General features: G+C 40.5%; 8 protein-coding genes and 1 long non-coding RNA gene across 12 annotated transcripts; 6 read left to right on the top strand and 3 right to left on the bottom strand.

The window, feature by feature from the left end:
* Positions 1-2,990: 2,990 nt before the first annotated feature.
* Positions 2,991-9,937, top strand: ubqln4 (ubiquilin 4). The gene is made up of 11 exons (XM_022209664.2): positions 2,991-3,185; positions 4,889-5,040; positions 5,254-5,402; positions 5,502-5,764; positions 5,938-6,096; positions 6,277-6,499; positions 6,610-6,749; positions 7,064-7,147; positions 8,012-8,127; positions 8,215-8,377; positions 8,465-9,937. Exons 1-11 carry the CDS (start codon positions 3,042-3,044, stop codon positions 8,615-8,617), a joined length of 1,746 nt encoding a protein of 581 aa, XP_022065356.1. The 5' UTR covers positions 2,991-3,041; the 3' UTR covers positions 8,618-9,937.
* A 2,744-nt stretch (positions 9,938-12,681) lies between these two features.
* LOC110961871 (ras-related protein Rab-25-like) lies at positions 12,682-16,396 on the top strand. The gene is made up of 5 exons (XM_022209656.2): positions 12,682-12,999; positions 13,543-13,738; positions 13,939-14,132; positions 14,269-14,349; positions 14,434-16,396. Exons 1-5 carry the CDS (start codon positions 12,963-12,965, stop codon positions 14,559-14,561), a joined length of 636 nt encoding a protein of 211 aa, XP_022065348.1. The 5' UTR covers positions 12,682-12,962; the 3' UTR covers positions 14,562-16,396.
* Positions 16,397-21,082: 4,686 nt separating this feature from the next.
* Positions 21,083-38,149, top strand: LOC110961876 (zinc finger protein 385D-like). The gene is made up of 8 exons (XM_022209663.2): positions 21,083-21,265; positions 27,593-27,708; positions 32,965-33,072; positions 33,692-33,860; positions 34,927-35,175; positions 35,254-35,435; positions 36,922-37,023; positions 37,397-38,149. The coding sequence occupies exons 1-8, from the start codon at positions 21,256-21,258 to the stop codon at positions 37,637-37,639; spliced, it is 1,179 nt and encodes a 392-aa protein (XP_022065355.1). The 5' UTR covers positions 21,083-21,255; the 3' UTR covers positions 37,640-38,149.
* LOC127536177 (uncharacterized) lies at positions 24,481-26,729 on the bottom strand. Of its 2 annotated transcripts, XR_007945171.1 has the most exons (3): positions 25,957-26,315; positions 25,656-25,747; positions 24,481-24,898 (listed from the first exon to the last, which is right to left on the bottom strand). It is a non-coding gene; the product is annotated as an uncharacterized LOC127536177 (long non-coding RNA). The 2 variants fall into 2 exon arrangements; XR_007945170.1 differs by having other exon boundaries at positions 25,656-26,729.
* A 5,075-nt stretch (positions 38,150-43,224) lies between the features above and the next one.
* On the top strand, positions 43,225-49,558 carry sgo1 (shugoshin 1). The gene is made up of 10 exons (XM_022209657.2): positions 43,225-43,359; positions 43,564-43,718; positions 44,914-45,122; positions 45,234-45,286; positions 45,376-45,440; positions 45,883-46,749; positions 46,862-46,993; positions 47,997-48,161; positions 48,391-48,580; positions 48,994-49,558. Exons 2-10 carry the CDS (start codon positions 43,574-43,576, stop codon positions 49,151-49,153), a joined length of 1,986 nt encoding a protein of 661 aa, XP_022065349.2. The 5' UTR covers positions 43,225-43,359; positions 43,564-43,573; the 3' UTR covers positions 49,154-49,558.
* Positions 49,559-50,215: 657 nt separating this feature from the next.
* Positions 50,216-61,290, bottom strand: kat2b (K(lysine) acetyltransferase 2B). Its single transcript, XM_022209662.2, has 18 exons — positions 60,917-61,290; positions 58,915-59,041; positions 58,684-58,829; positions 58,500-58,586; positions 58,213-58,394; positions 57,730-57,921; positions 56,819-56,922; positions 56,552-56,677; positions 56,008-56,141; positions 55,032-55,240; positions 54,816-54,942; positions 54,612-54,722; positions 54,063-54,206; positions 53,849-53,963; positions 53,698-53,728; positions 53,390-53,453; positions 53,227-53,311; positions 50,216-51,642 (listed from the first exon to the last, which is right to left on the bottom strand). Exons 1-18 carry the CDS (start codon positions 61,115-61,117, stop codon positions 51,449-51,451), a joined length of 2,379 nt encoding a protein of 792 aa, XP_022065354.1. The 5' UTR covers positions 61,118-61,290; the 3' UTR covers positions 50,216-51,448.
* Positions 61,291-61,758: 468 nt separating this feature from the next.
* rab5aa (RAB5A, member RAS oncogene family, a) lies at positions 61,759-69,344 on the bottom strand. Of its 2 annotated transcripts, none has more exons than XM_022209661.2 (6): positions 69,155-69,344; positions 65,720-65,938; positions 65,283-65,434; positions 64,989-65,111; positions 64,634-64,727; positions 61,759-64,403 (listed from the first exon to the last, which is right to left on the bottom strand). In XM_022209661.2, exons 2-6 carry the CDS (start codon positions 65,883-65,885, stop codon positions 64,288-64,290), a joined length of 651 nt encoding a protein of 216 aa, XP_022065353.1. In that variant the 5' UTR covers positions 65,886-65,938; positions 69,155-69,344; the 3' UTR covers positions 61,759-64,287. The 2 variants fall into 2 exon arrangements, with proteins under 2 accessions (XP_022065353.1, XP_022065352.1); XM_022209660.2 differs by having other exon boundaries at positions 65,720-65,941; positions 69,155-69,341.
* A 1,323-nt stretch (positions 69,345-70,667) lies between these two features.
* Positions 70,668-75,052, top strand: otud6b (OTU deubiquitinase 6B). The gene is given in 9 exon segments (XM_022209659.2): positions 70,668-70,962; positions 71,619-71,633; positions 71,636-71,766; positions 72,329-72,427; positions 72,659-72,859; positions 73,028-73,148; positions 73,304-73,365; positions 73,717-73,823; positions 74,278-75,052. Coding segments are annotated over 9 exon segments (891 nt in total). The 5' UTR covers positions 70,668-70,892; the 3' UTR covers positions 74,363-75,052.
* Positions 75,053-75,179: 127 nt separating this feature from the next.
* On the top strand, positions 75,180-91,343 carry lrrc69 (leucine rich repeat containing 69). Of its 2 annotated transcripts, none has more exons than XM_022209676.2 (9): positions 75,180-76,171; positions 76,305-76,431; positions 76,512-76,584; positions 78,216-78,411; positions 78,588-78,659; positions 78,754-78,855; positions 78,975-79,154; positions 79,353-79,477; positions 88,332-91,343. In XM_022209676.2, the coding sequence occupies exons 1-8, from the start codon at positions 75,977-75,979 to the stop codon at positions 79,458-79,460; spliced, it is 1,053 nt and encodes a 350-aa protein (XP_022065368.2). In that variant the 5' UTR covers positions 75,180-75,976; the 3' UTR covers positions 79,461-79,477; positions 88,332-91,343. The 2 variants fall into 2 exon arrangements, with proteins under 2 accessions (XP_022065368.2, XP_051811841.1); XM_051955881.1 differs by having other exon boundaries at positions 90,137-91,343.
* Positions 91,344-115,179: the final 23,836 nt, after the last annotated feature.

Genomic DNA, 115,179 nt, shown 5'->3' on the forward strand with positions numbered 1-115,179 from the left:
CCTTCTTGACCCATTTGGTGAGGTCCTGTACTAAGAGTTTGAGCAGGTTGTCAAGAGTCTGTAGTTCTTTGGTCTGAAAGCACCAGAAGAGCCGACTCATTAAAGGAGAAAACAGGAGATATTGTTGGTTCTTCTGTCGCTCTGCAGCTTCCAGTTTCCTTAGACTGAATATTAAGTTTATATTTTAAATGATTTACTGTCTGAGCCCAAGAAGACTAAAATAAACTCCCTCCATCCCCTGGACACAATACATTTTTATTACCATGTTAATCTTTTTTTTTAATGTTTTTTAATTTTAATCATAGCTTTAGCATTGTTTTTTCTCTTTGCTTGTGTAGTTTTGTCATTTGTGTGAAAGGTGCTAAACAAAGTTGAATTGATAAAATGAATAAGTGACTAACTCATGATTGTGACAACAGAAGTATTTTCATGGTGATTTAATGGGTTGTCATTTTTAAGGCTGGGGTTAAAATCTTGACAGAAAAAAAGATTAAAGAAAATCTAAATGAAGGAAAAAGCATTTAATATAATAAAACTTTCAAAAAGAAAATTAAACATTAAATACAATCAAATTATATGAAACAGACAGTATATTTAATTAGATAATTAAACAGACACAAAACATGCAATTATGAAGTTAAACATTGTTTTAGATAAAAATATTAAACACTAAAGATTAAATATTTTAGACAAACATTTAAAAAATACAATTAAACCAAGAATATTAAGCATTTTAAAAATACAGAACATGTAAGTAGATTATTAAACCTTTAAAAAGACAAAACATTTAATTAAAAATAAATGTTTAATTAGAAAATTAAATTTTAAAGACAAAACTTTAAATAGGAATGAAACAGAAAAGACAATGAAGCATTTAAAAAAAATTAAAAAGGAAAAGGAAAATTTTCAAACAAGCCGATAAAACATTTGAAGAAACAATTAAACTTTAAAAAGATAAACATTTCAAAATCAAATCAGACATTAGAAAAGAATAAAAGGTGAGAAAAGTGAAAAACTAAACATTTAAAAAGAGTTAAACTAAAGACAAAACATTTGAAAAGACACCAGTTAGACTTTAGAAGATCAAATTATACAGAAGAGACAATAAAACGATCAAAAAGAGCAAAAACAGATAAAGGTTTTGAAGTGCTTTCTAGCCTGAAATGAAAACATCAAGTTGTTTCTTCAAACATTTCCTCTTTCTATGTTCTCAGTTTGATTGTGGACAGATTTACCAAGAACTCATTTCAGAAAACCGCTTTCCAGATAAAGTCTACTAGTAGTTGAAGGCATCGATCAACCTAATGTTACCTTCTGATCTCCACAAACTTTACTGTTCATTGAAGAGAATCAAAGTTTGTTCAGGATTTCTAAAGAACCCACAGGTGAAGGTCTGAGAAGAACTCAGATCGATGATCTAAATGTGAAATCAAGACTCACGGTCACAAGTTTTAAGGCTTCTGTTAACCAGAGAGTTCAAACTAACAGAGAAGTACTGAGAAGCTTTTAAAACTTCAGTCCTCAGACTGTCTAAAAGTTCAAACTACCAGACATTTACTGTGGGACTTAGAAAATTTCAGTCCTTGGACTGTCTCAAAGTTCAAACTACCAGACATTTACTGTGGGACTTAGAAAATTTCAGTCCTTGGACTGTCTCAAAGTTCAAACTAACAGAGATCTACTGTGGGACTTAGAAAATTTCAGCCCTCAGACTGTGTGAAAGCTCAGGTCCTGAGGACTCGGGAGGTCTGGATCTGAGTGAGAAGCTCTAAAGTAGTAGGATCAAGTCCCACCACTGGCAGTTTTCTTTCTTTTCTTTGTCTAAGTTTTTCAGAAAATATAAGAAGGGTCTGGTCTTGAACCAGCAGCTCCATAGGCATATCCTTAACTCACTGATCTACAGATCAGTTAACAAAATATAATTTCATCGTCCCTTTGACATCGTAGTTTCTAGGTGACCACATGGGTGGAGCCAAGGTGGAGTCAGGGTGGAGTCAGGCCAGAGAGTAGGAGGGGAGGTGGGTGGCGGCCTCCCCCCTCTACTCCCCCACCTAACGAAAAAAAAATATCCAGTCTATGTACTGTACTCTGTTTGGCTCCACACTTGCTGATGACCACTTCCGGTCTCAGAAAATGAAAAAACGGACCTTTATTTGTTTCTGTCTCTTACTGATTTTATTTTCTTGTTATTGTAAATATAAAATGAAAATCAAATCATTTTTAAAATTTCATTAGCAAGTTATGGTATACTGTGACTAACTAACGTGCAGACAACAGTGCAATAATTAGTCTTTATTCATGAGCATTAGATATCTGTGAACACTAATTTACTTGATATTTGATATTGCAAAAAAGGTTATTATGATGATGTAAAGAATAGTGCTGGAGATTAGCCCTTTAACTGATGTTCTCATATTTGTGAAATTTAAGTTGTGATGGAACTGTTTCCTTGCAGAGGAAAAAGAGATGATCGTGTTATTAGAAAGTGCAACACCTTTTATTTAATTTTTTATTTTTTAAATTTAATATTTTAATTTCTACTTTTATTTCATTTTTGAGGTTTGGATACCATTGAACACTTATTTGAACAGAATATAGATTTTGATATTATTGTAAAGAATAATGTTGGAGATATGCACTCATGTTGGAATAAATCCTCATTGTGAAGCAACCCTTACTTGCACTGAATTGGAAATATTTTAGAAAAACACACTGAATTACAAGACAAGGCTAGAAGGAAATGATTTTAATAGTAATAGGTCGTGATCTAAAGTGGGTTGGTCAGAAGTATGAAAGTCCAGGGTTGAAAATGAGTCCCACTCCGGCCCTGACCTTTAGAGACATGAATTCCTAAATCAAACCCGACATTTAAGGAGATATGTCTGTTTCCAGTGTGTATGCCGTAGTCAAGACGAGCAGCCCATGAGACGAGATGAGCGGCAGACTCTGGACCTCATAAGCTTCGTTCTGGAAACAGGTTTTGATCTCTTGTGACCCGGAAGCTGACGCCAGAGCCGAGCTGTTCCATCGGCGGAGTAAAGATGGCTGACCAAGGCGCCGCAGATCCTGGAAATAACAACAATAATAAACCTGAAGCCTCGGAGGGAACTATAATTAAGGTCACAGTGAAAACCCCTAAAGACAAAGAGGAAATCGCCATCGCAGAAGATGCCTCTGTCACTCAGGTAGGTTGGGATCGCAGGGGGGAGCTGGCTGGTGCGGCTCCTCGCCGTGTTCTAACGTCATGCCCCTGCCCACAACTTCAGCTCAGAAGCTAACTAGTTAGCTTTGTTAGCATTTGTCGTCACCCTTACCGGCTAACTGATAGTGCGTGAAAGCAAAAGGGTTGTGTGTAATGGAAGTTTTACTGCTTAGATTAACATTTCTTCGGCGATATTAAGGTTGTTGACGTTCGAAAGAACGTCACGACCACACTGTTATTTGAAATTGCTAACCGGCTAGCCGCTAACGGTAGCAGTTAGCTAGTTAGCTGTCTCAGCTTGAGCTTACGTTTGCTAACTATGTAGCCAAACAAGTGTCAGCTGACGGGTACGCTCATGCTATGCCTATTCCAAAAAGCAATAATGGGCTGTTAGAACAGTCTGAGTGGGTTTAGATTGATGATATGCCTCATCATTTTCATTTTCCATTTCAGCCCAACAGTTTTTAAAGAGCTAAAGGCTTGCTTTCACTCTAGAACATTCTCACTGCTGCCACTGAGTCATTCAGCTTTCTTGGGAATATGTAGTATTCTCAGAGCTACTGTTGGCTTGGCGACATGATCCACTGAAACCAAAACGCAATCTATGTACATATAATGAAGTCGGTCTGTTTAGCGTTGTTTGCCGGGGCTTGTTTTACTACTGTGTTTTGTTAAGTAGCCAATATTGAATGGTTGTGTGTGTTTCATTAGTCACTATTTGCATGTTTAATGTTTAAATACTGGACTTGTATCTCGGACTTAAAACATATTATGTCATCCTTAAACACACGTGGCTTTATATTTGATATATATTACTTTGCATTTATTGATATGGACATTTTATATACATCAATATGAATCTGTTTAAGCTGAGAACTAACATGAATAACAACATTCTCTATTCTTTATTTTGAAAATCAGTAGCTTTTCCAATGTGGTTTCCAGTCTTCTGTGTTCTACACAAAACGGCAATAATAAACAACTGTTCAAAATGACATATCATTGGGACAATGGTGGCAGAACACACCAAACACTAACATCAGAAAATAAAAAAACATACAGCACTGGGGTAGAAAATAGAGGAACTGAAATCAAAACTGATTATGAAAAGAAATAATTCCAAAGAATATCAGATGGAAAGGACTTAACAATGGTCATGTTAAAGTTGAGATGAGATTTGGTTACAGCAGCAGAAAGAAAATCTACTTATGGTCTGCTTTATGTTGACAAGTTTGAAGACAAAGACCTCATTACTAATTATTCTTACACAATCATTATTTGTAAACAAGACCCAACCAGATGATCTGTAAATACCTTACATAAACTTTCTTGATAGGCATAATTCTTGGTACACTCTTATCTGTGATCAGCTTTCAAAATCAATATGTTAAAAAGAGAACACACTACTAATTGTAGTTTTGTTTATGAATAGTTTCTCACAAAGTAGTCGAGGAATAGTGATAATTTGGTAGATTTAGAGTGCAAGACCACTGCTACTAGGATATAAATAAGAATACTTTCTTGGAATTGGGTTCTTTAAAGCTTGAAGGTTGCAACAAAACAGATCAGAGCAGCGCTACGGATGTGAAACCATCTTATTCTTCATATTATGCTTTTCTTCTTTAACTGCCTCCTTTCCATGTCATTTTCTCATTGTCTCATTGTTCATTTTCATCTTTTCTACAGTTTAAAGAGGAGATCTCGAGGCGGTTCAAAGCCAAACAGGACCAGTTGGTTCTGATTTTTGCAGGGAAGATCTTGAAGGATGGCGACAGCCTCAGCCAACATGGCATCAAAGATGGCCTGACAGTTCACCTAGTCATAAAGACAGCACACAAGTAAGACTACATTATTAAATAGGGCATGCTGGGTCACAGAACATTTTGCAGCAGTCCTTTAAGATGATTTGATTAGGTTTGCACAGTAAATCCTGATGTGCAGCTCAGGGAGTTTTTTTATTGCTGTGTTTCCGTTCAAATTTCAATAATGTTCAGACCCACAATGAACTGACAGTGTTACTGAATTTCTCGTATGTGCACATATCTCTGTAGGGCCGGAGATGGCGGTAGCACCTCAGCCTCTAGCTCAACTTCCACTCAAGCAGGCAGTACCTCCACCTCCAGTCCAGCCACCAACCCCTCCTCCACAACAAGCTCTACTGGCTCTGCCCCACCACCCACACAGACGCCCAACATATTGAGTGAGACCATTTGTGTTTAATTGTTTACACTCGAACCCCTTTTATTGGTTGAGAAATATGATCTATTTAGCCATCCTTTAACCACCTGTCCTCCCTCAGCTGGCTTTGGTGACCTGGCTGGTCTCGCAGGACTCGGGATGGGCTCGGCTAACTTCATGGAGCTGCAGCAGCAGATGCAGAGGCAGCTCATGTCCAACCCAGAGATGCTCTCTCAGATTATGGAGAACCCGCTGGTGCAGAACATGATGTCGAACCCAGACCTGATGAGGCAGATGATCATGGCTAATCCGCAGATGCAGCAGCTGATGGAACGCAACCCTGAGATCTCCCACATGCTCAACAACCCAGAGCTCATGAGACAGGTAGAGGAATTTAAGAGAGACTGAATAGCTTTTATTTAGCTAGTACAGGCATGATTACACTGGATTACGGCAGCATTTTTCCCCCAGGTTTTTTTTTTTAAAGGATTTTGACAAGCTCTATTTAAATATACCTTAACTGAACTCTCCTCTCTTGTTTTTATCACACCTACTAGACCATGGAGCTAGCCAGGAACCCAGCCATGATGCAGGAAATGATGCGGAACCAGGACCGGGCTCTGAGCAACTTGGAGAGCATCCCAGGAGGTTACAATGCCTTGCGGAGGATGTACACAGACATCCAGGAACCTATGTTCAGTGCTGCCAGGGAACAGGTAACTATGAGGGATGTTTACCAATCAAATCTCTGTTTCTGTGCTCTGTTTAAGTCTGTGTTAGGATTCTTTCCTCTCATTCTGTGGCATTTCTTATAGCTTTATTTACCACTGTGACATAGCTATACCTATATTTTGACTTTATGTGTTTCCAAATATGTCCTAACTCTTTCCCTTTAGTTTGGCAGCAACCCGTTCTCAGCTCTAGGTGGAAACTCTGAGTCTGGTGCCCAGCCATCACGGACAGAGAACCGGGAGCCCCTTCCCAATCCGTGGGGGCCACCAAATTCTTCTAACCCCTCAGAGAGTGGAGCGGCCAGCACAGGAAGCACTAGCACCACTGGGGGAACCAATCCCAGTGTGTCCAACCCTCTGGGCATCAATCCAGGGAGTCTAGGAAATGGTAAGACAGAGTAGACCATGGTCCTCAAAACAGCATCCTCATCTATTTGTTGTGCATGTTAATCAGTTACTTTATTAACTTGTTTTCAAATGATGTTCTTTGTGTTGCAGGCATGTTCAACAGCCCGGGCATGCAGAGTCTACTGCAGCAGATCTCAGAAAACCCTCAGCTGATGCAGAACATGCTGTCTGCTCCCTACATGCGCAGCATGATGCAGTCACTGGCTCAAAACCCAGAGTTGGCCTCCCAGGTAAGAAGCAGGAAGTCGTATACAAGCACACACATTTACACGTGCATATACACCACCACACAGAATATGTTTCAATTTAAACCTCGCAATTCTAGATAAACATATTGACCAAGTTTACAGTAGAGTGCTGCGGTGTGACACAAAGGACGTCAAATATTCAGGTTCTATTTTTAAACCATTTATTTGTGTTCTTCAACATTTGTTTGAAATCTTTAAGGTTCAAATGTTTAATTTAAATATCAACTTTAGTGAAAAAGCAGCATAACCGGGTGTGAAATTAAAAATCACCTTGACTTCTTTTCTCTCTCTTCCAGGTTTTGATGAATAATCCCTTGTTTGCTGGAAACCCACAGCTGCAAGAACAGTTCAGAGCTCAGCTGCCTATCTTTCTACAGCAGGTACCACACACTTTTCAGTCCAATAGCTCAGTTCTAGATTTTTTTTTTTTTCTCCTCAAAAGACACAAACAGACTGCAATAATGAATAGATCTGACCGACTTACATATAAGGTGTAGTAAACTGTAGCAAGCCTCAAACCAAGTGTGAATTAACATTGACATGTATCTGACTGCTAGGCCTTGGTGATAAAGCAAATATTTCAATTCATGTGATTTTTTTTTTTTTATGTTTTGCACAATGTGAAAAATGCAGACGGAGATGTGACTGTGATATGTGTGATTCAAATGCTAACTTCTGTCCCAAAGCCAAAACCACAATTGAAAATGCTGTTTGTATGTTTTTTTGAATCTTGACTACTTAGTCGATTCTGTTTTTTTCTTTAGAAATTTATCTCATTAGATCATAAACCTGGTAGTTGTACTTTTTTTTTGGTGTTGCACAAACTGTACAGCTGACAGTTATAACTGGAAAGAATACAATTTTACTAAAATAACCCAGTTTTCAGTTCACATTTTGCTTTAAGTTTAATTGGAGAGAAAAAATGGCAGGAAATGTCAAAAATTTAGATTTTTAGTTTAGGGCCACATTGCAAGGCATGAGTATCTACATGTGATGAATGTTTTTGTCTCTTGGATTGCACATATATGTAAAGCATTTCTGGTTACTAGTTTCTGTGCTTTTGTTAAAGTTTGTCATTCTTCATAAGTTGTTGGTCAGAATGTCAGAGGTTATGTTGCTCCAATTATGCATTTGCTTTGTCAGTAAGTTGCGTGTCCATTTATTTACTGAAGCTTATTGTTTGTTATATGCACTTCTAATTGTTTGAGTGGTTGACTCATTGCTACTGTTTTGTTGGGTTGCAGATGCAGAACCCAGAGGCGCTGTCGGTGATGACCAATCCCCGGGCCATGCAAGCGCTAATGCAGATCCAACAGGGACTACAGACGCTGCAGACAGAAGCACCGGGTCTCATGCCCAGGTAAGTTTACACGTCTTACTATTCCGTACATATTGCATTTTTTGTCAGATATAATTTGAGCTCTTGTTTTTTTTTCTTTTGGTCCAGTTTGATGACGGGGGGAATCCCTGGCATTCCCACAGGAGGGGGCTTGCCTGCAGAGAACCCTGCTTCCTCACCCAGCACTGCTGGAACAAACCCCGCCCAGCAACAGCTGATGCAACAGATGCTCCAGATGTTTTCTGGAGGAAGTGGAGGAGGAAGTGCAACGGTACACACCGACACAAGAATTGCATCCTTCATCCCTGTGTGATTATTTTAAAAAAAATAATAAATTCCATTCATTCTTTTCCTGCAGACCCAGACCCCAGAGGTTCGGTTCCAGTCACAGCTGGACCAGCTGAACGCTATGGGCTTCATCAACCGCGAGGCCAACCTGCAGGCCCTCATCGCTACTGGAGGAGACATCAACGCCGCAATCGAGAGACTGCTGGGCTCACAGCCCTCGTAAAGACATACAGTACATACTGACACACAGACACACGCCTTCATACATGCCTAACTCATAAACACCCCCAGCATCTACAGAGAACCAAGAGAAATTTAAGTGTATTGTCCCAAACTTTACAGAATATACTTGGGCAGGATCTGTAAGACCCTCATTCTGCATCTGTTGCCAGATCATTCCCTTGTCCCCATCCTTTCATTTTTGCGCATCATCCGACCGGATCTCTGCCTCAGAGTGCTGCCGTAGAGTCGGACTGTACCACTCTCAACTCGAAGGGTGTTCCGGTGCAGAGAAAAAGGAGCGAAAACCTCTCCTGAGAAGGGATTCCCAACCATTTTGTTCATTCATTGAGTTCAGTTACAAGATCCAGATTAAACCCATGTGATGTGATTGGTAGTTGGCTCTGTTTCATACATGACCACTGTGGGGCAGTTTGTTTGTACTTAACTAGCAAGTGGATACACAAAGATGTTCTGGCAGTGATCCTGATCCTGACCAGGAAGATATCTTGTCCATACAGAAGTTCAACCTCATTCCTCCCTCTCTCCTCAGACATGAGATTCTACATAAATAGCTGTTTTTGCCCAACAGCTTTCACTATTTATTGCAAGCGCTTAGGAGAACGATGCCCTCCACACTTCCCTAAAGTTGTAATTTGTCATTCCAGAACGAAGTGCCCACTCATGGGTGCACCGTGTTTCTTTTATTTCTTCTTCTGAGGCACCACCTGCTGTCCTCCACTGCCCTGTAGGAGCATTGTCAGCAAATTCTAGCCTCACTCAGTGGGTTAATTAGAAAGCCCCTTCAATAAATTCCACACATCATTCAGCACTTCAACCATAATCAAATATGACATTGCAGCATCTCTGAAGCAGGGGGCGCTGTTAGAATGAATATGAATGAAACAAAACAAGCTTTCCTTTCATTTTAATCTGATTCTTCATTTTTTTTTCTGTTTTTTTTTCTCTTTTTTTTGAGGTGCATTTAGTACCTAGAGATAACAAATGATTTGTCTCACTTTAAATAAATGTGGAAATCAAGTGAGTGAAGAGAAAAACAATGAAATAATGGAAAGGCTTTACAAACAATTTTGGTATGGTGGCACCATACGTTTCTCAAATCAAGATCTAGGTTGTTTTATTATTATTTTTTCTTTTTGAAAATCTCAACATTGTAGTTGTGGTAACCTTGGCAACTGCTTCTATAGCTTTGCTTTGTCTGTTGACCTCAGCTGAAAAAAAATCCATCTCCCAATTGAACATGTTGGAACTAACTTTTAACAGTACTGTACTAAAAAAAAAAAATAAAACATGGTCAAAAACATATCGGAGCATTGTCAGTTGATTACAGCTTTGTGATGGTGGTTAACATTTTTATGAAGTAATTCAACTTATGCTTGTTGTTTAATGGGAAGTGTTGCATATGGAGACTAAATCTGCTTTTGGGAGTGTTGTGTTAAGGACATTTGGTACCATTATGGATAGCACTTTTACTACACAACCTGTAGTTTTTGTTTAGTACAACAGATTTTAATTGGTATTAATATGTTGCACAATACAATTTATTGTTTCAGCATCGACATCACAATCTGTAATCATGTGCAAGAGTCACTTTACAGGCAGTGCAGTATGAAGTAAAGCAAATTACTCAACTCAAACACAACTTTTTCCCTAACTTCATTCAATGACACACAGTTTGATGACATGCAGGCTCCACATGTGCACAGCGAAACATCGGAGAAACGCTGGAATGGAAGATTTGGTTGCAAAAACGCGACGCAACATCAGTGGAAATATTTCCGCAACAGCAAAGAATCATGGTGACCACGAAGCTCAACACAGCTCATTTGTTTAACCATTTAAATGAACACCTGAAAAAGTGCAAAGCCAGATCTGAATACCATCCAGAGCAGGAACTGTTTTGGATGCCTTTGTCAGTGTTTCACCACATGAGAAAGGTTCCAAATGACCGTATTTCAGGTTTTTCAATATGAATTTTTATTTTGTATGCAGATGCACTCTGCTATAGCATAACCCCAATCATTCTATTAGAATCAATTCTCTCTACATAGAATTATTCCAGTCATCTCATGAAAATTCCTGTTTGTTTTCAGATTGCACAGAAAAACCAAATACTGCTTTTAATTTTGTCTCCAATATAGTTTGGCCCTGCCCAGTGCACAACAAACCAGCTGAGCGTGCACCACATCATGAGCCACGACATTAAAACCGGTGACAGGGGAAGTGAATAATTATCATCTTGGGACAAAGCAATGGGAAACCTTCAGTTCTGACATTCATGCGAGTGTTGCTTTGAAACTTTTTTTGACCATCTAACAGCCCGAGGAAGATAAGATGGACTTTATTAATCTCACAAAGGAGAAATTTACTGTTACAGGGCTCTTAGGAACACAAAACAGAGGAGTGCAAAAGTCACGAAAGTGCAAGAACAAGATAATAAATATTGCACATAATAACAACTACACAATAGTGTTATACAGTCTGATGGCAGTGGGGATGAAGGACCTGCGGTAGCGCTCCTTCTTGCACTGAGGGTGTCTGAGTCTCGTGCTAAAGGAGCTGCTCATCTCCACTACAGTCCGGTGCAGTGGGTGGGAGCTGTTGTCCATGATGGATGAGAGCTTGGTCAACATCCTCCTCTCACCCACATCCATCACAGAGTCCAGTGGGCAGCCCAGGACAGAGCTGGCCCTCTTGGTCAGCTTGTTCAGTCTCTTCATGTCCCGCTCTGTGCTGCCCGGGGCCCAGCAGACGACAGCGTAGAGGAAAGCAGAGGCTACCACAGTGTCATAGAAAGTCCTTAGTAGAGGTCTGCACACTCCGAAGGACCTCAGCCTCCTCAGAACATGACAAAGAACCTAAGATGTTGACTTTTGAGTCGTCATCCTGCAGCCCAGAGCAGCCACACGATCTGCTGCCAACATGCCAGACAATAGTTACTCCTCTGAAGGTCGAGTGTACTTGATCTGATGGTCAGGGCTGTTTTATTGGCACAAAGTAGTTCAATGTTGTGGTCTATCGCTCAATGTAAAATGTGTTCACATAGACGCAAATAAAAACAAACTCTCACTATGAATTTCCCAATCAGAGATTAATCCTATTTATTTCGGTTTTGATTGACAATAGTTGCTCTGAGGAGATTTGCCTGCAACAGGAAGCTAAACTTAAAACAATGCCTCATCTTCCCTGTACAATTTTTTTTAAAATTATTTTTCAGAAAATTATCAGGAAATGATCTATAGCAGAGGTGTGAAACTCATTTTAGTTCATCGGTCACATACTGCACATTATGCTCTCACGTGGGTCGGACCAGTAAAATCACAGTATAATAACTTAGAAAGAACCACAACTCCAAAATTTTTTCTTCTTTTCTTTGTTTTAGCTTTATTGTCATTTTACACAATGTACAATGAAATTCCAGACGGCTTTCTCCCTTTTAAACATTTAAGATAAATAAGTTAAGAATAAAAAAAATTACTAAATAATAGAATAAAAGACATCAATAGAAATCTTTACAAAAAATAGATCTATAAATTATTTAAAATGTACAGCTTTACAAATTTACAGTTCATGTCTTTTCTGTATTTTTTAACGCTTTGCAAAGTCATCCAGCTGCCAGGATTGGACCCTTTGGAGAGCCAGTTTTGGCTAATGTGCTTAGGATGTTTGTCGCTATAACCTTGATGGTTTCTTCTGACCGTGACTGAATGTGAGCCTGAACTGTGAGTTTGTAAGTTGTATCTGTGTTATACAGTACATCCTGATTTTTAACTGTGTCCTACAAAACAATCATAAATACGATCAAATTAAGATGAAAACATCAGGACAACCAGACTCTGCCTGCGGTCCTGTGAGCCTCAGATGAGTGGGTGAATTGGTGACGTTTTGTTAAACTCAGATCCACCTGTTAGGTGAGGTCTATTGTCATACAAATGATCAGAATCAGGGAGTGAAAAGAGCAAAGCAGAGGGCGGAGTCTGTACCTGAGGACTACCTGAGCTGTTTTACCTGTTCCACCTGCTCTCGGCCCTCCTTTTGGGTGTCAGCTGATGAGCGATCTGGACTCCTGCCTGGCCGGCCGTCCTCAATCAGGAGCTACCCTTATCCACAGATAAAGGAGGAAGCAGCCCAACCTGTTTTCCTTTCCTCCTCCATTTTCACCTTTAGTCTCTCTCTCTCCACACCGGAGGGAGAGACGGAGGATTGAGGCTGTGTTTCCCTTCAGTCCGGCTCTTTTCTTGACTCTCCTCTACTTTGGAAGCTCATTTTCAAAGTGGCTTCAGGATATTTACTGAGTCAAACAGGAACCTTCCTCCTCCGAAGGCAACATGGGGTCCGATGAGTCGTACAACTTTGTCTTTAAAGGTGAGTCGTGTTTACTCAAGCTGTGATTGTGTGGGAAGAGACAAATCTTTTAGTGTCTATTGCTGTGTGTTTGTAGACGCTGAGGGTGTCAGGTGCAGCTCTGTAGTTTCAAAAGAAGAGAGGGTGAGCGTTGAAAGCAGGAAGTGATCGCTTTATCTCCATTTGACTGTAAAACATTTGACCTTTGACCCATAAGAGAAGCACAATCTTACACTTCTTGCTTCATTAAGTTGGGTCGTGTGAATGCTTGCTTCTTTATGGAAATAAACCATCTCAGGATTCCAGTTCCATTCATTCCAATACAGAGTCAACAGCAGGGTAGATCTGCCACGTTTGTGTGACGTAACAGCGTCTGGAGTCTCGTGAGGGTGACAGAAAGTCTACTCAGAGAGATAAAAGATCTCTGGTTCATTACAGAAGGCTACAGTTTTGAGCAATAACCAGTTCAGATATATGTTTGCTAATATTGAGTTCAATCTAAGTCTAATTTGGGGAATCAGATAATGTTTTCGTAACTATTCTTTGCTTCCTTGTGTCTGCCAGTGGTTTTGATAGGGGAGTCTGGAGTAGGAAAGAGCAACCTTCTGTCTCGCTTCACCAAGAACGAGTTCAGTCACGACAGTCGCACCACCATCGGTGTCGAGTTCAGCACGCGGACTGTTCAGCTGGACAACTTCACCATCAAAGCTCAGATCTGGGACACGGCGGGGCTGGAGCGCTACAGGGCCATCACCTCAGCGTGGGTGCACACTCACACACACTACATATACGTAGAGTTGTGAGAATTATGACATTAGTGCTGGCTCACACATGCGTGCCAGTTTAAATAACACTAATCTCAGTGCATGTTAATACCAGTCACACCTCTTTCAAGCACACTTCACTAACTGTTTCCAATTTCAATGTGAGATCCACCCCGTGTTTGCTTTGTGGATTCAGGTATTACAGGGGAGCAGTCGGAGCGCTACTGGTCTACGACATTAGCAAGCACCTGACCTATGACAGCGCAGAGCGGTGGCTGAAAGAGCTGTACGACCACGCGGATCCTCACATGGTGGTGATGCTGGTGGGAAACAAGAGCGACCTGGAGAGCCTCAGAACCGTGCCCACGGACGAGGCCAAAGTCTTTGCAGGTCGACTGAGTGGCATTGTCTTTGTTTTTGAATGTTTAGCTGGGATATTTTCAGTTCATTTGACATGTTTATGTCTAATTCTTGTGGCAATTAGCTGCCAATACTGATCTTCCTATTCTTGCTACTACACCTCCAGACAAAAGGGGTCTTTTGTTCATGGAGACATCAGCTTTTGACTCCACCAATGTTGAAGCAGCTTTTAATGAAGTTCTAACAGGTACAGGCATTCAGACACAGCATCGAAACACACATCTTTATCTAGACTTGCATTGTGACCTTGTCTGCCTCCCTTTTTCTCCAGCGATCCATAGGAAAGTGGCCAGCAAAGAGGTGACCCGTGGCTCCATCAGCGCCGTGACCCTGTCCAGCCCACTTGGACAGAGCAGCGAGGTGCAGGAGGAACACAAGGGCTGCTGCAAGAGCTCCTAACAGACTGCAGCCCCCCGTGAAGATTTGATCTGTGCAACGCTGAACCGGCGTCACGCCTGACTGTCGCTCAGGCATGACGTCCACACACAGTCTGAAGTGTGAGGTGCCTGCTTGATGCTTGAAGAGTCGATGTTGCCACTTCTAAGTACGGGGTGTCCATAAAGTCTCTTCACAATTTTAAGAATTTATTACAAAGGCAGTTGATAAGATATCTTAACCAGAGTTGTTTTATTGTAATCAGTGGTTGTCCAAGTTTTTTCTACCTCATTTAATACACCTCTATATGGGCACCATTAGGTGCACAAAGCACATCAAGACTGTACTCGATTTCTTGCCATGTTCGCTGTAGCCTAGCCTCATCAATGGTGGCAATGCCATCAGAAACCTTTTGCTTCAAGCCAGTAATGTCCCGTATCTTTGTTCGATGCATGATATCTTTAGCACAGCGCCATAGAAAGAAGACCAAGGGAGTGATATCTGGTGAACGTGGTGGCCGAGGAATTAGCCTATCCCTTCCAATCCACCGATCTGAGGAGTAGCCATTTTTTAGGTTTCATTTACCAGAGCCTCTTTCACCAGCAGGATACCTGAAACACACAATTTAGTGTGATTACAAACTTTAATAAACATGGCTTACAATAAAACAAATCTGGTTAAGATATCTTATCAACTGCCTTTGTAGTAAATTCTTAAAATTGTAAAGAGACTTTATGGACACCCTGTATGTGAAAGCTGTACAGTATACCGGGCTTTGCAAAAGTTCTGTTACAATTGTTGAGACATTCACGAAAATGAACACAAAGATTTTTGGTGCAATAAGATAAAACTTTTGGGTGGCCACATTTCTGATTAATATTATCATTAACACATTTGCAAAGCCCGGTATAACTCAAAAACTGCTGATGAAGTGTTGCAAATGTTGAGTAAATCCATATTTTATACACGATATGTCTTGTGATGGCTGATGGGCACTTTCTGCAAAAGACAACTGTGCAGTTGTTTTTCTTTTTTTTTTGTAAAGTTCTGTTGCTCTTATAAAGGAATATGTAGGGATTGACTTGGAATAAATAATTTATGCTACTTTCTTGGCAGGCAATTACCGCACAAATACATCAATTTACTTTGCATGGTACCTAGAGAGGAAACTAGCTTTAGGAACAGGAGAGACAAAGGAAGTAAAAGTTTTAATCTTACAATGTAAAACAAATTGCTGTGAGTATTATGTTTTGAAACTGGATAACTTTAATATACTCTACCAGTCAAAAGTTCGGACACACCTTCTCATTCAATGCTTTTTGTTTGTTTGTTTTTGTGTTCTACATCGCAGATTAATACTGAAGATTAACAGTTTTGTGTTTACAACATAATTTCATAGGCATTCTTTTATAGTTTCCGTATCTTCAGTGTTCATCTACAATGTGTAAAATAATTAAATGAAAAAGCATTGAATGTGAAGGTGTGTCCAAACTTTTAACCGAAAGTGTATATTTTGCGTTAGTGAGATAGCATTATAGATATGTTAACATGTAAATATTCAGTGTTGCAGCTGGACGAGATGCCGCAAATTTTAACTCATTTCTGTCTCTGTAAATACTCAGTCTTCCAGGTCATGTTAATGCTAAAACCTAAATCCTCTTTTAGGTTCTTCAGAAAGTTTATCCTCTCATCTCGTTTTGAACTGAATATCTTCAAGACCCTAGAAGAGAAGTCCAGTTGGTGTTTACAGAATCTGTTATGGATCTAGGATAATTTATTTGCTGTTTGATAGCCCGCTCTTTAAAAATCTGTCATCTTTTTTATTTGGTAGTCCTGTGAAATTAAAAGACATGTGATGAGGAAAACTGCTTCATTTTTAGTAGTCAAACTCAAAAGATGTTGGAAACCTCTGATTTGCAGTCATGACTTAAAGCTGTCCAGCCTCCTCTCAGCCTGTAGATGGCAGCGCTGATGCTGTGAAGTTAAATGTGAGGCTGCTGTAGTGAAACACATTTGTTCCCTCTCTCATTTCCTTATTAACTCCACTAGGTCTCACACTACCATCTCATCTCTTTCTGTTCAGTGCATTTATGATCACGATATTTAGCTCGTGTGCGGCGTTGTCGTCATGGTAGCAACCTGCGATGCCTTCTCGACAAGCTATTTGACGTGACTGTGAAGAAGGGAATTAATTTACACTTTCCCCATAAATAGCAAATTCATCCACAGACTTAATGTGTCTCTGTGTGTATATATGTGTGTGTGTGTGAATGCAGAAGATCTCCATACCAGGGGTGTAATCGGACGGGCTCATATGGCACAACTGTGAGAATATAAATCTGCAGCAGTGGTAGTTAATGACATTCTGGACAGATAGTGCTCTATCTCTGGCTCACAGATGTGCATAAGGAGTCTTTACTGTGGTGTGAGTGTGTGTGTGCATGTGTGTGTTCGTGCAGAATCCCCCCAAGCAAGATTTCTCTGCTCAAGATGATTTTTTTTTTTTTTTGCTACAGAGAAATGACCACAAATGCCTTTATTAAGTTTCTCTTATGAAAATATGATAGGAAGGGTCTGCGCCGGGCAGTAAATGTTTAATTATATCCTGTGAATGAGGATATTTTTATGGGCTGAGGAAAGACATCTGGTGTAATAATCCATTCAGACTGAGCAGCCTGCACAGGTTGAAAGCCCGGTCGTGAAATCTGTAAATCTTGTCCTGAGCCTAGAGGTAAGGGTTCGCAAAAATGATGAAATGAAAAAAAAAAAAGAAATTACAAGATCTCTGTTCTTTTTTTTTTTTTTTTGTCAGACTGAACAATGATGCAATATTTTCTTCTACCACTTCACAGACTCTTGCAAATTCCTCCTGGTCTGTCGGTCCGTGTCTGACCCCACCCTAAAGGTAAAGCCCTCACAGTGGTTTGAAAGAATTGGATTTAGCGCACACATGTGGTGGCTATTACCCACATGCTACTAGACATGTGTAGCTTGTAAAAAGCCACGTCTGAAGCCAGCGCTCATACATGCTAAAGTGATAATTGGTATGGCACCTCTGACCCCGACATGGATTTGTTTATCTGCTGTTTATGATTCCTCCCCCTCCGGTGCAGTGAGTCTGAGGGGAATCTTATCTCCCAAGAATTTCAAGTTGCAGCATCGCATCCGTACGGCTTTAATTGTGACCTCTGACTTCTCGGAGGAGGGCTCTTCTTTTTTTAATTTTTAAACCAGCACTTATGAAATCCATCATTTCTGTTGAATTGCGGCTTCTCTTCTCCACAATTCCTGATTTCACAAACTTTTTTGACCCTGTGCTGACTTATGCTTCGTGTGTTTGCTCTTTTTTTGTTTACATGTGCAATTAACAGAGACATTACTGTGAGAATTGAAACAGATTTTCATTCGCTTAGAAAAGCCATCTCAAGAAACAAATGTACTCGCTTGTGAATTAGTTTTTGTTAGGACAATGTTTAGTTTTGTTGTTGAGCGTGTTCGTTTTTTGAGATAGAAGACAGGCAACTTCTCTCAGTTAAAGTTGTTTATTCTGCAATGCCAAGTAGCTTGATATCAAAGACTGTAACTGATCAGAGGACTGTTGTTAGCAAAATGTTAATCTGTCTTCCCAGGAATGGATGAAGCTCATAGTATGCAGTCTTTTTCTGGAATGTGCAACAATCTTATTGGTCAAAAACAATTGAAGAGGGACTGCGTTTAACTCAGCCCTCTCTTCGTTGGTGCACAGGCATGTCCTTAGCGTCTTGGCACACAATCCCTCCAAGGATAAGACCTTTTCAAGTGTTTTTCAGCTAAATCAATGGTTGTAAGTTGAGAATGTAGACATGAAAAAAACTTGAAGTTCTCGTGTCCTTTAGCAAAACTAAACCCTAAATCTTCTACTAATGGTCAGACGCTGCCATGCATCTATGAGTGTAAGTGAATGAGAGGAAGCAAAGCAAAATGTATGTCGGTTTACCAGCAGAGTAAGTTAAAATAGAGAGATCTTGAACTTGCACCTGGCATTGTCAGTCCAACTTGTGTTTTACTACTGTGTCTAATTGTTGGATCTGCGCACACACACACACACACACACACACACACACACACACACACACACACACACACACACACACACACACACACACACACACACACGGGCAGCCAAAGCCTAACTGTGTGTGTCTGAGTGACATCCTGCATTCCTCTGATATCCTGCATCTGTCAGCGAATGTCAGCGAAAGAACCTAAATTTGATATTTCCACCTCTTCTGACATCATCACATAAATAGAATCAAAGTCAATGCACGCTGATTACCATGGTGATGTTGTTATGGCGACCAATCAAAGGGAGAGGTGAGCCAATGGGTGGCTGTGTGTTCAGGCTCCCCAAAAATACACAATGGAGAGAGCTGAGAGGTGGGCTGTTACCTGGAGGTGATTGCAGAGAAAATGTTAAGAGGCTGTTTGAAGACCGGAGCTGTTTAGTCTCGGCTCAGCTTGTTGTGGAATTAAAAATCAGTTTCCATAACAGGGGGTTTGTATATTTGTCTGCCACCTTGTGTTCAGCTGCACCTCCTTCCTGTGTATTCAACTCAGCCGACTCCTTTGAAAGCTTCCTTTCCTAACAGAGCCCGTTGAGCTCTGCTGTCCACATCCAAGGCCCAGCTGGGGTCACAGGATTCCTCTCTGACACGCAATTAAACAGGTTGTCAGCGACAAACAGAGCTGAGAGTCTCAGCATCGTCCCACTTAACATAATGTTACATACTTCAGTTGCCATGACAGCAGTTGTGTTTGCCTGTGATGCTGAAGGGCTGCAGGTGTAAAGTGATGCATTCAACTCTTACTTAAGTGGTGCAACCTGAGACCAGAAACAGTGTAAAACAAGATTGTCATTAACACATTAGCTCAGGTGTGACAGGTGAGTGTTTGGCTCAAGTGATGACATCTGGAGAGCAGGAGACGGAGCAGGTTTTAGGCCGCAACTGTTTCAGCCACATTAGCATAACAAACTCTTTCATCCGCAGCCATGACGCTTGACTTTTGCCTGGTTTCGTGTTGCCGCTCCGACTATGAATCCACTACAGAAATTCCCAGACAGCCGCTCCAACATTTCACCCACCCGAGCAAAAGTTTCACACCAACAACCCAAAGGTGATTTCTTACTCTGGCTCCTGCTCCTGCACTTAAGGAAAGAAGACACCTGGCCGGAGCCTGGGTAATGAAACCCCGAGTTCCAAATGTGTTTTTGCTTTGTTCTGAGGGAAGAAGAAACTTTTCAGCTGCTCCCTTCGAAGGAGGGGAAAAAGGCAATAATACCACACAACCCCTGAAAGTGTTCTGCTCTTTCTCAGACGAACACAAAACGCCTGGCAATACAGTAAGTGACAAAAGGGGCGTGAAATTGAGTTTATGAGCAGATATTTCCACTTCTGTATTTTTTCTCCTCCTCAGTTTTTTTGTTCCATGCGGCTCTTGAATGAAGGTGCATTCCAGATGAAAAGGCTCAGGGGGGAAGATATGGCTTGAACATGGAGATAAAATATATTTACGTAGATACAAACCCTCATCTTAGATATTCTGATTTCACTGAATGACCCTGTGAGTAGGTGAGGCCCAGTTGCAGTTTCCACACTTCTGCCTTGTTTCCGCTCACTTTCACGGTCTCATCGTGTGGGTTCTTGTGCATTCTCATCTCAAATATGTTCCCGTGTTACGCGCATGGCAGATTAAAACTGTTTGTCAGTGAGTAGGAGCACACAAAGACGGTGTCTGTGTGCATTTTGGGGACAGCAGCTGTTGAATTGACAGTCTTCCTGACAGGAATCCCTCCGGAGTTTTGGGATTGTGGGAAAACACATGTTGTTGTCCACTTTATCTGCGCTGGGAGGAAACATGTTTGGGCTTGAGGACAAGAAAGTTGAAGTGAGGTCAGTCTGCCAAAAGATACACTCAGTCTAAACTCTCCAAGTGTGTGTGTGTTTTAAAAAGACAGACATGAGCGCATTAAATTCCTGCAAATCACTGAGACTGAAGAAGAACGTGCTGCACTCCTGTCTGTCTGTTTTGACATGCAAGTGTGGCAGCCTGTGATGTTTTTTAGCTGGACTGTGTGTTACTGTATGTGTGGTGTGCAGTTTCCTTGTCAGTGAAAGCGCCAGGATGCATCTAAAAATACCAAGGGCCCGAGAGGAAAAGGAGCAAGGATGGGAAAGCATTTACAGAATCATAAGAAGAACACAGGAGCCCTTTCCTAAAACAAGAACATCCCGCCTTTTTGTGTGGTTTGATATTCAAGCTCCAGCTATAACTTACAATATTGAGTTGCTCAGTGCATCAAATCCAAATGTGCCTTTTTTTTTTGCTGTGCTGACAGTGAGGTTTCACTTTAATCCAAGGGGGTACTCCACACCCATTAAGGTAATTTCGGTCTGTTTACTGAATTAAAACCAGATTTCTGTGAGATGGAGATACAGGGGCAGATTTGTACAACGAATCATGAAGAGATGAGGAGGAGGTGGAGGAAGAGGGGCGGGTAGTTGAGGAGGAGGAGGAGGAGGGAATCCAGATGGGAAGGAGCAGCATCGGAGCCGCAGGAGAGAGATAGAAAGAGGGAGACCGGAGGAGGAGGAGGAAGAAGAAGAGAGCTCATCTCAACCCGGAGATGAAACACTCTCCCATCAAACACTGAACAACCGGGATTTCACTTGGTGCCGCCATGTATTTTGGTACGTAAACGATGCGCAATGCTTCAATTCTCCGAAGAGTTTCTCTTTTTCTTGCTGATAATTACGCAGCGGAGTCACTTGTTGCTATGTTGGAATGGAGCTGTGGGAAGTCAAGTCACCTGCAACACACAGAGGCAGTTTATGGAAGGCTGGATCATGGTTTATGTATTCATTTGCAGCGGGTTATTTTTTTACGCATGAGAAATAATGGCAGCAAATGCAAGAATGTTTATCCAGAAATGACAGAGATGATGTCGAAATATGACTACAGAAGACAGAGAAAGAAACGATACTTTACTACGAGTGCTTATGCATGCTTTGTGTTGGATATTTTACACTGCAAATTGCAAATATAGGAGAAATTCTGCACTTGGACAAACCAAGATGCGTGATTATTTCTTTTGATCAGTGCAGGTTGTATTATACAGCTGTATTAGTAATAGATTTATAATGTGACATGCAATTTAAGATTGTTTGTGCAGTGTGTCAGCCCTTGTATGTCACGAGTTCTTTGTAAAAAGTCATTTCTCAACACCCAGCTCCAAGACGCGCAACTTTATGCGTGCGCACACACACCCCCACACACACATACACACACATACACACACACACACGTAGAAGACTTTAAGGCAATCAGACTAATGGCAGAGCGGATGGGTGTGTTGTGATTTTGATTATGATGATTACACTTGCGAGCTAAATCAAACTGTAATCAACGTGCAACCTGCAAAACAAGGCTCCACAATCAGGCCTCAGTAACACAAACAAGACGCTTATCGCACAGCGCAGTCGTGCACCACTAATGTGTGTGTGTGTGCGTGTGCGTGTGCGTGTGTGCCAGCTTACAAGTGTATTCATGTCAGTTTGGATGCGGTTTAACAGGCTTTGCATGAGTGACTTTAATGTTGATATAATGTGCTTTGTGATGACTGTTTGTCTTTGGCTGTGTGGAAAATCATTTAGAAATGACTGTAAGTACTTTTTTTTAAAAAAACAGAATGACGAAAATTCACTTGAAAGATTGTGAGAGAAGTAATACATTTCAGCCCAGAATAATTATAGCCTGCACATGAAACGTAATTATGTGGCCAAAGCATGCCAGCTTTTACTTAAGCTCTAAAGTAATAGTACGAAAGTTTCCAAAGTATAATTTTGCACAATCCTGCAGATGGATGAATGATGGATTTTACTGTATAATAATGACATGAATTATGTTTTTAGAAAGGAATTGTATGTAAAATCTAAATGAAGCGGAGACAGGGTGCAATGGAAATACTACTTCAGAGTTGAAGCTTAGCACAGTATTCATTAAATGTGTATGTATTTACCTCCCACCTTTGCTCGTCATACAAGTTTCTATCTTGATGTTGCCGCTAGTATGGATCAGTGGGTGTCACAAGCCAACAAAACAAAACATGATCTTTAATCTGACAACGCTTCTGACTTATAGATCAAGCATTTATTTCCAGTTAGGACTTGTCCAATGATCTGCAGATATTGTTTTGTTGATTTATGACAACAAAAATGTTTAGTATAGTGGACAGTGTACATACACTCAACAAAAATATAAACACCACTTTTGTTTTTGCTCCCATTTTTTATGAGATGAGCTCAAAGATCTAAAACTTTTTCCACATACACAATATCACCATTTCTCTCAAATATTGTTCACAAATCTGTCTAAATCTGTGATAGTGAGCACTTCTCCTTTGCTGAGATAATCCATCCCACCTCACAGGTGTGCCATATCAAGATGCTGATTAGACACCATGATTAGTGCACAGGTGTGTCTTAGACTGCCCACAATAAAAGGCCACTCTGGAAGGTGCAGTTTTATCACACAGCACAATGCCACAGATGTGGCAAGATTTGAGGGAGCGTGCAAATGGCATGCTGACAGCAGGAATGTCAACCAGAGCTGTTGCTCGTGTATTGAATGTTCATTTCTCTACCATAAACCGTCTCCGAAGACGTTTCAGAGAATTTGGCAGTACATCCAACCAGCCTCACAGCCGCAGACCACGTGTAACCACACCAGCCCAGGACCTCCACATCCAGCATGTTCACCTCCAAGATGGTCTGAGACCAGCCACTCAGACAGCTGCTGAAACAATGGGTTTGCATAGCGAAAGAATTCACCCTTTGTCAAGCCCCGCCCCCCCCGCGAGTTTGTTGCTAGGTCGGACAACCAAGTCTGCCTCTCCATTCACTCCCATTGTAAAAACGACTTTTTCCATTGCCTTATACAGCATTTTAATATACAGAAACAAAAACAGAATCATTATATAAATGAAGAGGAACATCTCTTGTACAATATTGTGGCTTCGCAAAATGTTGTCTTCCCTCCAAAACACGATATTTTCTTAGTTTAGCTAACATTGGATAAAACAGATTCATTTATCCACCAGAGGGGGCGCTGTTTCCCCCTTTCTGCTTGGTGCGATTGAATATAGGGTGACCTAACGGGACCTCAAACCAGCACCTGATCACAAACCTGGACCGGGATGGCAGGTCAACATGCTAATAGCACACTCCCAGCCACAGACTTACCTTTACAGGCTATATGTGACCAGTTTTCGAGCCAGGGCTCTCAAATATCCTCAAAGTGTAGACAACAGGGCCTTCAGTATGCTTTGGAGAGTTATGTACGTGACATAACTTTCACAGATACTTCTATAAATGCAAAATGCTACAGATCCATGCGAAAAAGAGAGAAACCTCATTTACTTTCTGTACATGTAACTCCAGATGGAGTCATCACAGGTCAGAACTGCTCCTGCACTGCAGGGTAAGTGAATTATACAATATTAACACTGTAGTAATATTAAGTAATTAATCAAGTAATTATCACACTAGCTAGGCATATGTTATATATTCATTATTATGCAAAAATGTGCTTATATTTTCAGGTCTGCTGGTTACTGTTCCCATATTGTTGGATTAATGTACACATTGGATCTTCAGCGTGGTCAAAAAGAGGTCTCAAATCCACTATCCTGCACTAGTATGCCACAAATGTGGCACAAACCACGTGGAAAAACAATAGGGAATGAACCTGTGTCACACATTAAGCCATTGAAAGCCAAACTTAAAAGAAAGAGAAAGGTCACTTTGAGGCATATGAAGAGGTAAACCAAAAATATCAATGTAATAACCGTGAACAATCTGATGAATGAACAAGTAAAAGATCCTTGTAGACTATTAAAGAACAGTGATAAAATGAATCAATTACTTTAATTGCATTAAACAAGTATACAAATGTAAATACAAATGTATTGCATAAAAATGTTTCTGAACTGACTTTTCTTTTTTCATATCCTACATCCACAGGAAACATATAAAAATGACAGATACTGAGCGTTTTCTGACATGTGTCCGACTGTGTTGGGCTGTGCTGTGTCTTCTGCAGTGTAACAGGTCTCTCCTGGGTTTGTTCTCTCTTCTGCCCTGCTGCCAATCTCTTTCGTCTCTTCTGTCTCTTCTGCGCCGCTGCCAATCTCTTCTTTCTCTTCTGCTATGCTGCTTTGCTGTGCGTCTTCTTCTGCCACGTTACTGGTCTGTGCTGTATCTTCAGCCATGGTATGACCTGGGCTTGCCAAACTGCCGCTCTCACTCTGCTGATGCAGCCTTTGTCTAAAAATTAAGAATACATATATTCTGATATGAGGTGTGATGTTACCGCAAGAGTAAAAATAGTGTTATGTATATACCATATAACCATCGTACATGGGAAATAAAAAATCAATTCTGTAGGATTGTTCTTTGTAAGAATAAAATTTGTTGATACAGTTTTTTTTCTTTTTTTTTTTTATAATTCTCTGCGTCAAATGCCTGTTTTCCAATAGGATCAATTTGGGTAAAAACTTGGGGATTTGGTATTATAAAGGTGGTCAGTCAATGCATGTAGTTTTGGGACACCGTTGTAGAATCCCACAGCTGCTGAGAGCTCATTTGGAAGAAGTTCTCATTAATCTGAAGTAGTGACTATTTTTGAGCCCATACATGATGTTTCACAATCACATCTGCTATCATAACATAACTACAGTATTTTAAAATATAACAATAGAAAATATATTTTTAAAAAAATCTTTCATTCTTATCTCAACAGGCAAAAGAGCTGTCTTATCCTTAATAGATAAGCACTCTGATAAGTACGAAGGGTTTCTTCAGTCGTCATCTGTACTTGTAGGAAGGAGTCTGGACGTTTCCTACTAGTACAGATGACGACTGACATCCTTCCTACAATGGATCCTTCCTGTACGACTGAGAGCCTTCACAAGCACTCTGATAAGTACTATCATAATAAACATTACAGAGACATGACAATGCAGCAAGAATTAGTACATAAGGTATAAAATATAATTAAGCACTTTTGTTTTACAAGCGTTACCTTTTGGGGTTAAGTCTGCAAGGCTTAACAGACTTTCCTGTTGCATCCACGGGGTTTGGGTATCGATCACTTGGTGCCCCATCAACAAAGTGCTTTCATAAAAAATATAAACAGATGTTACAGAATGGCATCATCTTGGCATGCGAACACAATCATGCTATGACAGCTAGTGGCTACGACAGCTATAATGCCAATTTTGGCTAGCAGAAGGAAATAAATGCCTATAAAACCTAAGTACAACCACTAACATTAGCTCTTAAATTGTGACATTACTACTGTAAAGAATAATGTGCCAACTTACCTCAGAGCAGATGTACGTGTATTTCGTTATTTTGGACGGATTTAGCTGCCAGTGCGGACGTCCGCATAAACGTATCCAAAGTAAACATTTTTCGTAATGTACTTTCGGTTTCGGGAATGGGATAAAATATACTCCTGGGCTTCTCTCAGGATAGCGAGAGTCACTTTTACAAGTCCCCCATGCACACCGTTTAACCATTTTAAATCTACTCTTGTTCAGTTGTTGTGATGTTGTGATAGAGCCGAGGCCAAATGTCCAACCGGAAGTTGGGCAACGGCGAAGGATTTTTCTGATTGGTCGAGCCAGGAACCAATCAGAGGGCTGACAAAGGGTGAATTTCTGCGCAAACTGTCAGAAATCATCTCAGGGAAGCTCATCTGCGTGCTCATGCCCCCCTCCCCCCCAGTAAAACAAAACTGCACCTTTCAGAGTGGCCTTTTATTGTGGGCAGTCTAAGGCACACCTGTGCACTAATCATGGTGTCTAATCAGCATCTTGATATGACACACCTGTGAGGTGGGATGGATTATCTCAGCAAAGGAGAAGTGCTCACTATCACAGATTTAAACAGATTTGTGAACAATATTTGAGATAAATGGTGATATTGTGTATGTGGAAAAAGTTTAATATCTTTGAGTTCATCTCATAAAACATGGGAGCAAAAACAAAAGTGCTGTGTTTATTTTTGTTCAGTGTAGAAGAGATTAACAGCACTGATGGTGCCAGGGTTATAGCTCAACAGCAAATGTGCACACATAAAGCTAAAATCTAGCAAATGGTTAAAAGGATCATGCATAGCAAAGCAGCAACGGAAATAGGAAAATGCTAAAAAATGTACACTGTAAAAAATATCTATTAAAAAATGGTGAAAACCTGACAGTAAAGGTGGAATAATGTTGGAACCTATAATGTTCAAACATGGTAAAAAAAAAAAAAAGGTGAAATAAGAGCAGATATCTGTAAAAACAATTCTATTTTTTAGTTGATTTAAATTCAGTAAAACAGTGTAACTTTCACATTATTAAGAAGTAAAGCTAAAAATACACATTTTTGATGTGGACATTATGCAGACTTTTGTTGACCTTTTTCAATTTTTACAGTAAATTAATGCTTTTTCCCTGTGATTTTACTAGTGATTATCTGTAATTTAACAAAAGCGGGGAAAGTCTGTAAATCAACAGTTAAAAGTTATTTGCCATTTTAAAAAAAAACATTTTTGTGATTTAAATACAGTAAAATATGGTAATTTTATGTTCTAAAGTTGTAAAAGCATAAATTGCTATTTGATGGGTACATTATTTGTAGTTTTGGCCAAATTTTTAAGGTCAACATGTAAATTCATGTTTGTTTTTTTCTGTGATTTTGTTAGTTATTGTGAGCATTTTAACAAAACAAAAAGTCTGTAAAATAATCACAAATTGTTTTAAAAAATGTTCCTTCTTTCATTTTTTCTTTTCACAGTTCATCAAAAGAACACAACCACAGTGTCTTGGGCACACAGTATCTTTAATTACAGTAGTTCTCTCTGATCTACTAGGTTTCATCATCATCTAGAATTGATCTCCTCACCTGCGCTGAGTCATTCCTCCGTATGTTTATCTACCTGTCCGTCTCCTCCCTGCTCTGCTGTTTCCAGGTAACGTCTGTCACAGCGCTCTGCCTCCGCTGACTCGTCCCACGCTGGGCAGGACCCAGCCCTCCCCCGATCCCAAAGCCCTCCTCCCCTTCCACCTGTTGCCTGGATTCGCTGACGTGAGTACTGCCAGTCACCGTGGCCGTCATGGCAACCGCTCTCTCACTAACTGTACTTCCATGCCTTTTTTTTTTTTTTCTTTTCTTATAAAACCTAAATTGTGCGCTTTTTCACACCGGCGGTACTCGCTTCTGCATGCGGAGGAGTTAATTTCATGGAATAGTGTCCCCGCTTGGAGTTAAATGTTCGATACACAGATGCATGAGCGCGCTGCCTACACCTTTCCAAATATATCACCTCTGATGCAGAGAGCTGTGACATTTCCACACAACCTGGGGGGTGGAGCCGATTCCTTGGTATTCCTCACGCGGAGCTTTTCTTAGAGCTGTCTGCCCCAGTGTTGGTGAAGGTGGAGGGAAGTGCAAGTCCGGGCCCCGGGGAGAGCTGATGTGTGAGGCCGAGCCCAGGGCTGACGTATGGTTTGCACAGGAACCATGTTATATGTCTCAAAATAATCCTGGCTGCATAATGTGTTAAATCACTTCTCCATCCTGAGTCAGTGCAGTAGGTGTAATGTAGCCGTAGCCTGTCGGGCCAGAAACCATTTTTTTCTTTGTGCTCACACATACAGAAGCTGAACTTGAAATGATGTAATAGGCTAAAAGCCACTCATAAGCCGCCGCTGATTCTGTCTAAATAACCACTCTGAAGCAAAACTGACAATTTTCCTTTTGTTCCCTCTGCTCTCTTTACTTTTCGTCTCATTTCTAAACCACGATGCGCTGTTAGAAGACAGAGACAAATTGAGGGTTTAAAGGAAGGAGTGCTGCGTGTGTGTGTGTGGCCTGTCAGTGTGCAGTGCAGCGCATTTATTTTGCATGCGTGTGGGCTGTGTGTGTGTACAAGCTCCCTTCTCTTTGTCCAAAAGCCCATCTGCCAGCTGAGGAGGACTCAGACATCGGTCCAGGTCTCGGCTCCCTCCTCTTCCATTTCACCTCTTCTCTCCTCATCCCCGTCTTCCACTTTCTGTGTTGCTCCTGCTCCACTGCCCTCTTCACGTCTGCTCTCTCATGGCATGTATTTTCCACTTTGTCCCCTGCTGTCATCTTTCCCGATCCTCATCCTCCTCACTTTTCCCGCTCGCCGTCGTTCCCACCTCTCTTTGTTCGTCCCTTCTTCTTTCACTGCAGCAACTCACCAGCACCAAAATCTTATCACTTTTTAATCAAACTGTTGGCCTCTTTTGTCCTTCCGTGGCTTTCTCTTGGCGGATGACTTCAACAACCCTCTCCCTGCTGAGTCACATCCCTTTCCACCTGTGTATAAGTGCAGTCTTTGTCCTTTCTTTCATTGTAGTCCACCTCCAACACTTCTGCCATTCTGCAGCCACAGGAAAATTGTCGTAACAGTAAAAAGCTCCTGAACTTTACAGAGTTTGACATTGGTGGGGTGTAATTTTGGAGCTTTTTGCACAATAAAGCTAGAAAAATCGACCAAATGCCTGAAATATATCTCAGGGTGCACACTGAAAGCCCCTTCTGCCACCTCTAAAGACTTGCTGCTGAATATTATCTCAATTATTGCCTCATTATTTTCTCTTTAAACTGTCAGAAAACAATGACAAAAACGCCAGAATATTCCATTTCCTATCATAAATACCGAGGAAAAGGCAGCTGGAAGAAGTGGAGCTAGAACATTTTTGACATTTTGCTTTAAAAAAATGACTGATTTAAAACACTTTTCTGCGAAGTGACTCATCGATCAAGCAGCAACTGATTCAGCTTTATTGTGTTTATTAAATAAATGTCACCCCTGAGAGCGGGATAAGATGTTGCTTGGGTGCGTTTGAGATTTTAATTTGATTTGATTTCAGTGCTGTTGAGAAAAAAGAACAGACAGAAAATGAAATATTGTCTCAAATATATTTTGTGAGGGAATCTTGCGCTTCGTCTGAATTGAACCTGTGGGTGTGAAGTAAGTGGGCACACGACTGAACTCTGGCTCCCTGCATTTTCTCCTGGAATGTGTGTTTTTGTGTGTGGGCTTCTCTTTGGCGTGTGCGCGTATAAGCCTGCGTTCTGTCGTGAATGTGGACGCGGTGTGCGTTGGCCTCCAGTAAAGCGCTGCACAGGAGTTTGTTTGGTGCCCACATGTGCGTTGCCATGGCTACAGGGTTGCACCAGCGTGCGTGGATGTTTGTCGTGAGTCACGCAGGGCTCCGGCTCTTCAAACTCGGGCTTCACCAGCTACTTTGGCTCGTGGTCGCGCAGAACGGGATGTTGCTTCCAAGAAAATGAGGATTTAAATGACAAAGAACCAAAAGCAGCAGCTCATTCATCACTCCTCCTGGGGAGCTTGACGTCATGCATTCACACGTCGCTGTCACGCCGGTACACAATGTAAATGCGGGAACATTCATCATTATAAAATCTGAGGTTCTTGACTGGGATCCAGGTAAAAGTCTGCTTTCCTTCACTCGGCCATAACTCAGCCCACGGAGCTGTGCATGTCTGACATGCCACCTCCCCTGTGTGCAGAGGTTTCTAGAGAGCATGAATAATAACTGATGCTGTGAGGTGGATGTCAGGTCTTTATTTACTGTATAATCCACAGAATGCATTATTCCCATTGCTATATTTGGATGCAGATTCACTTCAGCAGGTGATGTAGTATCTGTGGAAGAAAAGCAGAAGAGGCGATGAGTAAAGAAGGGCAAACTGACTTTGCCACAGGTGCTAGCCGCCGTGGAGTGTGGAGTGGGAGTGGAGGGTACGCGGGTGAATCCGCGGGGAGGCAGGAAGGTGACTTTGATGAGACAGAGACAAAGGGAGAGGCAGAGAGTTCAGAGGTAAACAGATGGAGGGGTGAAGTGAAGAATGCGGGATGGAAGGTCAGGCGGTGATACAGGAGCCTCGGGGCTGAGGAGGGAGGGAGGCCCAAGTTAAAATGTTCATTCTCATTCAGAGAGGCGTAAAGCTATTCTCACATTCTCGTAAATGTGTCGTTCTGCTGCGTCACATTATGCGCTCTTTCACCGTGCTTCATAATTGGAGCGATTCCACAACTACACATTCTGCACAAAAGAGCTTTTGCTTGTTTTTCATATGGGTTTGTCTGACTTTTACATACACAAACAGCTGCAGGCAAACAGAGACAGATAAGAGAGCAGTGACTGCAGAGATGCATTCCAGTGCAGCTGCCTGGAGTGATGATCAAAGAAAATGAGTGAGAACACGCACACGCACAACACGTGCACAGATTCTGTTGCATTTTTGCGCTTCAAGAGTTCAGCTTTGGCACTGAAGGAGCAAGCAAGAGCAGAGCAGCTATATGTTCCCAGAGCTTACACAACCAGCTGGCTGACCCATAATAACACATAAATTCTGACATCACCGTCGGCCACATTTCCATAAAGCCTCCCTGCTTTGGCTGCGTATACGACCCCCTACATTTCATCTCAGGTAATAGGTCTGTTTTGCTCCACAAAGGCCAGTTTGGTTTTATCGCACCAAGTATATGTGCTCATTACAATTTCCAGTAATGTCCAGAGGTGTGCAGTGTTGTGTGGTCAGACGCTGGTATTGTTGACACACACGCCTACACATATGCAAAGGCACGGGGAGGTTTACCGCCCGGTTCTTGCACTCGTAAAGAAAACTAGTCGGGGGGGTGAAAGGTTTGTAATTCTGCCACTAATCAGATGATTTTTGAGTGCTCCCAGTACAAGGCAGGAAAAACTCCACCGCACAACACGCCATATAAAACTGTACCGCTTTATTTTCACTGTTTGACTGGAAAAGACCATCCACAGCGTGAGTGTCATGGGGTCTTACTGGAACAGAGCTGGGCGAGGAAACACTCACCCCTGCAGGTTTTAAAGGTGACAGTAAAAAGTTTGGTGGTTTATCTAAGAGAAGCTGTGGCCAGCGTGGCTTCAAGGTGGTCCAAATGGACTCCAATACCGACATGCAGAGAGCAGTGAAAGAACGTCTTTAGTCTATCTGCTGCGTAACCTTCATGTTGTTCTCTGCAGCCTGAGGCGAGTATTTGCATTAGTGAGGACTGAGTGGCTGTGATCGCTGCTCTGTTAAAAAAAAAAGAAAGAAGAAAATGTTTAAAAAAACACACAAAACAGTAAAATGACTCTCAGCCAGAAATGTAAAATAAAGGTAGTTCTTCTGAAGTGCAAAAACTATACACTTAAAGACAGTTTCATTTTATGTTTTGGGAAGAAATGCTGTTATTTTACAGATTTTTTTCTAAATTATTGGAATCAAACACCCTCAATGAACTCATTTTGTTGAATGTACTGAAAAATATTTGCTCAATTTACCTACAGTTCAAAAGTAAAGGTACATATAAATCTAAAACAAATTACATTTAGCTCGAAATTACAAGACAAAACCTTAAATTGATAGCATAGCCATAGGAATGTATATAAAGAGCTCCATATTTAACTATAGATATTGTTATTTTACCTGCATGTATATGTAATTTAAGAAGGTAGAAAGGGATTGCTAATATAGTTAAGTACACTTTCTGTAAAAAATGAGAAACAAATGCAGTTTTACATGTTGAGTGGTTAGTTTAGAGATAATGCTCGTATTTCTTAGACTTCATATACAATTTTATTAATCCTGAAAATTAACGCTAATAATAATAAAGCTATTTTTTACAGTATAGACAAGATTTAGTCAAAGGACAAGTAGTGCTTGCGAGTATGACAGTTAATAGAGTTAGAATCTGTGGGTTTAGCCCTGTTTTGCTGTACGAGCATTTGCAGCATATCAAGCGTACTGGTGGGCAGAGGAGAAGTGGGCTGTGCTGCCGAGTGGTTTGACAGTTTATGTAAACATTTTGATGCCATGAAAACATGTCACTCCAAGAATGAATTGATCTGCTATGAATCCAAGCTGACCGTGTTCTCCGCTCTGCATGCCAACTGCATCTTCTTGACACTTTCGGAGCTCACAGGTATTGAGCGTTTCATCTTTACAAGGCAAATTTTAGGTGGAGTGTCACTTTAAACCTGCTGGTGTTAGTCAAGGTGGAGCCTCTGTGCTGTAGCTAATGATGTGGGAGCATGACTGGACAGCAAACCAGCCACCGTTCAGCTCCGACCTCTGACCTGAGACATTCTAAGTCTGTGTCTCCAAAGGGGCAGATTAGCGCCAGCTAATCACCTGAGTGAGGTGTAAATGACAGCCTGTCATTTACACCTCACTCAGGTGATTAGTTTCATTACCTAACCGGTCTTGTCTTTTACAATCCCAAACCAGTCGTGACCTTAACTTCACCGTCCTGCTTTGTTACAGATGGATCCCATCCATAAAGCTCTGATCGGCCCAGGCTTCGGGCTATCCTCCCCCCTGAAGAGGAAGCCCAGTTCCTGCGGAGTCTGTCGACTGAGGTTCAACTCTGAGGTGGGTGTTGTCGTGGATAAAACACATGCTTTGAATAGTTTTTTCTCTCTCAGACCGCATTGATTTTTCACACACACACCCTGACATGACAGTTGAACGTCTGAGGAGACCTGCCCTTTTATTTGGCCGTTTTACTGGTTCTGAGTGGGCAGAGCTGTCTCATGTAATAACCAGGTGAAAAGTGAACACCTCTATTATTTGACCGTCTTAGAAGATTCGCTTTTAATTATACTTGTTTTAGAATGATTCATAAGAAAGCAGAGCTGCAATGCAAAGCTTCTTTTTCTAGCATGAAACAAAGGGTGAGAAACTGCAGCACTGTCAGAAAAAATACATGTAAAGCAGAAAGAACATGCAGATGTCAGATAAAGGGCAGTTTTACTGTGAGATATGAGTTACAATTATTGAAAGCAAGCATTTAAATCAGGAAGATTACAAACTTTTATTCACTTTTCAGCCTGTGTCTCTGTATTAAGACATCTGTGCATCAATCTGAGCCGCTAAAACTTCACGTTTACGCCATGTATTGTGATACAAAACAAAAGCATTGTCAGGTTTGCTCAACTGATTAACTGTGTGCAGTCAGTTCATATGTTTTTGTTTGCTCTTGGGCGCACAGGCACAGGCATCTTCCCATTACAGCGGCACAAAGCACGCGAAAAGGCTGAAAGCTCTGGACGCCCCAGATTCAAAGATCAGGACCTCTGAACCAGTCGCCAAGGAAACCACATCGCAAATCCTCCCGTCACCCTGCTCGCAGCCCTCCAGCTCTGACACAACATCAGGAGGTGTGTGTCTCCGCTGGCACACAGGCCTCCCCTGCGTACGCATGTGTCTGCGCGCAGACATCAAATGCATGACACGTTAGATATATGAACGTACGGCTCAAACCTTCTTTTCCCAGTCACGACTTTAACTCTTTGATGTGATAAACCTCCTGCTGCTTTGGGTTGCACAGCGAAGAGATTAAAGGTTGAGCATTATCCTCTGCTCCTTCTTCATGTCTACATTTTTTGACCTCATTCAGTGGCCTCCCGAGATCAAAAGCACAGAGAAAATGCTTTTAATATGATCTGTGGGTAGCTGTACAGAGTGTGTTTGTTCAAGCACCTCCAGCACGTGTGTGTGTGTGCATGTGCGTGTGTGTGTGTGTGTGGCTTTGTGGAGGCATTTAAGTGTAGCGATGTGTCAAAGCACTGACTGCTGTCCAACATGTGTGTGTGTATTTGTGCCGCTCTTGATGTGCTACTTTTGCATGCGTGTGGGCGCTGAGAAATGAAAATAATACATTTCGCTGCAGCTGAAGAACAAAATAAGAAGAATTATACTTGACAACAGTGGTGTGAGGGTTTGTTTGTACGAATGATCATTTTAGGTTTGGAGTTTGAGGCAAGTGGATGAGACGGCAGGAGAGCTCTCTGAAGAATGCTTCAGTGAGAGAGCGGGGAATCAGTGGTAACAAACAGACACCCACTCAGCCAGGCAGAGCTAATCATTGTTATTAGCAAAGAGTGAATCCTTAAATCAGCATGTGCTCCTCCAGGAGCAAGTCAGCCTCACAAAAGATAACTGAGGCAAATCATCTCTATACAAAAGTGTCCATTTAAGTGCTGGGAGGAGGATCCCAGGGGAAATCATTGATTATTAGTGCCATTAGAGAGGTTGATAGAGCTCATAATCACCTGTAGCCTGGTGAGTTTTTATCCGTATGAGGTTTTTTTTTGTGAGGGAATTTCATAGACAAAATGTTCAAGTGTGTTGCCTACTATCTTATTTCCTCTGCATCCATCTTTTGCCATCTCTTTGTGCCTTATTAATGTCATCATTTTCCATTTTGTTCTACCTTCATTTTAGAACTGTCAGCCCCAAACCCTACCTCAGAGACGGCACCATCGACCAGTGGCCCCACTGAAACTGTGAAAACACCCTCTGACCCCTCTCTGTCACCCAGCCCGAGGCTACCGGAGAGAAAGACACTAAAAGACGGAGAGGCAGAGGCCCCAGAGGAGGAAACGGAAGAAGAAAAAGCGATACGTCTCCTGTACTGCTCCCTCTGCAAGGTGGCTGTCAACTCAGCCTCCCAGCTCCAGGCCCACAACAGCGGTGAGAACCAGCCGCTGCCGTAGCCAAGCTTAGCTTACGTGTTTTATATTCTGTTGATGTGACTTTTAATGTGTTCAGGCACTAAGCACAAGACGATGCTCGAGGCCAGGAGCGGTGATGGAGCAATCAAGTCATTCCCGAGGATGGGGGTCAAAGCCAAGATGGCTGCACCGTCTGAGTCGGCCACCGGACTCCAGAATAAAACTTTCCACTGTGAGATCTGCGATGTACACGTGAACTCGGAGACTCAGCTCAAACAGGTCAGTGGTGGAAATTTTAAAAAAAGAATCTTAGACAGTTTTTTTTTTTTAAGCAATTAAGACGGAGGCACATTCCACACATTGTAGATGTAACACAGACCAAAACTGTAACCTTTCACTTTGAGAGTTTGTTGGTTTGCATCAGTTGTAATATCATGTGATGTGGGATGCAATTCTCTCATGTTCAGACATAAATGTGGGTTGATCTGGCAGCTCACCAGAAAGTGTATTAACTCTGACATTTTCCCCTGACATCTGTTGATTTGTGCAGTGACATTTTTGTCTTTGCGTGACTCAAAGCTTACAGCTTTATGTGACAGCAAAGATGGTTTATTGATGTTTGGTGGAAAAACCTAAAGTACAAACATCTTTGCACAATTTCATTCTGTTACATTTACCATCAGCTATAAAAGTTAGAAAAACAGACAGCTTTAATGGTCTCCTTGGACAGAAAAAAAATATTCCTGTTACTTAATTGAAGTGCAATTTTAGACTAAGTGCGTCATATGTTTCATGATTTAAAGGGAATTGCTTTGAAGAAGAATTTATGTTTTTTTGCATTTTGTTTGTGGCAAATTATATTTAAAGAGATTTCTTTTCATCCATTGTGTTTTATGTAAGCAGTTTTCCTCTTCTCTGACAAACAATTCACTGTCACAGCACAGTAGAGTAACAGCATTTTTAAAATCTTTTCTGGTTTAAGTTCAAATAGTCTTTCCCCTTTGTCGATGCGTAACACGATCAAAAACCCTCATTTACTACCTGTAGTTTCTACACTGGCCATGTAGAAGGAACACAAAAGAGGTGACACAAGAAATTGGCTCATCTCATTCCTTTCTGGTCAGTTCGTCTTGTGCATGTAAAGCTATAAAAAAAGTCAACTATCACACAGATTTGCCGTCCTCGCAGTTCAAGAAGTGGAAAGCATCAACAGAGTCATTATTGCTTTATCCGCTGTGCATTACAGACAGGAAATTCAGGACTATACATATTTTATTGCATATCACAGCATGAACATCTCACACCTGTCGCTGCAGGTGAGGTAAAATCACAGATCCCTCAAGATAATGAGCACAAAGCTACTAAGCCTCTTCTATTTCAGCGAGCATTTGAAAATGATGTTAGCATCTCTGTCCGTGCTGTGAATGCATAGTGTTGGTCTTCATATCTAACTGTTTAAAAGTTAACTTTGGCCAGGTGCTCATAAATATTCAGCAGTTCACCGCTGATTGTGTGCTGCGCTGGCCGTAGCCATCTGTTTGTGCTTGTCAATCAAATCAAAAAAGATTTCCAAACCCGCCCCTCATGAATATTTTGAAGCTCAAAGCCCCAGCAAAATATCTGCATTCTGCCTGAATGATGCATATAGGAACTTTGATAAGGCTCCGCAGATTTTCAAGCAGAGAAGATTGTCGCACTCTTTCTTTGTCTGCACTGTGTTTATTTCCCTGTGTGTTCGTCTGAGTGTCTCTCTGCTCTTCTCCAGCACATCAGCAGTAGAAGACACAAGGACAGAGCGGCAGGTAAACCGGCCAAACCTAAGTTCAGCCCCTACCCTCCCACCCAGCGCCACCAGAGTTTCCAAGCAGTGAGTATTCTGCGGTTCCTTTCCATAATTTCACCCATCATCATTGTGTTTGTGTACGTGAGCTAATTCTCAGGGGCCTCTTCCAGGAAGCTCCACTCCCTACTGCCAGCGAGACAAATTGTCAGCGATATGGACTGAGGAATAATATATTTTGAGTGTTTTACGTCTATGATGCTGTGAGGCAGACAAAAGGCAGATTGTGTTAAAAATGAGAGTTGATTATTGATAAGATTGGCAATGGCTGGGACAGTTTTATTTGCCAGGTGCTTACTTCTACATCTACTTTTCCATCTCTGGTTTCCTACTTAAACTGCTGAATTTCCTTTTGAGGAAAAAATAAATCTCAGTTTGTTTGTCTGTGTTTCGTCCTCAGATAAGACTGACGCTACGGAAGAACCAAGACCTGACCAAACCTCTGGCCTCCTGCCTCCTGCAGCGTCAGCTCTCTGTCGCCGCTGCCGCCGCCATGGCATCGTTGCCCCCTTTCCCCCTCCAGCCTGCCTCAAACTCGGCCCCCGCCCTGTTTCACAGCCAGCCCCTTCCTCAGGCGCTGCTCCATCCGGCCCCTGGACCCATCTGCTCAACACACACATCGGTTCTGTTCTCCCCCTACTGACCCCGTCGATGTCTCAATCAGTTCTGAACTGCAGCTACATACACCCCTGAGACTTGAACAAGATGTGATATAAGACAGCGCTACCTGTATCCCACATACCAAGAGATACCAGAAGTGTCTATACGGACCAGGACTGAAGACTATTAGCTTGAGCTGAAACCATAAGACAGGTTGGGAATGAGGGAGCAGAAATCAGCAAATGAGCGAAGACAGAGTATTTTCAGATGTGAGAGAGTGAGTGACTGTGTACGGGTGCATGCACAGATGTAGCCATCATAGAGGTGCAACTTTTTTGCAGCATTTTGCTCTATTCTATTACATTTTATGGATGCTGATAATCACCATAACATTCAAAAGAGTCCCACTGAAAATGAACTTGCGGAATGGTGAGCTTCCATGATGACTATAACTGCGTGTGTTTGTATGTGCAGATATGCATATAGGTATGAATGCCACCCAGAGCATGCTTGATTATTATTTTCCAATAAACAATTGCTGTGGAGACATTCAGTGCAGAAGGTGCTTATTTATCTTCCTATGGGTAAATGCATCCTCGTGGGGTCACTGATGGAAATGACTCCAAAACCAATTTCAGCCAACGTCTCAGCGTAATATGGTGTTCATCTGTTTCTCCGATGGAATTTTGTTCCACAGGCTTATTAAATAAGAGCATATGCCGGAATCAACATCTATCTTAGTCTTTTCAGCTGCCTGTGTACGTGTTCACCTAAACAGCTGCCAGAAATGTAGACGCACAAAGACGCAGTCAGACATCACCTCCTCCCGAACCCATAAATCTCTGTATTCCGACTCTGACCTAAACCCAATTCATCCTCCTTTGCTACTTAGCAGCACGCAAGCGTAATCTTTCCTTGGTGTGTGTTCAAGTATTCCCCTTAAAAAACAAAATGAGAAGGACAAATCCATAGCGGGGAGACTTTGAAGGCCCCCCTACATACCCTCCAGCTTCATTCTCTGGGATAAATCAAAGCAGGAATGTTCCGTTATTGTCCGTCTTCTTGATGAGCTCCACTACACTGCGGCCCCGGAGCATTGTGGTCAATTTGGTGCACTTATGTTGTAAAGGGAGGTAATTTCAACAGCCTAAAGGTATGGAGAGTGTGTACTGCTGCTTCAGAACAAGCCCTGGCCTGACTCAATGTGTGTGTGATTGGTGAGGACATTCCACGCTGACGTTATCTAAACGCTGGCCCTTTATCCTTTCCCAGAGGTCGACATCAGGGCAGAGGCTGCTTCTCTACACTTTCTACGACCCCTCAGACTAGCTTCTTGTTTTGGTCTGTCATCGGCTAACTGACACCAAAATGGATTAATTAGCCCGATATTTTTACTTCTGTCTGCCGCAGCCACTCCAAATTAAATAACTCCACTGGCCAATTCAGAGTTATAATTTAATCATTCACTGCCTCATGATTCTCCCAGTTTTCACCGCAGTCATTATTGTTATTATTATTATTATTATTAATAATTGTCTGGGGTGATGATTGTGAACATCTGTGTGTGGGATGCTCAGTTCAACAGAGGCTGTCTAATTCAGATCTCTGATGGCCCCTTAAATACCTGGCTCAATCGTTCGCCAGCCGTCACTGGCTTTTCTCCTTCACCTTCTGTCATCTTTCTTTGGTTATCTCACAATGAGTCCGCAGCTACTCTCTGCACCAGCTTTCTGTCTCTTACTGCGCTATCAAATTCATGGCAGGCACACATAAACACATGTCAGCAATACAAAAGCCTGACTTGGCATCCGGGGAATCTTTCTTTCTCTGCTACCTGGAGAGACTACAAAGATACAGTGCAGAGCCGTGGATGCCGTGAAAGGGCAGCTTTTGCTCGCTGTCCACACAGACAAAAGGCTATAATAAGCTCTTGGCATGAGGATGCATCATTTTGACTTCTGCATATTTCACTTTAATTCGAGTCATAAAACAAAGGTGGTCATGGATAAATAGAATATGAGATGGAAAAAAGTACCTTATTCAACAAAACGAATTTAAAATACAACTGAGAAACTTTCTTTGCGGGGTCCTTTTAAGAGTTAGTTGATTGAAAGAATAAAGAATTATTCTGGGGGAAACCTTATTTACTGTCGAGACAAGGGTTAGAGGAGAGGATGATCCCATGAGTGATGAATATGAAGCTGGTGCTGGAAGACTGGAATCATTAGGACACAAGTAACCCGGTCCAGTTTGAAGGTCAAATCTGCCGACCAGCACCTGTGAAGCTCGAAGTGTGAAAATGTCAGTTCACTGTTTAATGGGAGGGGATTTATTTTGGATGGATGCTTGAGAGGTTTGTACAAGACTATTCCTGTGCCAGGAACAAAAACTTCTTGGCATGCAAACTAGCCCCCATTAATTAAACAGTACATTGTTTCCACACTTTGGTTTTTGCATGTATTAAACAAATGAGACAGTCAAGCATCCCATTCAGCGAGCTCTAAAGGGACAAAGTTTAAGTTGTGTAATTTAATATGGCATGCGTCTTCGGGAGTCGGACTTGTAAAAAAAATAAATAATGACTGATCCATTAATAGACGTCACTGTTTTTGACCAGATTATTAACAGTAACCCGTGTACTCTGGTCAAAGTATCATAGATCTGAAGGTTGGCACTCCTACACACCCTGTGCAAGCTGCCCTCTGGGAGCAACGCTTCTCCCGCTCTTGTGGGCAAAAATAAATTAAAAAATAAAAGGTGAGTGGGCAGAGTGGAGCTGTGGCACAAGCACCATCTGTCTGGGTCAGCACACTTCCACATCCACCCAGGGAGCAAAAGTTGAAAGTTCAGGCGCAGCAGTCAATTCCACTTCTTGCCTAAGTAACATTTGTTGCTCTTGCAGCACCAGACAGGATTTGTTAACTCCCTGTGAGGCCTTCCGGTTCTGCGGAGGCAGTGCAGCGGTATGGCATGGAGCAACAGATCAGTAAACGGAGGGGATGTTGGCTGTGAAGTAAATAGCTCAGCGGGGTGTTCAAGAGCAAGCTGCAAGGCATAATGGGCAAGCTGCAACCCACAGAGAACCAATTGTGTGTCTGGGTCTCGGTGCTGCAGTCGTCTGGGTAAAGTAGTGCTCCTCCAGTTGTGTTTGTTAGAGATGCAGTCAGACGCTACTTTTCATCCGCGGAAGGAAAATGTCATGATGGAATTCTTCTGTAACATTATAATACGTTGTAGAATGGCCAATTTCTTATAAAGAAAGTCAATATATACCGTTTCTGTTTTATGATCTCCCATCCCCAGGAGTTAAACACCTTTCTGAATATTGTATACTTGTGTTATTTGATTTTCCCTTTCATGTAATGCAAACTAAATTATAAAAAACACAAGGATCTAGGTGGCCACCTGCTCAACTGTCAATTTACAATCAATCTAAGCTCCATAAAACAAGCCATAATCTGACTTCCTGAGCTGTTTCTGTTTCAAAGTTTGGTTTTGGGCTTTGATTACACAACCTGTGTTATGATTTCATTACCATAAACTATGATTATGGCACCAAATGCTCATTTTCCATATTAAAAAGCAAGGCGGCGTATTTTTTGGCACAAGTAGATGAGCACAGAGATTAGAGTTAATACTTTTCATCTGGTAGAAAAGCAGAAGATCATTTCATTGGCCAGTCAGGCTGTCTGGACAGGGATGTGTGAGCGAGAGATCTGACTGGACTGAGATGAATTCATAATCTCCTAATAAAGATATCACAGCGAAACATCGGTAGGCAAACAGACTTGTGCTAGCAACTGTTATACTAAAAAGGCAATGTATTCATACAGTATGTGTTTATAGTCATCTTGTCTCTATATCTTTAACGCGCCCTCATTTTTCTGGCTGCCACAACACTCACTCTATTTTCATTTTAATCAGTTTCTCCTACACTTTGCAGCACCTGTAACAATAAGTTTCTCTCCAGGCAGCTGACATGCGGATAGTAAGGGGTGACATGAAATGACTGTGTGATGGATTTGTCCATTAAAACAAGCTGAGCTAAAACCTGTGGAGTCCCTCTGGCTGTCTATCTGTCTGACTTTATATGTTCTCTCCTCCTCTCTGTCTTTTTCTTTTGCTCTTTAATATAGAGAGACTCACAAAAACACACAAAACGCACCAGTCACTGTTTCCTCGCTGTGCTGGAACAGCTGTAACATTTGCTTGCTTTCAACAAGAATAATACACCTTTTACATCAACAGAAGTGATGTTATTGTTAAAACAGTGAGTCATTACAGGTCTATAGAGCTCATTTTTGAAACAGAACACTCATGCCTACACTTACTCAATCCCCAAACCTACAATAAGAAGGCGTGCCTGCTATTAAACTTCCGTTAAGTGTGACTTTAGGTCGGATTATTATCTGTAATAAAATTTTTATTCATTTTGTTCAGCGTAAAGGATAGAATGCAAACAATGTGGAAATAATCCAACTGCAAACACAGAAGCACCAATTGTTAGTAGGAAAATCCAGCAACATCAGGAACTGTTCATTGGCCTTACTGCAGGCTGGCTTTTGCACAACAGTAAAGGCTAAGGCACCCAAAATTTACCAAACATCATTTGTAGCCTCAATATGCCATTCAGTTGGTTACCATGCACACTTTCCTGGATCATCACTGACAGAAGGTTCAAATGGATGCTATTAGCTGCAGTGAAATGTATGAAAGGTACAAGTTTCTTCCCTGTGCCCTGCCAAGCATGACATGCCCCGTTTGACTTTGACTTGGGAAAGTAAATGAGGTCATGACTAGTTATATAATATCAAGCAATCCAGTATTTACGGAACATTTATTGAGAGAAACCTGAGAGGAGTAGTAATGGGTACTTATGGACTCAGTGTGGCAGAAGAAAGACAGTTGTGTGAGTGTGCAGAAAAGAATGTACATTTCTACAGGCCCAACGCAAGAAGATAATAGTCTGGACACTGGAAGAGGGTGTCAAAAGATTTACTAGTCCAATTTAAAATTTGCATTCATCTATTAATTGGCTGACTTTCAGAGCCACTGTGCAACCTTGGCTTGAGCCAGACATAAGAGTTTCAGAAAAACCTCAAGGAATATGCCTCCAACACTGCCTGTCAGAAGGTTTTGAGATTAATTATCAGCTCCATCCACATGCAGCAGAGCAGTTTACAGAGCCCTGCTCAAGCTCTTATCTTCAGCAGTCAATTATGAATACTCATTCAGGAGGTACTGAATAAGCCTGACCCTTGATGAGTCGTAATCTAATTTACTTTTTAAAAGAAGTTTACTATGCCTCCATTCCCCAGCAGTGCACATGGTGCAGAGGCTCCACTTTGCTTTGTTTATTTCCAATAGACAGACAGGAGAAGGGTGAAAAGGGACTGATTGAAACGCCAAGAATCATAATTAGATAATTGTAGTGCTGTGTGGTAGTCTGCTGTTTAGTCTCAAAGGATCGGAATATGCAGACGAACAATGAATGCCAATGAATTACTTCTCCCCAGCAGTGAAATGTAGACTCATTTTCTGTTGAACTTTAGCGCCATCCAGCGACCAATTGTGTCACTTTCAGGAACTGACGTCTCTCAAACTTCCACCAATCAGCGGCCCCGGCTCTCAATTCGAACGGCAACTGTCGCAGGAAGGAGCAGCGCAGACAAATGGATTATTTTTCTGCTTAACTTAACCCACGAACTCGTTTTTTAAAGTGAAAACATACAAACCAAGTAACCTGGCGATACACATCTTCCGGTAGGTTTCATTTGAACGTTTTTTTCAAATACAAAGCCAGACTGCAGTTACTGAAAGTCGCCTAATGCATTGACAGACGTTAACGTCTAGTAGCTTGCTAACTTAGCTTGTTAGCTAGCACGTAAACTTCGTAATATGATTTGCTGAAATTTATCGCCAAGCTGCACTGTTAAGCTCCCGAATAACACTTTGACTTAATGATAGATCCTGAGCCATGGTGAAAGAAAGGGCCCAGAAGAAGTCTTTCCAGCAGAGTCTGGAGGACATCAAGGAGAGGATGAAGGAGAAGAGGACCAAACGGCTGGCCAGTGCTTTAGCTCCCAGCAGGGGCCGATCCAGAATGATAAACAAAAGCAATGGTAATGAAATAATACAAGGGACATTCTAGTTACTTAAACATATCGTGGTGAGAAATCATCTTTATTTTTGTTTTGTCGCATGTTGTTTAATGTCCATATGCTGTATGCATTGTAGATGTTTTCCTTCTTTAAGCCCTACCTCCACGACTAGATAGCCTTTCAGCTTTACAAGCTAGTCAAAATTTTACCGAGCTGCTCCTTACCACCTAACAAACCACTATTAGTCCAGCTCAAACTCTGTAAAATGCTACATCTTCAGAAAGAACAGCAGCAGCCTCACAGTCCATCAGCTTTGTTTACATTCTAGCCTGCTTCTGCTAACTCAAAATATCAGCCTCAAGTAAAGCACATCAGATGTTCTGCTTTTGGCTGCAAAAATGAACACAAGAGTCCACATTCACTCTCAGCGTATGAGAAGCTGAAAATCTGGAGGATTACTTTTTTTTAAAATGACAATGTCACCACGACAATAATAAAATCCTGACAGCACATTGTGTGGCTGTTGTGGCTAACAATCACATTCACTGTCTGCTGTTCCCTTTGCTGGCACATATTCCCTTTCTTTTTTAAAGTTCTTTTTTGGCCTTTTAAGTTTATTGCATAGGATAGTGAAGAGAGAGACACGAAATGTGGGGAGAAGGACCTGCAGCAAAGGGATACGGGTTGGATTCGAACCCATGACCACAGTGTCAGGGACTATAGCCCCTGTTTGTGGGTTGCCAGCTCAACCAGCTGGGCCGGGGCGCCCACATACTGCCTTTAAATCAGAATCAGAATCACTTTATTCATCCCCGAAGGGAAATTCAGTTAATTCAGTTAATTAATTCATTTAAATGCAGACAAATTCCCACTAAACCTGTTCAAATTAACCTCTTTTTCAATTTTTGTTGTCACAAATGAAATGGAGACTCAAATGCAGCCCATTAAGAGCCGTTTCCATCCAATCTGCGACTCTGCACCTCTAAATTAGAGATTTTATAACTGCAACATTCTTTGACAAGCTCACTGTACACATAAGTTCAAATATGCACAGTGTAGAGTCTTTGAATCAAAATATACTGTATTGATAGTGGACATTTAGGGGCTACTGGTAACTTGCAAATGATAACATTTATACATGCAGGAGTGCAGGGGATGCTGATATGAAGAGAGATTTTGCCTCAAGACAAACTGTCATTCCTATGTTTTCTCCCAGTGGCCAACTCAACGCACACCATCCTTAAGGGTGTCCAGCTGAACAACAAAGCGCTGGCTGTAGCGCTGCAAGCTGAAAAGGAGAAAGTGAGGCAGTCTAATGCAGTGATTCTGCAGCTGAAAAGGGAGCAACAGGCTTTGTTCCTTCACCTGCTTCTGCTCAAGAGGAAGCTGAAAGAGCAGGAAGCTCTGGCAGCAAGTGCTTCAGTGGTACGCTCTCTCAAAGTTATCCTGACAAATCAGTGAGCCATGTAAAGCATTGTGAAATACTGCATGTCAGTGTTGTGGAAAAATGTTTAATTTCTTTGTTTGCTGTCCTAGACTAAACCTCCAAATATCCTCGTTCAACCCCAAGACACTGTGGATTTAGAAAAGTAAGTTTGAACATTCTAAATTTGTCACATAAAATTTTGCCACATACTTTGTCTTGAGTTGTTGGAATTTGTTCTCTCGCAATTTACAGAGAAACGCGAATGAGCCAGAAACCTGAAGAGCACTTCTTGTGTGAGGCATCACCAATTACTGCCGGTAAAAATGCACACACTCTGATATTTCAGGTCAATATTAGGCATCAGCCATCATCGTACCAGACTATTTTTTGTCACTGATGTGGAGTTGTAGATTTCTGTTTTTTTTATGTAAATAAAACATGTTCACGTTGCATATTAAGCTTTAAAAAATTCCCAAATAAAAGTAGCATTGCTGATCCAAGTTTAACCCAAGGAAAAATAATTAACACATGTTTTGCTTGGCATTGAGTTGTTGCATAGATGGCAATAAAATTCTAAGAATCATCCACAAGCAATATTTAACAGTTTTTCAGACCTAAACCTATTCATCAAATGCTTAGATTATTACAGGACAGCAGTTGTATACAGTTTGTGGTATTTTGATAAACTTTTGCATTTATCCTAGTCCTAAAATTGAGCTAAGTAAATTTTAATGTTGATTTTTGTCCTTTTCTTCACAGACGCTCACCCCTCCAAAAAGAACGGACAACTTCAGTGTGACAAAGTGATTACCTTGCCATCTACAGTGGGTGTGAGGCGTCAGCGCACAGACAGAAGAAGCAGGAGGAGGTCGGAACGCATAAAAGAACAGAGGTTGTTGAGTGAGGCAGACCCAGTCTCCGGTTTGGGAGCTCTAACTTCAAGTCCAATTTGCAATGACAGTGAAAATCCAAATCAAAAGCGGCAAGAAGTAGAACCACAGATAGCAGATCTTTGTGACATAGAGGAAATACAGCACTCTACTCCTGAGCCTGTCCCACCCAAAAAGAGCCGACAGCGCCGTAGCAGGAAACAAGCCCAGCAGCAGCCTCGTCCCAAACCAGAACCAGCTTCACAGAAACCAGAGAGAGGACGCAAACCAGAGCGGGCTCCATTAAAGAAGCCATGGGAGAATCCCAAACCCAGAGCCCGCTCAAAGAGTCGGGACCGGTCAGCCACACGAGCCAAAACAGCACCTCCGCCACAGAGCAATAAGCTCAACACGTCATTGGGATTTAATGACACGTTTGACTTTGACTGTGAAGAGGCAGTACACGTCACACCATTCAAGGCCAAGGCTGACGACAATCCACCTGCCACACCCATTAATGAAGAGAGTCCACAAGAGGAGAAAGCCCAAACTGAAGCTTCATCTGTGGTTTCCAGACAGGAGGAATCTAGTTCATCATCACCGTCTTCTGAATCAGAGGACAGCCTTTATGTCCCTCAGAAGACCAAAAGGAGACAGACTTCTCCTCACCAGACAAAAGTCATCATTACTCGTAGAGGTCGGCCATCTAATGTAGTCAGACAGAAAGAAAACATCCCTCCGAAACGGGAGATCTCTAGTGAGTTTTTAGATTTGTCATTCTCAACTTCAGTTTCATATTTAATTAGTAGTTATTCTCTCCATTGTTTTTATGGATACAATTAAACACCTTCTCTTTTTGTGTTTTCTAGTCTTTAGAGATGAAGAGTCAAGCCCGAAGGCTGCAGAGCCTAAAAATGATGACGGTCATCTCCATTACTCACCTGATTCCACCTTCTCTAACAGCCCTGACCCTGTAAGGTTGGAACAAGAAAATCACCAAGGTCAGTAAATGCTAAATCTGCTGTTTTAACTGTGCAGGAGTGCTCAGGTTCTAATGTTACATGAAAGACCGTTATGAAAAGATGAAGCTGCCGTATTTCACAGTATTTAGGCAGCACTAATAATAAGCAGCTTCATAAAAGGCAACAAATTTCCCTTCATTAATAACTTGTTCCATTGCTTTAATATACCATTATCTATGATACACTGTCCTTCCCCGAGCATGAGATAAATGCACTTGTTATGATGAAATATAAATTTCAAACAGTTGGGTATTGGCTCAATTTCTCATGACATATTAATCACTAACCATTATTCTACAAATGATATGACATTAAAAGGGTGATAAAATGAAGTGCTTGTCTTACTTAGGGCTGTTGCATTTTAACGTTTAGATATACTTTAGAGTCTGTTGGCATGACAACAGCCAAAGACATTTAAATTTGTGCATTTCTGCTGAAGGAGTGAATTTTGGTTTGAAGTAATTACTCCGCCAAGGAATGCAGCAGAGTTATGTGACGATCGACGTTCATTTGTCTGTCTGTCTCGCTGTTAGCAACATTACAGGAGGAAACTTTCAGGGAAGGTCAGAAATGACACAAGGACCAAGTGATTAGATTTTGGCAGTGATGCGGCTTATAGTCTGGATCCACAATTTGTTAAAGATTTCCATATCATTGTGAGATAGCCGCACAGCATCACTGTAACTATGACTACAAGGGAACGCTACGTCCACTGCCTGCTGACGATCACATGACTGCGATCCTACTGCAAATCGGACCCTGTGAAACGAATTTTTTAAAGATGTCACCTGTCGGAAATCATGCAACGACTGAGCAGCCTTGGCAGTGTACTGCGCTCTCTGAGTGCTTTTCTTGTTATATTTGCCTTTTATGAAACCAGTTTTGCACAGTGAAGACATTAAACCTCTTACTTTAAGCTGTTTTATAAGACCAGTAATGAATTTATGATGGTTTTATGTGTTTGTTTGTCTTGGTCTTTCAGAGCCTCGGGAGGAAATGATGGACTCTTTACTTTCTGTCAGCCCCCTGGTTGAAGCTGAGATGATGAGATTAGACAACGTCCTGTCCAATTTTGGAGATTCTACCTGCGAAGCTCCAGCTCTTTTACCCCACCAAACACCACAACTGCTTAAAACAATCAAGAAACGTAAGATGTTATTTGATTCTGCCTAGAACTGCATGTCAGAATTAAATGTCATGATCACGGTGAACACATGGCTGAGCCAGATCACACTTTCATTTTATCGTCTTTTCTCTGTGCATTGACTTTATTGCACTCTGCTCATGGGTGTATGCACATGAATACACACAACTCCACAACTCCTGTTTTCAGTTTTTCTTTCTTGTGGTTCACATCTTCCTTCACGTTTCAACAGGTGGGCTTGGTGTAAGGACAGCGGGGCGGGGCTTGAGTCTGTGTGATGTGACCAATCTATCCCCTGCAGCCTGTCGCAAGTTCTCCTGTGGTGCCTCGCGCCCTTCTGACTCTCGATGCTCCACCCCTGTTCCTGCTCGCAAGCGGCGCTGCACCATGACGGTCGACTATAAGGAGCCTTCACTAAGCGCGTAAGTTTACCTAATATACTGCTCCTATTAGCCCCTTTCACACAGCCTGTTCTTCAGGGGGAGACTGTTACACCTTTATTACGCTTAGTTTTTTCTGTGTGTAAGGTATAGGGATGAAACGGGGGGTGCATTGCTGTTTCACCTTTGAAACGATACACCACATGAGACACGGATGCTGTTTTGTTGCATTTAACGCCTCTGATTCCTGATGGCTGGCGTGCTACATGTAATTACACACTGGAGCAGCATTCGCCAATTTCTTTTAGTTCAGTCTGAGTGAACAAAGGCAGGCAACAGCAGCATAAATGAGGGGTCATTCTTAGAGGTGTTACAGCACTTTCTCTGCGTGTTCCTCTAAATGGTTCACTGATTTTTACTCTGAATGCTCAACAATTATAATCACACCTTCACAGGAAACTTCGGCGCGGAGACAAGTTCACAGACTTGCAGTTCCTTCGCTCTCCCATTTTTAAGCAGAAGTCTGGAAGGAGGTCTGTGCAGAAATCAAGGAATTCCATGAGCAGCCAGCAGCCATTCGAGAAATATAATGAATCCTTTGTTGGATGTCGCTGAAGGCAGCTACCCTATTTGCCCTTTCCAAACTCTCAGTGTTGACTGCATTGCCAGTATATAACAGATGTTCTTTAGAGCTTGACAAGTGAACATATTTGTCACTCTCAGGTTTGTGTCTGTGTGAAGACCAATTGTGATCATTTTTTTTCTGTGAATTCTTTTCCTGCATATTTTGTGAAGCTATAGTTTTCTTCTTTTTTCCTCTTTGTGTGTAGGTACATGTAGTAATGCCTTATTCCTAAAGACGTTTTTACAATTTTATATCACCTTACTTCAATTGCTATTTTTATTATGAAATTGTGAATATGAGTACATATTGTCACCTAATACATTCTGATTTGTATCTTGATTTAACTGTATATTCTGCAGTATGATGTGACAATAAACTTTTCTTCACTTACTCTATTGCTTCGTTTAAGTTTAAATGATTCTTAACTCATGTGACTCTAGGGAAAGATGGTTCATATTTAGCTAGTTAGCATATTTAGGTAGTTAGCTTCCCTGTTCCAGTCTGCCCTGTGCACAAGCAGAAACGTGCACAGGAGACACTGGAATGTTGTGTAGATCACTTTGTAACCATTTGTTTCCCTTTGACAGAGCCAGGACTGTACAGCCACAGGGTTTTTTTGTTTTTCAGCGATGCACAGAGTGGACAGCTGCTGTACCATAAGGAGGTATTTGCTGAATTTCACATCAAGTGCATTGGAGGATGAACTGCTGACTTTACCTTTTATTTGATTAACTTTATCAGAGAGGATTGTGTATCTGGACAAGCTAAAATCTGAAACATCAAAGAATACATCAAGCCAGTTTGTGTCAGGGTATTCATTTCCACTTTCAATAGCTAATTAATTAAAACAGTTTGCACATGAACTTTGGCCTGTGCAAACAAACAATAACAATGTACCATGATAGTGTTTACCATGGTAAAAGTTCTCTTTATTGGAGCTGAAAAGCACATGAAAGCCGTGTTAAGTTCTGTTTGCAACTGAAACACTGTATTGGATGAAGGCTAGTAAAATAATTTATATTCTTGAGTCAAAAAAATCCTCAGACACAGAATTAGCCTCACTTCTGTTTTAATCAGTCTATAAAATAGGCTAACGCTATGTCATTAAAACCAATTGTACAAAGAGCATGAAATACTTTTCCAGACATATTACAAAAAGTACTTTTTTTCCCTAAAGTTTGAAAAGTACAAACACCTTTTTACAAAACAGCAAAACTACATAGTATTGCACAATCTTTTCATTTATCTCCAAAGTATAAAGTTATCAATCTCCATCTGCGGGACAAAAATAAGAAATAATAAATTAAGACCTTGTCTTATGCATAATTCTTCTAAATTACAGCACATAAATAAGAATAAACTCTAGATAATTAAATTAGTTCTTAGTCAACAATGTAATTTCTATGTAAAACAAATTCTGAAGAAAAGAAGATCCTCTCATTTATGTTAACTAATACTTGGAAAAATAAAAGTGCATTTCTGATAGTCAAACTGCCCTATGCAACTTGGTGGGAAAAAAGATTATTTTTAGTTCTGAAAAAGAAAATATATGTTATATACATATTTAAAATATACAATGGATATAAGTGCTTCCAAATAAAATCTGTACAGATTTAAAGTATGTATTCTACTTTTGGCAGGATGAACTCATCGTAGACAGACTTTGACCTCATTAACTCCACATGCTCACAGGAAAACAGGAAGGAAAATTTGAACTCTCAGTCACTTTCCTCACAGGTAACACTTTTGTCATAACTAAACCCACTGCAGATGTAGTTACTTCTCATGAAGTCTCTACCTGAGTCAACCGAGAGGAGAAGAGAGACACTGAAAAGGCAGAATGAGAACAAAAGAGACAAAGACAGATGGGTGGTAAATCTCCAATCAGCTGTCAGTCTGGGCTTTCATTCAACGTCTGAAACACAAATGATAGTGAAACCTTTCTGCTCTATTTAATATGTATTACTGTTACTTCTGCTGTCCTTTCAATCCATGGGCCTCTGGGATACGTGATGAAATACAAAGACACAATGCTTCTTTTGTTTGAAATCAGAAACAGCCTCACACTTCTTCATTGTGGCCTTCCCTCGTGACCATCTTTCAAGGTAAATATCAGTCTAAGCTCTTGATTTAGGTTCTGGGCATTTATCAGAGCGCCGATCTGAGACCCGTTTGCGCCTTTTATATTAAGATATGTCTTTGCAACCTTCAGAATCAGTAGTCCTAATCTTGGCTTGTCTTTTGCATTACCTATAACTCGACCATTCATACTCCCAGAGACTACTTTACTTCTCGATGAGCCCTGCTTCTTTGATCTTGGTGTAGAAGAACTTCTCCAGTAAGTTGGCACATTTATAGTACTCGCTCTCCGGGGGGTTGTACTCGCGACAGTTGGTGAAGATGCGCTGCATGTCGGCCATGAACAGCTTGCGCGTTGTGTAGTACCTGCTCTTCAGACGCTCGCTCATTGTCTTGAGGTCTGCGAGGGGGAAAGGTGTGAATTGTGAACGCAAAACTCAAAAATCTTTCTGAAACATGATACACTCAGCGGTTAAATAACTACACCACTAAACCCTGAGCTTTTTCATTTTCTATTTAGCAGGAACACCACTTGAATAGCATTGAGCAGTGAAAAACCACTGGAGTGAGCTAAATGTAATGTTCATTCTAAATGATCTGCACTTGTGCTGCATTATCTTCATTTATACAAGTGCAAATGCCTTTTGAATGGACTGATACATTTAAAGCACGTGTCAAACTCAAGGCCCGCGGGCCATATCCGGCCCGTAATACAATTATATCTGGCCCGCGAGATCATTTTACATTGATTTACTGTTAATGTTATTAATGGCCCGACGATATGATGCGCTGATAACACACAAACTACAGACCCCTTAATGCAGTGAAACAGCTGCCTTGCCGAATAATAGGTTACCTGGGAATATTTCCGCGTCATTTAAGTCAAGCGTCTGTTATTGTCTGCAACCCTACTGTAACGTCAAAGCTAGCCCTTAGCAATGGCGAAAAGAAAAGTTGATTCTGAAAACAGAGTCTTTCAAAGCGATGGGAGGCTGAGTTTGCACTTACTTTAATCTCTAGTTGTTTCTAATATAATTCTAATATAATTTTTAAAAGGACAGTTCATTACATATAAAGATTTTTCTAATATACTTGTTCTCCTTTGCACTAAAACGTCGGAAAAACTTAGACTTATTGTTACTTCTCAGTAATTATGCTATCAGTTTACTGGTCCGGCCCCTTTGAGACCAAATTGGGCCCCTGGACCAAAATGGGTTTGACACCCCTGAAAGCATAGTAGACAGAGTGCAAGTCTTCTAAGGGGACCCATCTTACACTCACAAGGCATCGGATGTTTTTCATTCTGTTAAGTTCCTCGTGAAGAAGTGAGGAAACACAGGTTTATCCTACACAGAAGTCTATCTTATTAAGCGGTGTGATGCATAAATTCAACACCTTTGTGGGTGTTGGTTTGATTTCAGAATCAGAAATACTTTACTGATCTCTGAGGGGACACTGCTTACATTACAGTTGCTCCCATTTAGCATCTTAGAAATCTATGCAGTACAAAAAATATAAGATAAACATAAGTAGAAAAGTATAAGCAAAAAATGTATAATGTGCATTGTTCTGAGAAGATGTAAGTATACAGCTTAATGAATGCTAATTGAGTCATAATTGTGTTGCTGCATAGAGAAGAAGTTATTGCACATTACTGAGTGTTAACTCAAAGAGTGAATATCAGCTAACTGCCTGCAGGTGAAACATAACGAGTCTTGGGTCAGCCGATTGACACAATGAGGGAGGAGTTGTATAGTTTGATGGCCGCAGGCAGGAATGATTTCTTGTAGTGCATTTTAACACATGATAACAGCTGTGCAGCACATCATGAGAGGTGCAAACATCCAACGTTTTTTTCTCCTTAAACTCTCCTATCTCATTTATCTTCTATCTTCAGTATTGTAAATTCCTAATCCTGCCTACTGGTGACTGTGTTCCTCTTGTCTTCTCCCCTTCAGATAATTGTGATTGTCAGCATACTTACCCATGGGGAAGCGAATGACTTGGTAGTACCCAGGGGCCTCTGTTTTCTTCACAGGCTCCATGAAAGGCCAGGCGTTCTGGTGGCTCTAAGATACACAGACCAGTCCGGTAAGAAAAATGTGTGTTTCAGATGTAGACTGTACATGTGTATGTTTATCCCTCACCTTCACATGTTGGAGGATGGTTTTTAGAGTGCTGTACAGTTGATCTGGATCCTTCAGTTCCTTCCTAAAGTGGCAAAAATAACAAAGCATCAGATGTGGAGTCATTGTGCATCATATTTAGGACAGTAGTGGGTGATTTTTTTCATCCTAATGCAAATTGTAGCTATAAAGTTGCATCATTGTTGACATAAGAAATCATAGTTGTGTTTAATTAGAAAACCTGCTTCTTGCCAGTGTGCGTAGGGACATAAATTAATGATTATATAAAGCAATGCAGCTTCAGTCTTTCACAGTCAGGCCACACTTACCCTTTGCCCACAGGCTTCCAGCCAGTTTCACCTGTTGATAGACAGAAACTAAAATTACACTCACTTAACACTAAAATCATCCAAAAGAGGTAAATAGAAACAGGATGTAGTTGTTAGAGAATAGAGAGTTAGCTAACAGCGAGTAACGTACGTATGCCAGGAATGCTCTCAATGGGAATCTGCCGGACTCCGTCCTTAAAACAGGACAGCCCCGGATAGACTTTTCTGATCTGAGCCTGCTTCCTCTCTATCAGCTTCTTGATGATCTGAGGGAAACAGATTGGAAATGAATAACAGATGGCAAACGCAGGGATGTAGAGAAGCACTTTAATACTACAGATTTAATTTAAAATCAACTAACATACCTCCTTCTGCTTCTTGATGATCACAGAGAACTCTGTGTAGGGGATGCTGGGGTTGAGTTCACAGCCCATTAGTGTGGCTCCTTCATAATCCTTGATGTAGCCCACATACTTGGCCTTCGGGACCTTGATATCTTTGGAGAAACCCTGAAAGGGAGAAGAAGATATCTGCTTTTTCCTGCTGTAAATACAGGATCCAACAAATACTACAAAGAATAAGAATCATAGAATTAACACCCATCTCGTATTTTACTTGTTTTTATTATAAATCTTTCAGTACAACCTACGAATTAAGCATCAAAATATGTATAAACACCAGTACAAAGCTTGTCAAATTGTAGTAAGTCTACTTGTTTTCAAGAAGTGCGGGAAATATGTTATTCGTTCTTGAAAATAGTACAGTCTAGGACAAGGGGAACCATTTAAATCGCCTTAGGTTTCACTATCATTGCAGATAACACAAAGTATATTTTGTTTATTGAGAAAAGAGTCAGTAGAAATGTAGGAGAAAGATTTAATTCATGTGAAGTTTTGATACACAAAGCGTATTACCTGTTTCTTGAAGTAACCAATGGCGTACTCATCAGCATACGTAAGGAAGTTGAGGATTTCATGCTTTATGTGATATTCCTTTAGGTGGTTCATCAAATGGGTTCCATAACCCTGTAACCACACAGCAAAAACAGGTTAAAGCTGACCGCCCACACGTAACTAGACACACGCCAGGCTGAGAAATAAAGTAGGCGTTGCTCTCACCTTGACCTGTTCGTTGGAGGTGACGGCACAAAAGACAATCTCTGTAAAGCCTTGCGATGGAAACATCCGGAAGCAGATCCCTCCGATCACTCGACCGTCCTTGATCAGCGACAGCGTCTTGTGTTTCCTGCCAAGAAAAAAGAGAATTTAAACAGAATGTGTCTCAGCCACATTTGTGAGCATTAGGGAGTGTGGATAAAGAGCATGCAGACTCACGGATCAAAGACCAGCCGTGTGATGTACTCCTTGGGCATTCGGGGAAGCTGGTGTGAGAAAACATTCTGAAGGCCGACGAGCCACATCAAGATTCTCTTGTTGGGCTTCTGGTTCAAAGAGTTTCCGATGACGTGGAATTCAATCACCCCTCTGCGTTCCTCCAGGCGGGCAGCTTCGTCGCGTGCAGAATGAGCTGACAGCAGGCTGGTCTGCACAGGCAGGGAGGTATCAAATAATGAGGACCATTTTGTTCAAAACATAGCTCTCCCCATCAGGTAACACTGAGTGGACGCTTAGTATTTTTGGAAATTCTCATGAATGTACACTTTTCCTTGCAGTGGCCCTAATGTTCATGAAATGTTCTGGGCCCTAAACCAAAGCAAAACGGAGCACTACCACACATCACTATTATTTGATGCCTTATCTTGGTGTACAAAGCTGCCTGTGAAAGCTGTCTATGCACTGAAAAGACGGTTAAATCCCACACAGAAAACAATAGTACAAAGTTTTGTGTAGAAACAGTTTTATATGAAAAGATTGATATTTCCAAACAAAAAACATTGGTAACTAGAAATCGCAAGAATTTACTGAGTAAAAAAATGCATATTTTTAACAGGAAAAGAAAAAAAGGAAGCTGCCTCTAGAGAAGTATGAAGTGAATGACTGAACTGAATATTACACACTTGCTAAAATTAACAAGCAGCACGGGGTTTTTCCAGTTTTTAAGCTAAAAAAAACTGATGTTAATAAATATGCTGTGTTCTGATCCAACTGTAAGTCAGTCATTTTTCACACAGTTTCTGCCCAAACTGTTAACATTTACACATTCTGAATTATTTTATTTTGTTTTTATGGAGACCCACATAAAGTCAAAATTATTTAAAATGCACATCCTAAAACAACAAAAGCTGAAGCAAAGCGTTGTACAGTTAAAACAACACATACTGTGAATATCAGCCACATAAAGACTGGTTACCTCTGGAATGGCTGCGGGGTCAGTGATGGTTGCCATGACTTCATTGATGAGGTCCATGGGGATGTCCCCCACCACCCTGGGTCTCTTGTTTTCCTCGTGATGAAGGGGCTCAGTGGGTTTACGCTTTTCTCCAACTAAGAGAACGTACAGACACAGAGGAAGATCCTCATCATCACCATCTGTTTCTTTTACACCTTCTCACCAGCTGAGCAGTGTGTCTGAATCCAAACAAGAAGATGATCAGCCAATGCATGTTCAGTTGGCACCGATACAATCTGTCAGTATGTTCTGAACACAGCTGTGCTTCAAATAAATTTAATAAAGTGTGTTTGTTGTAAATTTACGAGATTCCAGGAAGAATCCTATTTAAAAGTAGTCAGATAGAGAGGGACAAATTAAACTGCCACAGAAACATGTAAACATGGTTTCACTGTGAAAAACAAGGCTATAATTTAGTTTAGTGCTCCCTGTTTGCTGTCAGATGTTGCATAACAGGTTAGCATTATTGTAACCTTACAAGTAATTACAGGCTTGTGTGTAATACCTGGGTTTGTCTCCAGAACAGAGGCTGTTTTTCTGGCAGGACTGACGCTGCCGCAGGTGGATGGATCCACCGACACAGGGCTGGTGCTGTAGTACAGAGGTCTGGCCACAGGGGGAGCACTGATAACTGCAGATCAACACGGACAACATAGGCAGGTAAAAGTGTTTTCAGTGGATCGTATTGTTCAGTGACAGTCCTTCCATTAATCAAAATTAGGCGACAGCATGAAAGGTGTGTTTTTGTTGAGGCTGTGAGGGTGTGTGTTACCTGTGTGGATAGGAATCTGCCCTCCTGCTGCTCCTGCCAAGAAGTCTTGGCTCCAGATCGGAGAGCTGTGACTGTACACCTCCTCTTCCAGCATAGACAAGAACCTGAGCACAGAAAACACAACAACTACTTTACTACATTAAAAACAGTAGTCATACATGCGTATCGGCTGGGCGATGCATCAAAATGTATTTTCAATTACAATTTTGGCTTCTAGCAATTCTGAAAACAAAATAACTGAGTTAGAACAATTATTGTGCCGCCTTCCATTTGCCAATAATTTTCTAATTTTCACTTCAATATAATTCAAACAACATTATTAATTCCACTTGGGCAATTCATTTGAAGTGGCTTGTTGCAGGTTACACAACACACGACAAAACATACACATATGCAAACAATTCTGCAAATATGTACATATGTATACTCATACACATAATAAGTAAAATTTCATGTTGCTTTGCCGCCTATGAAGTATTTAAATGATTTGAATGATTTGGAGGATCTGTTAGTTTTACACGCAGGTCAAATAGAAGCCAGAATGCTTGTTTCTTTCTTTAGGATTTGATGGGTGCAAAAAGAATTCACTCTAATGATCTTAAAGCTGATTTTACTAATGTTTTGTCTTTTGTTTATAAATCCAGTGCATCCCTTTGCCTTACAGCAGTGCACTGTTGCCCCTCCATAGCAGCTCGTGTTTGAGCAAATTTAGCTAAAACAAAAAATAGGTTCCCCAATTGTGTTAAATGCTTGTGATGTAACTATTGATCAAAAATAATCACGATTACTATTTTTGCCTTAATTGAGTGGTCCTAATATGCACACGTGTCTACTTTGATACCACAGGTGTGCATGCATATGTTAGGTTTGTTGCATATTTTTGTGTACAGTCTCCAATTTTTTTCTCTTACTTGGGAAAGTGTGTAAGAATGAGTGTGCGTTTCTCGGGAGGAAGCTTGTCTTTCTCCTGCCGGGCCTGCTCCAGCAGCTGTTTCCTCATCACAGTGAACACAGAGCGCAGCAGCGTCCGGCCGAAGATCTGAGTGGTCTCGTACCGGGGCAGACTGTCACAGAACTGAGGCACATTGCAGTAGCAGAGCCACCTGTGAAGAGCATACGACAGAAATGTAGATGATGTGCTCAATTAATCAATTAGTTATTTGGTCTCTAAAAGGATAAAAAATGTCCATCAGACTGTCCCATGGGCTCAGATGACAACTTTAAATGTCTTGTTTTGTCCACAATCCAAAGATATTCAATCATAAAGGAGGAGAAGAAATCAGAAAATATTTAAGTTTTTTTTAGGCTCAAGTTACTCAAACAATGTAAGTGATTAACTGTTGCATCTCTGCTGTAGATTGATTACAGGCAGAGTAACTGTTTAGCCCTACTACCTAGTGTAGTTGGCTTTGTATCCAGCTGCGTCGTCATTGGGAACCCTTTGTCGTCTCTGGGAAGGCGTTTCCAGCTGCCAGTAGTTGATCTGGTTGAGAAACATCTTAGCCAGCTCCATGATGGTTTGACGTTCCTTAGACGGCAGGTGGCTGAATTTGTACTGGACAAAATTGTTAACCCCCTATTTTGGAATCGCGTGGAAAGAGATAATACATGAGTAAAAATGAGGACACGCTAAAACATTAATTGGAGATGCAGTTGATGCAAATGTAGACTTCTAATTTACCTGTTCAATGCTGGGTTTTTCAAATGGTGGACTCTCCTGTGCTTCTAACATAGGTTTACCCATCTGTAGGATGGATTTCCTCAACAGCTAAGAGGCAAACAGAGAAGGAAAATGTTCACTTGAATGAAATGCAGCCGTGCATATTCAGTGTTCCCATAAACTGACTGTAGGAGGAGAAATTTACTTTGAAGAGGGAAAAGTAGACTTGTTTAGTGTCAGCATCCTCCTCTTTGTGGACACAGGTGTACAGATACTCCACATCCAGGACAATACCTAGAAGTCTGTTCATTTCCTCTTCTGAAACGTTTTCTAGATGGGTCACATGATCACCTGGGAGAGGGAAAAAAAAGATGCACACTTCAGATGCCTATAACTGTACACTTTTTGGTATTATTTCCTTCTGTAGATTCTTTACCCAGAGTGTGAGAGCAGCTCCGGCAGGGTTCCTGCAGGTTCACTGCGTTGGACTGCTGGTCGGTTTGTGGGGGTGTAGGAGGAGGGTTCTGACTCTTCCAGCCATTGCACTTACAGGCTCCCTCTGCCTATAAAAAGCAGAGCTGGAATTAGCACACGAAGTAGCATACAAGAAAGTATAAATCCAACTTATATTAAACAAACCACCTTTTTAACCTATGCAAAAACACTGATCAGAAATATAAAGACAGTGTAGAAATCGTGTAGAAGAAGTTGTTTTCTGGTTAAATGCGCACACAAAAGTTGCTGAGCTGTTCCACTGATGACAAATTCTAAACCACCGAGTTAAACCACACCCTAGTCAGGCGAGGTTTTAAAGAATAATAGTGTGACTAGTACTCAGACACTCCCTTAACCTGTGAAAGGCCTCCTTAGAATGCAGCTTTATTCAAATGACATGATGCCACAGATGACAAGAAAATCCATCAATCAATTGTTGATAAATGTGAAGAAAAAGATTAAGAACATCGGTGGTGATTGTTGATTCGACATTGTTGTGTCAGAAATTTAAATATCAGTGATAATAAACCTAATAGTAACAGTCGTACATTTTAGTAAAGTTTGTTGCTCATCAATTAGAAATAAATTGGTAATAATCAAACCAGTAAAAAAAGATAATTGTCTATATGTGTTATCTTAATTTATGTTGCAGTTAAACTAAAAGAAAGTTCAGACTTTTAAAATAAAGGTAATCATGACGCGTGAGGGAAGCTTACATTTAGTATTTTTTTAAATAACAATGTTGTCGTCTATTATAGTTCAGTCAGATTACAATCTAAATTTGTTGATTTAAGAATATCTTTTGTGCAGGATAAATCAAGAAGTCCCCATTGTTATTTTTCCCCGTGCATTTTGACCATATTGTCAGGTATTTAAATAACAATGACATTGAATTTATAGTAAACTTATAACTTGTGGCCCATCAGTTAAAGATTGATTAGCAATAGTCAGAAACCGTTTTTTAAAATCTGAAATAATTGTGTGTTACATAACATTTACTGTATGTTCCGCTTGAAGTGAAAGCAAACACAAAGTTTGAAAATAAAGTTACTGTAATGGATAAATAACAAGTTTGCAGTGATCAAAGTGACTCGTGAGGTAAAATATCCCTCCTTTATAAGATTTTACCAAATTGTAGTCCAGAGGGTCTAAATTTGTTCACTTAAGCAAATCTTTTGTGTACATATCATGCTGATATTCAATATATGTGTATATTTTTTTAAAAGAAAGTAGCCACTGTCGTTTAGGGGGCGTCCTACTCGGGTTACAACCTCAGAAGACCTCAGGTTAGTGAAGGTTTCTCAGACTGCCAGCGCAGTGACAGGAGGTGTGGACAGCAGGCTTGTCACCGTCAGCTGGAGAGGCTGCACTGAGCATGCGCGTTGAAACAACAACAAACTCCGCCCCCTCCAGCAGCTGTCACCCTGTCAAAACAAAGACCCCGTCCCTCGCTGCGGATCATACGCTGCATAAGCCCCATGAACTGCTCTCTGTTTACCGCCGGGCTCTGACACACGGCAACGGGGACACCGTTAAAATCCTGCGGAAAGCAACGCCGCGGCGGCCCGACACCCAGCAGACTACAGCCCCGGAGCCCAGTCAGCTACTCCCAGCAGCCAGCCAATGTTTACGTTCACCAACCCCCCACCTTGACAGGAACATAGTAACACTGTAAAACCACTGGGCAGCCTGCAGCTGGAAGGCCCCTGCTCAACAGTCCCGCTGTATAAATAAATCATCTGCATTTTTTTAGGATCACCTCCTGTGAAAATGTTTCGTGCATGCAAAATAGAAAAAAAAAATAGAAAAAATGAAGTGCGGCAATGGCTTCCTTTGCTGCGCTTGCATTTTGCAAACTATTGCAACCAAGCCCAGGAAATAGCCTTAATTAAAAATAAGCCCTGATAACGGCCGCGTGTTAAAAGTCTGCAGGTGTAGCGTACTTTGCAGGATGAATACACTCCGAGTTTTTCCAGTTTCTTCGGCCGAGGTGAGGAGCGGAGTTGCGCCTTCTTCACGGCGATACGTGCGGATCCTCCAGCGGCGCCGGAGCCCTCCGTCCCCCCGGCTCCGGGAGCGGCCGGGACCAGGCCCGCAGCTCCGATGGCCGGCGAACCTTGCTGAATCCCAGCGCTGTCGGCCATGATTCGCACCGAAACCCGAAGGGACCGCCGGGGCCCCGCGGAAATATTCGCTCTGCCGTCCGCTCCTATTCCACAAGCGGAGGATCAGACATGGCGCTCATCCTTATTTTCAATTTCTCACTGTAGGCCCATTTTCCTCCGCTAGGGGACTGAGATGGGATAGGCCAACCCCGCCACAATTCATAGAGGAGAGGTCACAAAATGCAACCGTTTCTAGCAAAATTTCAAGGTCAAATGTAAGGAGGGAAAAAATGTTATGAGGAGCCATATTTGAACAGCCAGTGTCTGGAGGGAATCAGTCATTGCAACATAAAGGAAGCACTGAAATTAACACCATTATTACAATTAATGCCATCTTACAGCCAATCATTAAACATATGGAAACTAGTTGATAATAGAACAATTTACTCTCATGAATTCATCATTTAACATTAGGTTAAAGGTCAAAGAAAACAAAGATTTTTTTTATTTATTTAATCAATCAGCCTTTATCAGGTTGGTGTGAAGCAGTAAACGAGTCAAAACCTCGACTTGACAAAAGTATAAAGATATAGATAAAAAAAATACAAAGAGTAATTATTTTCTGTGCAGTCCTTGACAAAATGCCAGTAAGTCCATGCACACACACACACACACACAGATTACAATAATAAATGATCAAATTTATTTCAGTATTTATTTGGTCATTACATAACAGTACTGTAAAATGCTTGCATTTAAATGTTTTCGGCTGCAATTAAGTGTTCACAGCAAAAGAAAAAAAAAGAACCCATACAATTTACATCCCTATTATGTGTTAATTCATTTATTCACGAATCCCCCTCACGCCAGCTGATAGTTGTTATACTGTTCTTACAATATTGTCACAATGTTACTGAGATGTTATGGAGCGGCAGACAGATGGACACTCAAACTGTTTTGTATTGTGTCTGACTCCTCTGGTGCTTTTACAACCAGTGGAGGAGTACTAGGACAAGGCATCGCAGCCTTATACCATCCAGAAAGGAAAACAAAAAGATTCGGAAAAATGCAAGAAAGAGATAATGTTAAAAAATATCAACCAAAATGTCTGGATTTTTTTTTTCTTTTGAGAAAAAGGTACAAGACAGACGACTAAATAAATGCAATTTCATTTTTTTTGTTAATAACACTACATACATTTATAAAGACCACCACTGATTATAATTTAATCATTTGTGTGGAAAAAAAAAGAAACAGCAACAAAACTCCAAACCCAGATTGTAGCTGTTTTTTTCCTGCTAACTGTACAGTTTTTTTTGTGATTATCTGGACAACTCCCTAGCAAGCATTAGTCCTGTCACTGGTAAATCGAAAAAAGGTAGACTACACTGCAACACCCTATTTACAGTATATTATTTATATATTTATATTTGTATTTATATATATATATTTATATCACACTGGCTGAAATTATGACAAGATATATTCATGAGCATCATTAGTGCAAGGCATGAGTAAGACAGACCTGTAAAAAGAGTTACTGACTAGAAGTTTTCTAAGTGTGTGTGTGTGTGTGTGTGTGTGTAACAATGTGCATTGGGGGAGTTGCAGGGACAGGAAAAAAAAGCACAAATGTGTGCTCAACAGGTGAGGATGAGGTGTAACAGACTGTGTGTGTGTGTGTGCTGACGTACAATGATGTTTAGGTCTGACAGGGGTCGCAAGGAAAGAAGTCAATGGCGTGTGTGTCATTGTGCAAAAGTGTGTTTAAACATACACACACATAAATGTGCATGTGAGTAAGTCTGTCAATGAAATCCATCACCAGCCAGCCAGCCCAGGCCCGGTTTGTACATACCGACACATAACTGTGTCTAAAGCACTTCCTAATCAAGAGGAGATGTCAAATAACTATGATTCCAATATAATTACGACTCAACCTTACATATTGCAACTCCCCACTCACTACCATCACCTTTGCTTTTTACCCATTGCAAACCCAGCAGCGGTCCAACGACAGTGACAAAATGGAAAAGGTAATCGCTTAAACTAAATCATCCAAAGGCAGAAACCCAACAGACCCCAGTATGACCGTAAATGAATGGCCTACACAATTTTCGTCAAAGGACACTACGCATCAGGAAATGGGCATGTGGTGACACCTAAGTGTACCTCAGAATTCTCTGTGCCTTGTTGTAGAGAAAACTGGGTGGAGTTGGGGGTTTTGCTGTGCTGCATCGGTTCTTGCAGACAGTCAACTCACAGAGTAAATACTGTGAAACATTGCACAATGCCACTAAGGACAGCTACAAGCAGGCATGGCCCCACAGTGGAGCCTACAGGTGGTGTAAGAGAATGTACACTAGTGCTACTTTGGGTGTAATAGGGGAAAGGACATGGATAGCAGAGGGAAGGCAAAGGGACTCAGAGAGAGAGAGACTTTAAAGGACTTCAGTCCCCCGTTGTTTTTAAGATAAAAGGGTCCCGGTGACAAGAGAAAGCTGTAGAGCTCTCCTCTCTTCCTCTCTCTCCACCCTCCGCCTTTCCTCTTTCTCAGATTCACAATAATACACTCCTCTTCTCTGCTAGACATTTTCCTGTGCTACTGGAGACAAAAAGGTAACACAGTTTTTGTTTCTCTTTTTTAGACCATGTAAATATACAGGTATGTGCATCCATAATCTTGACAAAATCATAGTAAACAATAATTAACAAAGTTATCAAAAAATGAACAAAAACAGAAGACTGGTATTAGAAATGCAGTAGTAAAGTCTTAAGCTATCCCAGAAATGGGAAGTGATCACTTCCTCTAAATGGAACCTCATATCTACACGTTGGGGAGGGAAGATAATGGAAGGCAGGGTGCTCTAATGTCTATAACATCTGCGATCACTTATCTATCAATAGTAATTGATAGATGTAACAAGCTGGATGGCAGAAAGTAAGACAGAGTGGTTAGGAGGCTTCACCAGGTAGCAGCAGAACCGTAACGGAGGAAAAGAGGCAGAGCCACGAAGAAAGATGAGTGTAATGGCATTGACTTCGCTACTACAAAAAGAGGGGTTTGGGGCTCTGGAGGGGGCAGAGGGCATCTTTTCTTGTTTCAGAGAATGGGTGACACATTGCATTAGTAACTGCAGTGGCATTTGGGGCATTGGCCGCATTAGTTACTGCTATACAGGTTGGTCGGGGAGATGGTGTTCTTCATGTTAGTTACTGCAGCATGGAGCCTTGGCTGGCTGGGCAGCTTCTGTCAGGTCCACTCCTCGGTTCCTGCCGCTGTTGGGTCCTGCAGCCTGAGGCTCACTTTTTGGCAATCTCTTTGCTGAAGGGAAAAAACAAAACAAAGTTAACAATAAAATAAACTGTTTATTTTCAGGGAGTAGAAGCTACAAATGTAAAAAAACTGCTCTAGCCCAAGATTAACCATAACCTTCCAGTTAATCAGATTAAATACTTTCTACAAATACCAATAGGATTTTTCAGTTTAACGCTGGTTAATACTTTACACATGCACAGGCTAAATTTATGAATTAAGTTTTAAGAGTTACCCACCAATAGCCATAAATATCTCATTCACATTCATAGATGTCTTGGCCGATGTCTCCATGAAAAGTAAGCTGTTGTCATCTGCGTAGGACTGGGCGTCCTGTTAACACACGTAAACATCATGAATTTCAACACATAATCACACAAGAAAGCATTCAGGCCAAGGACACAAACAGTTGAAAGATTATATTAAGAATCAGAGTCATGCTGTAGAGACTAATTATTCATTTGTGATGTCTATTCTAGATGAACCACATTAAACAGAACCACAGATATCTGTTAGATATCAGAGACGAGTGTTCCCAAGATATGCAAATGAAAAAAAAAACTGACTGGCGAGGTGCCGTGTGTTTGGTCTGACCTGGAAGTCGACAGCTCTCTTGCTGGCCAGGTCAGCTTTGTTGCCTGAAAGAGCGATGACTATGTTGGGACTAGCTTGTCTTTGCAGCTCCTTCACCCAGTTCTTTGCCCGTGCAAAGGACTCCTGCAAAAAGAACAAATTGTGCCACTTGTCAGCACCCTCATGTCGTTTCATGCTTGAACGTGTCATGCAAGGACTCTGAGTACAATGTGTGTCACTATCATCAGTACAAGTTAAAGTCAGACTGTTGGGAAAAACAGTATGAATGACTTGGGCAGTGACTCATTAACATGCCTCGTTTGTGATGTCGTAGACCACGATGGCGGCCTGTGCTCCTCTGTAATACATTGGTGCCAAACTGTGGTAACGCTCCTGACCCGCAGTGTCCCAGATTTCAAACTTCACTGTTGTGTCATCTAGACACACTGTCTGGGTGAGAAAGGCCGCTGTAGGGACAGGATGAGGCGAGAGGGTGTGTCAGCTTCGCACAATATCAACACCACAATCATACTCTTTACGATCCAATGCAAACAAAACAGGTCATAAACATTGGAAAATAAGATAAAAAAATTGCAGAAATACCTAAAACTCAAATAATTAATTCAAATGAAAATGAAATTTGGTTAATTCAAACACAAACATACTCCCACAAACATAAAACAAAACCTATTTGATCTACAAAACACTGGCAGCTTATCAGAAGAAGCCCAGTGTGATGAGAAGACGCTCACCTCCTATTGTGCTTTCCTGGAATTCATGGAACTGGCCCTTGACGAAGCGGAGCACTAAGCTAGACTTCCCAACAGCGGATTCCCCCAACAGCACCAGCTTAAACTGACAGATCTTGTTCCCTGCATTGGGTCCATTGGGTCTTGTAGCTCCTCCTCGATTGGCCATGACCTAGTCAGATCCCCTGGTATCCTGTGTGCCAAACCTCACTATCAGGACTTCTGCTGCAAGACGCAAGAGAAAACATGTTATCTGATAACTGAGTAATAAACCCATGTTAAACTGTAAATACCTTCACAGCTTTCGAGAATTAGAACAGAACATATCTTAGAATCAGTTAACACTACAGCTAACCCAGACACTGGCAAAGACAAATGGCAACAGCAGCCATTTTGTTTTTAAGCTGCGAAGAGTTACTCAAAATAAGACACTTTTTGTCTTTGTTTTGATATGATGAGGGACTCTACAGGTCTCAAAATGGAACAAAAGATTTGGTTTCCGATATGAAACACTTCTGTGAGACATAGAGTATTACTTCGCAAAATGAAGCGGAAAAAATGAAACATACTGATACTAATCATTTTGTGTGGGCACTACGGGTGGTTTTTAGTACCTAACATTTAAAGGGAAGTAGGGATATAGGACTCGATCTGCAAAGTGCATTAAATACATCACTGGAAAAAGAAGCAATTCTGATCTACCCAAGTGCAGATTACCTGAATTTAACTAAACTAAATACGACCTTTTTATGAGTTTGTCTTAATAAACACAAACTATTGTACATGTTTAGAATTCCAATTAAAATATGGAATGAAAAATGCAAATATTAGCCCTTCTAATGCAGCTGAACAACATTAGTGTAGAATAGTTAGTGTGCACATTTAATTTTATATGTAAAAAAAGTAGGTTTTCATCAGCTATTTAGAAAAAAATCATGCATCAAATTCACAGAACTTCCATCTCCAAACAAAAATCATTATTATTTTTAAATCATCCAAATTGGTGAAAAATTAGGCAAATAGATCAAATGGAGGTTATTCAATATGGTGGCACTGCTCTCTGTGAGCAGTTTATTTTGACTTGTTGAGACCCACCTGTCTTGACCCACAGTGCCACTCAAAAGAACCCGCTCAAAAAGAATGGTGCATCTCTTTCCCTTACTTTCACACATTCAAATCAATCTGCAGCCCAGTAGTCTCACTTCGGTATGTTGTGCATTTTACAAGTTTTGCAGAGGCCAATTCAGACAAACAAGTTTCTACAGAAATTCCACACTGCGCTGCAACGTCTGGAACATTATTTTAGTTACTTTTTACTCATGCAAAAGGGCAAAATTCTTGTCTTTGAATTTTAATTATTACGTGAATTAGTTTTCTTAGCTGATAACCCGCGATGGGGGAATTTACCACAGTTATGGTAGCCATGTCTTGTCAACTTTCTCTTTATGGATGACATTAAAGAAGCAAAGAGGGCCCTACAACCACATACAGTAACAGAAAGCAAAGAAAGCCTTGTAATGGTGAACCACAACAGTAATTCATGACAACGGTGACAGCGAGTGGGAGAACGGCCCACCCACATGGCTCAAGCCTTTTTAGCTACGAGAACTGCTGTATGGATGCATACCATGCATTGCTCAGTAACTTATTTAGGAATGACTTGCTCACTAATTTGTACTTTTTAGAAAAAGAGGCCGCTGTTGTCAGGACATAATCACAGTCTATGTCTGGCTTTATAGAGAGAATTTGTCCTGAGCGTGACTCGGGGAATGTGTTCTCCGACCACAAACATGACTTTCACCGTGCACCCCCTACCAAACTCACCATTAGAATCACATACGCTGTGTAATGCAATAAACTACAATGGCTACCTTTGTTAACCACATTAGCCACAATTTAATGATATTGTTGTCAGAGGTGTTGATCTATGACAGCTATGGTCTTTATGGTAAACTCTGATGCCACAACTTATGAAAACACTGTAATGCACTATATTATTTTGTGAGCTGTACATAATATCATTTAACCATTTATACCATGTTCTACATCCATTTCTTTTTGCAAGTCCATTGTATATAACTGTTAGAATCTACAGGTGTTTATTATGTTATGTTTAACAACTACATAACTGAGTGGATATGGCTATAATTACATTTCACACAGTGTGTAATCACTTGTGGTGCCAATCTGTCAAGTTCTGGCTTCTCGACTGCTGAGGTTACCTTGATTTTCAATGCATAAGAGCATAGATATAAAAAGTCTTGATCGCAAATTTAGATTACAACTGGGACATACCTTTAGTTCTACAAATTAGTTTACTAAATGAGGTATATTTATGCCGCATGCTTTAAAAAAAAAACTGTGTGTAGCTGGTTCACATCTGCAAATATTTTGTAACAACAAAGGCTCTTCTTACTTGGTGACTACATAATAAGGGATTTAGGTTATAAACGGAATTGATATATCCAGCAAAATTGTGTTCATAACATAAAAAGTACATTTGGGAAAGGGAATAGCAAAATCATTCTATATTAAAGGTTTTGGTAAACAAATCTCCTAAAATGCCCCATAAGGTCATCATCGAGGTAGTTAGGCCACGCATTTCAGCTTCATATTCCCCAAGAAATTTTGAGAAAAAATCCTGAAAAAGCAAGGAATAAGCATACACAGGGAACTGCAACGAAAACAGGAGCTGTTTTACTCTGACTCATGACACAGACTGTCAACAAACACTGCGCACTGCATGACTGAAATGGTCACACAATACTTCGATTTAACTGTCGTCAGTTGACTATAAACACACTTAAGGGCGTTATCAGATGCTATCTATCTATTGTGATATTAAAGGGAGGACGCCATTTCCAAATTGTTTTTGTTCTCCAGCTAGTTAGCTTACATGCTGCCAGCTAGTGTTAGCTTAGTAACAGGGCAGAAACATTAGCCTCACAAAGAAAAGGACAAAAAACGACAAGACAGTTAACGACATAAAACGAAATGTTGCCTTTTCTACGTGGTGTTATTAAAGTCAACTACTGGTTGTTGGCGCTGGTTTGCTAATATTACAGAAAAGGGAGTAGCCAAACCCTCAATTAACAAACATTAGCGTGCTAGCATTGTTAGCATTCCACCCACTGACCCGATTCCACCCATTTAGCTGCCAGCGACGCAAAGTCACTGAAAGCCTGACAAGCTACATGCTACACCGACACATTTACTAGCCGATTTCAAATGGCACCCCATCACCACACAAGAGCAAGAGCTGGACTCATAGGATGTGACAAAGGCCCGTGTTTTTACATTCCCTAAGCAATCAAACATCACCGACATTAGCGGGAGTCAGCTAGCGACAGCGCTAAGCTAGCGAAGTCACCGATGACAGCGTTAGTCAGAGAGCCAGCTGGAAACCGCAACTTGTCGGATCACATCAAGTAACGATACCTGAGAGCCGACGATGTTCGGAACTTTGAATACCGCCGCTGTAGTATTTACACTCGGAAACCGGGACGCTGTAGCGAGGTGGTGTGGGGGAACCAAGAGAATATTTTCAACAATCCCGTCACGTCTCCTCCTTTCTTTTTTTCTCTCGCAACTTCCCCTCAGAACCAAAACACAAACAAGCTCTTCCGCTCCGCGTGCCACGTCACACGGCACGTCTCCGTCCGACAGCAGCTGAGAAGTCTGCGTTTGGGAAAACTGTTTTTATCCACCATGCATCTTAAATACAGGACAAAATAATTTAGTTTAAAAACCCGTTGCAAATTTACATGTTTGCATATTTGTTTACCGTCTTTATATAGGCTACTGAACAAAAATGTAACGCAGCATGCAAATTCAATCAAATCAATCAAATGCCTTTGTTGTCATTGGACATAGGTACAACGTACAACGAATTTTTGAGTGCATCTCCTTCTTCGGATAAAACGATACGAACAGATAAGATACTATATATATATATATATATATATATATATATATATATATATATATATATATATATAAATACACTGAATAAGATATGTGCTATATATGTATGAAAATAAATAGATAAATAAACAAATATTGCACAAACCCACCCAAAGCTGCATAGCCCATGCTAAATGTACAGGTTCAGGAGTTATTGCACTGGGATTTATTGCACTAGTTCAGCTGCTTTATGGCACAGGGGTAAATTTTCTTCTTTTCTGCTATACAGACAATGTTTTTAAAAAAAATCTAATTTCTGTTTTTCTAGTTGAAAAAAGCTGGCATTTAGAAAACTGAGCAAAATAAGATTTGGAACTCTTCCGCTGGTGATACATTGCCAGCCACTGATGTAATCCAGGTGTGGCTTTAAAGGACAATGATCACAGAGTGAATTTTCTAAGTTCTTCACCTTATAATGTCAAGTCCCTTAAGATGACTTTTCTTTTGAATTGGTGTTACATCAATAAAACTGAGCTCATCCTGAACTGAGTCACCACTATACATGTCCACTTCAAGACTAAAGTTTTCTTTTTCCTTTATAGAAAGTATTATCTGAATGTTGTTTAGAAGCCTGTAGAAGCAAAGCTATCCAGCATTTCACAAGAATGCTCATACCTTTCCGAAGTTTTCAGTGTTTCCTGGGACTCCTTGGAATGTTCATTATCTAGGTTATGATTAAAAAAGTGAGGTAATGTTTGTGCAATTATAAGATAAGAAGAACAAGGTAACACATTTTGTGTCAGCTGTTCACATTCTCTCAAATACAAAAAGAAATGAGATTAAATAAGCAAATCAGGTCATTTGTATATTGAGCCACGTGTGTTTTCTTAGTGGCCTATTTATCACATGAGTTGAAGAGATCTTTAGGCAAATGGTAAGGGTGAAAGTACATTTTTATCGACAGCTGGGTGCTGTGACCATAGATATAGCTGTGACAGGCTGGATGTGTAATACACCAACATCCCAGGTAGTGGCGGTATAGCTATATTTTAATCAGGCGAAGAAGAAGAAAGCTCCACCCCGCTGTCTTGGCTCTTCCGGATAAGGCCATATCAGCACGTTTTATTTATTGTGGACTGTATATTTTTATCTTGTGTATCCAGTGATGTGTTTTATTTTATAGCAACGACGCTTTAACTCGGTTGTACAATTTTCACATTAATGAAGCTCGTAAAGTGTCGTCTTTGACCAAACGGAGCAGCAGCTTCCAGTCATGGAGGAGCTGGAGACACCAGAGGAGCTGCTGGTGAAGCAGCACCGCAAGGAGAAGAAGGACCTGCAGGGTAGCTAACTGTAGCTGGTTCTGTTAGCTGTTTGTATTGAAAGTTCATCTTTTGCTGTCAGTTCGTTTACATATTTCACGTCTTGTTTTAATTCCTAGAGCTTAGCCCCGTTCTAGCCACTGTTAGTAGCTGCTGTCATTTTACTGGAGACAGTTCTGAGGGAAACCAGATTATTGTCCACTTATGTCAGTTGGCTTTCCACCAGTAGCTGTCAGTAAGTGTAGTTTTGAGCTAAAATTAGCACAGAATCAAGTGAAGATTATTACTAGATTAAACTTTCAAATGTTTTATGACTGTAGCCATCCTCCGAAAACTTAACTCAAAATATGTCCATCACCTGCTGAGTGCTAAATGTCATATGTGATCAAACAGACTGGGGGCTTGCCAGAAGGTAAATTAGATTTGAGATTAGCCGTACACCTTTTATGCAGTGTAATGTAGGGTGTATTATTGTACTCATATAGACACAGCATGTTAAAAAAGTGTTTATTTTAGTCTCTTGTTATCCGTAATGAAGTTTAAGATGTGTTAACACCACCAGTGAGCGTGTTCTTCATATTGGCCATTATGCCAATTCATTTATTTTTCTGTCCAATATCTACTACCGACTGAGAGTTGTGTTCTGGACTGTTTGTCAATCTGCGTTTCATTTTCAGCTAAAATCCAGAGCATGAAAATGCCGTCCCCAAAAACGACAAGAAGCGGAGGAAACAGCTGACGGAGGAGATCGCCAAGCTAGAGGCCGACCTCAGTCAGAAGCACGAGGAAGAAATCAGGCAGCTCAAATCTACAACTGACACAAAGGTAAGAGCTTATATTGCAAAGACTGGCAAATCATTTACAGTTTGATTCTTAAAAAATATTCCTGTGCTTTTACAGAATTTCATTGTGGGTCATTGAGTGTAGATTGATGGGAAAAGTTGTCCTAGTTTTATTAATTTAAAACTAACACTCTGCAATAAAGTGCAGAGAGAGCGAAGGGATACGAGTACTTTCTAGAACAACTGTACTTTAGAGGTTTATCTTTAGATATAGCTTCCATCTGACTTTTAAATAAATATGAAACGTCTTTAAATCCACTTCTTTATTTTGCAACAGTGTCACGTATTGTTATTTTAAAGCACATACTAGAAGATGCAGTGTGTCATTGCACAGCAGTACCATAGTAGTGCAGGACAAAGTTTTGCTGACATATGTCTAAAAATCATTCTGCTTCTAACTAAACTGACTTGTAATTGCATTTTGACACTGAGCACAGCACATTTTATGTTTGTGTTTCATTATTTCTGCTTAGAGTATTTAAACTCCAGTCTATGAATTAGATCAACTCGAGCAACGCAACCTAATTTTTATTTGCTGTTACAAGGTGGAGGAGGTGGTAAATGGAGTGGAGCACATACAAGTGGAAGGCGAAGAACCAGAAGACGCCAAACAGCCACGAGTAACCAAGGCTCAGAAAAGAAGGGTAAGATAGAGTTTTAAAATGAAATGTCATTTAAAATTCTTATTTACCTGAATTCTTGTTCATAAAAGTCAACATTTTGATTAGTATGTAAATGCGCTACCTTAGATAGCAACATGACCTTTATATGTTTTAAATTTATGATTGGTAATCTGTTTAGGCTTGATTTAAAATTAATTTCAGTCATATTTTAAGGCACTTTTTCGATGCATTTTTTGACACATTTCTTTTTAGGACAAGAAGGCGGCCCAGGAGAAGGAGAGAGAGAGCAGAATAGCAGAGGCCGAGGTGCAGAACCTGCAAGGTGTCAGGCACCAGGAGGGTTTGAAACTGGCTCAGAAACTCGCCCAGCAAAAGCTTCAGATTAAGGAGATCTCTTCTGACGGCCACTGCATGTACCGAGCCATTGAAGATCAGCTGGCACAGCGATCACAGGTACATATTATTAAAGCATTATTATTTCTGTAGCTACATGATCAGAAATGTGATGAGCAGAAGTAAAGTTTGACGTTTCTGCAGTTGTCCATCAAGTATATACATATTTTATTATGAAATGTTATACATAAGGATTATAGGTTCTATTTTGTATCCATTTGTTTTTAGCCTGGGTTAACCATGAGTGTGAAGGAGCTCCGGTCTCGCACTGCTGAGCACATGAGAAGCCATGCTGATGACTTCCTGCCTTTCCTCACCAACCCCAACACTGGGGACATGTACACAACAGGTACAGCTGCCTATGTTTCGGTTTACAGAAGCAATCTGGTCATTGGTATAAATGTAATAAAATGTAAAAAGGGAACTCAGTTGTGTAAGCAAAAGTAGCCTGTGTGTATACTTAGTTCACAATATGTATATTCAAGTGTTTGTATTTGCTTTCAGATGAGTTTGAGAAATACTGCAGTGATGTGGAGCACACGGCAGCCTGGGGAGGACAACTGGAAGTGAGTCTCTTTTAAATTATTGTCATGCTTACAGACAGGTGACAAATTAAAGGAAAAAATCACATGAAGTGTCTTAGTAAGCTATACGGTCACCACACACCACCAATGGCACTGATTCCCCAGATCTCTGGAGCTCTACTGGAGGGATGAAGATCATAGTTCCAAAACATATTCCCTCATTTGGTGTTTGGAACATATTTTGTATTAATCTGCAGTGACTCTTCCCTCGCACCACAACCTTACTCACTATGGCAGTGAAGGATTCAGATTTTTCCTTTAATTTGTCACCTATCTCCACATTGTGATTCATTTCATTTTAGTTTTCACTCACACAATTTTGTGATTTCACAGCTGCGAGCTTTGACCCAAGTTCTGCGTTTGCCAATAGAAGTGATCCAGGCAGACTCCCCTGCTATAAAAATTGGAGAGGAATATGACAGCGAACCCGTCACTCTCGTGTAAGAACATTTGCATGTATTTTCACATTTTGTTTTGGGTTTGAGTAGCATCAGCCTGCTTGCTAAAACATAATTAAAGTGTTTGAAAACAATGAATGTAGTCGTACCTATTTTACATTCAGATTTGAGTATGAGTTGATTTGTGGTATTTTTTTTTTTTGACGGCTGACAGTTTTAATGTAATTTGTAAATATGCAAAATCACAACTGAAAACCTTTGTTAGAGCATATTGTTGCTGTCACCAGGAAAGTGTAATTGATATTTCCAGACGTGCTGTGCCAACTTGACTTTTTGGCTTCATCATGTAGCAGTGTGTTGTTAAACTGATAACATCTTGGCCATCACTCAGCACACGAAAGCAGCTGCAGACGGGAAAGCCTTTATCTGTACATAAACTATGCTAAGTATTTCTCCAACTTGATGAGTCAGAATATATTCTTGTCATTGTTTGCAGCTACATGCGTCATGCCTACGGTCTGGGAGAGCACTACAACACCGTGGAGCGACTGAAGGACCCGGCTAATGCAGAGGAGAGCTGAAAGGCAGCTCAGTCTTAGCGTGACGGAAACTAATGTGTGACACTGAGGACCCTTAAATAGCAACATATTTGGAGGGTGACGCTGTTACGTGAAGTTTAACAGAGAATATTGCTGCTTTCAGAATGGCTTTAGTGGTGCTTTTCTGTTTCCAGTGAGAGGGAATCCTAATAGAATACCCCTCTTCTGAAAGCAGTGTCATTAATGCTAATGAAAAATAGCATAGAAAGGTAATTGATGTGTTAATGATTTTACATTGGACACTCTCGGCCTATTCTAATGACCCCTAAGTTCTCTAGTAGCCTGTTTTAGGATACAGGTGTAATACATACTTTTTAAAGAAATCCAAGTGGGTGAGAGAGGACCTGTAACCCGTTGGTGCTGCATGCCACCCAACCAAACAGTCACCGAGTGCTTGCTGATTTTTTTTTTTTTTTTGCAGTGTTCTTGGAATTATTTGAACTTGTAAATGATATCAGTGTTACATAAATGCATACAATTCAGCTTTATTTTAAATATTTCTAATGGAACAAATAAAATAGACTTTTGAGTTAAAATGATTACCAGAAGAATCAAAATACTTTAATTCTTCATAGACATGACATAGCAGCATCTCTACCACAAACTGTCTTGCTCATGTTTAATTCAAAGTGACTGTCATGTCAGGAAAATAGTAAAAACACGTATCATGTTTGCCTTGTTCTGTCTCTCTTTATTCAGTTTCGTTCAGTTTATTGGCATGAAGCTCAAGTGGGGAAAATTGCCAAAGCATCAAGTACAATATGACATCACAGAACAAACAAAATACATGCATCTGTATATTAAATTATCTCGTAAATGAGTGAAAATGCAGAGTGTGAGCTGTGAGGAGATCGATGGTGTAGACCTTATTATCTTTAGATTTCATTTTAGTTTGATCAGAGAGTGAATCAAGATCTCGCTTCTCTCTCTTATCTTTTCATAATTTAATTTGAAACCACCAGGTTGCACAGTAACCTGATGGTTAGCACTGTTGCCTCACAGTTAGAAGATCCCTGGTTTGCGTCCCAACCTGGACCTGGGATCTTTCTATGTGGAGTTTGCATGTTCTCCCTGTGCATTTGTGGATTTTCTCCCGGTACTCTGGCTTCCTCCTACAGTTCAAAAACATGCAGAGGTTAATTGGTCATTCTAAATTGTACATAGGTGTGAATGTGAATGCGCTTGTTAAAATTTTCCAAGCTTTTTTTTTGTTGTCATTTTGATGATTATGGCTTAGCTTTCTGATTGTGAAAATTAGAAATCCACTATCTCAAATTATTGGAATGTTCCCTAAGATTAATGTGGTTGTGTGTACAAATCTGCATGGTGTTATACTGTTGAATAGTGAAATATTTAAATATTTTGATACATAAGTAACAATTATAGATTTTTTTAAATAGAAAAATGCTTGAAACTTCCAGGTGTCATGTTTCTAGTTTTTGATGTATCATTAGAAAATGTAACATTAAACATAAAGTCCATTTATCCTAATGGAAACCTCCTGCAGGTCTCAGCTCTGACCACTAGAGGCCGCTAAATGCTTACGTGTTGTCGCCATAGAAACTCAGCGAAATAGACTCGACTTTGCTTGATGAAATGGCCAAACCAGAGTTAGTAGTTAAAAAGTCGGTGGTTAGAGCCTTGTATGGCGGAGCAACTTCTTTAAATTTAAGTTCTCAGAGGATAAAGGACGTTCCCAAATGTGTTTCCAGGTTAACGAAGCTGTCGGTCCTCCTGTTGAACAACAACTCCATCAGCCGCCTCCCCGTCGAGCTGCTCTCTCTGCGACAAGTGAGTCTCCTCCGTTTGTTTGCTCGGAAGCTCTTCTGTTTGCTGGAAAATTGCCAAAAATGGAGCACTCGAAATGTTTAACGCATCATTCAGATTTGTGATTAAATACTTCTCCTTCCACAATGCCTGCAAGCTGGCTGAACTGAATTTGGGAAATAATGACTTGGAGGAGGTCCCCGCTGTGTTGGGCCATCTGGAGTCCTTGAAAAAACTCTACCTGTTCAGCAACCAAATTACTGTAGTGCCACCTGAAGTGATAGGTGGGTTCTGACTGTTTTGCATGATTAACACGAAACTTGAAGCCTTTTCTGCTGCTGAAGCTGATATCCGTGTTTTACAGGTGGCTTGGAGAACCTCGTTGTCCTCAATTTGAACCACAACCTCATTCAAAGACTCCCACCAGAGATTAAAAGGTACATTAGTCACTTCCGGTTCTGAAAAAGACAACTTCCGGTTTTGAAAAAGACAACTAGTTTAATATCTGTATATGTAAAGCTAATTCAACCAAATTGCAGAATGTACTCCATACGCTCATATAATTTTTATTTTTCCAAAGCAGTCAGTCCAGTAAAGGGTAAATGTGCTCTTGCATATTGTAAATGGATCAGTACTATTTTGCACATTGTCACTTACCTTTGTTTGCTTGACTTCCAAAATTAAGCATCATTATGAAATTAACAGAAGCCACAGATGGACTGCAGAGACTGATGCTGGTCCATAATCACGCATTTTGACTTCACTGTTCCTTAGTCCTGAGTCCATCCACATGTGAAATTTGGACAGCTGTCCTCTCAGTTTTTGAGTCTATTGACCACTAGTTTCTCTGAGGCCTGACAGATATGAGGAAAATGTGTAATTTAAATTTTTCTGATTGCTATTGTGATTTAATTTGTGACATAGTTTTTGAAAAGTCAATGTGATGTCGCAGAAACACAACGAGGATAGCGTGAGCTTTTAAACTATTGATGTGACCGTTTAAACCCTGGGTAAAATGTGCTGCATAATCCACATCCTTAATTGCAGCCTTTGAGAATTTCTAATTGCACTGTTTAAAATCACGATTTTGATTTTCTAGTCGTCTTGTAAACTCTCCCAGGGAACAGCTGGTTTGCAGTAGATAATCTACGCCAGAGAGTAAGTTTGCAAATATTACTGGTCTTACACAGAACTGATGCTAGACCTAATCGAATTTCCCTTTGGGGATAAATAAAGTTCTTGTATTCTATTGTAATGTAATCAGTGATGTCAAAGATGGATTCAAGATGAGGCAAATGAGGTGTTTCAGCCAGACATGAGTTTATTTTAAGCAGACGTTTAGAATAATGCATCTAATTTTTACAATGAAAAATGCCGAGAAGTTATGTGACAATTCTCAGCACATGTTTACAAACCAACTTTAGCGAAGCAAATGTGCGAGGAACAGATGAGAAAGGGAATTTTTGAAGAAATGGTTCTGCATAAACCTAACAAATCTAACCTATGAAGGTGGTGAGTTCAAGCCAGAGACAGTGTAGTGTGGGTGATAAGATAAGCTATACATTGATTCTTCAGTGGGCAAATTGGCACTCTACAGCAGCTGGATAACAGAAACAAGACAAGACAAATACAAAAGTAGACTAAAGATTAAAATTAAAATAGAATCAAGGCTGTGTACACTATTTGCATGTACAGATATGGAATTATGGATGGTTGTACCCAAACTGTTTACCAGTGGTGTGTAGAATTCTGTTTAAAAGGTATGAAGAGTAACAGCGATTGCACTTGCTAAGTTATAAAGAGGAAACGTTGTGTTATTTCACTCGAAGAGCTGTAAAGAAAAGCTGTGTTACATCAACCTTCACTATCCTTAGAAAAAAAATGATTGCAGCACACTATTGAATGACGCACACCAGAGGGGATTTAGAGGAAGGTGTGTGCAATGCTTACTGAAAAATAAATAGGTATATATGTTGTATACCTGCACATGTGCACTCAAGGACACAACTGAGATAAAATAATACACATCTGTATCAAAAACACATATGCCAACCGTTTTTCCCTTCAGCTTGACTAAACTTCAACACCTCAGTGTGCTGGACAATAATCTGGAGGAAGTTCCAGTTGAGATTGGTTACCTTGCTTCGTTGTCTGAGATAAACCTGACCTCCAACAAGCTGTCTCAGCTTCCTCAGCAGCTGTACCAGTGCAAAGAACTGACAAAGCTGTATGCAGCCAGAAACAAGCTGGCCAGCCTACCAGAGGTGGGTATTCATTTTTTCTGATTGTGGTCAGAAATTGGATTGGCCACTTTGCTTCATACTTTGCATTGTATAGATAAATCAACAGCTGTAATTGCACGTTGTAATTTCACTTCTACCTTGACACTGGAAAAAGTAAGCTGGCTGTTTAACTAACACTTCCCTGACATTTCATCCAGGGAATCCAGGCACTGGAAAAACTTCAAGTTTTGGATGTTGCTGGGAACAACTTGACCATGTTCCCCATCAAGGTACAGTATACACTATTACCTCACTGGTGTTGTAGTTACATCTAAAAAGTCTAGAAATGCAACATCACTTTCTGTCTTGGGCAACACTGTCTAGTTCCACCTGATGTCCCTGAAGGAACTGTACTGTGAAGGCAACAGGTTTGCACAGTGTGAGCCGATGCTGTCTGTGCAGGACGCTGAGGTGCTGTCATTAAAGGTAAGTGAAGGCAACACATAAAAACAACAGCAAACATATTCATCAGTCACTATCAAATACAAGTTTTGTTTCCCAAACTGCTGTAATGATGTATTTGTGTCTTCCTTGTGTCCCTCTAGGAACTAGTTGCCAGATTTGTTTTGCAGGAGGACAGGAACAGGTTCTCTCTGATCCACAGGATGCTTCCTCGCTACCCATCCCTGGCTGCCCTGCTGGCCTGTGGCAGCTGTTGTGCAGTCTGCCTGGGCCCCTTCCTTACCACCTGGCTGGAATGTGTGCATTTTGTAAGACTCAAGAAGGTCGGGTGAATGTTTTTTTGTTGTTTTTTTTGCCAACTATTATTGCACAAGTTGTCCCTTTAACAGTGTAAATTAGACAATATGAAGTGACACCTTGTACATATATGGCTTCATTAGTATGTAATATTGCACTAAAATAGCATAAATATGCAGTGAATTGTGTAATTAAATGTTCTTTGTTGTGTTTATGTGTTACAGGACATGAAAATGAAGACTTTGCTGACTGTCCCGGTGCGCGCTCTCGTCTGTTCATATAAGTGCTTTAACAGAGAGGGACACTCCTTCTATGGCGTTGCTACAAGATAATACAAATTCATTAAAAGGTACTATTTATGATCTCACTTACTATCCTGTCTAGTTAGCTTTAACTAAAACCGAGGCACAGATCTTTTAATGCACAAATATGCAATGAATCTCACCAAGACGGTGCATTTATGGCAGTAGTCTGACTTGTTTATGTGGCATTTTCAAATTTTTCTCCTTCAAAATTTTTCTAACTGACATCGGACTCTGTAGTCACTAGGTGGCAGCAAGTGAACATGGTAATTTGTGCATTTTGTAGGCCCTCTGTGCTTTACACAGGCCTCAGCTGATATACAGAAAATGCATGCTTGATGCCAAATACAGTGTTCATAACAAAAAATCTGATAGTAGAACAAATGTTACTGCAGCTGGATGCAAGATGGTTTTAGAAGATGACATTGTTTACATGATTTACTCAAAACCTTTGTATGTGGATACCTATATTTACTACACCTGCTTATTTTTCACATTGATTTTCAGTGCAGGCATGTAATATATCACTCCTAATCCTATAGAGAATTTCACCAGGTTTGTTCAACATAAACCCTATATGATCATTGTATTTAGCTACTGAATACTTTTTTAATGTGAATGATACAAGTATCTCCAACATATTTTAACTGGTTATCTATAGAGGTCGTCTTTCCTTGTCAGTGCTGATCAAACTGCTCTCTGACGCTGCCCCATCTCTATCTCCATCTCCAGCCAGTGGCATCTGTTCCAACCTGCCAGACAAGAGAAAGATAGAGAGAGGGAGGGATAGAGAGAACTTAATTTCTAGCAAATTAATTTCCCATCCACGCCTCCAGAGCTTACTAGCTCGCTCGCTAGCTGCTGCGGCCGCTGCTGCGTGTGTCTGCTGAGTCGGAGCCTTATGCATAATGCATCAGGTTTAATTGCAAACCCAGAAACTAATGACTTTGGACTGGTTAACAGCAGGGGAGCCATACATCTCGAGCAAACTGAATGAAAAATCAGCTCAGAGGAGAGAAAAAAAGGAGCCTAGCCCCTAATTGATGAATAATTGAAGCGGCGAGCTACAGGGCATAATTGTGACATTTTGTTTCAATCAATTTCCAAGTGGTGTGGGCGAAAGTGCACTTAAAGGGAAAAAGCAGTGACAATGAATGAGAAAGAAAGAGAGAGATAGAGAGAGAGAGAGAGCGGATGGTGGCGGAAATGGACGTTGTGTCTTCAGTCATTGCAATGACATTTTCTGGGGCAAAAGACTGGACTCGACGAAATTACTTTTCTCTCTATCTCGCTCTCACTTTGTAGGTTTTCTGTCAAACTCCTGCAAAGCCATTGTGAGGTCACTTTTTCCTCCCAGCCAGTGGGTCCATTTTCTTTTTAAAAAAAATTAATTTCTATTGTTCATTTTCACTTACCTTATTCACTTTTAAAAAGAAAGAAAGAAAAGTGAAGCTGCTTAAGTGAATATGTTTGGGTTTTCGGCAAAGCATGAAATTCTTTTCTCAGTGGCCTTAGTTAGTTGACTGTCAGAGTAGGAGGGCATATGGCCAAGTCAGCCGTTGCTAAACATCCCACCAGTGTAACTCGGACTTCTTGGCACAGAGCGGACAAAGCCAGGGGCAGACGAAAGAGAAGCAGTCAGGGTCACTGGGATCACAACAGCATATGAGCTCATGCATTTGCCTTGCATAGTAAGAATTTTGATTTAACTTTCAATAGACTCCATAAAGGATAGCTGTATCTTATGTTTGCAACATGTAGCACGGGCAAACTCCGCTAAAAGAGACTCAACTCCTGCAGTATTACTATCAGCACCAACAACAGAACTTTTTCTCCAAAAGTTCAACCATCATTTTAATGAAATTTGCATTCGGATTTTTAGACCAACAAGCAAAGTTATGCAAACAAATGTTGCTCTACCCCTGAGTATTCACACTGGATATCATCATATTGCCTATTTAGTCCAGCTCTGGTTTATTATAAATACACAGCGCTTCACAGGAAAATTTTACATGGTTACATCACTACTGAGTCTGCTCTCCTGCCTCTGGCACTGGAAGAGAACTCTATGTTCACAAATCTACTAAACTTTTTTTTAAAGATGTAATTACCATTGCTACGATAACACATTTTGTTCTCGGGTGAATTTTACAATGAATGATACATAACCTCCCAGAATATTCATTGGATTTACATAACGGCGATTTCAGTTCAGAAATTAGTGTATATGGACGTAGCAGTTAAATAGGTCATTTCATTCTTCTGGCACCATACTAGTGGGTGAAAGGCCAGCAGTGTGCGTCTTCTTGCGGGCAGCAGATGTTGGGTCCTGCAGCTGTGGAGCAGCGGTGAGGGCGGCGGCACAAGCTCAGTGGCCTCGGGACTCGTCTGTTAGTCGGTCTGGTGTCTGGTGTCTGGTGTCAAGCTTTCTGCATGTATTCACGCGCACCTCTTCAACAGAAAACACAATCACTTCACTCTCTCTGCATTGATGGGCGCATCATCACAACAATGCTGCCCCCATCGCTTTGTTTCCACTGTGTTGTTTCACAAAACACACAGTCACACACCCCCACGTGTGCGCAGACTCACTTTTTCCATATCACTGAGCTGTCCCTTATGATTGCCACATTTTGTGTGTGTGTGTGTGTGTGCAGATTGTTTCTTAAAACCGTGCGCAGCTTGATTGACGTGTATGGAAATGAGAAGGTTGCATCCTCAAAGGAGACACCATACGGATGGGAGCAGCACACTGACGAGAGGCATCTACAAAAGGCGCTTGTAAATTCCTGACATGCCTAACATATGTTAATGAGCCATTCTCTCACTCTGATATAATTACTGCGAGGGGATATTGCCTTTGGTGGAAATATCTGTCTCGCATGGCATGGCTACCTCGTGGGGGTGAAAAAAAAGTAAAGAATGATAAAGTAGCGGGTGCATAAATTCTCATTTACCATGCTTGGAGGTAAAGAGACTGATGTTGGCAAATTCACTCAGGATGATATATTGGGGAGAAGGCACCTTGGGTTCATTACATACTTCTTTTGTTAAAGCGCTTTTCGGCAGTCTTGTGTCGTTTGTTAGGGGGTATTTAGTCTGTCTTGTCATTTGGAGCATTTACTTGGGATGTCTTTGTAGGAGTCTGTGCTTCAGCTCACATTGTGTCTTGGGGCTGGAATGCCATAAGATATGTAAGCTTAGCACAGAAGATGGGATGTGGGTTGCTTTGATATTATCTCCTTGTCTCTGTATTATCAAGTGTCTGCATTTTTTGCCGAGATGTAATACCTCGTTTATTACACTATTGTGCTTAAACAAGTATTTCCATTAACGAACACATTTGAGTGCGATGTGTCTGCTGCAGCACATTCAGTCATTTTTCGAGATCCATCAAAGCCATGATTGCGGTCTTCACCTCCGAAGAATGATTAGACACCGGCTCACCCTGATTCCTCCTTTTCTCTCCTCGGGGCAACAGCAGCGGTTCTATTAAAATGAGGAGCATTGATTGCTGAAGTAGGGGCCTTGTGACTGGGGAGAGAGAAAAACAGCCATTCGATAGCGAGCGGTAGACCAGTGTCATAGCCAGGAGTGTGCACCACTCCAATCAGTGGAATCTATTGTGGTGCATTGCTGCCCATGACAGATCTTGGTATCGAGCCACTGGCAGAGTACCAGAGTATTGTCTGGTTGACGGCTGCACAATCAATTCTGCTGTGTTGCTAATGACAGCGGGCACTAGGGGGCAGTGTGATTCTCCGCTGGCGCCCGAGCAGATGGGAAAGAGATGCACTGATGCACAGCACACTGAGATATGCCTGATGAATCTAAGAGATAGAGCAGCTAATAAAAGCAAGAACAATGAGCCGTTATTGAAATTCAAAGCTTAATTGAAATGAAAGCATTCAAAGACATGTTTGACTATTAAATCTAATAACTGCGACCAAAGATTCCTCGGTGAAAAAGGTGAAAGTTTCCTCGCACTCATTGTTGCATATCAAGAGAAAATAAGATGACAAAGACACCAGATGTACAAGACAATAACTGTACAATCTTTTTATCAAAATCGACACAATGCGACAAAAGATCCTCCTTGATATAGATTAGAAAGTAAGAAGAAATGATCTAGACGAGCCGGACTTGAAGTGCACCAGACTATGAAAGATGCTGCAAAACAAAGCCGTCTAATAATCTTGCTTCCTCGCAGTCTCTTTTATTTTTTCTTCCTTTTTCACATCCTAATACAGTTCATAAATAACAGTCTACAAGCGAGTAAACTGTCTTGTCCTTTGAGGTTACAAGGAAGTGAAGCCATTACTGAACCATTCCTCATTAGGGGGAGTTTTGAGACAAGACCCGACCGTCAGGCCAGCTCCTTCTCTCTGGCAGTTCTGGGTCACCACCAACCGCACGGCAAAAACACCATTATCGGGCTACATTTGTTGCAGAAATAAGACACAAAAAATACCCCTGCTGCAACTTCAAAAGAACAAATAAATCTTTAATCTTGAGTGTCTTTGAATCTCTTCGAAAGTTTCCTCGGGTTTGGTAATAACAGGGACTGTGGAGAGGGACGGAGAGTGTTTCTGTTTGTTCGGGAGAGAGCGACTGTTTATTTATTTGGGGAACAAAACTGGAGGGAAATGAGGCTGAGAGAGATGTAGATGCTGCATTATATCTTTTGATGTGTCTTCAGATAGTTCAGATAGATGTGAAATCGGGTGATGCGCGTTTTGATGCTGTCGTTTCGTTAAAAAAAAGAGCTATTTTGTACTTTCTTGTATATTATCCTCATTTGATTCATTATTCAAAACAATCTGGCAAATGATTTCAGGCTGTCAGACACACAGCGACAAACACGCTGGGTTGACCGTAGGAAGTCTTTCAGTTCCAGCTCCGCTCCACTCCATCATCAATGTGATTGACAGCGCACAATCTGAGAAGCCAGTTTTGAGGTCATGCGATGGCCAGTGGAGCATGGCCGGTATAACGGAGCGGCAGGCGGGTGGGACACCAGGTAGCAGCATCTGGTCTCTGGGTTTTTCTAGAACACACACTGCCTGTGGCGCTGCAGGCTTGGCTGGCCCAACATCTGTCTGTGGTGTACAGGCCGGCTGGATGAGCAGACCCACAACCCAGCCAAGCAGCCAAATGTACGTCCTGAACACATGAATGTCCTTCAGGAATATGTGGGTTAATGTCTCTGTTATCTCAGTCAGACTTTGCTGTATTATTTCTTTTCCCAAAGCTGCCGTCGTTCTTCGTTCCCCAGTAATCCCTGAAGATACAGTAAAGACCACATCCTCCAAAGTTCCATGTTTGTTAATGCCTCCTTTCCTCGTGTAGCAAATGCATTGCCTCTTGTGAATGTGAACATTTTGTGCATATTTGAACTACATATTTGCCTTTGTTTTTACAGTAAGATGCCTTGCACACTCTTTATTGAATAATTTTACACAATCCGGAAATATGGAAAGGTATTTTTGCTGCTCAGCTCTATTTTCTAAATATCTCACCAACGTTTTCCTTTTCAAGGACAACAAATGTGCACACAGACTTTTATCGTTTGAATTCATAGAAGGTGCAGTAAACAAAAAAGAAATAAAATCAATACTCAGTGTGGCCATCCTTGTACACTGTTTTTCAAGGTACTTGGCAGGTATGTTGTTCAAACCATCTTAGAGAATTTAACTTGTGACAGTTCTGAGGATTTAGGTTGTTTCAGTATCTTCTTTCATTGCATGTTAACTTAGACTGACTCTGTGTTGTTGAGATGCGGACCGGTATTTAGTGTTGTTGCTCAAGATAGTTTTTTATGTCTCTACCTGGACATTGTCGTGCTGCAGAATAAATTAGGGACCAATCAGATGCCTACTTGATGGTGATGGATGATGGATATGAATCTAAACATCTGGATTGACTTCACTTTCGTACATGATTGTTTATTGTAACATTTCTTCAAGAGTCTACAGCCATGCTAGCACCTTTGTGAGGCTCTGGTGCTTTTGAGCCAAATGCTGGTTAGCATGCTCACTCTGACAGCTACTGATGCTCAGTTGATGATACTTACAGCATGAACTTTCTCTGTTTAGCATGTAAATACCAAAACATAGTCTTCTTTAGCTCTAAATTACAAATTAAAACTAAGACTGATGAGGATACCATTAGCTTTGCAGCTATTTGCTCATTATAAACTACACTGAATGAATTAACATTTTGACCAGATCATGCTGCTAAATTTCAAAAAAGGACCACCAGAATTAGTAGGATTCATCTTCTGTGGACCATCAATATCTGTACAAAACTTCCATCCAAAAGTTACTTTATTACAGACCCAAGTGTAGCCCACTGACTTATCCCCTACTGACTGACAAAAGCTTCGTCCACATGTTTTAAATATCACCATCCTGCTTAATGGTTCCAACTCCATGTTCGCCTTTCATTTCAACAGACTTAAGATTCATAGGTTACAGAAGCGTAGGCTGCAGAAAGAGTTTAGTATTTCTGTTCTCAGAATGACAAGGACCTGCTGTGAAACAAGAGGCAGTCATCGTAACCTCGCCAGGATAATTGAAGAAACTCTGCAGTCACTATCATGTCAATCAAGCATTCATGTGCTGTCTCCCTGTGAAGAGGGGTAAACATTTCCAAGATAATTAGAAGAGAGTTCAATTTGACAAAAAGCAACCATTTACATGTGGCTTTAATGAATCCAAAACATTCTTTACAGGACATTATGTTTCTGTAATTAGCACACGTGCTGAAATTACTGAGAAAAAGAAGTGGTAAAGTCCTCAGGAGAAGCTACAATTACTTTACACGCTGTCGCAGGTGCATTCATGACTTATTTAATGTAAAGCCTAGTTTACCTTTTTCATTTGCTGTATTACTTCATCTGAGCGACGTCGATGGGAGTGAAAACAACAAAAACACCATAACGGCACAACACTTCACACAGCTCAGGCCAACAGAAAAGAGCAGCATGAAGCATCACGCCCGCTTGCCCCCTTCTAATCCAGCCTTGCCGACAACAGATGGCCATCTCTCCCACAATGCCATGCGGTCGCAGATGTCAACAGAAGAGGTGACAAACACTCTGCAGGTGTCTGTCCCTCTGCATCCGCGGCGTGTGTGCGCGCACGACCGTTTGTGTGTGTGTACAATGGGGGGACAAAGAGCATCTTTCTTGCGGAGAGACGAGTGTGTAATTGATAGCAGAGGACAACCTGCAGGAAGGAAGTGCCATCCTACGCTAAATGGATGGGTTGGCACAGTCTGGCACAAACTGTTGGGACAGATGCAATGGAAGTCAACATTACTCATCGTGGAATCTTATATCAATATGTCGAGGATCTCAGAAATGATGGAGGAGGCGTTGTTTATAAAAGCTCAAAGATCTGTGCGGTCACCGATATTTACGAATCAACAATGTGCTGATGCTGCGCGTGATGTGGAGATTGCATTCTGCCTGATAATCAGATTCTGCACAAGTTCTGCAACACTATACAACAAACAGCAAATATATATATATATATACTGCATCACAGCATAATTTCATGCCTCTGTGTTGGACCGCTTTTGAGTGCACTGTGCAATCTGTTCCCTTTCCCTGTGTGCCGGCCAAGCCAGGTGTGTTGGTTGGCAGGGGCCAGCAGAACCAGGTGAGCAAGCTGCTGGCCAGGTGCCCTCCAGAGGCTCGCTAGACTGACCAGATACCAGATGGCTTCGTAGCACCAGCAGGCAGACAAGTACACACATACACGAGAATATGCACACACACAGTTGTTCATCCAAGTGGACCTACTCGCTCATATTTCACATATACAGGCGCACTGATGTGCACAGTAAAATGGGGAGCATTAGGAGACATTGCAGCCCTCCAGTGAGTTTGGAAGTGAAATGCTTAATGTGCTTTTACTGTACTTCTCTCCCAGTGGCCGAGGTAGAACTCGTGCACAACACGGCGATATACAGCTCTCCCCCACCTCAGAGCTCACATAAATGTCACTCACGAAGTCGAAAGCTGGACTAAATCAGGAGGAATTTCCACCTTTATGGGTCTCCAGTTTTGGTGCTTAAGAAATATTTGGCACGCGATTCGAGCTACTAATGGAAACTTTTGCTACAGTTTGTGGAGACGTTACACTTTTCGAAACACGGGCCTCTTAACGGTGGAGACGTTTGTGTATTTAATGCTATATTGTGAAAAGCATGCTCTAATCGGGATACGCAAAGATGGGCTGCACAGTGGTGGACTGCTTAGCACTTTCACATTGCAGCAAAAAGATCCCTGGTTCGAGTCCCAGCCTGAGCCCGGGATCTTTCTGCATAGAGTTTGCATGTTCTCCCTGTGCTTTCGTGGGTTTTCTCAGGGCACTCTGGATTCCTCCCACCGTCCAAAAATATGCTGAGGTTAATTGGTTACTCTAAATTGCCCGTAGGTGTGAATGTGAGTGTGATTGTTTGTCTGTATATGTAGCCCTGCGACTGACTGGCGACCTGTCCAGGGTGTCCCCTGCCTTCGTCAGCTGGGATAGGCTCCAGCACCCCCCACGACCCTAGTGAGGATAAAGCAGTGTATAGAGAAAGGATGGATGGATGTATGCAAAGATTTCAAAACTGCTTGAGCATCATTTTTAAATTCTATAATCACTTACCTGTATCTAAATTATCACTCTTCAAAGTAGCTCATGAGCAACTATTAGTTTAGTCCCCCCCGATATGCACACCATCACTGATGTGGGTCTTTTAAAATCACAACTCAACACCTTCCTGTTTAAAGTGGCTTTTCATACCTAGCTGCATGGTGACATTTTATTACCTTTGTTTCTTTTAGCTGTCATATTTTAGTGCTGTTTTATTGCTGTTTATTTTATTGTTTTATTGTATATTTTACAGGCTGCACAGTGGCGTGGAGGTGAGCACTTATTGCCTTGCAGCTAGAGGATCCATGGTTCGCGCGTCCTGTTTTAAGTTAGTGTATTGTTTTTAAGTTATTTTCTTGTTTTTTTTTACTGTGAAACACTTTCGTCACCCTTTGGGCTGTTGTAAAGGGCTACAGAAATAAACTTTGATTGATTGGTTGATTCACCCAGTAGCCACAAGCCTTTCTTTTTAATTACATGCAGGTCCTTTAAGGTTACTGTATGTAGAGGGATATTTGCATACCAGTACTCAATCACAACTAGCCTCGCTGCTCCTCCATTTCCACATAACCACCCATGCCAGTAATAGACTGATTTGGATTCAGGGGAGGCTAATCTAGAGCTCTGAGTCTCAGCCCAAACCCGATTAGTCTGACTCTTTGGGTTTGATTCAGGATATAATTCCCTCGGGGTCAAATTAGGTCAAGTCATGCCAGATCTTTCCTTTGTTCACCTTATTGAAGGGGAATCCTCTACAGTTAAAAAAAGCATAGCTTTTACTTCACTGACACAGGTCATTTTAAAATCATTTGCAAAGTAAGTCAAGGCTGAAATGACATATTATGGTAAAGTGCAGTCCAGGTCAGGTTAAAACTCCAGATATCCACACCAGGTCGAGCAGGGCTATTTCAGTCCAGAGTTTTAAAACTTTAATGTATTCCATTTACTCTTCTACCTTCCCGGCAGGTCCCCCATATCTGACAAGACCTGACAGCTTTTGAAGCTAAAAACACTGCAATACCTCTATAGGTTAATACAGTCTCAAGAAGCTGTTTAAACTCAGAACAAATTCCAACCAAGCTCATAGTAGCAGCTACTTGGGTGTATTAACACAGTTGTGTCTGAGACCTGAATACATACATGTCATGTATGATATTCAGCCTCCATACAGTAACAATGACAGCCATTTCTTCCGCATTAGCTGAAGGTTCATAAATCACATCGTGGGCTCGGCCTGCAGAAGACGGATCGGCCATCTGTAAATATTTATTCAGCATCTCTATAATTAAACAGAGCCAATGCATCATGTCAGGCATACATGTCTGATGATAGCGGCTCACACACAGTGCTTGAATAATACAGTGGGGAACAGCTTGGTCAAACATTTGTTGGAGATCCGAGTGAGAGACGGCGAGACAGACAGAGAGAGAGAAAGAGCAATGAAGTGACGGAGGATAGATGAGTCCAACATCTTAGACTAGTAAAGGGTGGGCTGATGAATGCAAGATGCCATTTGACAGAGTGATAGTGGAAAAGAAATGAACAGATAAAATGATAAACAGGAGATGTTGCAGAGGAAAAAAAGACCAGCTGAGAAAGATGAGCAGCGTGAAAAGATGAATCCAGCACGTCAGAGGACAGAAAGGCAAAGCTAGACTAAGTGAGGAGGTCCTTTGGAGTAAACAGTTTCATGATGGTCTGTCAGAAGCTGTTTGACCTAGTGGCTCCCTATGATAGAGTTTCACGTCTCTGTGGAGGAGATGAAATACTAATTTACTTCTCCCTCTGCGTATTTGGAGGAAAGTGAAAGTTGTATACCGATGGGATCTTCCATGGTGATAAAAGTATGAGAGCTGTGTGTGGGAGACGGGAGAGGAAAAGATGTTTGACTAAGCCGCGACATTTGTAAATCTCATTAAAAGGATTCTGAAGCACAAGTGAACTAAGTTTAGCATTTTAGAGGTGGTTGAGTGGCACAAAAAGTAACAACAGGTAAATTCTGAGTAGAGTTGGACAAATAATATTGACTGTGTTTCTGATTTTTGTCTGTAATTGCAGGTATATGAGAGGCTATGGACCCCTTCTACAAAAAAAAATGTCACTCTAAATTTTCCTCTCAGCATTTTTGCTTAAATCAAGTTTAGAACATTAAACATTTACAACACTGTGATGAAAATAGAGTCAAAATGTATCTCGGATGTTCTGCCTTGACACTGTGCTGTATGTCACAGAGCTGCTGCAAAAACAACTTTTGGCAACTACAAGGAAAAGAGGAGACTCCAAAAATATTTTTCATCTGACTTTTGTTGTTTTGATCATCAAGTAAAATACTATATTGTTCAGTTCAATATACCTGTGACTAAATGTTTTGTTCCCTTTGTAGACACTCTGTGATCTGTAAAGTGTGTGTTCATGTTTTGTAAATAGGATAATTCCTTTAATGTGAACATTTTCAGAATGTACTTTTTTGCACTTGTTTGTGGTTATTTATAGGTTGTTATGCTGTGATTTTACTGGTGCGGCCCACTTGAAATCAGTTTGGGCTGAATGTGGTAAACATCACTGCACATGTTGTCCGATTTCACAGGAATGACAAATATCACATGTACTGTACAGTAATGAGCAGACAAGATTTTGATGTATTGATATATGTTGTTGGTATGTTTAGAGGGCAAAGCAACTTTAGAACTGTTTAGTTGGAGTTTTGAGCAAAACCAAAAAAATATCGATTATAATCAGCTATATCACATGAAAAATCTTCATCTGGTTTCCCATTGAGCTAAGTAGGAAAACACTCAATCCTTTACTTCATGGACCCATCAAGCTGCGAACACCTAACAATGCTTACTCACTTAGCAGAAACGGAGTGACACAAGCCACGGGAGTCCTTTTACTTGCTTTCTATTAAATGCAGCTTTAACATTCACTTATCCCTGGTTTTATTTTACATCATCCGGCATGTTAAAACAATGTTGACTGTAGATTTAAATGCAGAAGTTATTGGATTCAATATGGACATCTGGAACAGTGTTTGAAATTGTTAGAAATAGAAAATAGTGGGAAAATTAGTTTATTTTGTCGTCAATCAACAATACTGTGGTTCTGTGTTCCTTGTTAATATACATTTAAACAGGAAGATCAAACTGGATCTGGAAAAACCTGTACAATAGATGTCATTTTTTAGTTTTTTTTTAAGTATCTAAGTTTTTCATGATTTGTCTGTATTTGTCCCCATAACAATAAATGTCTGCTGCTGCTCCACATGCGGATGTGTTCTACGTATGTGTCTGTCTGAGTGCAGTATGTTTATTAGTATGCCGCTTGTGTCTGGATTTAAATCCATATGGGAGCTGCCATTTCTGATCTGAGACATTTCACGCAGCTATAGAACAACGTTGCAACCTCTGCTGGTCCCCTGACAACAAACCCCGGACAATCTTCATCCATCTTCCCTCCCTCTCGCACCAATCAAATTTGTGTGCCATGGGAGCGCTGAGAAGTCCCATGTATATTTCAACAAAATATCTCAGCCAATCTGCATTGCAAAACTCCGAGGAATGTGACATTTAGAATGAAAAATTGATTCCACAAACAAACCGTTGGCAGATAAATTGCTTTTAATCAAGATGCGGGCTTGACGTGCCTGCAGTGCTTCTATCACATTTTAACGTTTTTATTAATACATTACATTGGAATAAATTAATTTTAGATCGTCCACCGGGACAGCCTCATTAAGTATTCCAATATAAATATTCTATTGACGCTCACGTGTTTTTCTCAACTTTTGTCAACTCTGAAACATTTTTTTTTTATGACAAACAGAAGTAAAATGGCACACTGGAGATAGGAAGTGAGTAATGTAGGTGCTGTTAGCTTCTCCACAGGAAGCAAGCTTTCAAAGAACTACAGGTCATCTCTGTGGAATATTCACTTTGACTGCAGCATGTATTAGACAGTTTTTGTCTCTATAGTGTATTCTTTACAAAGGAAAAATGAACTCAGTCAATGTTATCCGTGAGATGAAGAGAAAACACCTTCAGTTTGATGACTGTAAACAAATCTACCTTTGAAAAAGAAGGGAACCAGGAGGAATTATTCATTTTAACGAATTCAGCCAATGAAAACAAAACACAAATGGGACTAATGAAGGACATCTTAATTAAAGAACAAATGCTCAGACATTGAAAGGCGTAAGTTTTGTTTCTTTATTTAAAAAAATGAAAAAATTGTGCACAACGTTTTAGAAGACCAGAATCAGACTAGGATGGAGGGCAAATTGTGTTTGGTGTTTAAAAATTCCCTGTCCTTGCAAACCTTGTAAACCTTGGGAATACTTCTTCCTTTTTAGCATTCTGTCTTAGCTTGTCTGTGATAGTTGTGATGCACCCAAGGCATGAAGTTTATTTCAGATTAAAGACTACGATTAAAGACGGGCACAAAGCAGCAGCTCCATCCTGAAGCTCGGTCATTTACTTTTATTTGCTTTAATCCACAACACAACTCACACCAGGTCCTTTAGCTTCCTGCAAGCTAAACGCACACACACACAGACATGCACACACACACACATACACACCACATGTGCCCCCTCAGAGAGATGGATGGCATACGTTCTGATCTCTCTCCTATAGGCCAGCATCCAGGTGCAGAACAGCTGGGGAAGTCAGGGGGAGATGGTGCTGGGTGAGGACCAGCGATGGGTGGATGGAAGCGGGGCCGCGGGATGTAAAGGATGCTCAGGTGCAAGCTATAAATTTCCTCAGGAGTGCTCTCGGTGCTCATGGCTTCTCCTTGCCTGTCCAAGACAGCAGTACTAATCTCTGCGTTGCTCAGCCCAGGTTTATCACGTGCACTCGCTCATAGTTAGTTTTTTTCTCCGTCCTCCGAGCATAAACTCTCTGCTGTCCTTCTTGACGGACAAGAGTTGAGAGGAGAATGAAGGATGGGAATGAAAGAGCAAAAGGAACACCCTCCATCAAAAAAGAGAATGATCTGGAAAGTAGCGTGTTGTTCGAAGGAAAAAACGTTTCTGCTGATTTATATTCTTGCTTTGAATTTGGAAAGATACATCACAAGCACTCAGTAGCCACATGCTCTCCTAATGTTCAATACGGCCAACAGTCTGTCACTTCCACAGTCTGATATATGGCTCGTGATTTAGCTCAAAGTATGCAGCTAATGTTTAATCACGAATTCTATGTGCCTACAGTGCAGAAAGAGTTATTAGCTTGACTGGTCTATTTCTATAGCAGCAGGGAAACACACTGCTGCTCTTTGTGCTGCACGTTAACAGAAAGGTTTATTTATTGCTGTTCAGGTGGAAAGTTTGAATAAAGCTGTGTAATGTGGAGAGTTAAAGGAAATATTTTTTTGTTGAGGTCACAGACAGAGAAAATACTCAATGACTGAACTTTCCCGTTCGTCATGATGACATATATTGATGATTTTCTGCACACCACAGATAATAATGTTACCTTTTTACATTTATTTAAGGCTCTGACATTTTAAGAAATTCTACTGCTTTGCGTTATCCATTTGAATATCTTTTTTAAGCTTATAATAATCTTACACTGTGTCACAATCATGAAAGAATATAATTTGGTTACTTAAATTTATGACTTTTTGAGTTGAAGCAGTTGGCAGAATAATTGATTAGTCCTTCAGCAAAAAAAAGGGAAAAAATTAATGAGCAGCAGTTTTGTTACCTGATTAGTAACGATATCAATATCAAAATGTTTCTCTGTTTTATATCATTGCAAACTAATACATTTGGTTTTGGGCTGTTGTTTGGACCAAACAGGACATTTGAAAATGTCACTTGAATTTTTTGAAATTGTAACAGACATTGATCATTATTTTCTCACCTCCATCAGATTAAACAATTAATTAAAGAAAGATAACGGCAAAAATAAGGATGAAAATGATTGCTAGTCGTATTTAATTAAATTAATCATGCATGTTTTCTTGGATGTAAGGACGTCTCCGTCAAGGTTAATCTCCATACAGACCGATTCATCTCTGATCAGCCTAACTGGGAGGATAAAACACTATTTTTCAACTGTCCATATGTTGCAGGGTTTATACGAGGCTCCATGCGGCGTCTATAGGTGAAGTCTGTGTGATATTTGAATGGTATGGGATGGATCCACTGAGCTGGAAACAGTGGGGTTCAGGATGACTGATGGACTGTGGTGTCCCGTTGTGTGTCATGGTAAACTGTTTTCGGATGTGATTTGGCTCAGTGGGTTTAGAGTGGAACAGGATGGGTTGAAAGAGGAAATACAACACGAGCGCCAACGTTGCCGCGAGGATCATAGAGATCTGCAGGAATCAGCTGATGTGGATGTTTTGCACAGTCAGAGTGAAGTTTTCCACCGAACACTACATTGTGCAGGATAAACACGATGACACGTACCAGCTTGTTTAAACTTCCAAATGTGATCTTAATTTGGAGTTTAATTCAGGCTGTGTTGAACGGAAAATGAAATAGAAGACAAGACAAGATACACACATGACGCAATCACGGGAATACCAAAACTGTAACTAAACCTTTTCCGTATCAATACGAACGTCTTACATCAACGCTTCCATTGAGACCACACAAGGCAGCAAACCCACATCCACTTTGACCAGAGTCATGTGTGGGTACTGTATCTCAGCGTGTCATCCATCATGTGTAGGCAGTAGACTGTGTGTTTGGCCTCAGCTTCTCATTCAGCCCTCATTAGCCATCAATCACCTCCTCTCTACTGGCTGCCTGCATGGGAAGAGACCTCCTGACTTCACATCCTAGCAAGATGTTCACTTTGGCACTTAAACACTCACCCACACACACACACACATATACACTCTCTCTCTCTCTCTCTTTCTCTCTCTCTCTCTCTCTCTCTCTCTCTCTCACACACACACACACATGCAAAAGACTAAGAACATATACTCGCTCACCCCATGAAGTCAATGTCAAATATGGACGCTCAGTGAAATGCGCACTTATTGCGAGGTTAGTCGCTGTGAGATTGCGGAGCTGCTGGAAGGTCTGCCAGTTCTTGAAGTTAAATAGCTTGTTTATCCTGCACAGTTCAATGAGGATTTGAAAATGTCAAGGGGAGTCCTTAGTCACTGCTATAAGCACTGCGAAAGGGCAGCAATTTTCAATGTTTAAATTGTTTCTGAGTTATTTTTAATTGTGAAGTCTATGGATTCCCATCTGATTTTGTGCTAGAAAGCATTTTCAGAAGTTATGGTTTCCAAGTTTATGAGATTCTCTTTATCGTTTGGCAATTACATCACACAGAAAGTTATAAAATTGACAGTATTGATTTTCTTTCAGTTATTAAACCCTTAAAATCTAATTTTTGTGTATCAAAACTTGAATCTTTAGATTTCTTTGTGATCAAAATTTCCTCCTTTAGAATTTCAATTTTTCAATTCAATTTTATCAACCACGGCTGATGTGTACGTCAACGGGGTTACTGCATTCGCTTCGGTATCTGGCTGGCTGGGTAAGTATGTATGTGTGTATGTCCGTTCAGATATCTCTGCAAGCGCTGAAGTCAGGATAATCAAACTTGGCACTGAAGATCAGTCTAAGGTCCCCTGCTCACTTGTGGAGTTAGAGGCCAGCAGATCAAGGTCAAGGTCACAGGGGTCACTTACCACATTTCTTGCATATTGCATAATTTGTATAGGAAGGGATATACGTAGGATGATCAAAATTGATACAGAGTATTATGCATGGGCATGGTTCTGCCATCTACTGAGGACTTGTCTAGTTTATATAGCGCCAATTAAAATTCAAATTGTCTCAAGACGCTTTACAGAACCCATATGTCTGAACCATCAGAGCCCTAAAACGACAGTGGCAAGAAAAAAACTCCCTTTTAACGGAAAGAAACCTTGAGCAGAACTCAGGTTATATCTGGGGATCCATCTGCTGTTGGTCGGCGTAGGTTTGTTCTCTATGAAACCTGCGAAGTCCAAATCCTTGTTTCAGATTCTGTCAATGGTACACTACAGTTTCGAAGGGAGAACATTCAGCCATAGCGTTGACTTCTTATTCCGCTTGTGATATATTCCAGCATATAAAAACCCCATATGGAGATTTTGACAAGGTAAAATACGTGATTTTCACTAGAGGAGGGCCTTTAAACATTTGTATAGGTTTATGTGAAAGCCCAAAAACAGCACTTAGATGTAACAGTGTGTTTAACATCCGAATGTGATTTCAATTTGCTGCTCTATTCAAGCTGTTTTTCTCCACACTCAACAAGCGTGTTTGTGCCGCTGTGAATGTGCATTTCCATTTGTGTGAAACAACTGTGGCTGTTTCAACTAGAACAACTGCACGCTGGATTACAGGAGGCTGCCCCGGTTAAGGGTGAGATTGGAGGAGGTGGGATGGAGTGTAAAGAAAAGGAGGAAGAGGGTTTTTTTCCTTATGATGAGTTCTTTTGCTGAGTTTTCACTGTTCCCCAGGGGCATGAGGAAGCTTTGTGTGTTGTTTTTTTTCCCTCTACTTCACCTGCTGGGCAGAGTATGGAGGCCATTACTTGACGTTGATATCTGCAGAGGCTTTTGTTCTCGTCCTCTATACGCTACAGCTGAATACACTGTACTGCTGAGGAGATGTGAGGCTTCAGAGTAGAGTGTTTGTGTTGTGTGTGCATGCTTTGGTGAGATTTTGTCTCAGAAAAGAGACATTGAATCTGAAGGAGAGGTGATTTGGCAGTTGAACATATACATCAAGCTCTTAGTAAGGTTAAGAGGTCAAAAATGTGACTCAAAGGTCAACATTAATGAGATAAGGCCGATTATGAGATAAACATCAACAATATAAAACAACTGTTCACAACTGAACAACTGGACAGCATGAGGATCATCTTGCTGAGAGGATAATAGGAGTAATAATAAGCATGTTTTCTTGAATCTCTCCATCGGTTGTGCTAACTACCCCTAATGCAGGACTTCCCTCAGTCAAATTGGTTTAGTGGGTCACAGCTTCAGGTTTGCAGTTATTTGCTTTCCCTGAGTCATAAATCATTTTGAACTTTGATATTTGCAGGGCATTAGTTTTTTTTTTTTTAAAACAAATGTCACCGATAAAAAGAAAGCCTCATATCCTTTACCCTCTGACTTCCTCGCTCTCCCTCTCTTGTCTCCAGCTCCTCAACTCCTATCTCGTCAGGCAGCTCTGCTCATTCATCTCTGCCCCCCTGTCTCTTTTGTATTTTTCCTTCTCCCAGCCACTGTTTTGCTTGTGCGAGTCTGAGCGAGAGGGAGACAGATAGAGAGGGAGACAGAGAAAGGCCTGACACATGGGCCCAGTTCCTTAATAATGTCATTCGTTGTGAACGCTATTAGCAGATTACCCTTGGCCCAGGGCAGCCTAGCCATGTGCAGGAACTAGATAACCTTGTGTTCGGTAATTTAATATCAACACTTCCCCTCTTTTCTTACCACGCTTTACAACACACAAATACCCTGCTTGTCCCCTCCGGTCCTATTTCTTGAACAGAGAGGGAGGGAGAGAGTGAGAGAGAGAGAGGGGAGAGAGAGGCAGGATTACAAGATAGTGACTTCTTGAAGATTCCTTTTCCCTCCACTGAGGAGTGTGGCAAATCGCCCCTTGTCCATGGATGTGAGAAAATACATAAACAGGCTTATGGTGAAAATTCCATCAGATTTAATGCAGTGAATTTAGCTCAGCACAACATCAAAGGAGCCGCCCATCTCTTAAAAAGCCCTTGATGGGGTAATGTCATTTTTTCCCCCCTCCTAGTTCTTCTTCCTCGCGGGCTATCATAGACCTACCATTTACCACATATCAGGCCAATATGAAAAGCGCAGAGGAAATTTCCTGTCACACAGTTTGATTTTGTGAGAGCGGGTGGAGGGGAGGCAGGGAGGAAGAGATCCACCACTTAAAGGAGCACGCCGTTATAGAATCAAATCCCACGCTCTATCCCCCACAAGCTGAATCACAATCCTGCATTAGCGGCTATATCACACCTCGTCCTGCTGCTACTCTTTTTCCTGCCGCCCGTGAGCCAAGCGGGGAGCGAGAGGGCCAGACGGCGCGGCCCTATCACTCACCGGCACTCTCTCACACCGGCATTACCACGCCTTTATCTCATCTCCTGCAGCCCGCCACGGCCGGCCGCCTCTCGGTCCTCCAGGCTACTTTACTAATAACCTACTCCTTATCAGTCACTGTGCACCTCTGCCTGTGATCAAAGAGCCAATTAATGGAGCGGGGAAAGGTGAAGCATTCAAATAATGGAGACAGCTGTTTTTCTCTGTTTGAGAAAATCCATTTTGTATTGTTATCGGCTCCAAGCAGCTCCCCCCCCGACCAGCGCTTAATTCAAGTCGCTGTCTGCTTCTGCCTGGCTTGATAAGAGAGAGTGAGGAAAGACAGGCGAAGAGCGAGAGGCAGATGAGGAGGGGTGTGGGAGAGAAGAAAAAAGAGCCGTGGTCACAATGAACTTTATGCAGAAGAATGTGGCAGGAATATCACAGCAGTCCAACTCATCCTCGAGCTTTATCAACTGCAAAGTGGTTCAACGCAGAGATAAGGTTGGGGATGGGGGTCATAAAAAAGGCAAAGCTTCCGGAGCTGATGAGCTGCTTTATGGCTTCGCTGTCTCTGGTTTTGAATGGGAGCAGCTGATTCCAGCTTCTTTGAGGTCCGACACAATCTTGTCAGGCAGAAACCTGAGGTTAGTCAGGGGGTTAATTGTACTGGTGTCAGAGCAGCACATAAACACTGCAGCTCCATCAAAGGCTCATATTGTCCTAATGTATATCAGTCTCCTTAATTTGAACAGCTCATTTAGCCCTGTGAGCGTTTGGTAACATTTCAATAGGATAAAGTTGTTGGGCCTGATGTTTAATCAGTCTGTCAAGTGTCTGAGATGCTCTGTAGGCCTGTACATCATGCACTGGAGTATGACTGAGCGATATGGCTGGAAACATGATCAGTTTCATTAGATATCAACATTTAGCCTTTAATCTCGTTTTTAGCCACATTAAATAAAGCAAGAGGTGCAACCAGGGCAAGGTTAAGGTTTCGACAGGTTGTGTCTACAGAATATATTATTTCCTTGCTCATCATTCAGTGTGTAAAAGATGTGCAATGCATTCAGGTAGCGACGTGTTGCATTTCCAGAGATGGTTTGCAACGCTGACCATTTTTATTTGCATAAGGTTTAGGCATAAGCTACTTCATGCAAATCAGGGGCATCCAGCTGCAACTTGCAGTCTGTGGAAACGTACCATTGTTTATCTGAAACAAAGACAGGTTCAGTAACTGCATGGTTTATTTTATACCTCAAGTCTTTTCAGAAACTAATTTAGGTGAACTGTTTCGTAATGGCCGGGGTGGGCCTGGGATCTTTCTGCATGGAGTTTGCATGTTCTCCCTGAGCATGCGTGGGTTTCCTCCGGGTACTCCGGCTTCCTCCCACAGTCCAAAAATATGCTGAGGTTAATTGGTCACTCTAAATTGCCCGTAGGTGTGAATGTGAGTGTGATTGTTCGTCTATGTATGTAGCCCTGCGACAGACTGGCGACCTGTCCAGGGTGTCCCCTGCCTTCACCCGAGTCAGCTGGGATAGGCTCCAGCACCCCCGCGACCCTAGTGAGGATAAAGCGGTATATAGAGGATGGATGGATGTTTCGTAATGTAAGTGAAGGTTTTCTAATGAGCTGCCTTGTTCATCCTGCAGGGCTCCAGATTGCGATCAACTCTTTTTGAGATTGTTCAAGTTAAAATTTGAAATGGCAGCATTTGTGCAGATTAATGACGAGCATTAAGCTGTTTTGTTGTGGCTTTGACCAACACAGGCAGCTACTACATTAGCCATAGTAGTAGAAAGTATGCCTTTTATTTCTTACATTGGTCTGTCAGTCTTTTCTGGCTTGATGTGTTCCTCAACCAAAATTGCGGAAAAAAGAGGCAGAGAGGGAAAGGTCAGATATAGACACACCTGATGATTAGGTTGAAGATGCAGACAGGAAGATACTGAACCGGTGACCAAATACAATGGATAGCTCAGCAGCCAGGCTGCAAAATTAAATGATCATTAATCACAGTCATGATTTAAGCTTCTAACCACTGTGCGAAAATGATCAATTGTGGTCTTTATTTCAAAATGCACTCTGCTCATAGAAACCAGTGTATGTAGACTAAATCACTCAGGAATTTAATGGAAACTTTGCAAAAATTCCCATGAAAACCCCTTAAAATTCCAGGAAAATTCCCATATGACAAGCTGTTTATAAATCAGGTAGGGAGCATGCTTAAGGTTTGTGTATGTAACTGATCTTTGTGTTTTTTTCATATATGCGTTCAAGTAAAACCATCATTCTATTGGGCTATTTCTTATTCTTTTGATGAAGTGTTTGTTGTCTGTACATGTCACAATCATTTCATTCCCCAGGCCTCGAGTGGAGTCAGAATATTAATCAACCTGACTTGTTTCTTGTATTGAATTAGCAAGCAAATATCCAGAAGACATCTAAATGGAATGATAATCACTGCTTGTTAGACTATAAATTGGCTCTAGCAGGCTTACATTACTGCTTGTCCTCTGTCTAACATCCCGATGAGCCCCAACACTTGGCCCCTCGAGGCTGTCTTGCACACTCAAAATGAATAATTTCGTTTTTCTTGCAATCAGGACTCATTTTAGTATATATGAAAAAAAAACCTAACAATGAAATAGTTACAGCCAGTTAGGCATAGATTTGTGTATTTGTGTGTTTCCGTGCTCTTCGTGGTCTCCATCCTCCTGTAGTTTCATCAGGGTATGTTTCCACTTATCTATGTACATGTTGATAGTATTTAACTTGTTAATCTATATTGGCTGTGAACAGGATGTTTTGCAAATGTTCTGATGTAGCCTATTTGTGTATATATATATTTTTCAATATAATGTAGTTTTAATGCACCATGCTACTCTTCCCACCAGCTTTGTCTGCCATGGGTTTGCTGAATAGCTGTACTCAGACAGAGAAAGTTCATTTGTTGGCACTTGAATATTTTTCGGTTGTATGCTCTCAACATTCAGTTTACTCTTTCTGGTTTCTACAATCCTGTATACTTTAGTTTTAACAATACCGATCCATCCATCCATCCATCCATCCATCCATCCATCCATCCGCCATGATCTTACACCACTTAGTCCTCATTAGGGTCACGGGGGGCTGCAGCCCTCATTTTAATAACATAGAAATGCTACAACTGTCCTAGATTCAAGCAAATATGACACCTCGGATTGCATTTCAATTGTCATAAGCAAGAAAATTTTCATCACACGATATTACCCACGGCCGACATATTTATCAATAGGAAACGGACAATAATAGTATAATCGTTGCCTATTTCCCCTATTCATTTAGTATTTTTACATGTGTTGTGCTTAGTTAACATTTTCCAAACTAGACTTTATTTGTGGTATAGAATTAGTTTGCATAATATTTTCTTAGTGTTTCTGTTGCAGCACATGAGTCACAGTCAGTCTCAGGATATTAAGAATTTATGACAAAATGGGAAGAAGTCACATTAGAAGTTAACAATTATTCTGTTACAGTATCACTGACAACTGTAAAATCTCCTCAGGATGTCCTGGGAACATACTATGAATGACTGATGGCTTAAGCACCCTGTTAAGTTCTGAGGTATCATGTAGTTTCTCCCTCTTATGGTTTGGTGGAAATTAATAATTCCAAGCTATCAAAATACAAGATCATAGTGTATAATGTTCAGACTTATACTGAGTCTGTAACTGAAGGATGGACAATACATTATCCATTTTAAGGCCCTGCAGTAGCAGAAAAGTATTCCTTAATAAAAACAGCGAGGGCTCAAGCCTGGAAACAGGAAGAATAGCCATCACTCTGGAAAAATGAAGAGTCTGTGTATGTACTTAACAGTTAGATTTGGATATTAGATATGCATAACTCAACACACTGCTACTGATCTTCAATTTTTCACCATCTTGATGTCCACTCTATAACAGTAACAGATGAGCAAATGCAAACCAGAGAAAATTGGTCAGTTTCATAGTAAACTAATTAGTTATTTGGGACAGTCACTGCATGTCACAGTCAGATCTGCTCATCTTCTTCTTTGTCTGCTGTTTAAAGCTGCAAAACAACAATAAAAAAACAAAAGACATGACTAGAACAAAGTGTTGGGAACAATTGGGAAGTACTGAAAATGAACAGAAATGACCTGGCAGCAGTGGCAGATGGCCAATAGAGGGCGCTCGCCCCACCCCCCACCCCCACCCCCACCCCGGTGTTTTTGATTTTCATTTTTAAAATAAATATTTTTAAAATAAACAATCATCAGTTATTTTTAGCACCATGCGTGTTTAAATTCGCAATTACATGTCATGTACAAATATTAAATAGAATTTTTGGAAAATAGTTTCCTGCTCATCTCTGCTGAGCTGCTGGGGCGCCAGAGAAATCGCCCCTCTAGTGCGGCAGAGCAGCCAATTACCGACAAGAGATTTGACTTAGCAACAGAAATTTATCCAATCAGCGTCGTCGAATCTGATGCCCAGAGGGGCAAAATCGATTTCACCCCAAGCCAAGTGGGCAATGAGTGCGGTGGATAACTGTGACACTGTCACAGTGACAAGAGGAAGGCTTGGCTAGCTGTCTGGATCTAGTCATGCAAATGCTTTATATTGCGTCCCGTGTTTGCTCTATAAAACGGCTGGGACAGACACGGCATGGACTGTTTCAGAAGTAAGAGATATGAAACATTTATCCGAGAAAATAAAGAAACTCGAGAGTAGGAGGGCACATATGGAGAACACCGTTAAGCTAACGATACTAGGCAAGGCTAACATCGCGACGCAGCTAGATGAAGAGATGAAGAGTGACACACAGTTACACACTGAACTGTTCTGAAGTGGCCTCCAATGAGCCCTGATCAGAATTCTACTGAACATCTGTGGAAGCAGCTGAAACATGCAGTCTGGAGAAGGACAGCTTTCACACCTGAGACAGCTGGAGCAGTTTGCTCACTAGGAGTCGACACGTGCAGAAGTCTCACTGAGAGTTACAGGAATCACCTGACTGCAGTGACTGTTTTAAAAGATTGTACAACAAAATATTAAGTTAATGGTACCATCATTTTTGTCCAGGCCTGTTTCAAATTCATGCAAAGTAATCTTCAACAGAAGAGTACTGTCTGTCTGTATACACGCACACATTTATTCCCTTGACCAGATTTTTCTTTGTATAAAGTTGACTTTAGAACATCATCCAGCAATGTATTGCACTTAGTAATTTTTTGATATTTTGTCTAAATAGTATGTGTTTGCTTATGTAATCTGCTCATCATTTTCTGGCTTGTTCACTGAAATGTTGAAATCATCAAAATTGTCACAAATTGTATTTTTCTTTGTCTGCTAATTGAAAAATCATTTAATTGTTGGAATTCTGATCAGTTAGTAACATTTAGCTGGATCATAAATTACTGTACAGTATTTTTATGTTCTAGTATTATTCTTAATATACTTAACACTTAACATAATACCTGAGTCGTCAATTCAACACTAATGCACTGTTTCATGTGCTCAGCTGTATATATAATTTACAGGGATGGGAATAACAAGTTCCGTTTCCAGCGGAACGTTGTTGTTGACGGAGGGGGTGGTGGGGGTGGTGGTGGTGGTGGTTCGGCGGCCGCGGCAGCGCAGCGACTTTCAATCGCTGGGCCGTTTACAATCAAACGACAGCTTGTTAACGTCGTTAACAAGCTATCGTTAACGGCGTTACCATCTCGCGGGAGTATCAGCGACAATAAAGTGTTCAAACTTGAAATGAAATACGCAGAAGTCCGCGGAAGGATCCGCGGAAGATTCCCATCCCTGAATTTATTGCCAAAATTGTGGTTACGCAATATGTTGCGTATGTTTGTGCAAAAATGCCTCAAGTTATTAATATTTGCATTAAATAATTATTATTTCACAGAGCACTGATATCCTGCCATTTTCTGTTCAGTTGTATCGGATGGTTACTGAAACTGACTTGATATGGCACAGCCCCACCTAGAATATTTTTCACCAGCCGCCACTGCACTTAGCCTATCAAATAAAGCTGAAAAAGGCCCCAAAAAATAAAATATTAAAAAAACCATAGCTGAGTATGTCGTCCAAAATGTGACAAAAATGTCCATAGTTTAGTATGTCGTCCAAAATGTTCACAAAAATGTCATAGTTACCTCCGCCAAGGAGGTTATGTGACACCCGGCGTTTGTGTGTCTGTCTGTCTGTCTTTCTGTCTGTTAGCAAAATAACTCAAAAACGCCCTGTGCAGATTCAAATGACATTTTGAGGGGATGTAGACGATGGTAAGAGGAAGAACTGATTTAATTTTGGTGGCAATCCGGAAAGGATCCTGGATTCTGGATCACTTTGAATTTTTTTAGAATGTTTTAGTATGTGGTCCAAAATATGACAAAAACATCATAGTTAGTATGTCGTCCAACAAATTGGAGCAACGTGTCCAGATAGCTTCAACTGGTTAAAAAGGTGATTTGTAAACAGAAGTGTCAGAGACGGAAGTTTGATTCCAGCTCATGATCCTTTACTGCATGTTTTTCCTGTTTACCTCTCTATCCTTGGCGGAGATCTGCACTCTCTGAGTGCTTTTCTAGTTTAGTATGTCGTTGGAAATGGACAAAAAATGTCATAGTTTAGAATGTCATCTGCAAATGGACAATAAACATCATAGTTTAGTATGTCGTTCGAAATGAAAAAAAAAGGTCATAGTATAGTACGTCTATTGAAAATGGACAAAAAACGTCATAGTTTAGTATGTCGTCCGAAAATGGACAAAAACCGTTATACTTTAGTATGTTGTCGGAAAATGGACAAAACGTCATGGTTTAGTATGTTGTCGGAAAACTGACACAAAAACGTCATAGTTTAGAATGCCGTCCGCAAATGGACAATAAACGTAATTTTTCGTCCTAAAATGAACAAAAACGTTGAAGTGTAGTATGTCGTTGGAAAATCTACAAAAATGTCATAGTTTAGAATGTCATCCGCTAATGGACAATAAACGTCATTTTTCGCCCGAAAATGGACAAAAACGTCATAGTTTAGTATGTCGTCTGAAAATGGATAAAAACCGTCATACTTTAGTACGTTGTCGGAAAATGGACAAAACGTCATGGTTTAGTATGTTGTCGGAAAACTGACACAAAAACGTCATAGATTAGAATGCCGTCCGCAAATGGACAATAAACATAATTTTTCGTCCTAAAATGAACAAAAACGTATGTCGTCCGAAAATGGACAAAAAACGTCATAGTTAGTATATCATCCGAAAATGGACAAAAAACTCATAGTTTAGTATGTCGTCGAAAATGGACAAAAAAAAATTTTTTTTTGTCCGAAAATGGACAAAAACATCATAGTTTTAGAATGTCTTCTGAAAATGGACAAAAATGTCATAGTTTAGCATGTCATGCAAAATGTGGAAAAAACATCATAGTTTAGCATGTCGTCCAAAATAGGGAAAAAAACGTCATCCAAAATGTGACAAAAATGTCATAATTTAGTATGTCATCCAAAATGGACAAAAAATGTCATACTTTAGTATGTCGCTCGAAATGGACAAAAAAGTCATAGTTTATTATGTTGTCCAAAATGTGGAAAAAACATCATAGTTTACTTTGTCGTCCAAAATGTTATCAAAACGGCACTGTTTCGTATGTCGTCCAAAATGTGACACAAAACCTCATTGTTGAGTATGTCATCCAAAATAGGGAAAAACGTCATCGTTTAGTATGTCGTCCAAATAGGGAAAAAAAAGTCATAGTTTAGTATGTCATCCAAAATGTGACAAAAATGTCATAGTTTAGTATGTCGTTCAAAATGTGACAAAAATGTCATAATTTAGTATTCGTCCAAAAAAGTGAAAAAGTCATAGTTTAGTATGTCATCAAAAATGGACAAAAAACGTCATAGTTTAGTGTGTTGTTGGAACTGGACAAAAATGTGATAGTTTAGAATGTCGTCCCCTAATGGACAATAAACGTCATTTTTCGTCCGAAAATGGACAAAAAATGTCATAGTTTAGTATATCGTACGAAAATGAACAAAAAAGTCATAGTTTAGTATGTCGTCCGAAAATGGACAAAAAAACTTCATGTTTGTCCAAAAATGGACAAAAACGTCATAGTTTAGAATGTCTTCCGAAAATGGACGAAAATGTGATAGTTTAGTATGCCGTCCAAAATGTTACAAAAACGATGTCGTCCAAAATCTGGAAAAAACGTCATAGTTTAGTATGTCGTCCAAAATGTGATAAAAACATCAATGTTCAGTATGTCGTCCAAAATAGGGAAAAAAAACGTCACAGTTGAGGATGTCCTCCAAAATGTGACAAAAACGTCATAGTTTAGTATGTCGTCCAAAATGTCACAAAATTGTCATAATTTAGTATGTCGTCCAAAAAGTGAGAAAAAGTCATAGTTTTAGTATGTCGTCCAAAGTGTGACAAAAACACGATAGTTCAGTATGTCGTCCAAAATGTGACAAAAATGTCATAATTTAGCATGTCGTCCAAAATGTGAATAAAAACCATAGCTTATGGGGTGCCCATATAGCTCAATGGGTTAAGCGGGTGAATCGCGTAAAGAAGTTGGTCTCGGATGCAGTAGCCTGTGTTCAATTCCCGCTCCTGGCCTTTTGCTGCATGTCTTCTCACCATTTCCTGTCACACTCTCACTTTGCCTATCAAATAAAGCTAAAAAAGGCCCAAAATATTTGCAAAAAACCCATAGCTTAGTATGTCGTCCAAAATGTGAAAAAAACATCATAGCTTACTATGTCGTTCAAAATGAGACAAAAACACGATAGTTTAGTATGTCGTCCAAAATGGACAAAAAAACGTCTTACTTTAGTATGTCGTTCAAAAATGGACAAAAACGTCATAGTTTAGTATGTTGTCGGAAGATGGACAAAAAACGTCATAGTTTAGAATGCCGTCAGCAAATGGACAATAAATGTCATTTTTGTCCGAAAATGGACAAAAACGTCATAGTTTAGTACGTCGTCGAAAATGTGACAAAACGTCATAGTTTAGCATGTCGTCCAAAATGTGGAAAAAACGTCATAGTTTAGTATGTCGTTCAAAATGTGAAAAAACATCATAGTTTAGTATGTCGTCCAAAATGTGACAAAACATCATTGTTTAGTATGTCGTTCAAAATGTGATAAAACATCATAGTTTAGTATGTTGTCCAAATGTGACAAAAATGTCATAATTTAGTATGTCGTCCAAAAAGTGAGAAAAAGTCATAGTTTAGTATGTCGTCCAAAATGTGACAAAAATGTCATAATTTAGCATGTCGTCCAAAATGTGAATAAAAACCATAACTTACGGGGCACACGTATAGTTCAATGGTTAAGCAGTTGAACCACATAAAGAAGCTGGTCTCGGACGCAGCAGCCTGTGTTTGATTCCCGCTCCTGGCCTTTTGCTGCATGTCTTCTCACCATTTCCTGTCACACTCTCACTTTGCCTGTCAAATAAAGCTAAAAAAGGCCCAAAATATTTGCAAAAAACCCATAGCTTAGTATGTTGTCCAAAATGTGAAAAAAACATCATAGCTTAGTATGTTGTTCAAAATGTGGAAAAACGTCATAGTTTAGTATGTCGTAAAAAAAGTGAAAAAAACATCATAGTTTAGTATGTCGTCCAAAATGTGACAAAAATGTCATAATTTAGTATGTCGTCCAAAAAGTGATAAAAAGTTATAGGTTAGTATGTCGTCCAAAATGTGAATAAAAACCACAGCTTAGGGTGTGCCCATATAGCTCAGTGGGTTAAGCACGTGAACCACGTATAGAAGCTGGTTTCTGATGCAGCGGCCCGGGTTCGATTCTCACATTTGGTTCAAAAATTAGACAAAAACACGATACTTCAGTTGGTCATCCAAAATGGACAAAAAAAGTCACACTGTAGTATGTCGTTCAAAAAAGTCTTAGTTTAGTATGTTGTCGGAAAATGGACAAAAAACGTCATAGTTTCGTAAATCATCCGAAAATGGACAAAAAAGTCATAGTTTAGTATGTTGTCGAAAATATGAATAAAAACCACAGCTTTGGGTGTGCCCATATAGCTCAGTGGGTTAAGCAGGTGAACCACGTATAGAAGCTGGTTTCTGACGCAGCAGCCTGGGTTCGATTCTCATATTTGGTTCAAAAATTAGACAAAAACACGATACTTCAGTAGGTCATCCAAAATGGACAAAAAAAGTCATACTTTAGTATGTCGTTCAAAAATGGACAAAAAAGTCTTAGTTTAGTATGTTGTCGGAATATGGACAAAAAACGTCATAGTTTCGTAAATCATCCGAAAATGGACAAAAAAGTCATAGTTTAGTATGTTGTCGAAAATATGAATAAAAACCACAGCTTTGGGTGTGCCCATATAGCTCAGTGGGTTAAGCAGGTGAACCACGTATAGAAGCTGGTTTCTGACGCAGCAGCCTGGGTTCGATTCTCATATTTGGTTCAAAATTAGACAAAAACACGATACTTCAGTAGGTCATCCAAAATGGACAAAAAAAGTCATACTTTAGTATGTCGTTCAAAAATGGACAAAAAAGTCTTAGTTTAGTATGTTGTCGGAAAATGGAAAAAAAACGTCATAGTTTCGTATATCATCCGAAAATGGACAAAAAAGTCATAGTTTAGTATGTTGTCCGAAAATGTGACAAAAACGTCATAGTTTAGTGTGTCGTCCAAAGTGTCACTAAAACATCATAGTTTAGTATGTCGTCCAAAATGTGACAAAAACGTCATAGTTTAGTATGTCGTCCAAAATGTGAAAAAAAGTCAGTTTAGTATGTCGTCCAAAATGACACCAAAATATAATAGTTTAGTATGTCCAAAATGTCATAAGACTGTCAGTTTAGTATGTCGTCCAAAATGTGAAAAAACCCCATAGCTTAGCATGTCATCCAAAATGTGACAAAAACATCACAGTTTTGCATGTCGTCCAAAATGTGGAAAAAACATCATAGTTTAGTATGTTGTCCAAAATGTCATCAAAATGCCACTGTTTTGTATGTCGTCCAAAATGTGACAAAAACGTCATAGTTTGTCGTCCAAAGTGTGACAAAAAATGTCATTATCTAGCATGTCGTCCAAAATGTGAATAAAAAAGACAGCTTACGGGGTGCCCGTGTAGCTCAATGGGTTAAGCAGGTGAACCACATAAAGAAGCTGGTCTCGGATGCAGCAGCCTGTGTTCGATTCCTGCTCCTGGCCTTTTGCTGCATGTCTTCTCACCATTTCCTGTCACACTCTCACTTTGCCTGTCAAATAAAGCTAAAAAAGGCCCAAAATATTTGCAAAAAACCCATAGCTTAGTATGTCGTCCAAATGTGAAAAAAACATCATAGCTTAGTATGTCGTTCAAAATGAGACAAAAACATCATTGTTTAGTATGTCGTTCAAAATGTGAAAAAACATCATAGTTTAGTATGTCGTCCAAAAAGTGAAAAAAAGTTATAGGTTAGTATGTCGTCCAAAATGTGAATAAAAACCACCGCTTAGGGTGTGCCCATATAGCTCAGTGGGTTAAGCAGGTGAACCACGTATAGAAGCTGGTTTCTGATGCAGCGGCCCGGGTTTGATTCTAACATTTGGTTCAAAAAACACGATACTTCAGTAGGTCATCTAAAATGGACAAAAAAAGTCATACTTTAGTATGTCGTTCAAAAATGGACAAAAAGTCTTAGTTTAGTATGTTGTCGGAAAATGGACAAAAAACGTCATAGTTTCGTATATCATCCGAAAATGGACAAAAAAGTCATAGTGTAGTATGTTGTCCGAAAATGTGACAAAAACGTCATAGTTTAGTATGTCGTCCAAAGTGTCACTAAAACATCATAGTTTAGTATGTCGTCCAAAATGTGACAAAAACGTCATAGTTTAGTATGTCGTCCAAAATGTGAAAAAAAGTCAGTTTAGTATGTCGTCCAAAATGACACCAAAATATAGTAGTTTAGTATGTCCATAATGTCACAAGACTGTCAGTTTAGTATGTCATCCAAAATGTGACAAAAACATCACAGTTTTGCATGTCGTCCAAAATGTGGAAAAAACATCATAGTTTAGTATGTCATCCAAAATGTCATCAAAATGCCACTGTTTGTATGTCGTCCAAAATGTGACAAAAACGTCATAGTTTGTCATCCAAAGTGTGACAAAAAAATGTCATTATCTAGCATGTCGTCCAAAATGTGAATAAAAACACAGCTTAGCGGGTGCCCGTGTAGCTCAATGGGTTAAGCAGGTGAACCACGTGTAGAAGCTGGTCTCTGACACAGCGGCCCAGGTTCAATTCCCACTCCTGGCACTTTGCTGCATGTCTTCTTCCCGTTTCCTGTCACTCTCTCGCTTGGCCTATCAAATAAAGCTAAAAAAGGCCCAAAATATTTTAAAAAAAATGTAGCTTAGTATGTCATCCAAAATGCGAAAAAAACATCATAGCTTAGTATGTCGTCCAAATTGTGACAAAAACGTCATAGTTTAGTATGTTGTCCAAAAATGGACAAAAAAAATTCATTTTTTGTCCGAAAATGGACAAAAACGCCATAGTTTAGAATGTCTTCCGAAAATGGATGAAAACGTCATAGTTTAGTATGTCATCCAAAATGTGACAAAAACCACATAGTTTAGCATGTCGTCCAAAATGTGAAAAAAACATCATAGCTTAGTATGTCGTCCAAAATGTGACAAAAACGTCACAGTTTAGTATGTCGTTCAAAATGTGAAAAAACATCATAGATTAGTATGTCGTCCAAAGTGTGACAAAAACACAATAGTTTTGCATGTCGTCCAAAATGTGGAAAAAACATCATAGTTTAGTATGTCGTCCAAAATGTCATCAAAATGCCACTGTTTTGTATGTCGTCCAAAATGTGACAAAAACGTCATAGTTTAGCATGTCGTCCAAAATGTGGAAAAAACGTCATAGTTTAGTATGTCGTCCAAAATGCCACTAAAACATAGTAGTTTAGTATGTCCAAAATGTCACAAGACTGTCAGTTTAGTATGTCGTCCAAAATGTGAAAAAAACATCAAAGCTTAGTATGTCGTTCAAAATGAGACAAAAACACGATAGTTTGGTATGTCGTCCAAAATGGACAAAAAACGTCATAGTTTAGTATGTTGTCGGAAGATGGACAAAAAACGTCATAGTTTAGTATGTCGTCCAAAATGCCACTAAAACATAGTAGTTTAGTATGTCCAAAATGTCACAAGACTGTCAGTTTAGTATGTCGTCCAAAATGTGAAAAAACCCCATAGCTCAGCATGTCGTCCAAAATGTGACAAAAACATCACAGTTTAGTATGTCGTCCAAAATGCCACTAAAACATAGTAGTTTAGTATGTCCAAAATGTCACAAGACTGTCAGTTTAGTATGTCGTCCAAAATGTGAAAAAACCCCATAGCTCAGCATGTCGTCCAAAATGTGACAAAAACATCACAGTTTAGTATGTCGTCCAAAATGTCATCAGAATGCCACTGTTTTGTATGTCGTCCAAAATGTGACAAAAACGTCATAGTTTGTCGTCCAAAGTGTGACAAAAATGTCATTATCTAGCATGTCGTCCAAAATGTGAATAAAAAACACAGCTTAGGGGGTGCCCGTGTAGCTCAGTGGGTTAAGAAGGTGAACCACATATAGAAGCTGGTCTCTGACACAGTGGCCTGGGTTCAATTCCCACTCCCGGCACTTTGCTGCATGTCTTCTCCCCGTTTCCTGTCACTCTCTCGCTTGGCCTATCAAATAAAGCTAAAAAAGGCCCAAAGTATTTTTAAAAAATGTAGCTTAGTATGTCTTCCAAAATGTGAAAAAAAATCATAGCTTAGTATGTTGTCCAAATTGTGACAAAAACGTCACAGTTTAGTTTGTCGTCCAAAATGAGACAAAAACGTCATACTTTAGTATGTCATTCAAAATGAGACAAAAACACGGTACTTTAGTATGTCATGCAAATGTCGTTTGAAAATGGACAAAAAACGTCATAGTTTAGTATGTTGTCGGAAAACGGACAAAAAACATCATAGTTTAGAATGACATCCGAAAATGGACAAAAAAGTCATAGTTTAGTATGTCGTCCGAAAATGGACAAAAAACTTCATTTTTGTCTGAAAATGGACAAACAACGTCAAAGTTTAGAATGTCTTCCGAAAATGTGAAAAAACATCATAGCTTAGTATGTAATCCAAATTGTGACAAAAATGTCATAGTTTAGTATGCCATCCAAAATGTCATTAGAACATCATAGTTTTGTATGTCCAAAATGTCTCAAGACTGTCAGCTTAGTATGTCGTCCAAAACGTCATCAAAACGCCACTGTTTTGTATGTCCTCCAAAATGTGACATAAACGTCATTGTTTAATATGTCGTCCAAAATAGGGGAAAAAACGTCATTGTTTAGTATGTCGTCCAAAATGTGACAAAAATGTCATCATTTAGTATGTCGTCCAAAATGCCACTAAAACATAATAGTTTAGTATGTCCAAAATGTCACAAGACTGTCATTTTAGTATGTCGTCCAAAATGTGAAAAAACCCCATAGCTTAGCATGTCGTCCAAAATGTGACAAAAACATCATAGTTTTGTATGTCGTCCAAAATAGGGAAAATAACGTCATAGTTTAGTATGTCTTCCAAAATGTGACAAAAATGTCATAATCTAGCATGTCGTCCAAAATGTGATACAAACGTCATAGTTTAGCAAGTCGTCCAAAATGTGGAAAAAACGTCATAGTTTAGTATGTCGTCCAAAATGTGGAAAAAATGTCATAGTTTAGTATGTCATCCAAAATGTCATCAAAACGTCACTGTTTCATATGTCGTCAAAAATGTGACAAAAATGTCATAGTTTAGTATGTCGTTCAAAAATGGACAAAAACGTTATAGTTTAGTATGTTGTCGGAAAATGGACAAAAAAAATCATAGTTTAGAATGTCGTTGGAAAATGGACAAAAAATGTGATAGTTTAGAATGTCATCCACTAATGGACAATAAGCGTCATTTTTCTTCCGAAAATGGACAAAAAAGGTCAGAGTTAAGTATATAGTCTGAAAATGGACAAAAAAGTCATAGTTTAGAATGTCTTCCGAAAATGGACGAAAACATGATAGTTTAGCATGTTGTCCAAAATGTGACAAAAACATTATTCTTTAGTATGTCGTCCAAAATAGGGAAAAAAACGTCATCATTGAGTATGTCTCCCAAAATGTGGCAAAAACATCATACTTTAGTATTATGTTGTCCAAAATGTCACAAAAAAGGTCATGGTTTAGTATGTTGTCCAAAATGTCACAAAAACGTCATAGTTTAGTATGTCGTCCAAATTGTGACAAAAACGTCATATTTTAGTATGTCATCCAAAATGAGACAAAAACACGATACTTTAGTATGTCATGCAAATGTCGTTTGAAAATGGACAAAAAACATCATAGTTTAGTATGTTGTCGGAAAACGGACAAAAAACATCATAGTTTAGAATGACATCCGAAAATGGACAAAAAAGTCATAGTTTAGAATGTCGTCCGAAAATGGACAAAAAAACTTCATGTTTGTCCGAAAATGGACAAACAACGTCAAAGTTTAGAATGTCTTCCGAAAATGTGAAAAAACATCATAGCTTAGTATGTCGTCCAAATTGTGACAAAAACGTCATATTTTAGTATGTCGTTCAAAATGAGACAAAAACACGATACTTTAGTATGTCATGCAAATGTCGTTTGAAAATGGACAAAAAACGTCATAGTTTAGTATTTCGTCCAAAATGTCACAAAAACGGTCATAGTTTAGTATGTCGTTAAAACGGCACTGTTTCGTATGTCGTCCAAAATGTGACAAAAACATCATTTAGTATGTCGTCCAACATAGGGAAAAAAACGTCATAGTTTAGTATGTCGTCCATAATGTGACAAAAACACGATAGTTTAGTATGCCGTCCAAAATGTCATTAAAACATCATAGTTTAGTATGTCCAAAATGTCACAAGACTGTCAGTTTTGTTGATAATCAGCTGTGCAGTTTAGAGAACCTGGTCTGTAGATTACATCATAGTCAAGGCATAGCAGGCGTGCAGACCATCGGGCAACTCTGATTCCAGCCCGACCTAGTCCTTTTGTGCTGAGCAGAGGTGTTAATGCTGGATGGTCAGTATGGAGAGTAAAACGACAAGTATGTTCTCCATTTTTCTGTAGCCCACACACAAGCTAGTGCTTCTTTTTCAACTGTAGAATATTCCCTTTCTGTTTCTCTTAGTGTGCAGGAGGCAAAGGCAACTGGTTTCTCTGTTCCATCAGGCTGTATTTGTGCAAAAAGAGCGCCAAGTCCATAGTTTCCTGCATCCGTGGATATCATGGAGCATAAAGAAAGGTTGGAAAGTGCAAGTGCAGGACTATAAAGAAGAAGTTGCTTTACTTCTTCAAAACTTGCTTGTGCTGCAGGAGTCCATGTAAATTTGTCTTTATCAGTAGCACATGCTCGCATTGGTGCTACAATCGTTGCAAAGTTAGGCAAAAACATTGAGTACCAGGACACAAGGCCCAGAAAGGATCTGAGAGTGGCAGCATCTGAGGGGGGTGGGGGGGGGCTCTCAGAACAGCATCAACATGTTCTTGGTCAGGAAGGATGTCATTTGCAGTTATGATGTGACCGAGGAAGCATAGGGAAGGCTTTCTGAAGTGGCATTTGTTGTCATTAAGCACGAGTCCAGCCTCTATCAGTTTCAGTAGGACTGTGCTGAGTCTCTGGTCATGTTCATCTGTGTTGTACCATAGACAATGAGATCATCCAAATAATTCTGGACACCTGGAAGGCATTTGAGAATGTCAGCCATCATTTTCTGAAAGGCAGAGAGGGCAGAAGCAAGACCATAGGGACTCTGCAAAATCTGAAAAGTCCTTCATGTGTAATGAATGCTGTAAGGTCTCTGCTTTCTTCATGAAGAGGCAGTTGGTAGGATGCATTTGCAAGATCAATTGTAGAGAACACCTTAGCACCTTGTAGGTTTGTTAACAGTTC

The sequence above is a fragment of the Acanthochromis polyacanthus genome, chromosome 11 (genome assembly GCF_021347895.1).
Source record: "Acanthochromis polyacanthus isolate Apoly-LR-REF ecotype Palm Island chromosome 11, KAUST_Apoly_ChrSc, whole genome shotgun sequence".
Taxonomy (NCBI): domain Eukaryota; kingdom Metazoa; phylum Chordata; class Actinopteri; family Pomacentridae; genus Acanthochromis; species Acanthochromis polyacanthus.

Excerpts from the sequence above, each read along its gene's own strand:
- LOC110961876 (XM_022209663.2), top strand. Across the intron at positions 33,073-33,691 it reads GACTGAGGTTCAACTCTGAG|GCACAGGCATCTTCCCATTA; the intron begins GTGGGTGTTGTC and ends TTGGGCGCACAG. Across the intron at positions 37,024-37,396 it reads GCCACCAGAGTTTCCAAGCA|ATAAGACTGACGCTACGGAA; the intron begins GTGAGTATTCTG and ends TTTCGTCCTCAG.
- LOC110961871 (XM_022209656.2), top strand. The coding sequence starts at position 12,963 with ATGGGGTCCGATGAGTCGTACAACTTTGTCTTTAAAG. Across the intron at positions 14,133-14,268 it reads CGAGGCCAAAGTCTTTGCAG|ACAAAAGGGGTCTTTTGTTC; the intron begins GTCGACTGAGTG and ends CTACACCTCCAG. Across the intron at positions 14,350-14,433 it reads TTTTAATGAAGTTCTAACAG|CGATCCATAGGAAAGTGGCC; the intron begins GTACAGGCATTC and ends CTTTTTCTCCAG.
- lrrc69 (XM_022209676.2), top strand. The coding sequence starts at position 75,977 with ATGGCCAAACCAGAGTTAGTAGTTAAAAAGTCGGTGGTTAGAGCCTTG. Across the intron at positions 76,432-76,511 it reads AGTGCCACCTGAAGTGATAG|GTGGCTTGGAGAACCTCGTT; the intron begins GTGGGTTCTGAC and ends CGTGTTTTACAG. Across the intron at positions 79,155-79,352 it reads ATTTTGTAAGACTCAAGAAG|GACATGAAAATGAAGACTTT; the intron begins GTCGGGTGAATG and ends TATGTGTTACAG.
- sgo1 (XM_022209657.2), top strand. The coding sequence starts at position 43,574 with ATGGTGAAAGAAAGGGCCCAGAAGAAGTCTTTCCAGCAGAGTCTGGAG. Across the intron at positions 45,287-45,375 it reads GACACTGTGGATTTAGAAAA|AGAAACGCGAATGAGCCAGA; the intron begins GTAAGTTTGAAC and ends CGCAATTTACAG. Across the intron at positions 46,994-47,996 it reads GGAACAAGAAAATCACCAAG|AGCCTCGGGAGGAAATGATG; the intron begins GTCAGTAAATGC and ends TTGGTCTTTCAG.
- rab5aa (XM_022209661.2), bottom strand. The coding sequence starts at position 65,885 with ATGGCCAATCGAGGAGGAGCTACAAGACCCAATGGACCCAATGCAGGG. Across the intron at positions 65,112-65,282 it reads TCTACGACATCACAAACGAG|GAGTCCTTTGCACGGGCAAA; the intron begins GCATGTTAATGA and ends TTCTTTTTGCAG. Across the intron at positions 64,728-64,988 it reads AGAGAGCTGTCGACTTCCAG|GACGCCCAGTCCTACGCAGA; the intron begins GTCAGACCAAAC and ends GTGTGTTAACAG.
- ubqln4 (XM_022209664.2), top strand. The coding sequence starts at position 3,042 with ATGGCTGACCAAGGCGCCGCAGATCCTGGAAATAACAACAATAATAAA. Across the intron at positions 8,128-8,214 it reads GCACCGGGTCTCATGCCCAG|TTTGATGACGGGGGGAATCC; the intron begins GTAAGTTTACAC and ends CTTTTGGTCCAG. Across the intron at positions 8,378-8,464 it reads GTGGAGGAGGAAGTGCAACG|ACCCAGACCCCAGAGGTTCG; the intron begins GTACACACCGAC and ends CTTTTCCTGCAG.
- kat2b (XM_022209662.2), bottom strand. The coding sequence starts at position 61,117 with ATGGCCGACAGCGCTGGGATTCAGCAAGGTTCGCCGGCCATCGGAGCT. Across the intron at positions 54,207-54,611 it reads TTGGTTACTTCAAGAAACAG|GGTTTCTCCAAAGATATCAA; the intron begins GTAATACGCTTT and ends TCTCCCTTTCAG. Across the intron at positions 51,643-53,226 it reads AGTCATTCGCTTCCCCATGG|ACCTCAAGACAATGAGCGAG; the intron begins GTAAGTATGCTG and ends TCCCCCTCGCAG.